The sequence below is a fragment of the Hippoglossus stenolepis genome, chromosome 23 (assembly GCF_022539355.2).
Source record: "Hippoglossus stenolepis isolate QCI-W04-F060 chromosome 23, HSTE1.2, whole genome shotgun sequence".
Classification (NCBI taxonomy): domain Eukaryota; kingdom Metazoa; phylum Chordata; class Actinopteri; order Pleuronectiformes; family Pleuronectidae; genus Hippoglossus; species Hippoglossus stenolepis.
Genome location: NC_061505.1, coordinates 9,325,588 through 9,440,036, shown reverse-complemented (window position 1 = coordinate 9,440,036; position 114,449 = coordinate 9,325,588). Strand labels below are relative to the sequence as shown.

The following is a 114,449-nucleotide window of genomic DNA, read 5'->3' as shown; positions in this document are numbered from 1 at the left end:
GGTAGGGCTGTGGGCTGCGTGCCATGGCTTCCCTGTCTGGGTAACAGATATCTGAGGGCCACTGGGAAAGTGTCACACCTCCAGTTCACACACCGTCAGCGGCCCTATGTGAAGACAGAGACAGAAGGAGGGTTGGGGAGAGCGGCTGTCCCTTTCACGCTCTCTGGATCATGGGGAACGGAGGAAGGCATGTGGCTTTAAAGCAGGGGAGAAAGAAAGTGACAAGTCTTTGGTTCAGTGGTATGCTTTGGTGAACTCCCACTTCAAACCCTCAAAGCTGCTGCTGCTGCCTCAAATATCGGCCGCTGTCAGGCTGTGGCCTCGTGGCTGCTCTATTCACCAAATGTAACTGGGACCTGTGGATTAATTTAAAACACTGGGATTAGGAATCAAACTACAGATACACACACACATCTTTTTTAATTACAGCACCCTCCTACAAATCTGACATGCAAATTACAGAGCGACAATTTTATATTTGATTTTTGTGATTGCAAATTAGGCCAAATTTAAATTACTGTATTTACCCATTAGTAATTTATTAGTTAGATTACAGAGCCAGAAAAAGAAAATCAAAAAATCAACAACATAGCGGCATACAAATAAAGAATTTCACAATTAGCCAAATTAAAAGCCATTACAAAACATTAAAAGAAACAATTGAATCAACATGATCAAAATGCAAAGTCGACCCAAAAAATATAAAATATAAATACAGTTAAACTAATGCAAATAGTTTTAACATCACAGCTCTCAGGATAGGTACAGATCCACAGATGTTAAATACCTGAAGCCACCTCTTGGGTGAGAGGTGAGAGGTCTAAGTCTAATTGCCTACGTGCACATGTTCAATTGTAGCACATGACCTGGATGACTGAGAACTTTTCTCAGATAATGCAACTTAAGCATGCATTATGTTTTTCCTTTAATATTTGTGTCTTTTGCCAGGTTTTGGATGTTTTTTTTCCTTCTCTCTCACTTTTCAAGGTCAATTTGATAACCCCTTGTGACTTGTGAAGATTTTGTCTGTTGTGAAAAAATAATAAACTACTAATTTAAAAAAAAGAAGATACATAAGCATCACAGGCGTCAGCCATGGCTGCAGCTGTCTGCTGAACTCTGTTCACTTGGGTTAAAGCATACTTCTTTGTTTTACCTTTTTTAGAATAAAAAAATATTTTATTATTATTATTAGTATTATATTTGCACAACCAAAGCACGGTAACGCAACACAGAAAAAAGTATTGCAGTTATTACAGGAACGGCCTGGAAAAGGACAGGAAATGAATATCGTTGCCATCATAAAGAAAAGTCTGGGTGTCATTTTGATCGAGTGCAGGCAAAGCAACTATTGGCTGTGTTCTTGTCAGAGTGAATTTACGCCGTCATTTCAACATCTGGGGCTGAAAAATAGCTGCAAATCGTTTACTGCCAAATCTGGCACTATTATTCTTCCCAGCTTCATCCCAACCCCGGAGCTGTGGAGGTCATGCATGCAAAAATGAAATACATCTTATCAAAATGATGGCTGCCCTCTTGAAATAACCATTACTTTAGCTTTTTAATAAATCGCAGATCAGCGCAGACAATATTTCTTTAGGCATTAACCGCAGATTTGCAGCGACAATATAGACAAGGGTCTTGTTAAGCAGGGCTCTGTGCACCTGTCAGATATAATCCTCTAATAATGACTTCGGCTCATTAGCTACACCATCCGAGTTAACCGTCCACATATCCCACTGAGAGGGTCTCATCAGAAAGGGAGTCAACAACTGCACAGGGTTAAAAGTGTGAGAAAAGGTCAGCATGTGGCCAGTCTGGCTTTGAAAGTGAGATCTGTGTTGCGTGCAGGGCCACACCCTGACCCCACTTCCACCGTGATGATAATTTTCAGTAATGGTTTTCACACCGAGGAAAAAATAGATTTGAAAAGCATCGTGAGGTATAGATATAATTGGCCGCTCAACTAAACGTATACATCGAATGGGTCACATCGGGGGTGAGACAACACCGTGCTTCGAGCCGTGCTGGGATAAGCAGGCGGGCTGTTTGTACTGGCATAGGGGGGGGAAGCAACTTATAGCTATATTTCTGCGTTGCTGTTGCTGTCAACCAGACCGAGTCAGGGTAATTATGCTATAATTGAGCATGATCTGAAACCAAATGTCCGAGTTGTGCCGTCTGAGCCAGTGTTTACAGAAAACAGCTGCTCAAATAGGCTCTTAGGAGGAATTAGAATAACATTTCTTGTGTCCCAGCGTCTGAGTGTGTCTCTGTCTCTGTGCGCAAGTGTGCATACAGGCGTGGGTCGGCTATTTGGGCACCTACACAGACAATCTCTTTGTTTTGGAAGTGTTCGCCCGAGTCTTCGGGTGTAGACAGGAGCCAAGAACAACGTGGGAAACGGGCCCTCGCTTCATTTCTGCTTTCTCTCCGGGCTTTTCTTTTGCAGTGTCTTTGTCAGCCGGATGTTCAGCTGGCGTCTAGCACCGTACCTGAGGCGTGCCGAAGTGCGGGGAAACCAAGGAAACGGGGCACCTGGACATGGGAGAAGCCATAATGGGGAAAGCGAGTGGCAGCTGACAGCCGGGCCAAGCTGTCTGTCATTTCTTTGTCTTTGACACAGATAGGTCGTGCACTGGAGCAGAACTCTGCCCAGGTGGTCTCCGTGGGTAGCCGGTGGCCTGCAGTCCAGTACAAGATGCTGGAATTTGAAAAACCACACAGGAAGCAGCAGAAATCACTGTGAGGTCTGGTTTGGTGCAGAAGTGTTGCATGACCCTCAATGTGGTCATCATCTCTACTCAGCAACGGCTCGTTTTTCTTTCCTATTCAAGGAAAGGAAGGAGATGAGTCATGAATTGTGATGTACCGACACAATATGAAGCACTCGTGTTCATCACTGATTCATGTACAGGAAGTCAAGAGACTTCAAGTTCAAAGACAAAACACAGAAGCTGAATATTTGTTAAAAATCAAGGTAAGACCTGAAACTGACTTTTGGGTATCTACTTTATTACAGTATACGAAAAATATTAATATTAAGTAATCCAACCTGCTCACCAAAGTTAGATGGAGCAAGAACAGACGTTCAGGGTGAGGAGTAGGAATGGGAGGGGCTACATTCTCCCTATTTCAAGTCAGTGTACCATCAAACTAATTCTGAAGGTGCTATTTCAAGTTAAAAAAAAAGTTGCATAGTGTTGCTTTAAACTAATTAAAATTGACCAAGAGGAAGCATGGAAAAAACAATCCCCCAAACAGCACTGAAGATGAAGGTGAAACAAAAGGTGAAGAATGTGCTTAGGCACTTATTTGCCCTGTTCTCATGGATGAAACTGATCCTGGGGGGTGTTTAGCTCTCTAGGTCCCACATTTCTCTGTTCAACTATTTTACCAGCAACCAGCCTGCAGCATATTTACTGAAACAATAGACACCCTCATCTACAACATAACAATGTCCTTTTCTGCTCCTGCGTCGCTCCTTTTTTTTTTTACGAGCTTCTTGATTGTTTTCTTCTGATTTTCTGCTGAGCTGTAATATCCTCGGAAAATCGGACGAGGGCCCCATCAGATACAGAATCTCCGATTAACTTTGTCATTAGATAATAGGAAATCCTGGATTTGTGTAGTATACTGCTAATCTCATTGCATGGAACTTGATGCGGAAAGTTATTCATCGCTCAATATTTTAGGCAAATTTATGAACCTTCATCGAGCAGCATATTTGGTTTGAGCCGTAAGCGAGGATTTGTATGAAATTAGATACTTCCCTGAAGAAATAGGAAAAAAATTATACCCTTGGGTTATCAGACAAGCTGACTGATCGCTGGCAACAGAGTGAGGAGTGTTGTGTCCGCTGTGCAGGCTTTTTTTGACTGGCGGTCTGTGGCACGATGCCCTCAGACAGCAAGCAGTGGATGTGACATGCCTGATGGAACGCGATGACTGCAGCTGAAACAGATCTGCGCTGACAGACAGACAGGTTACTGTACCCTTAGCAAGCCTGGCATTCCCTGGACACTGCGGCCCGGCGATGGCAAGAGCTTTCGTTTCCTCTGGAGTCTCAAGCATGAGCAGACACACGTACAAACACATGGTACACACACACAAACACACACACACACACACACACATACAGGTTGTGTGCCAAATTCCACAGAGCAGTAAAGGCAATCGGGGACAGATGAGAAAGGCAACCAAGTGGTGGTAAACTGCACGCCGAGGGAGTGGGAGCTATAACAAGGTGCCACAACAACACTCGTAGGAGTTTGTGTGCTTTGAGTTAGAGGACATTTCTAATGCTCACTAATTATCACTTTGGGGTAGATGTTCTTGGATCAGTGCAAAAAACTGAAGGAATAGGATGTCAATTTGTACTCTTATGTTTTAATAGTGCAGCTTGTGATTTGACCCCTGACGGTCTCTGAATTCATATTTAATAGGCAGACATTGGGGCGGCTGTGGTTACAGGTCGTCGTACACTACCCAGACGTTCAATGGTTTGATCCCCGGCTCCTCCAGTCTGCATTCTGAAGTGTCCTTGAGCAAGATACTGCAGAGCGCTGGGTATAGAAGCATATTTTAGTGTGTTTAAGATGTTTACAGTCAAGCACTTTAAATGACGATAAGAGTGGAAAAATGCTACACACAGTCAATTTGCATCCGTTTTCTCACCCAAGTCTTGGAAAAACAGCAAATAAGTATATTTTCCCCAAATGGCAAACTTTTCTATATGTTTCATTCTATTTCTGCAATCACCTAGTGTCAGATCTGGAGATGTTTGCATTTGGGAGCAAAATCTGTTGCAGTAGCTGCCTCTTTAATGCAAAAACAAGGCAGCTGGTGTCCCGTGAAGGGCATTTTCTCTCGCTGGTATCTGGCAAATTCCTGCCCTCTCTTTGAACGCATGTGACAAGCAGCGCTTTGACTCCCAGGCCAAATATCACTGATCAAACAGCTGTGTTTGGTGTCAGCTACAGGGAGACAACAAGCTTACTCATAAGGGGGGCACTGACCTGCTCTGAGTATGTTTAGCCAGGAAACCAACACATGTACAGTACATACTATGGCCCTGTTTTGGACCTGTAAAGTCATACCTGAATGCTTGTGTGTTCAACCTGCAGAGTGAGAAGGTGGTGGCTGGGTCTAAAAAGGCCTAGATGTGTGAAGCAGTGTCACTGAGTGTCCAACATCCAGCCCATCATTACATTCAAACAGAATATCTCAGCTGAAAGACGGTCATTAGCTGCTGCCTCAACCCTTTATTTGTCTCCCCGCACAGAAAAGTCCCTGGAAGATGAGTTGAGCAAACAACTGACAGATGCTATTTAAGCTCGTCCAGTCCCTAAAAATACATTTGTGCCCGGGGCAGTGATTTTGCAACTCTGCTGATGGGAGCCCCGAGCGAGTGGTCCCGCTGAACACGTCCATCAATAAGAGCAACAGCGTTTGTAACATGAGGACGTGACTTTAGCTATGCACCGCCGGTCACAGTGAATGTAAACTATTCATGTCTCGCAGAATTATCTCCTGCTTGCTCGGGCTTTGTCAGGTGTCTGTGGCGCTCTCAGGGTGCCGGGGGTGGTCAAAGTTCAACAAGAGGCTCCCGGAGTGTTTCCTCTTTCAAAGACACTGAACTTTTCACGATGAGTGGCATAAGCAGGTAGGCTTTGAATGTCAAGCTATTAAGGATGACGATTTAACCCTGAGGTGGAAAGGAAATGAATTCAACCCCCATCTCAGTGTTCAGGTGAAGATTTTCCCCCCCTCCTGTGGAAATAAACATTAACATTCCTGTGTTCGCTGTGCTAATGGAGATTAAGCTGAATTCAAGCCTGCGTGTCAGGCAGCAATTCAGGTGGCTCATACCATACATACCTGTTCCCTATTGTGTCTCCACACCTCAGCCCTTAGAATTTGGCTGAGGACAGTTGACATTTTCTGGGAACATTGTTATTATGGTGGTGCTGGACAGCTTCAAAAGCCACAAACAAGGCACAATGCCCTACAACTGTGGGCTGAGCTTCAAAGAACTTCCTATCTCTTAGTTTAATAACTGCATGAGTTGAACACAGCTATCGGCTTGAATGGCACTCAAAAGAGCGCATACCACCACTAAGGCCCAACAGTCCCCTTAAATTCAATTGAGCTGCACCAAATTTCACACACTAATAGAATTGAGTCCCTTAAATATATACCAAATTTTTTTAAAATCAAGAGCTATGAATTATTTCCTGGGAAATCAATGAAAATGTTAAAAAAAATGCATCAATATTGGATTTGATCCCTGATCTGGATCCGCATCAAAATTTTAACAGGTTCTTTCCTGACCCATATCGCAAATAAGTTTTGTGGTAATGCGTCTAGTAGTTTTGGCATAATAATGATTATACAAACATACAAACCAACCAAGAATCTAATGGACAGGGGTGAAAACATAACCTCCTTGGCAGAGGTGATTATAACACAAAATCCCCTTCTGCCCTGTGACTGGACAAATGTCCTTAAATATAATATGAACAAACAAGTTTTAAGTTACAGTCTATGAGTACGGTTAATTTACTCTACTCACAAAATGAAAATCAGGACAGGCCAGCACGTGACCCTAATTTGGACCTGTGTGTAGTAAGTGTTCAAAGATACACTGTAGACCTTTATTAACCTGCACGGGGGGAGAGAAAAAGAAAAGAAAGATCTGCTTCAAAACGAAAGGAAACTGCTATTTCTACTGCAGCTGCCAAGAAATGACATAGATCTCATCAAAGTAAATCAGAAACAACAGTTGATTTCTATCTTATGCCAGCAAAAGGCCAAGAGTGAACATTTCGTTCCATCCAGTTGATCTCAGTTCATAAGAAAGCCGGAGCTTGATTCAGATAAAAAAGCTCTTCTTGGCCTTAAATGGCACATGGTTGGCGGCGCGGGCACCCGGCTTGAAAGGCTAATACGTTTCATACTTGTGACTTGACTCAAAGCTGTGAAAAGTGGTCACAATCCTCATCTGGCGCACAGATCACAATTATGTGTGTGTGTGTGTGTGTGTGTGTGTGTGTGTGTGTACATATGGCGGACGTTCTGCCTGCAGAATATATGCACATGACATTGTCCACGTGATGCAGCAATTGTTGCGTGCGTTTGAGAAGTTGCCCCTGACCAGAGAAGAAACTGAGATGAGATATTATAGGCTGTATATAAAGTGTTGCCAAAGTGTCTCGATTGCCACCTGGAGTAAAGGTCATAAACCCCAGCTCCTCAATGTTAGTGGATTTGACGTGGCCCTTACAAAAAAAGTCAAAGTACACGTCCCGGATATTTTGCATTAATTTCTGGATAGTGGGAGGAAGTGGAGACGTGTCATCAATGTTTATATACAGTTAATGTTGGAAATGCATACACCTAATTGCAACTGGGGCCGACTATGACTAGTTCTGCAATATATTTCAAATCCTTGTTACACGCTTTTGTCAAAAAACACAATCTTTATAAACGTGGCTTGTTTACACATGTCCTGATCAAACTGGTCTGTGCATGGCCCCCTAAAAAACATAGTTGAATCTGAGCAAAGACTTTAAGTAGAAGCAAAAATCACAACAGCAACCACACACAGAAGTCTGGAACAATCATCCTGAGTGGGAGCAGATTCAAAACAGACATTTTCTGCTGCAGAAACCTACAAATAACCCTTCTTTTACTTTAACTTTGCTGGGCTTTTTTTTAAAGTCCTGCACGCTGTTCTCACACCAGCCAGTGCAGCATTACGTGAGGATGAGTCTCCACCATCAAACACCACCGAGCATCATTCAAAACCCCTGCGTGTCCCTGCAGCCTATCAGCGCGTAATGGCACCGGGAGCGTGTTTCTTTAAGAATGTAAGGTGGGTGAGCCCCTTCTCCTGACGCACGCCTGGTATGCAAACATAAATTTAGCAGCAACGTGTTTGCCGGGGGAACAAAATATCTGGAAGCGGACGGTGAAGTGTCATGTCGTCCGCGGCACCCCTTGGCTGACTTTTACCTGTTTCTCTCTCTCTCTCTCTCTCTCTCTCGCTCCCCCTCTTTGCTCTGGGAGAACTGGAGCCGGAGGAGCGCGGCGCGGAGAGGAGAGTGTGAGCGACTCGGGCAGGACTGGGACGCACGGACACGCCAGAGCCACAGCTCCACACTTCTTGGTATCCACGCTCAGTCTGTCAGAGATGAGAGGGGGCTGTTTGGGGACGACTGGGCTGCTCCTGCTCGTCTGCGTAAAGGTAAGCTGCTGCAAGAAAACGCAAAGGTTGCCCGTTATTAAACATGTTAAGGAGGAAAGAGCGTCACTTCAGTGTGGGACAGATGCGTTTGGGAACTTTGCCTGAATTACTCGACAGAGAGAGAAAAGTGACACCTGTTGCCTTCAGTTTGACCTGTGCTGTGTTTCTAAAAGAACATTCAACATGATAACTCAACACAGACTGATATGCTTTGGTTATACATACATTTATCATCATATCCATATATAGTTTATTGCAGGACCCATAACCGGTACTGTTATTGGCTACATGCATTAATACCTGACATTAAGCCACCAAGTAAAGATTTACTGAACTTTGATTGACTTAATATGGTGGCCTTCCTTATCCTCCAGGGATGCTGCAACAGGTACAAGGCTGTTTGGCATTCTGCTGAAGTGAAGTTTTGTTGAAGAAAACAATACTTGTAAAATGTGGCATAAATATGAGCATTTAAATAATGTCGTGCAGCTGCCCAGTAGAGGATCTAGGATTTTTATAAATCGGGGCCGGCAATTTACACAAAGGGGCCGATTATTTGTCCGACATTCACGCACAATTCCTGATTTGAGTAAGGTCATTCCTTGTTTACTGTTCGCTCTAAAGCTTTGAGCAAAGCCACACATCATTGAAAGTATTTTTGAAAATTTGTCCTTGATCAGGAGCATTGTGCACTTCAAAAAACTTCGAAAATAAAAAGTCTGAACAAATTTTTATTTAGTTTTCTTAAGTGACAAACAAAACAATCTACGGACAGGATGGGGCAATCAGATTTAAACCTGGGCCAGTGCCCCCTCTGACCATGCCCCTGGATCTGTCCCCGCAGCAGCCCTTTAAAGTCCAGAGACCTCTTTTTTTTCTTTGCACTCACAACGTGCAGTGGAATAGATAGTTCACTGGTAATCCTCCAAAAGGTCACAGCTTATCAGTCCTGGATTCGAAAGAACTTCCAAAATCGGTGTGCTCAGCTCATGTCAATCAGTTCTGCAATAGATTTCCATGTTATCTCCTGTCATACACATGCATCCGTTCATGCAGTTGTGTAAAAAGCTGACACGTGCTTGCGTGAAGTGGACAGCAAGAGACACAAAGCAGTTGTTTGGCCTGCAGACGGACGTCCGGGCTCAAACAGAGAGAGAGAGAGAGAGAGAGGGAGAGAGAGAGAGGGGGGGTGGGTGCCACTGCTTCAGACACCCTGGCTGCCATGTCGTCGAGCTGAGCACGTCCACACCATAATCAGTGACTGTCAGTGACAGAGACGCGCTCGAGGCTTTGCAACTCTTTCCAGGCCACTGTCCAGTGCTGGCCTGATTGTGTTACAGTTTAGAGTGTTGTGGTAGAAAATCAGGAAATGGGACATTAATCTTTGTGTGAGCATCCATGTAAGACGACTGAGGGTCTGAAATGGGCTGTTTGATGAAGTTAACATGGACCAGCCCTTTTTAAAATGTGGACAAAATGAACCCTGTTACATAATATTGAGGGCTAAATTGGATAAAGATGACATATGAGATGTGAGTCACTTGTTTCAGATGTTTTCTCCATGGTTTTTTTAGGGCAGATGTTCGTGGTACTCAGAAGGGTGTGTGTTAATTCTCTTATATTCACATTAAGTTGTCTGCAATGAAAGTGCATCATAAATGATTGTATTACACACTGGAGCTGACTTCTGTATTATAAGTGGTGGTTTATGCTGTGAGACAGAGTAACGACTGAGTTGGGTGGTCAAGCCAGCACTTGACAAGCTTTCCCATCTGTGCAAGGAGTGACTGTGCAGCATGAATCAGCACTGGACATTTATCTGTTCACACAAACCAGAGTGACCCAGTGCTTCGCTTCAGAGACCAGGGATCAACAAGTGTTGCCTCCCGGGGTCTCTGCCGTGCCACGGCCTTTTCTTTTCATCCTTGATGGCAGGTCAAAGTCTTTGCATGACTATCTGACTAAAGAATGAGGCTCTATATTTGTGTGTGTGTGTGTGTGTGTGTGTGTGTGTGTGTGTGTGTGTGTGTGTGTGTGTGTGTGTGTGTGTGTGTGTGTGTGTGTGTGTGTGTGTGTGTGTGTGTGTGTGTGTGTGTGTGTGTGTGTGTGTGTGTGTGTGTGTGTGTGTGTGTGTGTGTGTGTGTGCGCCAAATGGCCTGTGGCTCCAACCCTAAATGGAATAGAACTTCCTTTGTGGGTGACATAATGACATACCTCGTGTGATTCTTGGATGGTTCTTGTTGCTGTCACTACGTCCCCTTGATTTGTGCAGCAAAGTGGAACCTTTTTGCTGGATAAGAATTTAAAGGTGGCTGTGCGTACCCTTAGAAGACACCCAAGTATATCTGTAAGCACCAAGGTTAGTGGCCCAAATATTGATCTGGCACCTGCTAGTGTTTTAGTTCTGTTCTTTGTGGTCCTCTATGTTCCCCCTTATTGCTTTCACCCTTTTTTTTGGTAAAAGTTTAATATTTCTTAAGGGTGAAATCATAACGTTGTAGTTGACAATTTGGCATTATAGATTTGGATGAACTAATGCGTTCTTCATCTCTGCTCATATTTTTCAGCTCCAGGTGTTAAAATGTCATCGTTAATATGTCAGTCCTTGTTTCTGGAGCAATTCTTGTTTCAAGAAACTTGCAATAACATATTTTTCTAAAAAAGTCAAACACCTTGGCAACTAAAAACGGCAGAAAACATTCTTTTTTGGGGGGGGAATGTTAGCCACCTAAGCTAATGTTGGCTTATGTTACTGAATGTTACAATAAAAACGTATTCAATTGGTTGCAATCTGCAATCCCACCACTAGATGTCACTGAATCCTAAACGCTAGTCCTCAAGGGGCCAGAGCAGGAAGAGCAATCAGTGAATTCACTATGCATATCAGATTACCACTGCAAATTAACAGCAACACTGAAAACTGGATGTATTTAATGAGGTTACTTAATAAAGTCAGTTTTGGCACATTTACCTGAGGGGGCACTAAAGGCTAGACACTTAAATCTTAAATAAAAAACTGCTCAGTGTATTTTTTTCCCCCCAACAAGGTGAATAAATTACCACAAGTCTCTTTTATATCACTGCTGGCAATAAAAGACAGCAGGCAAAACGAGTTTAACAAAGATATATCTGTTGAAATTGATTATGCTCCTCAGGAGTTACTGGAAAACAACATGTTTTATGGTTTCTAATGTGTGATGGATATAAGTCAGCTGCCAGACCTCACTACAGTGTTTGGCTGCCACGCTCACTTCCCTACATGCCTTTCTTCAGATTGCCCAGCTGGAATTTAAAAAAAAATTAGGCAAAAAAAACCCCAACAGATTTTGATGGTTTTTCAAGGAAATGGTCCCTCTCCGAGCCCGAATGCAACGAGCGGAGTGCATTGAAGTCCTCAGGATGGGGAAGCTTTGGGGTCTAATGGCAGGATTAAGTGGGGTCACGGCATGCAAATGGTCCCAAGTGAGCGTCCGTCAACAACAACATCTCTTGTTCCTCGGCTCGACCGCTTGATCATACGGACCACAAACCTTCCAATTAGCATTCATGAGGGCCTTTGTTGTGGACGCAAGTGGAATGGGAAGTGAATTAATTTTGAGAGGGATTGGTCCCATTTGAGTAAAGGGAAAAGGCTTCAGAGAACATCTGGCCAGTGATGGATGGATGGAGCAAGTTTTTGGAGTGCGTTAACAAGACCGCGTGTTTTCAGTTACGCAGCAAAAGCCTTCATACTCATCTCATTGTTGCCATCTGGGGTTAATCTGTGGAGTGAGACTGAGCGTTGGGTCGTGTAGAAGTGCGGAAGTGTGTGTGTTAGAGAGTGTGTGTGTGTGTGCAATGTTAGTCCAAGGCCAAAATTCACTGGTAGTCATGTTTGCACAAATTGCCAAGGCACCCAAGGAGGGTCTCACTTTTCATTCAGTGCCCTCAGTGTTCCTGGCGTAGAAGCAAATTTTCCTGTGTGTCTGACTCAGGTGTGTCTGTATACAGCTCTTCCAACCCTGCAAATCCAGAGAGCAGGCGTTCATCCCCGTAAAGCTGGCCAAAAAGGAAGTAGCTTCACACTATTCTCAGCGGGCCGATGAGGGAGACGTCCTGCAGAACAGAACAAGCGATGGCAGCTTCTGTTTAATGTTGAGCCTGAAAGAAAGTTCAGTTTCTATAGTAATTTACTATAAACCAATAACTGGGCTTTGGTCTAGCACTCATCTCCAATTTGTAATTTTTTCTTTTACTTCATCTCACATCAGGACACTGCCAGTTCCTTGAGGCCAAAGAAACCATTGCAGAAATAATAGAAAAGGCCTCTAATCATAGATTTTGCAAATGCGGCACAACTGGAAAAAGTATAAAATTAGACCTGGCTGGAGGATGAGCTCGTATCTGGTTTTGTAATTTTTAAAAGACCGTTTTCCCTTTTGTCTTCATCCCAGTGACGACTTGCAGCACACTTGTTCCTGTTGAAGAGAAATGCAACTCGACACTTCAGAACCTCGTTTAGTCGGAGGACTAGTTTGGGGAAATATGATTGTTTGGAAGTCATTTCTCATTTGTGCAATCTGTGCAAAAATGACAAATTGTACATACCTTTATGTTTTTTGCGTAGACATAAGAGTGGTATCGATCTACTCCTCTTACTCTCGTCCAATAAGTGAATCAGTATGTTCCTGTATTCCAAATCATTCCTTCCTAACATCAGGAAATGATGAATAAACCAGGCTTTGTACAAAGTGAAAAGATGTGGAACGGAGAAAACGGCTTTCGCTGTTTTTTTTTTTTTCCCCTCTCCCAAATCTTGTGGAACTCGATAGTGTTGCTTGCCTTTCAATCACTTGATGCTGAGTTCTCATAACATTCTGTGACTGAGTGCCCAACTCCGCCTGAGCCAGTAAATGGCATAACTCGCTGGAGTCGTGTTGCATTGTGTGTGCCAGAGTGTGTGCAAGAGGGCATGTTGTTCAGACTCCAGTATCGAAAAAGCGAGTTTGTTTTCTGCGGTTTCATGTGGCTCTCAGGAAATGAAATATGTCTTATTGTGCGACACTGCAAAACTCTGACCTTACATCATCCTGCTGTCACGCATTAAGAAAGAACTACCAGCAGATGGCAACATCACAGCAGAAGGACCTTTTGTGTCCAGTTCAGCCCCAGCGGCTCCCACGGCCATCACAGATATTCAACTCTATTGTGATTTTGCAGGTGGCTGCCCTCCGTTCCCTCTCTATTTCCTCTGGAGCCCATTGTGAATGTATTTGTTCCTTCATCATGAGGTTTATTTGTCATTGCCGGGCTTGAAAGCCGAGCCTCTGGCATCCTGTTCCTCTGACGAAACATCTTGGGCTCTATCTGCAGCGAGCCCGTGTCCCCTCCATCAGCGTGATTGAGTGTTGTTGTTTTATCCTGTTGTGTGTTCCTGGACGCCAGCTCAAACTTCATTTGCAGCAGCCGGGGCGTCTGTGCATCATCTGGCCTGCACATTTCTAACACACAGCCAATCTCAAACAGCCACATAACCTTGCAGTCGAGCGACGCTGCCTTGGCTTGAGCTCACGCGTCTAGCTCTGTCTGTTCTCCTCTGCCCCGGCCTTGACCTCAGATTCGTCCCAGGGTGGAATTGCAGCGGGAGTGCCGGGGAGTGGTGCTAACGGGAGGGGAGAAGCAGCACTGGGGCCCCTCTCGTGATGCCTAATTAGAGGGGAGGGCAGGTAGTAGGCGTGTGTGTGTGTTGTCTGTGTTTTAAAACACTACAGGGGAGGATTGTCAGGAGAGAGGGAGAAGCCAGATTTGATGTTACAGAGGGAAGCAGAGAGGAAAGACAGAAGGACAATGGAGGCAAAAGGTCAACAATGAAAGAAAAAGAAGAACAGGACAGGAAATAACATCTGAGAAAATGTGCAAGACAAATATTACATTTAAGCATTTTAGCAGTGGAATCAAATTACGATTTTATTTTTTTATTTTTTTTTATTATGTCACAAAAATTAGAGGAAATGTTAATAGTAGAAATAATGTGACTTACAGGTCAAAGCAAATACCCTTTTCATATGTAGCAGGTGAAAAGGGCCAAGCAGGAGTGATGGAGAACAAAGCCACCGGCATAAAGTTGGAGAGTAGCACATAAATATTCACTTGCTGCGTGTAGATGCAATGATTCCAGATTCACCGACCGATTGACAGGCATGAAAAACCAAAACCGACAGCAGCTATCATTCTCACTGACCTCACTCTTTTTGGAAAGGAGAAAATGAAGTTGCACATGAGTGTGAGAGAGGTTGTGTGTGTGTGGGGAAAAGACAGGATGGATGGCTAAATCGAGGGGAAACATGATTGACTGAGGGTCTGCAGTGCTTGTATCTGACAGCATCTCTCCGCTGAACGTTTGCGAGGCTAATGATGCTTCCCGGGGTTCTCACATTCCCCCTCCATGGCCACATGTGCTTTGAGTAAACGTTGCGCCGCCATGACTGAAAAGTGGAAAGCCCATTACAAATGATGTGCTATTAGGATTACTCGGCACACGCCCACAGAAGCAGATGTAATCGTGCTTACAAAGTAGATGCGTGGAGCTTTCTGTAAATGTTCTCGCCTTTACCATGTTCACCAATTACAACAAAGGTGCAGTAGAAGTATTCAAATCCTTGAATCCATTAAAACTTTTAATTAGCAAATCAATTTAGTGCATTTGGTTATAGCACCCCACCATGACCGTTAATTTAAGGGATAAAGGGTAAAGATAATGGATAGACGGATTGAATATATTCACATTCTTCGTTTTCCTTTCAGTACTAGTTTTCATTGTTGGTGGCAGATACAGGGCACGAATTCAATGATGCACTGTGTCACCAAAATCAATCAGGACTGAGATCATGACTATTAAAAGTAGTAAATGTTTTAGGAAATACCGAATTTGTTTTCTTGCTGAGGTTTAGATGAGAAGATTGACACCAATCATTTAGTCGGCTAAAAATGAAGATACAGCCACTGAACGAGAAATGGTAGATTTCACGTACTTATATGGTACACTACTTCATCAGCAGCAAACCAACGTTATTACAGTTGCAAACAATACCAACTAACAACCCACCAACATTATAATGGTGACACATCTGACAGACGGGACAGGTTGATCTACTGATCAATACAGTCAGTCAGCATGTTTACATCGGTTACTTCAATGTAATGTTGGTCCTGTCCATAGAAACTGCCTCCTTTTTATAAAATGAATTTTTTTTTTTTTTTCAAACTAACACGGGAGTAACGGCTATTACTCGTTACTGTCACTCAGACTGTTTGCATGCTTGTTTTGACGGCGTGAACAGCTATTTTCCTGAAATGCTTGTCACTTCGATTACATTTTCATTGCTACTGCATAAAAATAAGATATTCTGCTGGATTTTAACATTTCTTTCATGGTTATTTAGCAAGATTTCATACTTGCATTCATGAGCATTTTACCCGCAGCGGTCGTCATGTCGATTCGCTTCCTCCGTTTGTAAAGCATTCGGGAATTTCCGTTAACCCCTTCATTTTTAGGGGGGAGGTCCTGAATACACAAAACGAAGGATCAGGGCCAAATGGTAGCGATATGGGGGGGAATTGGGACGGGGCATTAGTGTGTGTCTGTAGTCATGTGACTTCTGTGTATGTGGTGTGACCGTTGGAGCCAAAGGTTCATCTGCCTTCCTCATTCCCAGGCTGCTCACATGGATTATAAACCAGGGTGCCCTATGAAATCCACTTGCATGTACTTCACACACGTGCACACACATACGCACACAGTGAGCGGCGAGACAGCACAGATGCTGCGGCCATAGAAAAGATTTGTTGGCCCCTGTAAAGAGGCCTGGGTCGCCCCTTTTGAGAAAGCCCCTGCTGTGGGTGTGGGTGTGTGGTAGCAGTTGGGAGGTTATGGTAAATAAAGTCAGGTTTTCATTGATAGAAAATAAAGGCAGTTCATTGTCTTCTAAGAGTGAACATGACCATGAACTTTAAATGACCTTTATTTACATTTTTCACGTTTTCAAAAAGCCTGTACATTCTTGTTTTGTGTGTGTGGTGCAGTGAATGACCTTATAAGACCTTTCTTGACTTTTTTAGAAAACAATTACAAGGGGGGGAAAAAAAGCAGCTGCAGGTCAATGTTGTTTTCGGCCTGCGTCTCACCGTGGTGTTGCATTTGAAGGGCCACTGTGAAATTCTGTCCCACGATCCCTCTGTGCCGTGACATCATCCACGTTGGTGTCTCGCTCTGATCTCAGCGGGGGGTTGCACCACATGCAAAAAAAAACTGCCTCGCATGAACCCAGCTTGTTTGAATCTGTCGTCCCCCGGTCCGAATCCTCTCAGCACTCCTGCTCGTCTCCCCGATGACAGGTATGCAGCCTGAAAAGTATTTGGCAACCATGACCTGGAAAAGTGCACATTTGACATTGAGCATGTCACTCACCCTTCATTTTCCACCACCCCTCCTTCACTTCAATGGGACATAATGCTCTCTTAAATAAGGCCTGTTGTGTTGTCAGCGCCGTTCCTTCTCTCATCTCGGCCGCAGACGCCTCATAGCTGGAATAGTTGGGATTGTGGTCACCAGGTGGCCTGTGAAGCCACCTCGATGAAACCACAGATAGTGAAGTCGGCTCGATACGAAAGATCCTAAACTGTTTGCTCAGATCATTTAAGCTCAATGTTGAGAGACAGACGGACGGACTGACAGACAAACAGACGGACTGACGGCCAACTAGCTGAGGGTAAGTGCAGGGCAGGTGAAACCATCTCAAGTATGTCTTGCTTCTTTTAGGCTCTTCTTATTATCATTTTTGACAAAGTCTCTCGACACCAGTCTCTCAAAGTCTCTTAACACCATTTTAGAGAATAATTCATGGATCTTGATGAAAATAATCTAATAATATTTATGAGTGTGTGCAAATCTAAATAATAATCCTGCTCTAGTGGTATGCACTCTACTCAGTGACATTCTAGTTAATCTATTGACTAATTCTTATTTTATAGATTATTTATTTATTCACTATCACTATCCAGTTTAGCTTTGTTTGCAACAGCTAAAATGGCTCTTGTTGTTGTTTATTTGTATTTTCAGTTTGTTATTGATCATATCTGAATTGAACAATTGAGGTTTTTCTCATGTCCATTAATCCTCAAATGACTTGAATTAATTCAAAATAAAAATGTTCACTCTTTAGAGCAGAAGATTGGGTTACAACCACTGAAAAATAACCATCTCCTCCAATAAACCTGCTGACATTTCAAATTACTACAGGAAACCTCTGTTCATCTGTCACACCCAATATTTCATACAATCTTTGCTCCAGGTGAACCACATTACGACATCACACTGAGTGGAGGATGTCGATGATAATTAAACAGGGTGACATACTCATCAGTGAATCGCCTGCAGTGAAATGAATGACGCACGTAGAGAATAGGGACGTTTTGAGAGCGAGGGCTGCGTGCGTTTGTCGTCTTCGTGCATCAGGAACAGAGAGTTGGTGAAAGATGTGTATGTGTGTGTCAGCGTGAGACAAGTGCGTTAGGGGACGTTGATTGGCAGGAGGGCGCACCAGGAATGCGGCCGACTGCGTCTCTGTGTGGGACAGGTACAAACCGCTCCATCATCGCATGAGAGAGTAATCGTTACGGGCAAATCATTACATGATCAGAGGGAATCAAGTCTGTGCCAAACGCTGCATGCGCAGCCCCTCGAGAGTTTTGTGGACAGGAGGAAGTGAATAACAAGCAGGGAGTGACGGAGTGAAGGGCAGATCACAAACTGAGAGAAGACTGTGGGATACACACAGGATGTAGATTTTCAGATAACGTTATAGTGAGAGGATGCAGCAGTTTTTTTTTTTTTTATTCCCAATCCAGTTCATGATTGGATTTATATTCTCTGGTTCTTCTTCCATCTGTACATGACAAATGTTCACTTGGACCCAAGGATGAACTGATTTAGAATTTAGTGGACAAGGTTGCTATGACCTTGTGAAACTAACATCTCTGGAACACCTTGATAAAATTGCTTTAAAGATGGTACACATGTTCAGTTGGACTCAAAGATTAACTGAGTAGAGTTTAGTGTTAAAGGGTCAAAGGTCACAGTGGGGGTCTTTTGTGTTGAAAGACTGAAGATTGCATACTTCAGACAGCAGAGTGCCATTCTAGTTGGAAATGTGATTTATTACTCTGAAAACATTTAGCAAATAGACATTTCCTAAATTTCAAGTGAACTGAAACTACATGACTTTTATGTTTCACTCCCTTTGTGATTAACTTAAACTGCTAAAAGCTGTGCAGACTCCAGAGAGAAGACAAGTGGCTCAATGTGTCCAAAATAAGTGACCTAAAACTTTCAGAATACAAACTGGAAAAAGGAGCAAGGGATTTTTTTTCTTCTTCCCCCATAGCACACACCATGTTAATCACGAGTCCACTTTGCGACAGTTGGTCGATCAATCAGTTCAACATTTTGCATGAGCACATTATAGTAGTTCCACCTAAACGTAATTGGCAAAGGTTTTTTTTTTTTTTTTTTACGCAACAGGTTTGGAATTTACTGCATTTGCCCAAAGCTAAGAGAATGCCAGTCTCTCACCTCAGAGTGAGTGATGCTCACTCACCCAGTGTTAATATTACAATATGTGGTTGTAATTGCAGTGGCTTAATCTATGCTGACAACAAATATTTTTGCCAGGGAATATTTTCCTTGAGAACCAGACTGAGCTTGCCGGCGTCTAATTTACACAGCAGATGTGGAATTGGGCAATGCCGTAACACGACATTTAGGTTTACAGATCGGTGCAAGCCGGCTGTACTGTTGCTATAAAGTAATGTAGAGATTTAACGTACACACGTTAAAGTGTGAGGAGACTCTAAAGTGTGTACGGCATATGTCTGAAGTGACTTTTCGCATGAATCCCTGACGTGCAGGTGTGTCTGGCAGATGCGCTCTGCCTCGAGGTGCAGTGGTGAGGATGTAGGTTCATGTTCAACAGCGTGTGCCAAAACTGTCTTGCTTGTCTCAAACTTTTTCTTAACTTTTATCTGTGCAACCATGTGTGTCTGTAATGCAACCGTAGGTGATTCTTGCACCAACACGCCGTCGTCTTTTCTTTTTTTTCAATGCCGGCCTGAAAGTAAATATGCGAGTGTGGGCTTACACGTCTACCTTTTCATTTCATGATCTATCTCTTTATCTACTTGACACTTCAGATTGATGTCTCCCTTTGTTTAGAGCTTATTAAGAAAGCCCAGCGTGCAGCGCAAAGACATATTTACATCACAAAATGTTGGTCTTTGTGCTCTCGTAGATGTTTAAGGCTTAGCTCCACAAGTGTGGCTTTGTATTGCCCACTGACTGACACACTTAGCTTCTGCTGAGCCATTCTCCTTGGTCCGGGGGGTTCTTCAACAGCCTCTCCCTTTTCCTGGCTCTAACCTACTTCAGCTCCCAGGCTTCCTGCTCCTCATGGGTCAAACTAGGAGGGAGTGTTACTGAAAGAGGGAGAGTTTCAGTGCACTGGGTTGTCTCTTCCTCTGCAGAGTGAAGGTGGGCAGCAGGGCGTTTGAGGGCAAGATGATTTCCTCTTCCCCACAGAGAGAAAAAGACTGAGAGATAGTTTGCCCAGAGGTGAGGACATTCCCATGTCCCGGTATTTTCATGCTTCGATGGCGGCGATAGCCAGTGGCTGGATGCATTATGTTTTCTGGTTGTTCGTCCAACCATCCGCAAGGTAATTTCTTCAAATTTCATCTACTGTGACCTAACAAAATGCTTCTCTGCCTTGTGAACACTTAAGAACTTATAGACAGAATCCTTTCAAAGTTGGCACAAATGTTCACTTAGAGTGGTCGACTACATGATTAGATGTCAAAGGTCACTGTGACCTCATATTATTGTGAATACAATCTGTTAGGAACACATGGAGAGACTAATACTGCCCTGGTTGATGGAGGCTTACAACCACAGGCCCGTAATTCTAGTTTTATTTCAAGAATTTGGGGAAATAGGTGTAAAGCATTCATGCCTGTTTTACACCTGGCCCTCAATCGTGTGTGTGTGTGTGTGTGTGTGTGTGTGTGTGTGTGTGTGTGTGTGTGTGTGTGTGTGTGTGTGTGTGTGTGTGTGTGTGTGTGTGTGTGTGTGTGTGTGTGTGTGTGTGTGTGTGTGTGTGTGTGTGTGTGTGTGTGTGTGTGTGTGTGTGTGTTATAATTTTTTGCACAAACTTTCCAGTCTCATTTTTTTATTGTATCCGATTGGAGCCATACCCCCCCACCCTACGTGCACTGAAGTAATTATTGACAAAGTCTTCCAACTGTCGAGATAAATTTGGAAAGACATCTCCCTGCTTTCATGTGACGACCCAGGGCAAAGGATGGGTTGTTATTCTTTCCGCTGCACTAATCCAGGTTGTTGCAGGGGCTCAGCTGGTCAGGTCCCAGATTTAACACTGCAAGTGAACCCGCTAATCACATACACACATGCACAGGATAGCAAAACTCCCTTGTAGGTACAGGGCTTGACATGTCAGTGACTCTGTCAGTCAGACTCGTGCATCCAGCTGTGCAGGTCGAGGGATTTTACTGTACATAAGAAGCCAGTGTGGCTCTTGGACCTTCGGTGAACCTGCATGCCCCAGTTATCTGCATGATGCAAGTGAATCAGGGCAGATCCACCACTTGTGTCTCATTAATATCAGGCTGTTGTGTCATAACGGCGCTGTGTGCATGGCCCTTTCCCTCTTCAGTGGTACCGCTCGCTCAATTGCTCCGTGGCAGTAATAATTATTAGTGTCTGTCTCTGTAACAGTCAAGATCGCTGATTGCTCAGGCAACAAAAATGCAATAAAAAGAACCCGAGCAATTAAAAAATGTGACTCACTGTCACAAACGCAGTATTAAATCACATGCCGTAGCTGATGAGAAGTCAAGTGGCTGTGCATAAAAGTGTATATATAGCGGCACACACATTATAGTGCAGTCCTGAAATAATAACAGGTTTCCTGCAGTAATAATAGTTTATATAAGTTCAAAAATTTTGAATCCAGAACCAGAAAATATCACAGTTTGTGGTTCCAAACTCACTCCACACTTTATTAGTCCTTTTTTTTTTTTTCTTCTTTCTTTCTCCTCATCGGATGGAAAACATTTTATTGCTCTCAAGTTTATTGAGCTGTTGATCCAAGAGAATGTGACCGCTGAATACGAGTTTTAAATGAGTTTTCTCACCGTGAATGGTCTATTAACGTTTCGGGTTGTTGACAGACGTGGACAAGAGTTGAGAGATGTTATAAAGTCTGAAAGCAAAAATAACCTGCAAACTAAAGTCGTTTAGCAAGTGTTCAAAAGTCTGACAGCAAGGTTTATGAAGTTTGCGGTGCAGTGGTTGTTCTAGATCACTTACAACCAAGCACAGATGCTAAAGAGGCATTTTGTGTTGTATGGCCTCTGTCATTTAACACAGCATACATTTTGTAGTAGCTTTTTAAGGCAAACAAAGGTAATATGACAGCTCTGAGACAGATTGTTTAGTTATTATTCTTTAACACATTTCACCATTGGTCCCATTTCCCAAGATTACTTTTCATTTAGTACTTGTCTTGTTTTGGGTTTTTAGTCATATTTCTTGTAGATTAAATTAATTCTGACGCTCTTTCTATACTTCGTTTTATAGAGACATTTGTGATTGGTGGTTGTGTCCAGAAGTTACAAGCGATGAACACATTCACCCTCCATCATTAATGCAGCTGGTGATGGTGCCGTCCCTCACAGCACAACCCGATGGCTCATGCGGCACGTCTGTCCTCCTCTGTCCTTTCCCTGACCCATAATTCCCTTCTTCCTGCCCACCTCTAACTCTTAAAGATTAACAGAGTGCTCGCTGCCTGTCCACCTGCTACAGGCATCACATTTACGGGCACCAGGGTAATCTCAGGGGTCCAGTTGGTTTTCTAATCCTTGGACAGAGAAACGGAGAGCCCGGCCAAGGGCAGGCTGTTCACTTTCCAAGGGGATATGTTATGGGAACCGCCATTGTTCACCTTGGGAGGGCCACCTGTATCAATATCGCAATCAACTGTGCCAAATGCAACTTATTGGGATATTGTGTTTGTCTTGGCATCTGCTAAGATGTTAGATGATTTTTTTTTTTTTTTTCGTGATTATTTGCATGTGGCATGTGCACTGATATCTGGCCCTGAAGTTTTTTGTAGAAGCCAGGCCCTTGTTCCAAAGCACACAGGGGTGTTTGGTAGCACCACCAGATTACTATGAAGCTGCACTTGAAGCTTTCATTGGCTTCGCCTCTCCTCCTAAGTCGTGATATGCCCTCGGGATCGCTCGGTGTCACCTGGATATCTGTGAAAGCCGCAGAATGTGAAGCCATCTCTGTTACGCACGCCAACAACAATGGAAGGGCCGCTTGGACCACATTTGGAAAGGTTCTGGTTGCAGAAGTAATTTTGGGGGCTATCAGATTGAAACTCAAGATGCCAGAGTCAATTCTGTCAGGAATTTCCAAGAGGGGTGTGCACTTTTTTTCAAAGCTACTTTCTTAATGCAAGAAGAAAAAAAAGCCTTTCATGGCCAGAGAATCACTATCACAATGGAGATGAAGATGCCCCGATGAGGTTTTAGAGTCTCAAATGTCTTCACTGTCTTAAACTCCGAGGTTGTCTTTTACAAAGCTAGGTGGCCTGAATGTCTTTTGATAAGCAGCATTTTAATATATTTCCATAAGTAGGTGAGTTTTTTTGTGGAGGTGTAACTCTACTCCATTCATTTTAGAGCTACTGTTATCTGTTCTGTCGCTGAGCACAGTCTAAAACTTAATGGACCCTCTGATTTCCAGTTTTTAGGGTCTGGTAGCTACATCTCCCTGATGCATGCTCGACAATGAACTTGAGATTCTCTTCCACTTTCTGTCTGCATGTAACACAGTCTAAGCTAAATGATTTATGCCATACGCTCCTGTCTTTGTGTGTGCGTTGGCACTGTAAGTCGAGCATGATATATCTCTCCGCAACTGCATATTCCTGCAGGATGGTGGGTGGAAACGTGTGCAGATGCACTGCCCAGTCGTGACAAAGCTGTTCCTCCTGACAAACCTTGATTCTTGAAGCACCTTGGCTTGCGTTGATTTTTTGCGCCGCTGAGAGACAGCTTCCAACCATTTGGCCACTCTAAGGTTTCATGCCACCGGGGGTTTGCTCTTCACTCTGAAAAAATAACATTTTCTTACACAAACCAAAGCCACAGCCAGCAGGTTTTCAGAGACGGATCGCTCATCTCGCTGGGTGAAATGTACCTGCTTTGCGGGGTGACCTGTCAAGTTTGTGCTATTTAGAGTGGAACTGGAGTCGCTCTTTGGGGAAGGCATCGGTATTGTAATACCGTCATGGTAGTTGAAAAGAAAGACATCTGTAATGTTGTTACTACATTTGATAGCAATATTGAGTAGTGCTTATTCAAGAGATCCTTGCTCATGCTGTCTCCCATGAAACGTAGTTAATTTGTGGCGAATGGATGAGGCTGAAACCGCTTACTGTGTAAACAAAAATGATCCTTTTTCATATCATTACAGTGGCGGAACGCGTCAGGTTGGTCTGCCCAAGGGCTGGGATGGAAAAAAATATAACCGTCTTGCCGTAGCTGAAATTCTGTTTTGTCAGTAGACGCCTCTGTGAGTCTTGTGTGCGTTCTGCTCTCTGTTCTGCACTCGAACGACAGGGAGAGGGAAGCGTCCAGTCATTCTTCAGCAGACTCGCGCTGTAGCTGTGCCCGGCAGTGCCAAACCCCTGCTCCCCGCTGAGATGACCCTGGGCACAGGCTCCAGCTGTGCAAACACAGCCACATTGCTGAGCAGACACTCGTGTCCCGGCTGAGCCAAATCCAATTATTTGCCTCGCCTTGAGCCGCTTTTTCATTTCATTTCAGTAGCGCATATTCAGCCGCCTCTCTCCGTACACACGAGCTGCGCCGCCAGGCTGAGCAAGGCAGACAAATGCACCACTGTGGCTTCTTTCTCTTCTATATTTCTCTCGTGTGAATGTTCCCCTGGTTGTCAGCATAATTTCTCAGGCTTTTGCTCATTTTTTTTTTCTTCACATAACTCTGCCGTGACAGTAGGTATCCACTTTGTTTGAAGGAGAACAACCAAAGTCAACAGGGAGGGGACGCACGCCACTCAACGAACAGCAGGCAAAAAAATGTTTTTGTCAGGATGGTACAGCCCATGTGAACATAAGCATCCAGCCAAAGATCTTTTATAAGTCCCCTTTATTGGAACTTGGGTTTTATGTTCATTGTCCTGGTCACGATTTGGAAGAATCAGGTTACATTTATTTGAAAAAAAGCTTGTTGCTTTCTGCTGAGACTCATTATCCTTTCTCTGGTAAAAATACAAACATGAGGTTTGAAACTAGAAGCAATGAAGCCTAAATTAAACTTCTATGTTGCTTGTCCAAGTATCTAAACATCCAGATATGTTGTAAGGATTAAGAATAACCAGCTCTTCACTTAAATACAAGAACAATGCTTTCACTTTATGTCCACATCTTTTACATGCGTCAGTATCTGCTGAGGATGTTGCTTGTGGCCTTGAACATGTAGCATAAGTCGAAGCACAGTATTTTATCAGGCCATCATGTGCATAATTAAGACCTCTTTAAAGGCTTCATTACAAGCTCGCTAACAAAATGAACGACCTGTTGTCATCACCTACATGGGCTGCCTCTGCCTATATGTGACACTGATTGGTTTGAAGATGGGCGTGTGTGTGTGTGTGACGGCCTATTGTCATTTCGGCGACTTGTGGTCTTTGAATTGAAAAAAATAAAAGAATTGGTTAATTTAATGTCCTCCTCATTCAGACATATCGTCAAAGGTGAAGACTGCAAACAATCCTGCAAGACCTTCTATTGTTTAAGATGCAACCCCACTCAACTGAAAAATACCCCTTGTTCTACAGTTATGTCCCAGTGTGTCGCTGATGTTCATTTGATCTGTTCACCAGTGTCCGCAGATAAAAGAAGAGAACCTAGGCGGCAGGAGGAGAGAAGTGCAGTCTATCACATTAAAGTGTCTGTTTGCAGCCACCAGTAATTTATGGAATAGTCATTGTGCAAGCTACTAGAAGGCATCACATTTTGCATGCAGTAATTACCCACCCATGTAAAAACCCACTACAGTAACCAAGGCCAAATTTCTTAGAATGAGTCAAACACAGAGTAAGTTGTGTACACAGAGGAACAGCTCTTACTTCAAGAATGCTGGGTAATTCTTCCCACATATTTGGAAACTGTCACTCTGCGTGCACTACTGTTGGAACAAGTTAAGTGTTATCTTAACTGACAATAGTTTGTTTGGGCAAGAGTTTCTTCAGCAGTTTTGGGCGAGATCAGCAAAGTGACACCCTGGCGACAGAATCTTTCAATTTCCAATAAACCCGCGTGACCTTGCTTTGGTTATAAACCGACTGTATGGTCGGCAGCAGGAGAAGCTACTTTGGGTTTTGCCGTCGCTTTTCGGAGCTAAATATTTTTTCAGAGGTAAGCTTGTTGGCAGGGCCCAAAGGGAGCCCTAATGCAAAAACAAACATATGATAGGCTGCTTCTCAATGTTGTTGGGCCTATATATATGAATGACAAGCTTCTGAATCTAGAAAAGCTTGGAATATGCATGCAGAAAAACAGAGGAAATTGCAATTGATTTGCAAGCCTGCAACATGCGCACCAATACAAACCTGAAATGCCCTATAGGAATATGACATACGCAGTTCCAGAGAATAAACGCTGCAGTATTTACATGGGCAGTCGCATGTACTGAGACGCATACAGAACATAAAGTTAGACAAACAGAGGCCCCTCTAGTGGACTCATACATGGTGTCAAATAAATCTCCCATGGCATGTTTAAGAGTTTAAATGGCGCCTCAAATCTGTCTCTTTAATACATAGGGAATGTGGAGGACGAAATGTGCCAACTCACCCCCCCCCCACCCGCATCCAACCACCCCCTCCCTCGAACGCCACTTTGGCTGAATCCCAGATGTCAGGGACGTCATTCATCAAACCGCTCCCACTCGCCAGCAATTACGCAAAAATGACAGGGATGTTTGAACAACGTTTCTTGATGTGCGATTATTGTCGCATGTCTCGACAATCAACCTCCATTGTCAGCGTTGAGACACCCGCTCTCTCCGTGTCTATCATGTTGAAATGTATGTTTGTTTTCTGTAAGATATTCCTGATAACAGATTGACCTTTCCTGAGCGAATTTTCTCTCTGCCCCTTTCCGTTGTTATCTGTCAGTCTTCTGGGATAATTGCATCCATTGGAATCTCAGCGTATTAACAAGACAATGGATGGACGACATTAAGTTGTCACGTCACATTGACGGTGTCATCGTAGACCGATTGGGAAGACACTACCGGCTCTGATCTTTTCTGTGCGTAACAAAACAGTCCCCTGGGGGTGACTGTCATATTTAGTGGACCCGAGACAAATCACTGGGTTTCCCCTGCTCGTCTGTCAGGGCCGTGATGATGTTGTGGTTGGTTTGGCTGCAGGAGAATGTTGAGTCGAGTGGGGACGTCTGTGAGCGTCTGCCAGACGCAGACTTGGGTCCTTTTTTGAAGTAAATTATTGTAAATATTTGTTCTGGTACGGTAGGACAATCTGAAGCTGACTGTTAGCAGATATGTGGCATTTTATTGGCCAAAGTTGACTGCATTGAAATAATGAAAAAAATAAGCGGCACTAAGTGCTGCTCCAAATACAGATAACATTAAACACATGTAACACAACATTAACATTAATGACAGTGAAATTGCTCCATGGCTGATACTTTAAAATAATGTATCATTTATCTATATAATAAATGACCAACGTGTAAAGTTGCTCTTAAAAAAAAATTTAAAAAAATCTTCCCTATTGTAAACATAGGATTTAAGTCAGACGCAAACTGAAACTGGTTGGAAATTTTTCATTTTGTTTTTTTTCTTAATCAAAATGCAGAATATAATCTTATCAAAACAAGTTTAAAAATCCCTTAAGAGAGAATTATAAGGGAGCTGATAAAGACCTGTCCTCGGGCTCTGACAGATGCCTGTTCGCATCTCCTTATACCTGGGGCCAGATGAAGAAAACTCAACGTCGCTCAGTCAAATTCAGGAGTAAAACTGAATGCACAAAGATCTGCACTATTTTCACCCAGTTATAAAGATGATCAGATATATTGTAGATATCTGACGGATCAATAATTCTGCCTTCTCTATCCCCAGTCACCTGTAAACCATTGTTGATGATATCTCCATCATCATTTTTGGACATATGTAAGATGTATAATAAAGTCCAATTACAATATTGATGTTTTAGTTTATAACGCAGATAGTAAAGAATCCCACAAAGTTCTTCACAATAAGGATATAAACACGTGGAAATAAATAATGCCAGTGCAAATAAAAGTACAATAAAATCTGCCACACAGAAGTCATTCAAATCAGCTTTTTGAATGTTTCTCTATTGCTGTGTAGAAGTGACTAGACCACACTGTTTTAATGTGTGGGATGTTTCATGTGTATCCTATTTAAGCATCCTTTAAATGACTAATCCCATGTTTTTGTTTTGGATACATTTTTAACTATAACAGAATGTAGTGACACACATCGTCTGGGACACATTAAACGACAGAAGCTGTAGAAAATGAGGGATGGAAACAGTTAATGTCATAAATAAACTTAATTGTTGGTTCACCAGCCTAAATGACGTGGCAATGCATCACTCCGAAAGAAAATCCCTGCAAGCCATAAAATGAGAATTAGGTTTTTCATAACTTATAATCGTGTTTCAAAGTTCAGTCTGCGGCATTCATTTAAATCGTTTAATAGAGAACGTGCACAGCTCCAGCTCCAGAGTCTTGTAGGATGTGGCTGCGACATCGTGCACACGCTGCGAAGAGAAAGCAGATTATATGTAAGTTGAGGTCTAAGGAACAGGCAGAAAACTCGGCTCGCTGGTAAACCTCCAAAATTCTTCCCACTTTGTGCCCAGTGTGCAGCTGGCTCCCAGTAATGCAGAAACACAACTGAAGAATGGAGTGAGGATTATGGAGCAGAGCGCTGGATGGTTACAGATGCCACGGTGCAGCCAGGGCAGCATTTCATTATTTGCCTCGCTGTTAGCCAGATGAGATCAGAGCTCGAGAATGCCGCAGATTATGGAAATTAAGACTGCTCGATGGTCAGGCAACTCCGCAAATGAGGGGCTTAATTTGGCTGCGGGAATGCAACAGCGATTCGTCAGTAACCGCAGACGGCGCTCTGGAGAGGAGCACGGCTTTCGTGGCGCATGTTTATGTCGGCGAAAACAGTTTAGGAAACTCGGCAGAACAAATTTGTTGGCCCTCGCTGTGGTATGAGAACGGGGTCTTCAAAGATTGCAGTTTCTCTCTCGCTCTCATACACTAGTAAAGACGTCCTGTGCAGTACCTTGCTGAACACCGCTGAGGTTTAATTTGTTTGGCCTTCGGGCCAACGGCCTGCCAGGTTTGTACTTTATCTATTTCAAAGAAAACAGCGATTACTGGATTGGTTTTCTGGGAGGTCTGGCGGGAATGGCTCGTATGCAGTTCATGAAGGTATCCGTGTCTGGGGCACTGCCACTGTCGGTTCTGCAGACTCACAATGGGGTGTTTTATTGAGTAAAGGGATAAAATTGGAGAAAGTGTCCAAATCTCCCAGTGCTACTTGACTTTTGGCCACTGAAAAACACCAGTCACCAAAATTAGTCAATGTTCAGACACATTTTTCTGACGTATTGGCAACGAAAAATCCCTTTTTTTTATTTTCACATTTCTTACAGTGCACATTATTTAAAACCTTCCCGAATGTTTCAGCAAAGTAAAAACAAAAAAGACAGTAACAGCACACTTCAAAAATATCTTAATTAACCGCAGCATTTCTGTTTATTTTGGAAGACTGATAGTATAAGATGGTAAATTTGAGCTTGCGGGTCAGTGTGACACGAGTGATCTCAAACTCTCACTCCTACTCGCATCTTGATGAGCTGTTCTTGTGCAAAGCTCAGACATAAAAGTGCAGTTTGATTCAAAATGATTTTGCTGGTCCAGATTAATCTTGAGCTTTATGCTTTAACGGCTCTAGTCAATTTAAGTAACTTGTGTCACATCAACAACAAATAATATTCTTCGATCTAATGGCTGAAACCTGGATAGAAAGTTGAGGGAATTTGTGGTGCGCCGCAGAACCCCCCCCTATAAACTGTCATCAATCATCCAGTGACAGTCACCTTTATGTGTGAAATTACACTGGTGTTTTGAATCAGCCGTGCAGGAGCACACACGTACTCAACAGTGAACCCGTTGGCCCGCTACATGTGGAACATTTTGTTGTAATTATGCCACCCAGCTGTCAATTCTTCCACGGATTGATATGATGAAGGAGGACAGATGTTTGTATTTGTGTGTGTGTGTGTGTGTGTGTGTGTGTGTGTGTGTGTGTGTGTGTATGTGTGTGGAGTTTATGGTAATGACTGACACAATGAATTGAAATCCGCTGCTTAGTTTGCCCTCAAACAAACTCCTCCGCCATTAATCTTCTTTTTTTTTCGTAGCTGCTTTTGTCAGAGCGGGCGGCCTTGTGTTTCGCCATCACAGCACAGCTTCATTAGCGATAGAAGTCGGCGGTCACAGTTGCTTAGTGCCGCAGACGGGCCGCTGAATCGATCAGGCTAATGAAAAGCTGTGAGGGCGAGGTTGTCACACAGCTGCTGCCGACTGCTCTCACTCCGTGTCTGATCGTTGGAGCGCTGCCAGTGTTGTGTTAATGTGATAGTATGCAGCGTTCACTCTCACTATGCAGAACAGGATAGTGTTCAGTAACACTCTCAAGGCTGTTTACATGAATGTAAGCGTTTTACAGTTGATTTTACACAGTTTTCTTCGGTACAAGCAACATTTTCACATTACAGGGAGTCATTTCATTTTATTTGAATAAAAATGACTTTAAAGAGGCTTTAAATAAAGAAAAAATAACCTCTCTCTTCCATTTTTCTTATGCATCTATGCCGGCGCCATCAGTAGCTGGAGGTGTTATGTTTTCGGGTTATGCGTCCATGTCATTCTTGTAAACATCTCAAGATTGAGACATCAAGATGCCTTGAGGGAATTTTTGGAATTTACTTAATTTTGGTACAAATGTTCAGTTTGGCTCACAGATGAACTGATTTAGAATTTGTGGTAAAAGGTCAAGGACGCTGTGGCCTCACGAAACACATTTTTACATCGTGAACACGATATTTTAAGAACTCCTCGAGATCATACTGTCACGTTTGGTGCAGACGTTCACTAGAACTCAAGGGTGAACTGATTAGATATAGGTGGTCAAAGGTCAAGGTCACGGTGGCCTCAAAAAACATGTTTTTGGCCTTTTGAACATATCATCTCTGCCTTTTCTTCAAATTGTTATTTTTTATTTTTAACTCAAAGATGAACTGATTTGATTTCAGTGGTCAAAGGTCATGGTGACATTATTTGAGTCTGGAAAAGAAATGTGTGTGGACTGAAACTACACTGGTTTGCGGAGGTATACAACCACAAGGCAGTAATTCTCGTTCTCTCATCTCCTCAGTTATATTTACTTTGCACAATAACAGTTTTGAGTTTTTCTTGAACAAACCCGTGAGACCTAAAAATCCTGTGTATCGACAGCATTTCTCACATAAGATGTAATATTTAATGTGTGTAGTTTAATCTTGTTGCATGGACTGAATTGGCCACAAATTGAATATAATATTTAATATGATGCTGATCCACTTGTTTTTCTCAATTCTCCACTGATATTGTGAATATTAACATTCTCTGTGGGAAAGTAATTGATGGATTTGTTCAGTTCTGTCTTCGAGGCCCACAGGGTCAGTAAACCAGAGGTGGAGAAGATGGATGAGTTCAGGAAAACCAACTCCAGTCTCATCCCATGAAAACGGGATTCTGTCATTGACCGTCCACCTGCGCTTGCTTCAATTTCACACTCTTGCATAATGTTCCCCTCCTGCGCTACATGCTGGAATCAGCCGTAACAAAGGGCCAAGGCCATCCATCATGGGCCGAGGCAGTAATCAGGAAGTGGGTGTGATAGAAGATTCAAACTGGGTGGATGTCCTAAAGCTGATGTATCCAAGTTGAATCCAGGTCCAGGTCTCTCTGACATATTTTTTTTCTTTCACTCTATGGACAGAGAGCTTGGCCTGAGAAAATCTGACCACGGGGGAATTCAGAAAATATTATGATTCAGGAACCAAATCCTCCCAACTGCTTTTCATTTCTTTCATTTAATTCTGATGGAATACTGTTTTGGACATGTACATAGTTACAGCAGTAACAGTACAGTAGCAGAAGATGGGAACCACTGATGGACTGTCAGTATTTGCTGCAGCTTGTATATGATGTGACATCCATCCCATCCATCCATGCATCGTCCCCTTCTCAGGGACAATGATCATTTATATATATATATATATATATATTTATATTTAAAGGGTTGTACCAGCATGTTCAAATGTTTTAAATAATTATATTAGTAATCATAATAATAGGTCTACAGTTCCCCTTATCAGTCCAGTAGCCAATATATACACGTAGTAGTAGTAGAGAATCAACACCCATTAACAAAAAAATTAAATAAAGCTAATAATGTGCCCTATTATCTTTTAGTTTTGCAGAAGAAGTGGAACTCAAATATTTTGCTGCCAGTTTGTTAAAGTCCTGAACACAATGAAGCCTACCAGAAACCTAACATAGATTTATATATATATATATATATTAACATAGCGTTTGTTGTAATCATGTCTCTTAAAAGTATATATGTAGTGTATTCAGGAAAAAACACTTTGTGGTCCTACAGTACGGCATTGTCACAGCTTCATGCTGTTTGCCGAGCTGTCGGAGCACTTCTGCGGGCCTCTTTGAAAACCCCCACATTAAACATAATAGCAGTGGTTACCTGAGCAGAAGAAACCACATGACGTCTGTTGCAGGGATTAATGTTGGTGGTGAAGCTATTTTTGCATTGAGACGTCTCACTGCTGGCTAATGGGATGAAGCAGCCTCTGAGTTTATAGCTCCATCTGTTTGGCCTGTGAGACAGGAGAAGCCGACACTGGGTCGTCTCCCGGACGAAGCCCTGTGCCCCCGCACGTGGTCGGCAGGTGGACTAACCTGTCTACTTAGCAGAAAATATGCTACTTGCAAATGTTGCACACTCGGACCGGTCAAGCGCTCGGGTTGCAGTCAACTTGTGGTCAGCTCGGGAGTGAAAATGTGTGATTTAATGTGAGGGCACAGCCGGTGTGAGCATTACAGTATTTGGTCTGTGTTTGCGTTGCAGGCTGATACTTTGAGGTTGGGAGACAGTCGAACAGAAAATGGCTGGTGACAACTCCGGTATAAAATGATAGATGATGACTTATTCAGATGAGTTATCCTGTCGCTTTAAACCATACGCGTGGACGTTATAGTGCTCAACACCGTCCCTCCTGTATACGCGGATCTGCTGCAACATTAAAACCAGCCACGGTTTTTAAAGAGTTCCCTCTGAACCACAGTAATGTCAGTTTACCTTATTTTATAGTGTTGGTAATTTTCCATGACTTCAATAAGTCAAAAATACACTGTATTTTAGTCGTCCTTCTAACTGAAGATTTGAGGAGCCAGGGATCGAACCACAACCTTACAGGTAGTGGACCACCCTCTCTACTTCCTGCGTCACAGCCAATGCATTGCTGTGTGTCAAGTTTGCAGCTGCAACTCCAGAAGTGATTCGTTCACCTTAGTTTAAAATGAGATTTTAAAACCAGAAATTGTGCAAGAAAGCAAATAAATTAAATACATTTATTAAATACAGCTATATTACTGTTTACCACATATAGGACTTTAAAAGTCCTATATGTGGTAAACTTTCATTGCTGCTGTCGTCCCAGTGTCAGTTCTAATGACAGGCAATAACAGTTGGGTCTGAGAGTTGGTGTCTTGATGACTGCTTCCTATCAGTTGATGAACAGAACACCTAAAGGAAGATAAGAACAGAAAGACATAAACAGTCAGTACTAATTCATCTCAAGTCCAACCTTGTGTGTCCGTTTGCTTGAGTATTCAGGAGGCCTTACTTACGCAGCACTGATAACAGCGCTCACGTGAAATTTGTATTGTTGTGACGGAATATTCATTGATCCTTGCAACACACCCTTAAGTTTGCAGTAACTTTTCAGATTTCCTGCAATGAATTATTTTCTTTGAAATGCATTATTATATATTATTGTGTGCCACACATGATACATGCTACACATTCCAAACAGTAAAGCATTTTATTACAAATTAAACTTTTTGAAATTGGACAATGGTACTTTGAGGTTTCATTTATTACAATTTTTTTTGCTGTCAATCGTGAACAGAGCTCCTCATAACAGACAAAAATGAAACATTTAATCAAAGACTAATGAAGAATATGGAGTATAAAGGATTTGATATCTTTCACAAGCAAGAAAAGAGAACATAATACCAAAGTAATTAATTGATTTAAGAAACAGTTTGTATTTTTGACAGTCCCTTTAGTAAGATATCTGGAAATACTTGCATTTCAAAACAATGAATGAATTGTAGATCTCACCTGCTTCTTCTCATTTGTTTCCTTGAAGAGCAGCAGGTCAAATTCATTCTCCATGGGGAATATGTGGCCTCCATGTTCTTGGCAGGTGTCAAGTGTCTCGCCATTATTGGTCCATTGACTGCTTTTGTCCTTCCTCATCTGCAGAATGCTCCTCACAAACGCAAAATCTGGAGGGTACCAGTCTTTGGAGCTCCTCTTATTCACATTCTTATATCTTTGGAAATCCTCACTATGTCTGCGGGTGGACTGGACACACGAGATGCTGTGATGTTCGGGCGAACTGGTCGATTCCACTGCCATGGCTTTTAACAGGCAGAAGTAATCCCCTCACATCTGAGTGCATGTGCTCTTGTCTTGCGTCTGTTGTTTGAACAGGACCGTGCAGCCTGTCTTATAGTGTCTGGGGCGGAGTGGGGAAAAAAAAGCGTTGCTGTGAGCTATTTGCTCAGCGGTCAAAGTCTTTGTGTTTAATGAGTACGCTGACGCCACCAGCTCTTTTATCCACTCCCTCAAGTTTATAAGACACCTGCCAGTCCTTTTATCACATCACCTTTCTGACGTCTGCGATAACCTTAGATTAGCTTATGCACACGTCACAATATGGTCCTTCTACTGTTGTCGCCGTAAGAACATCATGAAAAAGTATTTGTTTTCTTCCCCTTAAATGGCTCGCAGCGTTTTGCAGACATGTTGCAGCTTGAAGGACCCAAGGGCACATTATGCACCAGTAGATGCTGACATGGTAAATGTGTTGGGGACAATTACAGTTGTGAGTTGGAGATGAGGAACTAATTCAGTTTCTGTCTATTTTACTGCAGAAAAAGTCTAAAAAAGGCAAAGCACCAACGATGGTAAGGTTGGCCACAGTGTCAAAAGGAAATGAAGGATTATTTTTTTTCACTATTAAGCAAAAGAACTCGTTGCTCTAGCACTCGACAGAATCACCAGTAATCACTTACCCACCAGTGGCTGTCACGTTTGACGCACACATTTATCAAGCAATAAAAACATTTGCATCAGTGAAGCGGGCACACGCTTGTATTCCTTTTAAAGTTGATAAGAAAGGATCTGATATACAGTAGGAGTTGTGACAGGAGAGACGGCCCGATAACAAACCATTACTATCCCTCGAGACACAATCAGGTAAGAGGGTGTTACCACTGCAAAGAATAGGTTCATACGCAAACTGGGTGAAACCAATTGTATTTATTGGCCTCATTCAGGTGAATAATCACCTGTAATTAAATCTCATTAGAGAGAGCAACTACGTACATGTCCGTGAAGGCACCTTTAGGTGAACAGTCTATTGTCCACAAAGCAGTTTAGAACTCATGGGGAGGGCTTTAATTCAAGAGATTGAAAATATAAAAAATAAAATGGACTTGTAAATGAATGCAACACTTTGTTTTGTTTGTGGTGCACGTCCCATGCATCACCAGTAATTGGGATGATAATAAACTCTCAAAACTGACCTAGCTATACAATTAGCACACGCCCTCATGCCAACATGATTTACAATGTTGTGAAAGCTATCGTGGTGCATTGGGGTTCCGGTTTCTCCCAGCATGATATCATATGACCGTTTACACCTGGAAAAACATGGGAGATCCACGATCCAGATCAGAAGAGGTCAGCACACGATATATGTGTAAATGATCACCAAGACGTGTTGTGATCCGATCACTCAAATCACTTGCCGAGGGGGGGGTCTCTGATGTGAGCTGTAAACGGTATCCTGCTGTACAGTAAAATCAATGCGGACATGGTGGTTGTTTTAGTGATAGTGCGCCAATATTGGAGAAGTTCTGTGCGTGGTTTTAGTGCAAGTGAAACCAGTGGCTCATCTCCATTGGAGCACAATGGATGAGTGGTATACACAATGGAAGGATGGATGGGAATGATTAGCTGGACACTTTGGACAAGCAGAATGGCACAGGTATAAATGTGTTTCGCCCTTCCAATTGTGCTCGGATCACCCACGACCCCTTTTTAATTCCACATGTACACAAGATTAACCATCATTTGACCCCTTCTCTTGCATCCACTTTACACTTTTAACTTGATCTGCATTATGTTCTGCACCGGTATCATTTAAAAAAAATCTAATTCAACAGGTAAGGCTGTGTCAAGGAAGTTCTCATGCATCATCAGGAAGGTTGTCACGCATCATTACGAGACATTAACACATGGGAGTAACAGAGCGTAAGCACATAGGGATGTGATGACAGCGCCAGGAAAATTCTTCACCTATGAAAGGTAGATTTTTTTTTTTTCCCTCTTTCCCCTGAGGCTTCTCATTCCTTGTGCTGTTCAAGATGAGAAGTGTGGGAGCTGACGAGGGCAGAAATGGAGACAAGTTGAGCTCCTTGCCACTCTTCTACTCATGCTCACAGGACGGGCTGCTCTTGGGAGATAGAGATCAGTAAATCAAGCTGAGAGGAATCTGGCAGAGAGGGCGGGGATAAAGTGCATCTTCAAAGGCCGTCTGACGAAGAGCATAAAGATAACTAAACAATCCATCAGGAATCAGAGAATGTGATGAAAGTTGTATTTCAGTTTTCTTCAGTTTCCCAGAGAGCTTAGCCATGAGCTTTGCAGGTTTCCTGTGTGAATGTATCCAGGGGTGTTTTTCTCCTTCTTTTTTTTTTTTCTTGAACTGAAGGATTCTCATTGCCTGAAGCGAGTCAAGACCCTATCATGGCCTGCATGACTCTCACCTTCATCGGCCCCAAAATCCTGAAGTGGCCTTTGGTCTGTTTTGAGCAAATATTAAACTAAGATCATCCTAATCCCATGGTTCCTTCACAGTGAGCGGAAAAATCCACCAGCAGATCAATGTGTGGGGGCCAGTGGCGGATGTATAAAAAGTCGTCGGATGAAAAAAGGGCACCTTTTGAAAGAGGATCAGAGACTGAGAGGAAAAAAAGGCCGCAATGTTTCCTCCTTCAAAATGTGTTAAGCGAAAACTCATATAAATCCCCTTGAAAGTGGATTAGCAAAAATATCTTTTCCTCTTAGGTTTCATCCAGACAGGAGCCGCTCTGGAGAAAGGGGTGTCCCTATCTAAACATTGGACAGAATCTTATTAATCAAAGGCAGCAGTTCGTGAAACATAAGTCTTAAGTTTTCGCCCGGTGTGGCACGATAGATAAAAGTCGCTCGCTTTTCACAGTTTCCACCCAAACAGTGGAAGCTGGCACCACGTTGTAGGAAAGCTTAATTATAATATCACGTTGGATGTTATTGCTGTTGATTATGTGCTTTTGAGGACCCGACCTGCCCCCGAGTTCACTTCCTCTTCTTTTGCCTGGTTGAGACGTGCTCTTTGAAATCTGACTCACATTGGAGGTTAATGAGTCACCGGCCTGGTTCCCTGCTTTACTTCCACCCTTGTCCTTTGTCAAACTGACACATGCAGGCTCTCAAACATTGGATTTGGGCCTCTTGTGGGTAGTTTTGTAGATGCCCGTTGGAGTTATTTCTTTCAATCACAAGCACCCCAACAAACCTGGAGTGTGTGTTTTCTTAACCCCTGTCATTTTCATTTCGATTAATCTCAAACTTTGCCTGAGTGAGCACATTGTATAAACTCTAACACACATTATATCCGACACAGGAAAAAGACTCCATGTAGAGTTTGACTTTAATTCACGAGTGTCCAAATAACCAATTCTCCTTGTGTTGTATTGAACATATCTGCATACGTGGGCATAGTATAAACTGTAATATTAATTATCTGTTCATGTTCAAGCCTGTTTGAGTGTAAACCTAACCATTAAAGTTGATGGGAAATTTTTTTAATAGAACACTACAGGTAATAAATTTGTGGGGTTTTCACCTTTTTAGCATTTCACAATATAAGAGGACAAGAGTCTGTTGCATCTTGTTGAAAAGTGAATGCTGTTTATGGTTGCAGAGTGTACATGCATTATTGTGCACCCACCTATACATGTGTATTTTATTATCTTAAGAATGCTCCTGTAAAATAATCGTTAAATAGTGCGCCACTGACTTCAAACAAGGGGCCAATGGACGCTCGGATGGGTGCAAGTCATTGACTGTTTATAAAAAATGGAGGTAGACTTTGGCATGGAAAGTGAAGCCAATGCGAAAGTGCCTAAAACCTCGAAGGACCAGCAGAGGGCGACTCCTGGTTGCAAAAAAGATGTCTCGTTCTATTTAAGTCTCTCACCTGATTTATAACGTCACTAATCACATGTTACGATAAAATATATAGTATCAATCGCTAGTTTCAAGTCTTCTTAAATATAACATGATGTTAATTATGATCCCATTTTAGAGGGATACCTTGTGATTGACAGTTAGTACTTTCCAATGGGTGCAGGTTGCGGATGTAGATGGGCATGCAGTGTCCTCAAGCCCCCAGTGAGGCTCCACCCCCTGCTCCTCCAAATATGGTTACATCTGGTTGACAAAACCAAGATGGCACTGACAACAATGCCAAACTTGAGACTTTAAAATGGCAGTTAACAAACCAATGGTCAAGGTGGGTTACCACTTGGCTCTTGGAGAGATTGTGTTGGCTTTTTGAACAACGTGGGCGTTAAGTGTGTCTGTCTGAGGCTCGCAAGTGTTTTCAACTTTTTGTCGCTCTGTGCCATATGTAACATAGGGCCCTTAATTTACGTGTTGTCGTGCCTTAATGTTATGACATGTGATGGAGGAAACAAATCCTGGTGCTTTACCTCCTCTCTTCAATATCTTTGCTTAACAGGAATTTCATCTCCTCTAGGGGGCCAGTGAAAACAATCAAGGCAGTATCGTAGGCTACATGTTGTATACATGCATAGGAATTAAACAATGTTCTCAGCATCCTCCACTGCCTTTATTTACATGATGGCATAACCCAGCACTGTGGCTCTCTTTGGAAATATCAAGTTCTCTGCCAGTTCCTAATGGTTAATTCCAGTAGGGGTGTGCAGGATGCTTGGCACTGGCACCTAACAGCAAGCTTGTTTTCTTAGGGAAACATGTTTGATAGATCCCTCTTTTAAGACTCCAGCAAGGGGGAGTTTAGCTGTCATGTACCATTAGCCTGTAGCTCAGTCCGGTTCCAGCATATCCCACGTCTTTAAGGAGGATGGATGAAGACTATGAGATGACAAGGAAATGGTTGCCAGATTGGTCTGGTGTTAAGACACTAATAGTGTGTGAGAAAATAATTTCTGAGGAGAAAAAAATCTCTTGAGAATGACACAATCGGCTTGTTCATCTCAACCGGGCCTCCATTTAGCCTTGAGCAAGGACATCTGGTCACTCAAGTGGTTTTCAGTACATCCTAGCTGACACACACACACACACACACTTAATGTTCGGGTTTGACATGTTTGCTTTACCCCTGGCTTGTGGTTTTGCAACATTTTCATTTTCAGCTTCGGTGGCAGAGAGGACTTGCTTCAGTGCAACATTGTCAGCAAAGATCTCATGTTGGGCTCAGACATCCAATCGCAGGCTGTATTTTGATAAAAGTTTCTCATATCAATTATTTGGCTTTCCATACTCAATGCATTCAAGTGTCTGGGGTATATACTGCAGTTTGGGGGTCTGAGAAACATGCTGTACAAGATTTCCCAGTGTATTTCTCACAGGTATGAAATAATTGAATATTATATTAATATTATATCCTCAGAAACAGACAAACAAAACTGTTACATTTGGCCCAACAGCTGCGACATCTGCAGATCCATGCCCAACGAAAATGTTCCTGCACATGAGGATCTTTGTCATCCGAGGAGGCTTTTGCCCACATTTTACTGCGGTGACTTATGTGTTGTTGCCGATCCCCCCACAGCATAAGTGACAGCAGCTAAGCAGTGCTGAGTGTAGGGCTTTAGACCAGATTTGATTTGTCCTCTTTAGGAGTGCACTCCGTGGGCCTTTCCCACAGAAAGGTGGTGTCAGTTTTGCTGCAGTTGCTTAGTAGCACTTTTATTTTTCTATTATTTTGCATCTCAACTGAAGATCTGCAGCCCCCTATAATGCGAAGAACGTCAAGTACCCTAAACCCACTTCCCTCGCTCTGCTTTGTGCTGCCTTGGCACAGGCCCAGGAGGCAGGCAGTTGACCTGGGTCATCACAGGGTGTTTATGACCCACAGAGAGCAGCTGAGGGCCCCTGCTCTGTGAATTTGTGCGTCCTCGAGAATGCGGGCCCTGCTGTGCTGCTAATGGGCCCTATCCAAGATGTCTCTCACCCCCTACCCACCTCCCAGAGGAGGTGGGTTACTACGTCTTTTGATATTACATGTCTTGCGCTGTGATTTCCTCCAGAGCCCTCGATGATTCCCCCTCATCAAGATGTGCGGTTGAGAGTACAAACCAAAGAAAAAAAAAAAAACTGTTTAGTAAATGATTGCAAACAGAAATGGAAGTTTTACCACAATTTACTTACATTTCCCGCTATCGCTGTGCTCCAGAGTACGGTGGTGAAATAGCATTGGTTTGGTAGATTCACTATGGTCTGAACAACAAAGAAGTTGTCGAACTAGAATGGCACTCAGTAGAGTGCATACCTCCGCCAAGCCCCAACAGTCCTCTTATGAAACCACATTTACATTGGCTAGATCCTGATTTCACAATGTTAAAGAAAGTGAAAACTATTTCTTAGATCTGCCCAAAATTAGATTGTTTTTTTCTTGGCCCATGTCCCATCCTTCCAATAACTCTTGTGGAAATCCATTCAGCAGTTTTTGCATGATCCTTCTAACAAACTTAACAACCAACCAAGAACCAACAAACTAACTGACAAACAAATCAACAAACCAACCAAGCTACAGACTGACAGGGCTGAAAACCTAACATCTTTGGCGTAGGTAATAATCAGACTGTGGTACAGTGTCTTCCTCTTTTATCTTTACACACAGTCAAATCCATACCTCAGTCATAAGCAATCAAACTAATTTTTGTTTTTTATGTACAAAACACTTTCCCTCCCTAAGCAGCGTCCCATTTCAACTGAGGATAATTATTCCTACCTCTTATGACTTCAATACCTCTTTCAAGCCAAACATGACTCTCTGCTCTTTCGTGTATATATTGTTGTGTGATGAAAATTGAGAGCAGAGAATTCTGCGTTCGCTCACACCTCCGCCCACCTGGACAATTACTGCGTGAACTGGGTGTGATTGAGGGATTGTCTGGACCAAAAGGACACTTGTGACCCTATCTTTAATTTTCCAGGTTGCTGTGTGGGCCAACGATGGAGACGCAGTGTTCATCAGAGAATATACTCTGATTCGACGAGACCACCTCGCTGAAGAGCCTCTCCATGACGTCATCCAAAGGCCAGAGGATCCGGTAAGTGCCTGATCAAAAAAAACAACAGAACAGTCACCTCGGCCAATTTTTTGTACCTTTATTCGGACTTAAGAAAACTAAATCGATGTGTCAGATGAAACTATATCAGCCAATACATTTACGCAACACACCACACTAGAGGAGCAAAAAGTCAACCACATTACACCTTCGTTATGAATACAAGTGAATGATGATCGTGGGACATTGGGAGAGGAGGTGTAATCCGACTTTTGGCTGACGTAGCTGGATGTGAGGCACACACTTTACACTCACCATAACACACACACATGCACAAATGTTGCATGTTCCAGGGTGGGGTAGGTTTTTGGCGTCACATTGCTCCCACTCTGTCATCACCTTTGATGAGACGTTAGTCCTGGCTGTAGCGTTTTCTTCTTTAAGCCGATCTCTCACCCAGATGTTTCATCTAATTGGGCGGGATGGAGGTTTGAGCCGCTTTTGTTACAGAAATGCTCACCTATCCCATTATACCCTTTGTGATGGGATTGGTCTTGGTCCAATTTTAGAGGAATATGTGAAAACTGATCCAAGGTATTTGAACAATATCACACCATCTCTATCAGGAATGCCACCTTGAGGGGAAGTTTAATGTTGCACTTACCTATTTGCTGTGAGGGCATAGTGTATTTGAACTGACTGTACTCTGTTTCATATCACCTCCTTGGTAACGTGAGATTTAAAAAAATCTTGTCCACACATGTTTCACAACTTTTGTGACATCAATACACAGGTGCAAATAAGGTGCACTGGTGGTGACAGAACACCTGGTTGAGAATAGGATATACCTTTATTGTTCACCGAGGTGGACATTAGTCTTTGGCTCACCAAACACAAGAAAACAACCCTGTAAAAGCGGTTTTCATTTGTTTAATGATTTAACAATTTTCATTTTTTTCAGTCAGTAACCTTATAAAACAACTGCTAATTGACTAAAATGTCTGGCTTTATAGAAACTGGAGGAAAAAAAGCTGAAATTTCTCATTTAAGATCTGATGCTATGACAAAGACAGGAAAATGTAATTTTTAAACATTTTCAAAGTCAGATGAGAATTTTTCACTGGTGAATTGAAGTTTTCTCATATTTATTTGAAATACAGCACAGAACAAAGTGACTGAGTAAACTGTGGTGTTTTGCTGCATGTATGATGCGAACATGTCTTCAAAGGAGCAGACTCGCGGGAGCCACACGACTGATTCCTCTCAGCACTCAGCTGGTTTCGGTCTCAGTGCCTCTGCAGCCCTGTTCTATGTTGGATCTCGGTTCAGTATTAAACTTGATCCTCAGCCAAGACAAGCGCAGCTTAATTAGCAAGGAACCCAGGATGTAGATCTCAAACTGTATTCACTTTCTCTTGTTTGACTTCATGAGCATGTGCCAGGGTCGGTCGGTGGGCAATAGGACTGACCCTCCCAGCACCCTTTACCCTATCCCCCATGAGGGCCACAGATGAATTGTTCTCTCCGAAAGAAAGTGTTTTTCCTGGCAGCCCCACCACGAGCTCCGTCGATGGAATAGTGCTGTCTAAAGCAGCTAAGGCCTAACATACCTTTCTAAATTAATCCATATTTATTTTGCGATGGCAAGTATGCACTGTAGACCTTCAAGAATGTCAGCAATCATAAACAAATATTAAATAAGTTTATTGGGTTGAGAAGTTCCTGAATCGAAACGTGAGGGGGGGTCTGATGGCTGAAATGTTGGCGGCTGAGTCTGAGCTAGTCTTTTTTTTTTTTTTTGAATGAGAGAGTGTAAAGATAAACAGAAAAGCTGCTCATAAATCTAGCTACAAGTATCCCCACTCATTGTTTGGCCATGAGTGAAGTTTTCCAGCATGGTCGTTTGATCTGCTGCAGAGATGCGGCTGTAACTCAGTCAAAACCTGCAAAAGATGTCATAAAGTGGTGATAAACACTTTGCTTAGTTTTGTTAAATTATCTGAATTGTTGTCATATGTGACTCCTCTGCATTAAAATGTCTGAAAAGGACTAGGCCTTTTATGTATTGAGTTGAGTTTGGTGTACAATGTCCCAAATCTTGTCTGTCAAGGTAATGGTCCATTTGATTTGGTAGCTGCACAATGGCATTGTACATATTCCCTTTTGTGCATGTGTCAGCTTTGTTGTTGGCCATGGTTAGAATTGACGTTTGCTTTTTAAAATGACATATTCTAACTGGTTGAAGGACAGGTCTGGATCTTAAGTTATCAGAGAAACAAGCAGAGGAAACGTTAGCAGCAGTGCGGCATACAGCCTCGATGAGACGTCCCGCTCTCTGCACACAGATTTTAATGGTGAAACAGCTTTACTCAGTATTTTTTCCTGGTTTGAATCACTGGGTATATTTGTCTTGGAGAGAGGGAGACCTGTACAGATGATTTGGCTCCTGGTAAAGACCTCCCCTGCGATTAACACTAAAAGAATCTACACAGGATGAAGCTGACGGCAACTCCTATGAGCCCACACTACCTCACAACATCACCACACTCCAATTTTATATTATTGATTTGACACAGAATCTCCTGGTGGAAGAAAACTGCAGACTGTGCCTTAAACTGTGGAGGGAGAGGTAAAGTAAACTTGAAACTTTAAAAGGTTAAAGTGGAGTTTGAGACTTTGTATAGGATTCACTGGGGCTTGGTCACTCTGAGGGACACCTTTCCCATTCCATGTCGTCATGTAATAAATATTGAGGAGTGTAGCTTAAATTTAAAAAATCATGAACTTGCATACTTGGACATTACTTGGGCTCTGATTTAAAAAAAATATATATATATTTACCCGAAGTAAAGAAGTGCACATGAACAAACTACTTATGCAGAAGCACTATGGACTCAAATAATTAGTTCCTTTGCCCTGCAATCCACTTCATGCTGCACTTAGGGTCAAGCTGCACTGATTGCTGCTGTGGGTCACATTCTCTGTCAACCACGCCAATAAAAGCCAGGATATTATGGGTTGTGACAGTTAAGTGGTGGTAATGGCAGTCATTAGTGCCCCACTCTACAGTAAAGACCTGAGGCCCGCTGTGAGGACACTTCCACTTTGCCTGTCTTTACACGTTTCATGGAATGGCGCTTTCATCCTCTTGCACTTGTTTAGTTTTCTCACCTTTTCTCCCTCGCGTTCGTCTGGATGTTTTGTTAGACGTCTCTCTTCCTCTCTGCCCTGTGCCTCTCTCGCTTTATCACATGCCGAGCGATCCAGGCCTTAATGTTTTTACATGCTCAATTGCACTTCAGGCAGCTACAGTCATGGGCAGTTCCCCCCCCCCTTTTTTAAAAAACCTCGAGGGTGAGCAAGTGTCGAGACGGTTCAGGGTGTCGGGGGTTCGGAGTAATTGGGGTTGGGCGAGTGGGGCCAAGGGCCAGTCGGGTCGTCAATCAGGGGCAGCACTCGGTGGGTGAGGCAGCAGCAGCTCACAGACAGAGAAGCCCATTGCTCAGCTGCACGCTAACTTGGCAGCTGTGTTTTGCATGTCGCGCCAGGTGGAGAGGGCAACGGTCTTGCACAATTGAACACTTCATTTATCTTCATTAAAAGGATGGGCATGTTAGTTTTGGCAGCCGGAGAGGATGTTTAGCCTCAAGTTATTTTCTATTGCGTGCTGTGCCCCCTGGTGATAACACCACTTCAAGTCAAAGCTTTAACTTTTGCTTCCACCCCGTGGAGTTTTTGGCCACTGGCAGTGCTATTGAGCATGGTTTTTAAGAGTAGGACCCAGTGTTTGCTCGTATCTCTTGCATGTGCACATATGGTTTCACGCTATTTACAGTTTGTGGCTGCAACATGTGGCTTAGAATCATAGTAATGTGCCAAAAAAGCAAGGAAGTAGAAGATTATTCAGCAGGTAAACATGGAAGGTGTTTGTACAAGGAAAGGATATGGGAATAAACCACAGGTTTCAAATTCTCCCAAACTAATCAGCTCTGTAAATGTTAAATAAGGAAGGAAATAGATTTCTTAAATACACACACTATGTTTTGGTGAGAAACAGTGAATGTTGACACAACTTCATAAAAACACCAGACGTCACTTTTCGAATGGATCGTTCGACACTTTGGGGAAAAAAGCTTCTTTGCAGTCTCGCTGAACTCTACAATGAATATGCAGCTGGATCTAGCAGATGGTTTGTTTAGCTTTGCATAAATGCCACCCCAAATTTCCAAAATGAGAACCGGGATGTGTGAAAAGTTTTCCGGGGATTATGGGCCAAACTGTTTCTTGAACAGGAGCAGTCACTTCCTGGAGTCTCTGCTGGTTGTGTGACAGTTGTGGACGCAAAAAATAGTTCCCAGGGCGACTTGATACCTGAATGGTTAAAGCACATATGAATAGTACAGATGCTCTCAAGCAGCAGGTTTCCAAAGAGGTCTATTCTCAACCCAAACGTCAGAGTTTGTGTCGGACAACATCATCGACCTGCAGAGCCTGAATCCCCTGCCCAGCCCCCGTTCCAGACGTACACATGCGCGAGTCCCACAAACACAGATTTAGACCTACGCGAGTTCCAGACCAAACAAAATGGATATTTCTCTCATATCATGGACCTGCAACTCGAGTATTTCCTAATCTACACTCAAAACAATTAACTACATTAAACTGAATTAATACAAGCTTAAGAAGTTCACTGCCTAAAGGCTCCTTCATGCTCAACATTGGATTCGTATATGGAAACGAACGGGGCCTTCTGTCCGTTCTCTGCGTTCATGTAGTCAGTATTTGTGCACATCTTCTAAAAGCTTATGGACACCGATGAAGTGGAGCAGTACCATAGGAAATCCTGGGGGGCAGTGTAACCAAAGCAAGACGACTATAGGACAGAAGGTAGACATTTCAACAATGATGGATCTTTTTGAGGAGACTCTTGAAGAGAAACCTCACCCAGGCACAAAGAAAACTACTAAATAGAACACAATGCCTCCCATCACTATCTTTTGAAATTGTAGCTGGGGCTCATGATTATTCATCTGACTTGTTTACTTCAGAGAAGTTAACCTCTGGATCAGTCCACACAGTACTGACAGTGACTGAGTTGTTTGGAAACACTGCCTCAGTGTGACGCTGCTCCTGCTGTAGCTGTATTGGAAAACCTTGGGTCCAAACAGCGAGCTAATAACTGCTTTTGTGATGCCAGCTACAGCCGCCATGAATGCCGGTGTTTGTTTTTGCATAGCCAGCAATCTGAATGATACCCTGACTCTGTTGAAAGTTGTTTTGCGAGACAGGCCAGGACAAGAGCTTGAGAGAAATGATGTCCGTTGTGCATTTTAAACTAGAAAAAGAAAGGACTGAACAGGCGAGCGGTGAATTGAGAGACTTTTGCCTTGTTGACTTGTTCGCTTTGGCTGGCTGAGTGGCGTTTGGCCCATGCGAGGGCTGTTTGGAGCTTTGGCTCCAGCGCTCTTGAAGAAAGTGCTGAGTGCTGGTGAATGTGGTGTAAAGCCACGTGGCTTTGGACTGGGGATCTTTCTATCGCCCCAGTGTTTGTTCCATCAACATATGTGTTCAGTAAAGCCTTGGCTCTGCCACAGCGAGTATCTCCCGCTGACTTGATGTGGTCTCACACCAGTGCACTGTGGGTAGTGGAGTGGTGCTGCTGAGGTAATGCCACCAGGGACAAGATCTCACCACAACACCCACATAACAAATGTGGGTGTGTATGAATGCATGCAGCCAGTAGTGTGTCTGTTGCTGGCTACTGTTGGGTGCACGCTCCCCTCTTCAGAGACACTTGCACAGCGAAACCTTCGAGTTATTCCATAGTTGTTTGTATTTGCACGCTGGCTTGTGCATATACTGTGCCGTGCAATATGGGAACCCATGTGTTCGTGATTACTGCGCCTTTGGCATTCAACACTATCACATGTCGCCTCGCTCATGCACAGCATCCAAAACTATGTCTTTGATTAATGCTCCCTATCTCCTCTTCCTCCCCTGTCATCCCCGCGCTCCTTTCTCCTCACCTCCTGCAATATCTTCCTCCATCGGCGTGTGAAGGCACGCACACAATTTGCCGCCGACTGATTGATTTCTAATTGTTTACATTGTAGGTTGCACTCCCTGTTGCAGATGTTTATCTTCGAGTCCATGTTCGGCGTGCATTCACACAGACATGCACAGACACAAACAGAGACAAATCTTGTACAATGGGGATATGTTGATGCCAAAAAGTTTCATCCAGGAATTTTTGGATGTCTCAGCTCTGGGGTTTTGGCACTGCGTGTGCTAATTGCCTCCAAGTGGAGGCGATTGTTACTATTAGGCCTCTTATTTTCTGGTTGTGTATGTGTCTACGGGCATGTGGGCAGGATAATTCAAGGCCTTTGCCATGAATGTGGTTTCAGTCTGGTTAAGTAAGATTAACAAGCTAAATTAAATTTTGTCACAAACAAGGAATAATGCAGCCAAGCGATAACATCTCAGTCTGACGAGCTCACGATCTTGATGGCAGTCCCCCACCCAAACTCTGCGACTGAATCCTGCTTTAAATGCATTAAGCAGAGAATGTTGCTTTTAAAATAGAAACAAACTAACTGCAGGGGTGGCATTCTAATACGGTAATAACTTCAGCAGCTCTCCAATGTAAGCTTCTCTATGAATCGTTCATAGTGGCCACTTGGCTCCAGCAGCCGTATGTAGCCACTCTCCAGTGTAAGCAGCGGTGTTATCCTGAGTTACAGCACTAATTACGTGCTGTTGAAGGATCCCTGCCACCCATGCGGAGCGGAGTTTAGGTCAAAACAGTGGGAAAGGTGCAACTCAAAACGGATCCCTCTCTTTAATGTGGGCTCTAATGGCTGTGTGTGGTGGTGGCTGGGCATGTACGGAACAGTAGCAGAACAAACATACACATCTCCCAGCTGTCCTATCTGGAAGACCGCGTCCTGCTCTGCTTTCTGTACAACTGGTTTGCTGGTTTGCTAGGATTTAGTTGATTCCTGGAACTGCATGTTCATCCTTGAGGTCTTGTGTTAGTCCTTATCTGAGGAAACGGTAAGAAGGTACCTGGTTCGAATCCCGGTTTGGCCGGGGTCTTTCTGTGTGGAGTTTACATGAGAAAATAATTTGGCAACATCTGTGAGGATCAATTAATTGCTTGAGTCGTTTGGAGTAAACACGTAAAGATTTGCCGCCTCCAACTTCTTAAAGGTCGTTAAAAACAAATCTTGGTCAGTGAAAATGAGCAATATTATTGTAAAAGTATTACTTTGCACTCTTGACAAACTTTTGATATTTCATAGACCAAGACAAATAATCAGTGAATTGAGAAAAGAAATATGAATCAATAATGAAAACAATCAGTAGAGCCAAGGCCAAACCAGATCTGGATTATGTGGATCCCCACCAAATTGTGCAAACTCATAGATGTCAGCACCAAACATATGATTCTTAAAAAATCAAGAGCCGTATATAATTCATATATATCCTGAGAATCCGTCCCTTTAACCAGATCCGCACCAAAATTCAATGGGTTCTTTCCATGACTCATCCATTAGTGCAAATCACTTCAGTAATTGCATAATCCTGCTGACAAACAACAAAAACTAACAAACAGACGCAGATGGAAACAACCTCCTTGGCAATAATCATTACTTGTAGCCTAAATTACTGAATTACTGTCTGTGCACTGTTTCAATAAAAATGAGTCAAAGCCACAATCGTAAATAAAGTCCTCTCTGGATCTCCAGTTGCATCCATCTGCAGCACAAACGAGGGCATTATAAATATATCTGCAACATGGATTTTGTGGTGTCATCATCCATGTAAGTTCTCTTTTCTTTCTCATTTCAAATATGTGCCAACAACTCAGACAGTTTTCTGAGTCCAGTTGTATATTTTTTTTTTTACATAAGGTTGTAATGATCTGGATTTTCATATTCACCCCTCTGGGCATTTCTTTTCAGATTTTGCTGCATTATCAACTACATCCTTCACCTCACTCAGCAAGTCGTTTTGGATGAAAGCAAAAGCCATCCTTCCAGAATGTAATTTATACTCGTCAGAGCTTAAAGCAGCGGGGCTTGTCTGAGTTGTGTTTTCTTGATTTTTTGGGGGTTTTAAAGTTCTTATAGGCCGGCACTAAACTCGGCACCTCTGGCTGCGCAGGACTTAGAATATATTGGAAGAAGGTCTGAAAGTGGTGGTCTTGCTCTGGTGCATGCTGAGAAGCCATCGCTGCAGACATTGTAAGTAATGCGAGCGCAAACATGAGAAAATCAAGACCATGAAGTGCATGAGCACGGACCTACAGCAGGGCCACAAACACACACGCACACATGCGTGCACGTTCACAGAAAGTTCCTCGCTCTCAGGGAGCCCTGGGAGAGAATGTAATCTGTTCACAAACCACAAAATTGAAAAATTGCTCTGACACTCTTCCAAGCTGAGAAGTGAACAGCGCTTGCAACACTAGAAGGCGTACTTAGACGAAGCTTTACACAACACAGAGGTAAGCCTTTGACTTCAAATTAGCATAATGAACAGATCTCTGTAGGTCGTCTGCGAAGATTCATTTGAGTCACTTTCTCTCCATTAAAATATTTTACTGAACATACACACTAACCTTGTGCAGGGCATAAAGCAGCAGTGTGCTTGTGAAGAATGTTTGGAACAGGAACACACTGCAGACTTTCCAGTAATTTTTAAGGCATGGACTATATATTGAGTTGAATTTCATATAGCTCAATTTTTTTGAATAAACCCAAATTAAAATGTTTTAAAAGCTGTTATTTTGTAGATTGTGACATTAAATGTAGGCTCCCAAAGCTGATTTCTGACATGCACTGAAATCTGGACTTTTTCCCGGAGGTTTCCGGAGGGGCTGTAAGTGAGAACACAAATGTACGACCTGGTGGTTCTGCCGGTGAATTACTTGTTAGCGTTACCAAAAGAGCCGATGAAGGCCTATTTGCTAGATGCCTTACTGCTTACTAACTTCTGTTTGTGCACTGTATTCTTTTTTTATTTTGGCTGCAGTTTTGCAATCAAACAAGAAACTCAAGTATCCAAAGGAAACTTTAAGAGCAAATGGTATAATAATGACCTCTCGCACAATTCCCAGCAGCACTGATGAGTAATGGACATGATGTGTTTGAAGGATTCAATGCTCTTAATCAGCAATATGCCTTTATTAGAAAACCTTTTTTTTCTCCCCTCCGGAAACATGCCGAGACGACTTGTTTTCGATGACGTGGCCTTACAGTCTTCCATGAATCATTCATGTTATACCCTCTTACTTGTATGACTAGTTGTGTGTAGTTGAAGCTCAATTATTGGTCGTGCCCCCTGAGTGCAGATGCTTGGGTTTTACTAAATGCTCTTGGGCTGATTGTGAGTGCTGCCCCCCGTTCTCTGAATCGAGGGAAAACCTTTTCTGTTCATCCGGCAACGTGGGATTAATTCCGATGATGCTTCCCAGATGCATGCACCGTACGCTGAGTTTGAAGAAGCTAATATGTGAAGTAGTCGAGGCCAAAAACATTTTAAAGAAGCAGGATTTTAATGTTAGTGTGTGTTTTTTCTTTTTTCTTTTCCACCTGATTGACCAGCTTTAGAAACCATGCCTCACCTTGCTGTTGCCTGTTAAGTATTTTTTTTAAAAATTATATTTGCTTCAAACAGTAGGAAAAGGAAACAGGGCAAAGACCTCTTACTAAAATCAAAAAAGCTCATCTATCTGTAAGTGCTTGAGTAGCATGTGGCGCTATAGGACGCGTGTTCTCTCACTATGTGCATACAAATATCTGAATCCCGACCACACTCCCAATGAAAGTGACCCAGCGGAATATTGAAGCGTCCAGATTTATGAGCCGATCGCGAAATGATGAAGGTCCCGCGATGAAAACATTGTCTGGGGTCCACGGGCCGGGAGCCAGGGTGTTAGTTGACTTAAGACAACTCTTCCTTTGTCCCTCCCCTGATGAAATCTCTGCATTGTGTTGTTATACGGGGTGTCTGTAAAGAGAGTCTGTGTCTGTGATTTATAGTATTAATCTTCGCATCAGTGTGGAGCCAAATGTGAATATCTGCGGCAACAATATGAAGCCATCAATCATTCGATCACTGAAGAAATAATTAATATTGTGCGGGAAGTAAGCGGGAGCTCATCTCCAATAAGTTGTTCATTTCCAACTTATTGGAACAGATTTAAGAAAAGAGGACAGACATCTCTTTCAGCGAATTCCCACTGACCTCTGCAAATATTAGACACAGTTTTATTTCCTCTAAGTGAAGAATATGCTGTATACTGTTGGGTTATGATTTGTGGCGCCTCTGGTTTTTACAGGTTGAACCGCAAGCAAATGAGCAGCATCAGTTTTTCTGAATGACCTCACTGGGTTAATGATAGGGGGAGTTGGAGTACGGCGGAGGAGCGTCTCTCCTCTCCTCCGTCTCTCGCTGGGACGCCGTCGATGATGGGAGGTGAGGGAGGGAGGGGAGCGCGGCGGATGAGGGAGAGCGATTTTAAAGGCTGGCGCTATTTTGCCCTCAATTGCACGTCTCCTCGAGGCAAAGAGACACCAATTAGAGGGAGGCGTAGAGTGAAGCCCTGCTAGATGAGCTCAGCCTGCGGCTCCTGTCTGGCACACACGCACTCGCGCACACATACACACACACACACACACACACTGGCTGCTTCTCTTGCAAGAATTTGATAAAGATACGCCAGAAAGAGAAAAAAATGTTTTGTCTATACGTGCTATGTGATTTAAAATGTGTACATATAGTGTGTGTGAGTGATATATAGCCACGTCTGCTATGGGTCCATGGGTGGGAGAGAGGATTTATTTTAACACCCTCTTATTTTCAGTTTGTGTAAACCTCTGGCCCACTTGAGAAGGCTGAAACCACCCCACACACCGATCATACTGCAGGTATCCTCTCTGTGCATGTACTGACGGGGGGGGCAACTTAGAGCTGGAGCTGATATTCGAAGCTCTGGGAATTATGCTCTGTTCTCCTGCTGCTGCTGCGAACAAGTCATGACTTAACGTTTTACTGATTGCTGGAAGACATTTCTATGACTCTGACCTCTGTGTAATGGCTGTTAGATTAGCCCAACGTCTCGTATGCCACATTTTGCAGCCATTACATGACTCTACTTTTGTTTTTGAGCTTATGATGATGCTCCCTGTGAAATGAATGGAGGAGGCTGTTTAGCAATAAGCCTGTAAATGACTTGCAGTGTTGTCGCTCAGACACAAGATGCTGCTCTTGAGCTTTAAAGGCCGCAAAAACCCATTATTTCAGGTGTTGAGAGGAAGGTTTGTGCAGCTGTCGAGGATGAAAAGTGTGGTTGAATACCTAAAGTGCACATGTTCCGCATCTCTAACTCATGTCCAATGTCACAGAATATTTAGGCTTCTGAATTGGATGGAATTACATTTTTATTTAACTAAAAAAATATAAATGTATTTATCTATTTATTTATGGGTTTTTTTCCGTTACAGAATTAGGTTGTTGGGACTGTTGATAATTTTGTAATTATCGGTCTAATTTTGTTTTAGTGTGATTTTGGTGTTGTGTTGGTTTTTGTCTGTTCTTTGGTGAGTTGTGCTAAGTCTCTGTTGTAATAAAAAATGACATAGGCCTAAAAGATGCATACACGTCTGGTCTCCTCGTACTCGTCTTCGTCCTCTCCTCCTCTTCGTCCTCACCTCTCCTCACTTGTAGTTCACTACAGTAGCATGTTTAGACAGCTGTAAGCCCCAAAGCTTCTGGGAAAACAGGGTCGAGTTTTTTTTTTTTATGTGGGGATGGGGTTGCACTGACCCATCGCAGCTCCTTTCCTGTGCAGTTACTCTCCAGCCATGCATCCAAATGTTTCCTCTCCCTCTCCATCACCTGCACAACTTGACACTAACGTTAAAGGAGGACACGTGATGTCACTTTCCACGGGCGGTTGATTTTGGTTCGTAAACTGAAAGAGAAATGTGATGTAATTTCCTCATTTCAGCGCTATAAAGGAACATAACCTAAGGCGTGACTTCTGCAATATAATCTAGCTTTTACTTTGAAGGAGTGATGGTACACACACACACACACACACACACACACACACACACACACACACACACACACACACACACACACACACACACACACACACACACACACAAAAAATGACCATGCTTTAAAGAGATGGACAAAGTTTCGGGTATAGTGGATATGATCCAATTGAAAGACGACTAAAATGGAACATCCTGTTACCGTGAATAAAATTGTGGATTTCTCTGGGTTTGAACATTGTTGGAAACATTTTGGATGATGCAAGTACAACAACAAAATATATAACATAGGTGTAGTTGTTTTTAGACATACATATTATATCTTTAATACCACTTGCATGAATCATGTTACCAAAGTGTAAAAAAATCAGAAAATAACCTTAAAGTTATGTCGCTACTTAGTGAGGACAGACCTAATATCTCTTAAACAGATGACTGATTTCTCCACGCTGCTCTCAGCGCAGCGTTCACTTGGCAGCGTCGATCATCACGGTTACATCCAGAGCAGTGATGTCAGCTCTTTTCTTTTGCCATTATCTTGCGGTCATACTTCTTGGACAGTGAGTTCCCTGCAGCTTGGTGTGTTGCGTTGCTACAACAGCCTCCTGTCTTGTTTGTCTTCCAGAGGAGTCTCAAGGCTCCTCTTCGCTGTCGGGCAGGAGTCTGAGTGGGAAATGTGGCAGGAAGGATGGGCACTTTTAAGTCGTGTTTATCTTTAGGCTTTGGTCAGAAAACCCTACGTGTTCCTTGGGCAATATTTCCGAAGGCGTGTGAGGGCTCTTTTCCATATAGATCTGCTCTATAGCTTAAGATGGGCTGAGCTGAAACGCAATCCAGTGAGTTTCACACACGAGGGATGGAAAGAGAAAAAGACGACTTGATGGAGTGACAGTGTGACAGAGAGAGAGGCTCAAAGAGGGAAATGAAATGTGGCTAAACTGAGTCATGGGCTTCTTTCCCAACCTTTCGTCTCTTTCAGGGTGTCTCTGTCGCTGTTTCTCTGTTTGTGTCTCTGCGTTACTTCATTATCTTTTCAATATTTGTGTTAATACTTCGATGCTCGGGCTCCCTGTGCCTTTTAGCTTTTATGGCTGCATCCTCAGCTGATTACAGGAGCATATGGGTGAGGAATGCTCGATCGCAGAGCTGCACTGTGGCAGGCCGACGCAGGACCCAGGTAGTGTGCTGAAGTGAAAGGATTATCAGCACTCCCAGCACCATGGCAGGATCTGGACAGAGGTGCACAAGAGATGATGTGCCCTGTATGGAATCAAAAAAGGGCGTCATTGGGATTTTAATATTTTTAGTGCTGATTTTACAACCTACAATGGGGCTAAATTTAAAATCTGTGTGTGCACATGTGTATCTTCAGTGTGTGAACTTCAAGTGGTGAGTGAAACACACATTCACACATTTTTCTGCCGAGAAGCTGTAGTCAGACACTCAAAAGACTTCTTTTTCTTGTTTTTGTTCATTGTTTTTGGGAGTTTTTAATTTATATGGTACAATTCATGCAGAAACTGCTACAAATTTGCTCAACATTAAAGCAGTTCAAAACATTTGTGATAAAACAGGAATTTCTCTTATGTAATATAAACACCAGGTGGAGACAAAAATAAACTGGATAAAATAGGTAATCATCAGGTACAACACAGGACAAATCATCAGTCCCCTTCATTTCAATCAAGCTGCAAGAAAGTTCACAATCCCCTGAACATGCCTGATTTCATCAAAATCCATGAATTATTCTTTATCTCACAATGTTAAAGAAAGTGGGGGGGAAAAAAATCCTGGATCTGCCACTTGATCCAGATCTGCACCAAAATGTTTTGGGATTCCTCCTGGACCTACACGGCATCCTTTGTGTCGTTTTTGTGTAATCTTGCATACAAACAAACATAAAAACAAACCGACAATAAAAGGACAGGGTTGAAAACCTCCTTGGTGGAGGTATTAAATAATAAACAGCCTGATGAGACAAAACCTTCTTTTTCTTTTGAAAACGTCTTCAGAGTTTCAAATTGGAGTGTGTGGAGTGATTTTACACAATTCCACTTTTTCTCTTTTTTCCGCAAGCAAATCTTTTCTACACATAATTGAAATTCTTTCTAAAGGTCATTTTCGTACTGAGCCTCATCGTGGGCCCATGTTTCCACTTAATCTTGATCATTAAAATGTGATTTATTTTGCTTCCTCTCTCTGAGACCTCCAGCGTGCAGGCAGTGATCAGGGAAATCGGAATAATTTGCAAGGAGCATAAACGACTGTGGTTTGAGGCATTTTTCTCAGATCATAAAGTGAGTGTCTCAAATTGGAACAACAGTCAGAACAGAGACTAATAGCCTGAGAGGTATTAAGCTGAAAATCAGATTCTGTGCATGTAAAAGATTCAGTGAATTTCTGTGTTTGTCAAAGGGAATTGGAACAATGTGCTGGAGGTGTCATCCATTTCTTCTTAAATCATTTCCATGTTTGTAGGTCAGGTGCAGGTCACAACAAGGAACTGAAGCACACACGCCCCTGTGCTCTCCCCCGTTATTGCATCATCATTTAACCGAGTGAAAAATGTCAGATTTCAGAGGGACGCTCCGAGGGTTAAGGCCTCCTACGACCACCTTTATCATATTACTATCACTTTCTGTTATCGTCTCGGAGCCAAAGACAACACACAATACATTTTCAGCGATGAAAAACACATGGTCCCGATGTGACTCAATTTTGGGGTTAAAAACTGAAACCTAAGCTGCGTGCAGCACACACAGGGGATCAGACACGTCTTCCTGCGCCCTGAAAAGCTTCAGCTCACTTTGAGTGTAAATGCTCTGCGCTCGCACATCACGCTTAATAAGCCACTGAGACAAACCAGGTGCCTTTTTATTTGGAGTCGCTGCACGGTGTCTGCGCTCGTAGATGATGCCGGGGGAACCGTTGTGTCTCGTTTTCTCAATTATAAACGAGGTTAACGAGAGAGTCTGTTTCATGTCTGCCCTTCGAGTACGTCTGCTTTACAGCTCTGACCCGAGTTTCTCTCAGTCCCGGCTATGTCTCTTCACTCAAATTGTCCGTTTGCTTTTCGATATTTGCAGCATTTTCCAAGTTTTTGAGCACCAACCGTGGTGATTTAATTTTTGGCACTAATTTCCCCTTGTAACTGGTCATTTTATAAGCTGCTGTGGATCCTGACATGATCGCACATGTCATATTTACAGTTGTGCAATCCTGATGGAGGCTGTTGCAGCCAAAAATCTTTGGTTTCACAGTTTTGATTACTGTAAATGGCTGCTGCAAGCGGCTGCATTATTTTTCCGTCATAACTCAACATTTCCCAGACAGCCCCGGGAACAAGCTGTCCTGGGTTTGTGTTCATCAACTGTAGCTGGTCCTAACTAACATGGACTAAACTACATTTCTTTAACGGGGAGGATTGAGTTATCAAACTTCTCAATGAAGAAAAAAATGTCCAGTGATGTGAAGAAGAGCCTGTTTTAAGTTGCTATAAGGGCAGAGAGGAAGGATTTGGTTGTAATCCAAACTTTGATTGCCGTCACAGTGGCTGAGCTGTTCAGTCATTCTCAAACGTGCTGCCAAATTCTGAGCTTTGAGTTGTGACAAGTTTTAATTCCTGTCAAACTCAGAGAATCCCTGGGGCTCAAAGGTATTGCACTAGAAGTATATAAAAGAAAAGAACACTGCATAAAGTGAACATTGCTGTGTTGTTCTCCAAACAAAAGTCTGAGTCACCACTTAAAGAGCTGTGAGAGGAGCACCATCTCAGTTTTTCGTTTGCTACGTTTAAGCCTGGCGTCCACACTACTCGGGAGTTTTAGAGACGCTAAAACGTAGTACGTTCTAAAACGCTGCTGGCTATGTTTTAGTTTGAAAACTTCGTGCTCCCTGGACGGGCAGAAACAGAGATGCTGTTTCTGCCCGTCTAGGAAACAATGACGCATGTTCTGGAGCCAAAAGTCTTGTGTGGACAGGAATCATTTTGGCTTGAAAACGCATGTAGTAGTATGGATGTAGCCTCAGATAAACCACAGCAAGCTGTTACTTCCAGATACTCATGTTAACCGATTTTTACCACCACTAACTGGTCAACAGATAGAAGCTGCTCTCCGCGGGAGCTCGAGTTCTTTTTGAGCTACAAAAACGCAACCCATGCTTCCCCCAAAGCAGTGGAACAGCAATGCATGTAACATCAGAGTGATTTATTTTGAAATGGACGAGGAAACCAAAACAAATTATTCACTCAGACAGGAAGGAGGGATGACAAGGGCCAGGATGCGTGTCGAATGTGAACAGCCCCAGATGAAGCGGTGACGTCCTCTGTTCAGTTTCACGGGACGAGAGGGAGAAGATGTCACCCAACCTACAGCAATATGTTTTCTTTTGTTAATTCACAAACTTTCAGTTGGTTTCCTGGTTTCTTGCTTGGTAAGGTTGTCACTTTTTCCAAAAATTAAGTATGAGCAAATTTGACTTAATGTGTCATTTGTTCGAATCTATTTCAAATACCAAGGTTGATCATTTGACGTTGATCCGCTCGTCTGTGGTCATGTCCACTCAGGATGGCTTCACTTGCAAGTGTCCTCCATTTTCATAGCAAAACAACAACTATTACTGACTTACTTTACTTCAGGAGGGCGTGCAATAGGTCAAGCTCATAGTGAGTTCCCCTCCCCTGGGTCTGATGCGCTTCTAGACTTTATATTTAGAAATCCAACAGTTAATTACAGTTTGAATATGAACTTTCCCCCATGTTTGAATGAATGTTTGAAATTTCTAAGAAATAGTGACAGCCCTAGCAATAGTGAACCAAAACAAGAAAGTTGTGATCTGAAAAAAGAAGAGCTGTGAGACAGTAAAATGCTACTCAAGGCAGTGGGAAAGTAACCAACTATTGAGTGTAATACATTTAATCATTTGATTGAGTTTTCAGAAAATTCAGTATAGTTGAATGAACCTAAACTCTTCTGAAAAGCTATGATATCCAGGTGATATGGTAATCGGGGATCAGTCAAGCTTGAGTCCATAAATAACCTGAGGTGCTTCAGCGTCTGCACAGATCTGGATGCGGATCCCACGCTCCCCGTTTCCTTCCAGCCCACCTTGGCGAACCAGTATAGCCGACTCCAGCGGCTTTACACAGCTAATTTATGCCCATCCCCTCCTGTCGTAACCTCCTTAAAACGCCACAGTGGCCATGGTTGAGTTGGGGGGAGAGGCATGAGCTGGGGGGAGTGTTGGTGGAGTGGGACCCTGATGGAGTTGGCCTGAAAGCTGCTAAAACATATGAGCTTTCCTGGATGTGCTAGTGGGAAAGGCTTGGTGCTGTGAGAACGTATGAACGCAGTTTCAGGAAGCAGTAAATGTCAGTGCTGATTCTTAATTACCTGCCACATTCGTCCTCTGTGCTGAGGGCTGCATGTGGACTTTTAGAGGCTCTTGTGGGATCAGATTGTGGTTACTGGCTTATTCAAAATGCCACTATAAAGAGTACGGTAAGTTATTATAGAATATTGCGTCACAGCTTTTGGGTTTTTTTTCAAAGTAAAAACATTAGTTATCATGCTGATGTGAGCATACCCCTTAAAGCACCACTGTGTCACAGAACGACTATCATGACAGTGGGCTCTTGGTCTTGTTAAAGTAAGCAGATCGGCCGTAGCTCATACAAACTGCACACATGTGGGTTTAGAGATACGTCCCCAAAACACATGAACTGTCTGAAAACTGTTAGAAGCTGACTTTTCACTGACCCACTCACACATATCTGGCTATCGTCTCCTCTTCAGTGGTGTAAGCCTCTCTGGCTGAAGACTCCGGTCATGCGCAGTGAGAGCATGGTAAGGATGGTAGGTTATTGACAGACAGGTATGCCAGCCAATCATCTCAGTCTGGGTAACAGGTAAATGTATTTTTACGGTGACATTATTTATTGATGGCTATCGGGACATGAAAAGGAGTTCAACAACCCAACCTTTAAAACATTGAACATATACTATTTATATTTCTTGCCTGTTTTTGGAGCAGATGTAAAATAAATCTATAAATTCTTTCATGAATGACTAAATTAAATGAATGCATTCTGAAGCCACCCAACCCAACCTCGCTGGATGCTTTTGCTCCGTGCTATCCTGAACAACAAATCATTTTGTTTTCATTCATGCTGGTCAAAGTTCCGGGGCCAATATCCAGGCAGAACGAATGTCTTCCTCTGCAGAGCTGTTCGGGGAGTTGCAGTCAGAGGGTCTACTGGACTCCATGCCAGCAGAGATGGGTCCGCTCGAGGCCAAACTGGCGTTAGTCTTTCCCTCGAGCACATTATTTATCCCTAAAATGGCCTTGAATGCAGCACTGTTCTCTGTCCCACCTTAACCATGATGCAGTATCTGCAGTAGGTGAATTTATGGGTCTGTAAATCTGTCATCTTCAGATTACCACCAAATACTGAAACCAAATATTGCTATCGCTTGCAGGACTCAATATTCCAATTGACCTCCGTTCTATATCAAGTACTGAATAATAGTAAATAATCACGAAAGTTGGCCTCATGTGGAAACAAATGAAATAAGAGATAAAAAGAAGGAAATAAGAGAAAGAAGAGAATTTTTTTTTAATGGTGCTGATGAAAGACAAAGAAGAAAATATGTAGGGAGTATTTCAGAGCTCATGCTGTAATCGAGCCAACTTTGAATCGCCGCTGTGCACTTCACCTCCCATCTGGCTCAAATTGGTTTTAGCTGATTGTCGGGAAATTACATCTTTAGTTTAATCCTCTGGTTTTGGCGCGACAGGGACATGTGGTTGATTTTCAGCTGCAGGTCGTAAAACCCCTGTCCTGGTAAAACATTTTATATTGTGGCCCAGAAAGCTTTTTAAACAATGGCTTTGGTGTAAATCATGCCTGGAGCACATGCGTCGTTTGCGGAGGCGGTGGGAGGCTACCATTATCCCGCCTGGATCATTTAAGTCTTCTCGTGGGAGCCAAGGGTTTGGGCTCTTAGTGTAACTTAATGTCATTCCCTGGTAACCTTAGCTTCACTTGTCTCTCGCTATGAGGACTCACGGGCCTGTTAAGTCAGGTCATCACCTCATAATAAAGCAATCTTTTAATTTGACCCTTTATTCTGCCACGGAGGAGAAGAAAAAAGGATCGGTTTAAACCTCTGCTGCTCGGGAAGCCTACGTGGTGTCTCTGTACAAGACCCAGAAAACACATTCGGTTTCACATTTGTTTTATTTTTGCTCGGGGGAACTTCTCCAGGGTCATTTCATCCTACAGAGAGTGATGATAGAAACAATGATGGTATATGTTTTGCAGACTTGCAGGGATATCGGTCGGTCGGGTTTCCATCATTAAGCCAAGTGCAAACAGGAAACTTTAACTTGCATCAGTCTCTCCTCATAAGGATCAGCAACTCGTTCCGTTGAAATAACTGGCAATTTGACTGCGGTAATTTAGAGTTGTGGTGGAGCTTTCTACACTGTGGTCTTCAGTTGAAGGCTAATTTCTTTTTATGTACCATTTCGATTTGGACTGAAAAATGTTTTTGTGTGGGCTAATGTGGGAGTTAGGCTGTTGATTGGCCCGTTCAGTCGGCAACCTCCCCTCCTGTATAAATAAATCATCTCAACAGGAAGAGTTCGATTGCCTCTTGATGTTTTGTAGCTTTTAGCTCGGTAGAACACAATGCTGTGTTGTCTGCTTCAAATTAATTTCCAATACAGTCTCGGATGAATATCGATTTCTTATGCCGCTATCGTGACTGTCTTATGCTTTACGACTGGACTTCCTTGTAAACGGAGATTTACAGCCCCAGTCGCTGCATACCAAAGCCGCCACTGCCTCCTACTGCCGTAAATGAGTATTGCCCTACAGATACTTCAGGTGAGGCAGGTGAGTGATTCTCTTGTGAAAACTGACACAAAGCAATTAAAATAAAGAAATAACCCAAAAATAATGGTGGTGTGGGGGCAAGGTAATCACATGAGATAACGCCTTAAGAAATCTCTAACCAATATATGTGCTGAAATGTTCAGGGGGCCATATATATATAAAGATGGACAATGAGACGGGTCCCCAAAAGTGATGCCAAAGTGTCCTGATCACCCCCCTGGTGGCTGGCTGCAGTATATGTCATAAACCCAGCCTCCTCCATGTCTTTTTCAGTAGTTCTTATAACATTGATGCATGTCCAGCGTTTCATTCGCCTGGTAACTTTGTTTTTTCATTAGATGTTTGATGCTATAAAAGGGGGCGAAGTGTCATGTTTGACAGTTGAGCTCTAAGCCATCAATCACTGCTGCTCAGACTCTGTCTCCAAATTACGTAATTGGCACAAGATGGCAGGGTTCACACCTAGGATATGTTGGCTTCATTTCTGGACAGTGGAGACATGTCGTCCATATTTATATACAGTCAATGGGCGAGACACACAATCATTCATTGGCTTCAAAATATCTTATTGATTTCTTAACAAATCTCCAGATTAGATTTATTTTGAAGGGATTATTACTTTGACATTACACGGACAAATAACTAAAAGATAACCTTCCTGTTTCAAAGATGAGTCACTGTAGGTAGGCACTGGTTCAGAGACACCCTGAGGTAATCTAGTCAAACTGTTGGTTTGTCTTAACCAGATGATTTGTTACACATCTGGAAAGGCTTTGCTAGGTCTTTAGAAAAAGGCAGGCGCTCTCAAAAAGTACTCCACAGGTGATTGGATGAACCATCACCGCCTATCATGGCTGCCGACACCAGGCCGGAGCAGATAAAAAAATGTTTCCGTGAAGAATACACTGCATTTCTTATATACTTGATACTGCACCAACCCTGTCATCATTCCTATGACACGCCTGCAGTTGCTAATGGTTCCTCCCTCATCAGATGCTGATTGAAACATCCAGCTGCCTTGCATGGTTCCCGATGTTTACAACCTGCCTGCTTATCCTGCCCCTTCCTTACCATTATCATAATTGACAGTTATAGTATGATGGCACAGCGATGGGACCCAAGTTGTGATGTAGTTATCCTTATACGGACAATCAGTTCCCTCATCCATTTGCATGCTTCCCTTATGCAACCTGATAGCCCCACCTTCCTATTCTGTAAAACAACAATGGACTATATCACCGTCTTCAGGGATTATTGTTTCAACTTTGAGGAGACACCTCCACCAGTGTTGTGGTAGAGATCTGGCTCCAAGTGAGTGTCAGTCAGACACATTAATTTCCTCCTCGGGTGTTTGGTTTTAAACTTCGGGGCACATCTCCGATGCTGCGGTTTATTTTCTGTAGTCGTACATTTATAAATATGAGAAGGATTTCTTGTGAAAGCAAATATCAGAAGGTTATGGATTAAGGGTGCACCGTGGTGGGATTTCTCTGTCAGCCTGAGAAAACATGCACATGTCAACGTCTTTCCCCGCTGGCACCACAAAATGTAGTGTAGTAGATAATTGTGTGTGTGTTTGTGGTCCATGTGTTACTTATGTTGTGGGGACCTAAATCTATCAAAACAGTCACATTATGGGGATTTGTGTTCCTTATGGGGACAAAAAGAAAGTCCCAATAATGTAAATCATTAAATTCTTAAGGAAGAGACATGTTGGGTTAAGTTAAGGTTTTGCTTAAGGGTTGAGGTTAGATCATTAGTGACTATAGTTAAGGTTAACTATAAAGTAAGTCTCCAGGAAATCAATGTAAGTCAATGCAATGTCCTGCAAAGGTGTGTGTGTGTGTGTGTGTGTGTGTGTGTGTGTGTGTGTGTGTGTGTGTGTGTGTGTGTGTGTGTGTGTGTGTGTGTGTGTGTGTGTGTGTGTGTGTGTGTGTGTGTGTGTGTGTGTGTGTGTGTGAGTTAGATAATTTACAGGATGTACTGACATTCCCCAACAAACAAATCAAACAAGCCAAGTCCTATAGACTGTCAGTAGTGAGTTAAGACTTCACATTAAAACATTACAACTTGTATGTGTGTGTGTCTGTGCATCTGTGTGTGTGTACTGGTTAAGTGTCGAGACAACCACTGCGATGTTGTGATTAAGCGTGCTGACTGTTTGCTCTGGAGTGCAGCACATTCCTCGCAGCCTTAATTGATAGCAATTTTGTGGTTTTAGATGTGGTGTTTGATTGGGAGGCGGATTTGAAGTCTTGATTTGAAGGGCACAGAGTTTTTATTGTCTTTGGAACGTCAGGGGTGAATGCCTGAGTGATGGCCTTACTACCTTGTGAGACACATCAAGGGGGGAACCAGTGAGTTGGCACTAACTTGGACTGCTCCATTTCTTTTTCTTTTTTGTACCTCTCTCTTTCAGCTTTTGTTTTTCGTGCCTTGCCAATGCAAAAGTGCAAACTGAAAGCTGCTCAGTGTGCAGTGTATTCCCTCTGTGCCAAGAGCTGTCCGTTCGAACAGTTGTTTTTCCTCTATAACCAGTGGAATTGTCCCTCCAGGGGACACCTGGCTTGTTCCCCACCTCCACTGTGCGAATGTTCACTGGCTCAAACTGCCAGATGTTATGAAAGGATCTATTGAAGTAGACCTTTAGGTCATAAAGGGATCGAAAAAAAAGCCACCACGACTGAAAGTCTTTTCTGATACCTTCAGTGACCACACTATGTCATCTGATTTTACATGGGGCTCTCACGTCTAACTCCTTGCAAAGCAAAACACAGTCAGGAAACCGGACGTGACGTTATTTGCTCTCGAATAACTATCGTTTTTGTTCTGAAGTATCTTTGGGGTCAGCGTTTTGTTTGCCATAGTGTGACTGAGATTTTTTTGGGGACTTTTTAAAAACAGAGAGCTGGCAAAAGACGGAGAGAAGCCGTCCAGAGCTAAAAAAGAAATGAGAAGCAGGAGCACGAAGTGATAGAGAACGAGAGAATGGCAAGTGGGGTGGAAAAAATAGGGAAAGAGAATTTGAGATATTAGGAGAATAAATGGAAAGAATCAAAGGGGGAAGAAAATTGGTTTACAGTTGTCGGCCTGCCGTTATTCCCTCTCTATGACTTTCTGAAATGCACACACACACATACGCACGCACACAAAATTGTGAAGTTGCAGTTGGCCCAGCTCCTTGTTTGTACTAGCGTGCTTGACCAAGGCCTATTTATTGATTGGCTAGTGTGCCAGACCTGAGGACTCGCGGGGCTCTGATACCCCGGATTACTCCCCCCACATTCACACATCGTACAGACTAAAACACACTCACACACTCACACACTCACTCTCTCTCCCAGTCCTCCTCCCTCCCCTCAGCTTCTCCAAATTACTCCTAAGGAAGAACGGGAGCAAGTCAGAGAGGAGACGACCGGCAGTCGGGACACACAGAGTGACCCAGAGAGGAGGGCATCACACATCAGGCTCATATACATACATACATACACACACACAAATAACACTTGAGCAGAATTGGAGTGACAGGCTCACACACTTTAAAAAGCATGGAGCAAGATTTTTCATCTTGCAAGCTACTGGTGACGGCTCTTCTTATACTGGTACAGTAATATTTGTACTTTTTTCCATTTTCATCCTGTAAATATTCAATTTGTCTAGTGATACTTTTGTCTGTTGTCCTTTATTTCATTATGAATCATCTTCCAATAGTAAAGCATTCAGAAAGCATGTGTTATAGTGGGTTTCTTTACTGTATTACAGTATGCAGTATGGTTATATGACTCCCATCAGCAGAAGCTTTAACAGGGCCCTTAACAGGGCAGTTATTAATGTGACTTACAGAGGGTGAGCTCTCCCTGTTACATTGCACTGACTGCCTTGCGGCACGACAGCGAGCGCAGCGCCGTGCCGTGCAGCACGCAGCAGACGACAAGAGATTCAGCAGATGTGCAAATATCGTATGTCTTGCTGACTGAAATGGCCATCGTATGTATATTGACACAGTCTGCAAATGAAGGCACGGGAGTCAGGTTTCTTTTCCCCTGTCGAGGACTTTTCCATCTTCAAGGAAAATGTCCCAGCGTCTCAGCTGCTGACAGGTGACTTAAATAGAATCCGTCCATCAGAATAGCACATAAGCTGGAGGTCAGTGGTCTTTATATCATATATTCATTTCCTCAATTCCACTGGATGTGAAAACATGGGGTGGGTGACAGCCAGGGGGCCGTCTGTGGTGATGCATTAGCTCTGTTTTTCTCATATTAACTAAGCCAGAGAACCAATAGGTCTAAATATACATGCTTTGATGTGGAAATGGTGAGGGGATCTTGATATTAAAGCGGGGCCTGCTCCCTCCATACAATGCAAATAAAACCCTGGAGGGATCAGAACAGAAGAGGTGGGATGTGTTGTGATGGAGGCTTAGGGAGCCTCCAAGAGGATATCTGAGCCTTTGGATTATTGGAGCCAAATCCCAGCAGGACTGCCCTTTGACTAGCGCAGAACAATGGCAGCGCAGTTGGCCAAACAACCTCCTCATCTCCATCCCTCCATTCGACTGGCCCTCCTCCTTCCTCACCAGCCTTGTAATGCCTCCAGCTGTAATTGAGTGCAAAATTCACTGATGACTTTTCAAAGGAGAAATTAAAGGTGGCGTTCTAACTGGCTGCCCAGAGCACAGCCCTGTGTTTATTTACCGTTGATCCAAACATTGGAATAGCTGGCCCGTCGCGCCACTGCCGATGTGTTTGGCTGCATGGTCCATTGGCAGCGTGTTTGGGTTTTGCCGTTCCCCCTCTGCTGTTCCTCAGGCGTCATCGCCACTGACAGCCATTCACATCGGTCCCCGCACACTTGTAATAATGTGCACCCACCTCTCTGCAGCGTAAATGGCGTGGGTGTTTTTGCTACCGTGACCCAAAGAAAATAATCAGAGCAGTGTTATTACCTTGTATTTGCTTTCCTCTAGAACAGTCATTCCCAAAGTGTGGGCCGCGGCCCCCTGGTGGGCCGTGAAGCCACTGCAGGTGGGCCGTGAGAGGTCATCAGAAAATAAATAGATAAAAAAGTTTCAGATTTGTAAGTAAGCGTTGATTACCACAAAAAAACGCCTTAAATATATTTGGTTATGCCTCAAATGTGTTTTTCTTCTCCCTGATATTCTTGTTGTGCTCTGTTATACAAACAGCAAGAATATATTTTTAACAATCCACTATTTGCACTTCATGTTTTTTTACATTGGTTGCTTTGCAAATTGTTACGCTTAAATGTGGATGTTATTGGATTTGCACTGCATATGCCTACGTTCATATACAATTATTTTAGCTATAAAATGAATAATATGTATGTAATAGTTGATTCTAGTCCTGTGTGTGGATCATATAGTTGTGATTAAAGGTGTGGGTGGGCCGCACACATTTTTCAGTTTTCAAATTGGGCCGCGGCATTCTTAAGTTTGGGAATGGCTGCTCTAGAAGATCCATTCGTCTTTGTAGACAAAGCACAATGCCATTTTTCCTGGTAAAAGGGGCCAAAGAGGTCAGAATAACTGGGCACTCCCTGAGTTTTCCCTCTAAAATCTCCAGGCTGTGTATCTCAAAAGCAGATTCTGGACCTTCAGCTCAGTGAGCACAAATCTTTTTACAGCAGGTGTTTCATGTAAGTTGTCATAGTCCCTTTCCTATTCATTGTGATCAGAGCATAGTCTAGTATAGGTCTACAGGTCATAATATAGGAGGTGGGTGATCTGTCCAAGTATTAGTTCCAAGTCTTTTTTAAATATTTTTTTCCATTTTGCAGGTTTTCATCCATTCAGCAGTGAGACAACCAATTTTTTCCTGCACTTCATTCTCGCTGGCAGCTTCTGAGTAGAATACCTCGTTGACAGCAAAAGCAATGTACTCTCATTTTCACGTCCCCCCGTGTTTAGACAGTGCAGCTCTCTAACTTCATTCAATCAGCTCCGCGAAGAACACCGAGAAGAGGCTGCCCGAGCAGAACCAAGAGAAATAAATACACCTCACATACTGCCACATACTGTAGATGATCGACATCACATGACAGTGCCGGCCTTGCAAATAAACATCTTCCCTAGAGCAAGGTGAGTCCAGTACAGTTGAACCGGCACTCAAAATACAATAGGACCTTGAGGAGCGCGAGAGATGGAGGCTTTTGGAGAGGATCTTCCTTTTTTTTGGCTGTCACTCTACATCTGAGGTGCACATTGCCCTTGCAAGCGAAAAATTAATCTTCTCATAATATTGATTTTGGACGCCGCAGTAACGTCCGTGCCTCCGCTGCCAAATACAGCATGATGCAATTAACAGAGAGGGGAACAAATGTGAAGGCCCAGAGCTTAAGAGAGGACTAACATTTCATAATTATACGGGATGACTCAGACAACTGAAATATGCACGAGGGGCAAAAGTGGGGAGCTTTTGATTACTTCCCCTGGCCATGTGTCTTATCCTGTCACATGCACTGCTGTTTTGTTTTCAGCAGTTCTTTGGAATTCAGGCTCTTACCGGCAGTGGTGCTTTTTTTGTGCGCTCTCATTAAATAGTTTGAAAAGGCTGAGTTTGGATTAGCTTTGCAGGAGGAGGCAACAACTCGTATAAATTGGAGATGATTTAGGAATATTCCCAAAGCCCTTTGAGAAAAATAACTCACTTTCAACATGTTACATGTGTGAGTGGGTCCTTGTACAACTGTTTAGACAGGTAGTCTAACACATAGCCTGCTGTAAATGGCATTTGTGTCACTGCGCGGTGTGTTTTATCTCAACTAGCACAGAGGGAAAGAGTTATAATGTGAAACTGGACATGCCCATACCGCCCATGACAGTTCGCATAAACCGTGTGCCTCCTTTCTTCCTCAAGCCGTGTCTCTTCCTCTGTTGTGTAGAGCTCACGGACGGCCCGCTCGGAAGAAGACAGAGACACGCTGTGGGATGCCTGGGGCTCGTGGAGTGAGTGTTCCCGCACCTGTGGAGGAGGAGCCTCGTACTCCCTGCGACGATGCCTCAGCTCCAAGTAAGGCTTTCCACACCTGTTGCATACACACAGTAACACAGGGGGCAATTTTTGTGCAATATAAAGTGGTGCAATATTTTTAAGGCTAATGGCTACAGCCACTTCACACTGCTGATGTGAGGTACATAAGCAGAAAACGTGCATATGTCTTGGACACATTTTCATGACTTTTATCTATCCATCTAATAATTCCAGAAATCTGTATGTGGCTCACATATCTCAAGAACCATTCATCTCATCAGCTCCTCACTTGGCATGTGCATTGTTAAAGGCCCGGTGAAGTGCAGTGCTGAATTTGGTGCGATTTGTACATGCAATATGTTTAATATTCATAGATTTTGGATAAACAGGCGACCAGCGCTCTGGAGCAGCGGCTCAACAACGTAAGCAACCCTAACCCAGCATCACCACAGGCCAAACAAACAGCCCATTTCAAACAGACATGTTAACAACGGGCACTGCACTAGTATAACCTGCTATAATATTCTATGACTCAGGAATAATATGGTAACTTTCTCAATGAATTACAATTTATTTACTCTGTACTATGGTAACACACTAAATTAAGATAGTTAACCTGGTAAACAGTACACAAGCTTCACATCAGCTTGTTATACAAATATAAAGAATTAAAATATATATATATACAATATTTCTAATATGAGAACCAGGGATCTAAATATTTTTAGGTAGGGGACTCAGGTTTCTGCCCTGTAATAAGGCTCAGTCATATACAGTAGATTGAATGTGTGCATTTTCAGGTTAGAGACTCATTGACTGTCAGATAAATGGAAGCATTTCATGGTCAATTTGTAAGCCTTTGCTCAAACACTATCCAAAGTAAACTCCTTACTGGGGGTGGACTGGTTTCCATTAAAGCGCCACATCATGTCTTTAAGATTCAAGGGAGGGAAGGAGAATCATTTTCTGCTACTCGCAGCTGTTCTGCCAAATAAATCCAGACGGCGTCCCTAATAGTGTGAGTAAATCTCATCAATCGCTTTGTTTCCCAAGGGCTGTAACAAGAATGCGTATGTTTTGTGAGGGGTCAACTGTGATCACTTGCACATCCACCTCCTAAGGATGTCTAGACGGCCGCATGAGCCTGAATCTTTAATTCATTAGTGACAATAGGGAAGTGATATTCAGTGAAGGCCCGGTCATGTATCTTCACACTTCACATCAGAGTATAACAATCAATGTCCCGTGCCAAAGTACGTGTCACTTTTAATAGCTGGTTTCTGTGATAGCATTCTGCGCCTTGGTTGAATTCCCACTGCTCATCATCTTGGCTTAAGACTGGAACTCGCCCTCTGGACCTCTCCATCTTTTCATCCTGGTGCCAAAGTCACCCAGTTGGTTGGACTTAAAGCTCACCCAGTGGGCTTCAAGATTAAAGCTCTGGGCAAAGTGGCCAATTACAAATGGATTTGAGAAAAAAATATGAGAAAGGAGGAGGGTATGTTTTCCATATAGAAATGCTGTCACATTTATAGACTGGGAAATAGCTGCAGGGTGACTTCACTGCATTCCTGTATTTTACAGTTCCCGGAAAGTATCGCTCACTCGGTAAAAGGTAGCCGGTCACTGAGGGGTGCTTCAGCGGGAGCCACCAGCTGTGGCAGGAAGAGCCACTGCGAATTTCCAAAGACACACTGACCAAGCGGGAAAGATCACGCTTGAGGTCACAACCGAGATGTAGTCTGAGATGTCCTCTACCATGAATCCATCTGCACTGGTACAAGAGAACCAGACTGAGAAGCATAAGGCTGTCAAAACCTCAAACTCAAAGTGACAGTCCCCCGCCTCCCTGCACCGCGTTGTAAACACAGAGGACTACGTTCCGTGGTATCAGCAGCTGCCATTTCTCTTTGCTTGCCCAGAATTCTTTTGGTCAGGCAAACCTTGCTACTGGCTGTAAAAGCAGTTGACGTGTTAAGAGGTGTTTGGGGTTTGAGGTTCATGTGGGATTGTGGGTAGCGTATGCCTGTGTAGGCTTGCACGCTCATGTAAGTCCAGGCGGTGTGTGTTTACAAACCTGTGTGTCCTTTGGCATTGGCATGTATGGGGTTCTTGAGCAAACGGTCGGACCCTCCGTCGCACCTCATCCCACCTCACCCTACTGCTGCGTGGGAACGAGCGAGCAGTAGCCTGGCCCCGGGTGGCAGATCAAACGGCGTCATTAAAAAGCACAGCACAGGGCCCCGTGTGTGTGTGTGTGTGTGTGTGTGTGTGTGTGTGTGTGTGTGTGTGTGTGTGTGTGTGTGTGTGTGTGTGTGTGTGTGTGTGTGTGTGTGTGTGTGTGTGTGTGTGTGTGTGTGTGTGTGTGTGTGTGTGTGTGTGTGTGTGTGTGTGTGTGAGACTCCTTGGAAAGAGCGCCTGGAAACGGGCCGCAACACCCTCCAAACCAATACCACTCCAACTCTCTGACCTTTAATCATGCACACGCAGACAGGAAGGACACGCTGCTACTGCAAAAATACCTCTCAAATGGGTACATGCACGGGTACAAGTACAGACTAAACACAGATCGCCTGGCCCTCATTAGTCCCGTGAACACACTTCACTTGATCACAAGCTCCATTATGAACAACAGCATAGCCAGGTTGACGCAAGTGTGGACATATGGATTGAGTGCCATGGCAAGAGAAAGCTATTATTTATGAGGCATGTGGTTGGCAATCACTTAAGATATCAGTCTCTTTTGTCATTTCTTTTTTATAAGAAAAGGTCTCTCTCTTAAATTTGTTTAGATTTCCAACATCAGGATATAAAATAAACAGTATAGCATCTAAGTGTTTCCTGATAAAGGATGTTTTTACTATTCAGTGCATCATTAAGTTGCAGAAATTGCAGGCAGTGACATTAAATGTCTTTGGGGTTTTGGAATTTCACCAAATGCATGCCACAGCTGTGTTTAGAGTCTATGCTAGTTAAAAGGGAATTTTCTCTGAGGCTAATTACCTTGCGACTGGCACCATGATAATGTGTCTGGCGTTACAGTGTAGGGGACCACCGTCTGTGTGGCCCGTGTCGTGCCAACCCCCCCCATGCAGTAGCACGATTAGCACTGGACACAAAGTACAGCTGTATCCAAACAGCATGGTGACATCATTGTTGTAGTGGTTTGCGAGTTTGCATTTTGTTCAGCGCCATCTTGTTTTTTTTTTTTAAATGAAGTAAACGTATTTGGAGGAGTCGGGGGTGAGCCTCACTGAGAGCTTAAGAACACGCCCATCTACATGTGACCTGGCACTGGACGGCCCAGTTGTCAGTATCAACACCCCAACGCATGCCGTGCTTTAACTTCTATTTTTCTCTAAATGGGACCACGGTTTACAAAATGAACATCGTGCTGCACTGAAGAGGAGTTGAAACTAGAGATTGAGACCATAAACTCCTCAGGACGATATTTACTGACGTTATAAATCTGCTGGTCATTTGAGATAATACAGGTTTCAGTCACTTCCGCATCGGCTTCACTATCCGGACTCGGAGTCTACGTCCATTTATATCAGCAGTCTTTAGCTGAATCTCATGGGAATGTCATGTTTAGGATATTTGATGTAGTGGAAAAATGTAGCTGGTGATATGGAAAGACAGTGGAAAGAGTGATGAATGTCTGTACCAATTTATAGCATGGTTGTTTAGACACGTCTGCAAACCTAAAAATATGAATTATATCAAGGTGCGAATAGAAAGATCAGGAGATCACCAAAGTGCAGAGGCTTCATCCTCTGTAAAATGAACAAAATATTCATAATCTATCCAATATGTGTTAAGATATTTACTGTAGATCAAAATACTGAACCAATCAAACGAAGCCATTTCCAGGACCATGCCACTGTAGCATAGCGAAAAGTGTATCGAGACAGCCACAGGGTCATTAAAATCAAAAACGATATTTCTTCTTGGGGGCATGAATGTGCTCTGCAAATTTAGTTGCAGTCTGCTGCTCATTTCTCCAGTTTTCCTAAACTGATCAATAGCAGGGCTCACAGCATGAGCATATTTCAAGCATTACAAAATCAGCCACATTTTCATGCGTCTACTCGCCGCAAGAGTATCAATATTTGCAAAGTTTGTGGAGCCATACTAGCAATTACTTCCAATCTAGCAAGAACAGTTGATGACATATATATGGACATTATGAGCATGACAAATTTTACTGCATACCCACTATAAGAAGTTATTACTGTGATTTTTTTCTTCTCATGGTTACAATAGATCTTGCTTCCTTTCTTCTCTGACAATGTTACTGGCATGCGAGATGGTAGTTATACTCGATGTGTAGCCTTGTGTGTTATTAGCTGATCAGCAAATCCAGTATAATTGTAACGTTTGCGTCTATTTGGCAGAAAAAATCAGGGTCATAGTCTGTGAGTTATGTGTTACTTGCTCCAGGAATTCCGATATTTCAAGTCGTTTTTTCCCTAACCTTCGATGATGCCATTATGAATCCCTGCTCCTGCTTAGCCTCCACTTTGTAGCTTCCAAAGTCGAGAGGAAACAAAAAGGGAATTTAGTTTTTTTCCATTTGCCTCTGTTTTTCAAACATGTAGATTATATATTGCTCTGCTCAGCTGATTTTCCACACTGATCTGGATCTTTACTACCTGTCTTTCAACTCTTGGTCTTTGAAAGTTGTTTGGGTTCGAGCCCCATGACCTGCTGTTTGGCTTGGCAGAGGGGACTGTCTGAATTTGTCACAGGGTCTAATGTTCCTGCCATGCCTGTTAGTCCACATTCACTCCTCCCTTGCTTTTCTGGAATAAAATTGTACAAACTCTTTTAGTCCTCGTTCATGCGTGAGTCCAAACTCTGCAACGTTGCCTCCAATCATGATTCCAGATTAGCTGAGGGCCGACGACACTGGAATTCCTCTTAAGTTCCAAACTCAAAAGACAATCCTTTGATTAGTTTCCACCGGGGTCTCGGATAATTGGCCTATCGTAGTCGCCATCAATGGTTTATCATCACTCGGCATCAAAGCACAATGGAATCCTAATTTTCAATAAGTGGTTAACTCCACAATTTGGGCAAAGACACAGCAGACTGTCATGGACCGAGTCGTGATCCAAACTGCTCCAATCTGTTCTGCAGACACAGACTGGAGGGCTCTGCTGTCTGCTTTACTACTGTATGTGCAGCACTGCTGGTTTATTAAGCAGAGGTTTGTTTAAAGACTGGTCACTGGGACAAATGACAGTGTGTTTCAGCACCTATATTCCAACTTTTCCCTTTTTACTCATGTTTTACTTGTATTTTCAAAAGCCTTTATTATCTTTCCCTCATTTGTGAGGCTCTTCTAGTTTGAAATCAAATGGATTTGGGTTTGTGTCTGAATGCTAACATGCTGAAGTCAGATGGTAACCGTGGTAGACAAATGAAAGTCACTGTGTATGCTATCATTGGCCTTCAGCTCAAAACACAATTTTCCCCAGTACAGCCTCACAGATGTTTGTGTTTCCATTGCCATTTGCCTGTTAACAGGATTACGTTAAAACTACTGAACCGATTTTATTGAAACTTGGTGGAAGGGTGGGTATGAGCCAAGGAAAACCCCATTACTTTTGTAACCATCTAGTTATTCTTGTTGTGTTTATACACTTAACATTCTCCTAAAAAACACACCCCAATTGAATATTTATCAAAGGAGAAGTCAATAAAAGCAATGGTAATTGTGGTAAACATGGAAATAAAACATGTCTTGTCATAGATCAGGTATCAGTCAAGGGAACAAGACAAGGTTATAAAGGTAGCATGTTAATAAAGCAGCAATTTGCAAGGCTTTTATTGATTTGTGTGTGTGTGTGTGTGTGTGTGTGTGGGTACACTAATTCTTATAACCTCTTTACAACCTTTTCCAGCATAAACGCTGACATTACCAGGAGCAGTAGACCTTAGTAGCCTGGTCTTAATGAGGGAAAACGTAATATCTTAGGTCCTGATTAAGGTTAGTGGTGAGATGTGGATCATGGGAAAGTTAGGGTTAGGCATGATTTGGTCATGGTTAAGGTTAGGGACAAGGTTTTGGTTAGGCTGTCAACAATGAATGGAAGCTGAGCAAACCTGTCTGTGTGTTACACCACAGACAGGCACAATCATATCATCATTTGCTGCCCCCTCTAATAAACACCTTCTTTATTAATGCACAGTCGCAGAGTGCGAGTTCGACTGTTAAATCTCAACTCATCATTCTGCCGAACCATCGCTGCCGGAATCCACCCGCTTCTCAGCAATTCTAAAACACATAATGAGAGTCAGTGGTTGAAATACCAGACGGCAGGTCACTGGTGTTCATTGTGGTTTGTTTTATCATTTACCCCCAAGGCCACTTCACTCATATGTTCTTTTTCTTATTTTCATCTGCAGGACCTGCGAAGGGCAGAATATCAAATATCGCACATGCAGTAATGTGGTAAGTTTAGCACACTCATCTTTATGTAATGGATGTCTGTGGAGCTTTCAAGTGGTTTTCTCTCGAGACGAACCGATACGGCAAATTGTGATGATGGAGGATTCAGTGTGGTGGAACTGTGAAAATATTCCCCGGGCTTATTGGGCAGAGGTATAATTTTGTGATCTCGGTTCCTGTTGTTTGGACGAAAGTGAGAAGTTGTGGTGGGGAAACATCAAACATCCATTTTGTTTTCATCTAATCTTGTAATCTGGTATTTACATGCAGCAGCCAAAAATTCAACCACAGAGATGTGTGACATTAACAATCTTTTCCCCAAATATATCTACACTTTATCCATTGAGTGATATATTTTACACTGATTCAATCTAAAATATTCTTGTCTGTGCTACGCTCAGGACTGCCCTCCAGAAACTGGTGATTTCCGTGCCCAGCAGTGTTCCGCTCACGCAGACGTGCGACACCAGGGTCAGTACCATGAGTGGGTGCCTCTGTACAACGACCCGGACAACCCCTGCGCTCTCAAGTGCAAAGCCAAAGGTTCGGGCTTCGTGGTGGAGCTGGCGCCCAAGGTTCTGGACGGGACTCGCTGTTACACCGAGTCCTTGGACATGTGTATCAGTGGAGTCTGCCAGGTAGGACACTGACTCCGAGACCTTTCATGTTTTTCTGCCACTGAAGAGTATTTTTTTTAATTTTTTTTATGTATCTATTGTGAAAATCACAAGAAGCCAAAATACTTAATTGTAGACTCAGAATATTGTGAGAGAGGCGACCTGTTCGTAGCTCTGTGTGTCAGTGTTTCGACATTTGCACAGTTTTTTTGGATCCCACGAGAAACTTCTCAGAAACTGTGTGTGATTTCGATCAATTGCTGTTAAGAAAATCAAAAAAAATGGATTTTTGAGAGGACACTTGCATACCAGTGAGTTGGGAGCAGCCACAGGCTCCTTGGAGAACTTGAGCACAAATATGCAGTGCATTTTAAGAAAATCTGACAAATGTAGTGCATATTTGTGCAAAGTATTTGTGCTGCTGCGTAAAATAAAAACTTCAGTGAAACATCTGACTGGTATTTAGTCTATTTAGATTTTTAAGAAAATGCATTCTGAAATGTGTTTTGAAATGCAGTTTAATTTAACAATTTAATTTAATCAAGAATGGAAGGGCACTTGGGGAACTTTCATTTACCTCCATAAAGGAGGTTATGTTTTGTCTGCGTTTTTTGTTGGCAGGATTACGCAAAAACCTCCATGAAATGTTTTGCAGGGGTGGGGCATGACCAAAAGAAGAACCTATTAAATTTTGGAGCAGATTAGCATCAGGGGTTTGATCCATGGTTTTTATTTCCACCTCCTTTAACACTGCAAAATAGAGCATTTTCCCACATTGTTGTGTATTTCTGATGAAACAATGCAGAGATCTTAATGAAATAAATAAATAAAATCTGTCGATACGCATACTTTATGTGCAGTTATATATAGGATTTAATTTACTGGTTCACAGGTTGCAGCTTGACAGTGCATTTGGCTGCAAAGAAACTCATGCATCGTGTATATATATATAGGCTGACTGAACATCATGCCATCTGCTTTACAAATGAATATCCAATGAGAAGAACAGTTGAGACTGGGCTTTTGACTGGCAGTCCAGGAAATAGTTCAGAATTTTAATGCACTCTCCAACATGCTTAAAATCACACTGGGGTTTTTGGTTTTCCTTACCGACGGAGATTTCGGGAAAAACTCCATCAATCAAATATGGATGGTTGAAGATAATATTTAACAGAAAACAGTGAGGGAACTTTTTTACTTTTGTAAAAAGCATGATCATTTCCCAGTTGATGTTTCATGCTATCTCTATAATACAAACAATAGCAGTGGCATGAATGTGGAAGAAACCAGATGGTTTGGTTTGTTTGGATCCTTTGATGACAACATTTACATGGCATGAGGAAAGACATTCTTTTTAAATCTCAATTGAAGGTTTAACAGAACCAAGATGTTTTCTTTTACTGGGACTTGTTTTCATTTTTCCTTTTATTTCTTCTGTTCCTGTCATATTTTTGCACATGAGCCTAATGAACATTTACTGCCGAATGCTTAAGCTCTCAGAAAAAGTGTTAAGTAATCAGGTCACTGTGAAAGTCTCTGATTAATCTTCTTTGTGTAACAGATTGTAGGTTGCGATCATGAGCTGGGGAGCACAACAAAGGAGGACAACTGTGGTGTCTGCAATGGAGACGGCTCTTCCTGCCGACTTGTGCGAGGACACTACAAATCCCAGCATGCTTCAGGAAAAAGTAAAGCGTCTTCACCCAAGGCAGTCGTTTGTTCAGACTGAAATAATTACTTATTTACTTTTAAACATAAAGTTAAAGCTGACAAAATAACCCTGTTGAAGTCATTTTGGTTATCTTTAAAAGGAAAGTCGACAACATCTCAGTTTCAACTTTGACTCTAAAAGACATCAGCACTTATTGGGTAGTTGATCTAATGAAAGATTAAGTTGTATTGTGGGACCTGTAGGATTCAGTGATTTTGGAGCTCCACCCATGCAAGACTGTGAGGATCATAGATTGTTAACAAAGCTAGATGACACATCTCCACTTCCTCCCACGATCCAGAAATGAAACCGAAAGTATCCCACATACAAACGCTTCCATTTTGCCTCATTTGAAGCCAGATTTTGGGGGATGGAGCTGCATATCTGTCCCAGCTGTCAATCATGACGTTTTTGTCCCATCAAGTAACTAATTAAAACCAAACTTACTGGAAAAATAAAGACTTGAACAAACATCGGTGTGATAAGAATGACCTGAAATGACAGAAACCATCTTTGACAAAAATGTTTTTGACTTTTACTCATACTGACTTTTTAATTTGATCCATGTCACTTTAGAGAAGTGCAAGACTTGATCGATAGTGTAAAAAAATGTAATTATATTGCTGAAGTTGTATTACAGTATTCTCTCTCTCTCTCTCTCTCTCTCTCTCTCTCTCTCCCCCCCTCCCCTCTCTGTCTGTTTGTCTCACCCAAGCTGAGGACACAGTCGTCGTCATCCCCTACAAGAGTCGTCATGTGCGTCTGGTTCTGAAAGGCCCAGATCACTTGTGTAAGTCCTGGTAGGTCCAGGGTGCCCTTCCATCCAAAATAGTTGACCCAAGTGTACTGCATGTGCTATTTGAATTATACTGCAGGTCGTGTTTTCTAGTAAAACCTTTTAAAAAACGTCTCACCCAAATAACAAGCTATAATTACGTTGTCTGCCTCTCTCATTAAGACTGTTTTTTTTTTTTAAAGGTGACTCAGAATAGTCAGAAGAGGTATTTATTTTGCTCTGGCTCTGAGACTCAGCAGCAAATATCACTGATGTCAAAGCACCGGCACCAAACTCCCCGCTGAATCAAATTGATAACAAATGCTCCATCTCTGCACCTATCCCTCGCTTCGAAGGTCATTTCCTGAGCTCGGCCGAAAGCACTTCTTTTTCTGAATGGGTCAATTTTTCATTAAATATTTCCCCCTGTTTCTTTGTTGGCCGCGGGCACTTAAATTGTAACCATCTGTCGGCAGACGCTGACTGCCGCTGGTTACAGCTTGTTCCTGTGTTTCCCCCCCTTGTTTTTGTTTAAACTTCCTTGCTGGAATCACACAAAACCTTGTTAGGCCAAGGTTGACGTGAGGTCAAACAATGGAAAAGCTCAGTGCAGCGCTGGCCTGCTCACAGACCTACATGAGGGATTGCCAAAGTGAGAGTCTTTGCCTCCAAACGCAACAGACACACTACATTCTTTGTGTGTAACTGGACTGAAGACCTCAGATACATGAAAGTATCTCGACATTTTATAACTTCTTCACACTTATTTTCAGTTTCATTTTGTGTTAAGATGAAAAGGCGAGAATTGACTATGATACTGAAAATAAAGGTGAAACTCAAATTGTTGGTGGATTTTGTGACTTTATCCGTTTCCTCTTTCTGGCCATGATGAGTCCATTGTGCTCTCGATTCCTCCTCTGTTTCCTCTTTAGATGTGGAGAGTAAGACGCTGCAAGGGGTCAAAGATGAACTGGTCTTCGACACATCAGGGCAGTACCATCTGGAGAACACCACCCTGGACTACCAGCAACTCTCTGACAAGGAGATCCTGAGAGTCACTGGCCCACTTGGAGCTGACTTCACTGTGAAAGTAAGAGCTCAAATGCATCAGTCCCAGTGACCCCAGTTAAGATAGTTAATATTTTTTATATTTAACGATTATCACCTACATAAACACACTGAGCATCTGACACGGCGGTGGTCGTGGAGGTCGTAAAAGTTTTACAGTCTTTAGCAGGCAAGCAGGATTTCGTACAAACTTAGTAGATACTACTCTTTCCCCTTACACATTCATGTAACAAGCATACAGTCCTCTACCGCAGGGGTGTCGTCCCTCAAACGCCCAACCGATAATTATATAATAATAATAGGTTAATAATCTGGAGATACCTTTCCAAGACACATTCACAACAAGTTTGCTGAAAATCCTACATGCATTTAGTTACTTTGCTAGCGCACACACACCCACACACAGGGTCGGGGGGAGGTTGGTGTATATTGGACTTAAATTCTGCTCATACCTGCTGGATGTGTAAATAAGCAACAGTTTACTGTTTATGCTGCCCTAAAGTGGCCAGAAAATCAGTTATTGCATGTTTAACATAATTTCTGGAAAGTTTTACGTGAACAATGTCATCAATTCAGCAACTGAAACCAGCAACCTTCAGACTGTTTCCTTATGGGCTTTGCTTGCAAATGATCCCAATCAGCTTCAGTCCACTCAATAACTGACATCACAGGGACATTTCTGTTTTCTTTTCCGCAGCTTAAACCAAAAACTGTAGTTTTTGCAACGCAAAGCTCTGAAAATGGTGTGGCCCCGGCCAAACTGTATTCTGATAAGTTTCCATGAACTCCCGCTGAACTCACTACGAGTCTTGCAGAGTTCAGAGGAGATTCGATTTCGGATGTTTAGATTTAAAGATATCAAATTGTATGTGTGCCCCACTTAAATATGAAATGCAAATGAGGGTCTAAGTATTTTTCGAAGCAGTGTGTCATGCAGTGATAACAATAGTAGCTCACAGAACTGGAGCTCCAAATCCAGTGGTTGACTTTAGATGTATTAATGCCAAAATAAATGTCTGACTGTCAGCTAATAGTTGATGAAACTTGGATTTGATTCACGATGCAACATCAAGCCTCAAAGAAATATTATCATAGGTCTGCTTATCAAATGTCACATTTTAGTTTTGTGTAATAACAATTCAGTCATTCAGTAGTGGAGCATAGGATCTTTTTCTGATACAATGCCATGACACAATGATTACAACATTGTTTTTGGCTCTGTCGCTCACACACACACACACACACACACACACACACACACACACACACACACACACACACACACACACATTCTCAGACTGGGGCCAGAGAGTGGACATTAAAATGATACAGACCATGTACTGTGAAAACTTCCCCCTCATAAACACGAGTCAGGCTCGGACAGTAAATAAGTACTGGGGAGACAGAAATCTGAGAGGAAATATTGTGAATGTGTAATTTTCTAATCTGATGACAGTCAGCTCATGTTGCAGCGCTGGAAAAAAGTTTGGACAAATGGAAAATCACAGTAAAAAGCTCCCTGGCAGTATTTCCACTGTAAACACATGAATGTAACAACAAGGTCTTGTAGTAATAATCTGTCGTTGGGCTGCTCTTCAATATGTTTGAGGTGTGAGGGTAGAAGAAAAAAAAATGTTTATGAAACAAAATATCTTCTGTTTTCATTATTTCAGTAAAACGCTCGTCCAGGAAATTATTAATCACTACGTCCATCCAGCAGCTGTTTGACCTTTGAATGAGCAGAAATGAACGTATCCGGTTACTCCGCATCAAATTCTTCCGATGTCTCTGAGTGGAAAAAGAACATCTCTCCATAGACTCCAGTCTGTTTCAGTCATCCGCTGGTTTTGTTAAAGCTTTTTACTTTCCTCCGCCTCAGCCCTTTTCCCTCCAGTCTCACGTCTTGACCAATTTTTTTTTTGCGAGGGCTTTTGACATTGACTGAAGAATAACCAGCAGCAGTTGTTTGAGTAGAGGAGAGAAACCAGTCCTCTTCTTTATTAAAAAATGGTGTGAAAACATCTTCAATGCCTTTTTTTGAATCATACATTTTTCCTTTATTTAAAGCAACACAAAAATCGTAAAAAAATCGCTAGGAACAACTGATGGCTTTCCGATTTTATTGGACTTTAACTATTAATTTTCAATTTATTTTATGTCAATCAACTAATGTATTAGTTGACTAATCATTGTGGCTCAATGATATTTGCCTAAAATAGCTCAAAATATTGCTTAAATTGTGATGCCCTGAACACTGTTGTTGTAGGTCCAGTTGACCAGTGGAGCGGACAGCGTGGTCCAGTACATCTACTACCAGCCGATCATCCACCGCTGGAGAGAGACCGACTTTTTCCCCTGCTCCGTCACATGTGGTGGAGGTAGGCCCACAGTTGAACTGCTGGCATCAAAACTTTCAAACTTAAAGTCATTTTAATCAGTTGCAGATTTGCAAAACGTACATGCTTTGATATCGTCTGGCCTTGATAACTGTAATGCACTTAACTCGTCTTCTGTTAATCTAAACTGCTGCTGCCCAGCTTGTTGCTGGGACAAAACAGCATGACCATGTCACCCCTGTGCTTGCCTTGATTGCCTATTGACTTTTAAGGTCATAAATAAACTTTTAAGTAAATATAAATAAACTGTTGGGATATGTGACTTTTCCTCCTCTGTAGGTTACCAGCTCACCTCGGCAGAGTGCTTTGACCTACGCAGCGGCCGAGTGGTTGTGGATCAGTACTGCCATTATTACCCAGAGAACATCAAACCCAAACCCAAACTGCAGGAATGCAACATGGAGCCTTGCCTGGCCAGGTTAGAGAGCAAAGGTACAGACATCCATGTCAAAGATCTGTCGGTTGCAAACCTAATTTCTTCAAATTTGATTCTACCTTTTAGTGATGGGTACAAGCAAATTATGCCGTATGACCTCTACCACCCACTGCCCCGGTATGTACTCAACTCCTGTACGATGAATTCCCATCTCCCAGAATGCATCAATCTCTTCATGACATGTTAACTTTTTACAACGTCAGATGGGAGAGCAGTCCCTGGACCGCCTGCTCCACTTCGTGCGGCGGGGGCATCCAGAGTCGCTCAGTGTCCTGTGTAGAGGAAGACATGCAGGGAATCGTCACTCTCACCGAGGAGTGGAAGTGCCTCTACTCCCCGAAAACGGCCATCCTGCAGCCCTGCAACACCTACGACTGCCCCACCTGGCTGGCACAGGAGTGGTCACCCGTAGGTCCCTCTGTTTTAGAATATTTTTTTCACATGCCTGGGCTTTTATAAGTTGCTGTAGAGCATCACAAAAGCTGTGTCTCAATTCAGGGGCTGCATGCTTCAGAGGACGCGGCCTACGTGGCATCTCCAGCTCGCCCGCCTTTATTGCTGTTACCAATCAACAGAGGTGAATTTGGATACGCCGAGCAAGTTTCAATGCCACTTGGATGGAAGGAACTGTTTGTCGGCTGCATTTGGACGAGCCTTCAAAATTGGACAGCCTAGTCACGCTGCTGTGACGCAATAGGTCTTCTAATGCGGCCTCCGAAGGATGCAGCCCTTGAAGTTCAGCGAAAAATGCCCCCTAACCAAAAGTAAAGAGATGTTTTTTTGTAATCTGGGGCTGTTTCCACCTGGAACGTCTGCAGGTCGCTAAATCGGGTCTCAATTAACCCCTGAGGTTAGAATATATATACTGTATATACCAAATACACTTTTGAGAAAGGCATACCTGTGATTTTCTCAGCTCTTCAGATGTCGAGCAGCATCCTCAACGCGCTCGAACCTCCTGCAGCTGCAAAGTTAAAACACGCCTCGCTGTGTGATTAAGAGAAGCACTGCTAACACCACCAGGAGTGTCCTTCACCCTTCTCCTTTGAATGCACCGTCCAAAACATACAAAGCTTTAATAAAGGCCCTTAAGTCAAGTTGCACGCATGGAGTTCTTAAACTTTCTGTGGGCCATTCACATCCAGGCTATTAGGATGGTGCACGTGCATCAATCTGACCTTCCTAGTTCGTTTACACATGTAATGGAGTCTCATTCACCATAAAAGCCCCTCTGGACTTCCTCATGGGGATTTTTTAACCTCAGCACTCATACAGGCATAAGTAGAGGCACGGGGAGTCAGATTTGCAGCCTCCTAAAAACCTGGGATGCTGTTTACCCAGCACATTCTTCCTCTGCGTTTTAAATGCTTGTTTTGGCAGAGGGTGGACAAAGTGGACTCCTGAGCAGTGAGCTTTGGAAAGTCTCTTTATTTAAGTTAAAAGCTAAGGGCTTTCTGAAGTGAAGTGGTCATAGGATCAGGCATCAACATGTTAACCTGTCTGCGTACGGCAATTATCATCAGTGCCTAGGTTTTTAATTGATTATGTCGGCTGTCGTCATCAGTGCACGGTGACCTGTGGACAGGGTCTGCGCTACAGAGTGGTGCTATGCATCGATCACAGGGGGCTCCACGCCGGAGGCTGCAACCCCACCACCAAACCCCACATCAAGGAGGAGTGCCTGGTGACCGTGCCCTGCTACAAGTCCATGGGTAAGCCGTTTTGGTCACGTCCGAACCTCTAAACTTTGCTGATTTGTGAAATAAAGTTGTATTTCCATTGTCTTTTCTGGGTCATTTGCTCCAGATACGCTCCCAGTTGAGGCGAAACCTGTGTGGCATAAGCAGGCGATAGAGCTGGAGGAGGAGATCACAGTGACGGAGGATCCAACGTAAGTACCAGCCTCATACACACGTGTTGATGACATCCCCAACTTTTCTCATCCCTGTTTTTCCATTCATTGTGTCCAATACCTGTAAGAAGGAATTACATGTCAAGCTTTTATAATAATAATTTGATAATAAATAATCCAGTTTTTATGCTTCCACACTGGTGTCAGCCAGTGGCCGGATGTTTTTGGCTTGTCCGTCCATCCCATTCTTGTGACAAAAAATTTCAAATGTTCAAGTTTACTGTTACCTTACAAAAAGCGTTTGTGGCCTTGTGAACACAACATCTCAGGAACAGCTTGAGGGATTTTCTACAAAGTTGGTCCAAACGTTCACTTGGACTCAAAGATGAATTATGGTGCTCGGGGGTCAAAGGTCAAGTTCACAGTGACCTCATGTTCTTGTGAACGATCAGGAGCACCTATTTAGAATTGCATAACATCTGGCACGAACATTCACTTGGACTTCAGGATGACCTAATTAGAATTTGGTGGTGAAAGGTCACTTTGACCCCTCAAAACCCTCTTGGCTAGTGAAAGCATTATCTTACGGATGCAGGGAGATAATCCTTTCAAATTTGGCACAAATGTTCACCTCCACTCGTGGATGAACTGATTTTAGATTTGGGTCGTCAAAGATCAAGGTCACGTTTGCCTCACAAAACATGTTCTTGGCCTCTTGAACATGATGTCTCCAGTCTGAAGGGAATTCTTTTAATTTTGACCAATTCTCACTTAGACTTAAAGATGAACTGATTTGATTTCAGTGGTAAAAGGTCAAAGTGTAAAAAAATATATGTCGACTAAAACAACACTGGTTGGTGGAGGCATTCTACCACTGGGCAGTAATTCTAAAGTTATAGTGCGTGTTCAGTAATTCCAAACACACATACACACTTGTCACCCAGATCAAGTAGCCCGTGTGGAACCTCAGGTTACTGTCAGAGGTGCTAAACCTTTACAAGCCTCCTATGGTTCAACACCCAGAAAAACCGGGAGAAAAAAAAATCACAGCATTCATTTCCCCTTTTCAAAGAATTACTGTCGCTCTTCAGGGTAAAGAGGCAAAAGTCAGGTCCCAGGTACACTGTTTCAACAACAGTTTTCACAGTGCACAGTTCAAGAGTAACCTGGAGGTGAAATTGAAGGAGACAGGAGCCGGTGCTGCCAAGAAAACCGCGGCTGCATCGCGGTCGTGTTCATGTCAGGTGCCATTTTCGTCAGCTTCGCCGGCAAAATGAGCAGCTGTAGCTCCCCGTTTTTTTAATGTCGCCTTTCAAAACATGCACCGGTTTGTCTCATTTCAAACCTGTGCAAAGCAAATGATTGTGAGACGTGGTGGCGGAGCATCTTCAGAAGAAGAAGACAGAAGAATGCAGCCCTGCTGAAGACAGATGTTTGATGATACTTCAGTGAACATGTGCACTGTCAGATCTGAGTAATGAGTTTGTTGCATTAGGTTATTTAAGGTGAAAGGGGAACTGAATTTGAAAGAGGAAAAAAGCATCTTCTTGGAAACAATCAGACAGTTCAGTCACCAGCTACCAGCATTACCTCAGCAAGCCCTCAGATGTTCCAGATGTGCTTGTCCCACATATCAGTTGACTAATACAGGCTGTCCTCTCAGGACAGACAATGCTTGGACTCTACCCAGTGTCTTGCATGACTTGTATTAGGGACCATGTTTGCCAGTTCAAAAACATCTGTTGCTTTGACTTGTCTTTGGAGCGCGAGGTGGGACGAGAAAGAGAGCGAAACGCCAAACATGCGGGTTTGCTCGAATGCAGAAAAAACAACATGTCTGTCCTCCAATAGCACATAAGTATCTGTGTATAATACACGGGTCATTCACAAGCCAACAACAATATCTGCCTACCATATGGGGCCAGGTTACGGATGTGAGAGGAAGGAGGAGGAAATTCCTGTGTCAGACTTATTGCACTTCCATTGCCAGAACTTATGGCTGCCCTCAACCACCACTGAGCAACTGCTTGAAAAATTAAACCCATATATGCTCCACGGCTTTGCCAAGTGTTTTTTTGTTTTTTTTTGTTCACATTACCTCTGCCATGAATAAATAAAATATTTCCGTTGATGGAAATTTAATTGATATGATTACAACAGAGCTTTGGCAGATATTACAAAAAAAAAATGTTGCGTTGCATTGTTTCCTTCCATGAATGAAATCAAGATTGTTTTTGAACTGACAGATGTACTTTAACTACGCATGAAGATAAACATTTCTGCGGGTTCGCCTGTTGACTTCGTTGTTCCTGTTCCAAGGTCTAACTGCCGGTGATTCATTTGTTTGTCCAAAACACGGCGAGTCCTTCGGCTCTCGTAAAAAGGGCCGAGTCGTGCTGTAATTATGAGGTCTTTATTGAGGCGTCTTACAAAACAGCGGGGTGCTCTTGTGTTGTGGTCACGCTGCGCAGCCAAGGAAAAATGCTGCTCGTTGGTTACCTCTAAGGTTTACATGTACACTGAAAGCAGCTGTACGACACTGATGTGGTACTTTTATTAAGTGCAGTCACTTACTGGAACATTTGGACTCCGGTAAAGATGGTTGACACATTCAGCTGCACAGAAGAAAGGTAGAATATAAAGGAGCATAACTCTTAGTGTAAATGATGGAGAGTTGGAAATTGTGAATTTCTTGATTCCCATTGTTCAGCTCTGCTCAACCAGATCCACACTCACTGACTATAAGAGACACAAGCATCTCTCTGTGTCTCAAAACCAGTAAGTGATTTGCAGGGGGATGACGGGGGCAATAGCCCCTTTAAACTAACATGACCAACAACATAACATAACATGATCAGTGTGCATTCACACAACAAGCATTTTGAACCATCTCCGAAAAACCGCAGATTTTCATGAAAATCTCGTTAATTCAGAAAACAGAGCAGATGTTCTTTTCTCAAGTTAATGCAATACACTTCCATAGATTTGTTTAGTTTTCTACGAAACTAGAATTACACAACAATTCTTTTTTGACTGGTGGCTCTGGCTTCCTCCCACAATCCAAAGGTTAAATGGAGACTCTATAATTGCCTGTAGGTGTGAATGTGAATAGTTGTTTGCCTCTGTATCTTGGCACTGTGATGGACTGGCGACCTGTCCAGAGTGTGCCCCCGCATTTCAGCCAATAGCTGGGCCCCAGTCTCCATGTGACCCTCAAAGGATAAGGGGAATAGAAAATGGATGGATGCATATATTAATGGCTCAGCAACCTTTCATCTGCATCAGAATTATCATAATATCATGTGGACTTTTTCCATCAGCAGGGCACTTTAGTAAGATACTGATTTGCACAGTACCAAGGGTTATTCAGCAGAATCAATTCAGCTTGTGGAGCATTTGGTCTTAAACATTCCTTTGTACATGTATGTATTTAAAAATAGATATATGTATATTTTAAATTATCTTAACCAAACAGAAGCAAATGACGCACGCTCAGCCCTAAACAGGGCCGCTGCTGTAGTGTAGTAAACATCAGGGCTGCCCTCTAACACCCTCACTCATCCACACGTGTTCTGCTGCCCTTGGCCCAAAATGTCTTTGGTCAGCTGTTAAACATGCTGGTGGATCTGCACCAGTGTGGGCAACCATCTATTCAAAGCCATTCAGACTTAAGCATGAATGACGGATAAATATTTTAAGAGTATCTGGTGCACGTCGTGTTACAAATCTTCTTTGTATTTCAGTATTTTCGCATGAGAATTCCTTGAGTGCTCCATCATTGCGTGAGCAGTTAATGAACTAAAGAATGGCATCAAACAGCCGCTGTGATCTCCTCAAACACCAGTTCTACACATCATTCAACCATAATGGAAATTCTGGAGAACACGGCGTGACATCGACTTCCCTCCTCCTTGATCCTTCAAAGAACTGAGCGTTTTTCTTGTGATTTTTTTTATTTTTTAGATATGCATTCCCGAGACAGTTAGAATCCCACTGAGAGTGTCAATTAAATCTGAAGATAAAGTCGGATTTTATATGTCTCTCCCTCTCACACGTTTGGGGTTTATTATTCTTTTGCGCTCTGCCAAAGGGTGACAGTTCTCAGGCTCTGGGTCTTAATTCTCACCCAACCTTGACGAGCCCTCGGGCGTTCATGAGCACCAGTGATCTTCAAGTATTTCCCTCACTGATCCGTCCTTTAAGACGAGAGAAGGATGCGCACGAAAGCTGTTTATCCAAGAACGGCTGATCCTAAGTCCTCACAGCTGTTTAATTAACCGCAGCAGGCTGAAAACAAAATCCTGAGTGAGTTTATGAACTTAGGAGATGACTGAATTTTATATATGGGGCAATACTTCCTGATTGAACAGCATGCTGTTTGTTTTCATATGTCTGTGATGGATCGTGCTCTGTTTTGCTTTCTCAAACAACTCGCCTCGTATTCCTCAGCTTCATCCCCGCTCCCTGGCAGCCCTGCAGCAGGACATGCGGCGCCGGAACCCAGCGACGCGCCGTCAAGTGCCAGGTGCTGCTCTCCTTCTCCCAGACTGTGGCGGACCTGCCAGATGACGAGTGCGAGGGGCCCAAACCTGCGGCGAGCCAGCCCTGCTACCGTAACCCCTGCTCTGGTGTCGCGGGCCAAGGAAAAGAAAGCAAAAGGGAAGGGGAGGAAGAAGAGGAGGAGGAGGAGGAGGAGGAGGAGGAGAAACCTGAAAGAGAGGAATTGCACGACTGGGAATATGAAGGATTTACGGAGTGCTCGGAGAGTTGTGGGGGAGGTATGGATCGTTACTGCCGTCTTTAATGAGTAAAGAAAGAGAACTGCATGCTTCTCTGAGGTCGTGCTAAGACAAAGTGATTTTAGCTAAATGTCAACATCATTATGCTAAAACAGTTACAAGTTAGCATCAAATTTCATTGCTACCCATCCAAAATGTTTTTGAAATATTTGAAACTGGGCCCAAGTAGTGGACAACCAGCAACAACAGACTGATATTGCCATCACTAGAGGCCTAGGGCTAGGGCGCAACCAAACACATTGTCTAATGGCACTCAGTCGAGAGCAAACCTCATCCAAGGCCCAACAAACCCCTTAAATTCAGACAAGCTGCACCAAATTGCACTCACTCATAAATATCGGTCCCCTGAACATGCCTGACTTATTCTCTGAGAAAACAATGAATGGATGTTGAAAATGTTTCAATTTTAATGGTTAAAAAAGTCCTGGATCTGCCTCCTGATCCGGTTCCGCATCAAAATTAAATGGATTCTTCCCTGAGTCCACAAAATGTCATGGAAATTAAACAAATGCAGATAAACATAACCTCCTTTGCAGAGTTTATTAATCAAAGGGATCTTACATTAAACCGACATTTTATTGTTTGTCATTGTAGCGGTGGAATAAAATAGTTTGATTAAAATAAAAAACTGAGTAGTCCAACAGTTATATCAGAAAAGAAAGAAGTCTTTATATTCTTAATAGTTCAATCCAGTTCCATGTAGTTTTTAAATGAACAAATGTACTCCACTTCAGGACTTCCTGGTTATCCAACAAATCCAAAACTCAAAAGTCCTCCCAACCACAGTTCAGTTCAGTTCACTCACACACAAAAATCCACAAGCCCCCAAAGCTTTGCTCCAGAAGGGGAAACAAAATAAATGGAAAAGATATATATTATAGCTCATCCTTATTATTATATTATTGTAAATATGACCAAATACTGTAATTTCTTCATTTTTCACTGACCTCCACACACCCATCAGTGATATGGATATAATGTACTCCCTCGTGGGAAATCCAACCCTGCTACGTCCTGTAATGATGTGTAGGCGAGAAAAAGAAAAAGAAGATTGACCTCCACTTCCCAAACCTACTCAGCCTTCACCTAAACCAACCCCTTCTTGACTAGAGCTGTGGGCGATGTGTATTCTGAATCAAAGGGTGTGGATACCCCAACCAAGCCCATGGGGACCCGATGAGTCACGTTCGGACGTTTCGAAATGATACTTGGGTTTGGGTCAGGTTCGATCACGTTGGCTGGGCGATCTACTTGGTTTTGTACGCTACTGTGCCTGTAATCGGGCAACACAAAAAAACAGAATGCCTGTCGGGTTTGGGTCGAACTCGCCTAATTTCCAGGCTTTGTCCGGTTCGGACAGAAAATTCTACATTGAATGCATGTGTCCGTTATTGGGTTTGATTCACAGGTTGAAACTCGATCAAACTGCTTTATCATATACAAACTAAAAATCTATGTCTTAGATTAAATTCAGAATACATCCTAAAAGTAAAACCTCACTCTTACTCTCATTGCATTTGTCCCAGTTGTTATTTCAAAAAGAATGTGAAGAGTCACAGCAGTGACCATCGACATTATGTCAGCGGATGACTAAAGCGCTGCCATTATGGGCTTTGAAGTGAGTTATGTGATGTTAGATGATAATAGACAGAACACCACATATTTAACCCTAAAGGTCGTACGTCGCCGACTCTCACAGCAGCGGCAGACGGAGACAGCTTTCCTAAACATTCTGCCAACATTCGTCAGAGCCCACTTTAATCTCCCGACCTCCACATCCAAACACATGCCCTCGTTGTGCGTTCGTGTGTTACTGTCTGCCTGAGAGTGTGCATGTGTAACTTAACTTTTGCACATGGGTGTGGGCCGTTGTCAGTGTCTGTGTATGCGCGCTCGCCCAAACCCAACAAACTCCCATCCAGGGATGATTACAGACCGGTATCGGATGTCACGCACACACCCTGAGGGCTGCGCTCCTGTGGACCATCACACCACTGTGGCGTTTGAAGTGCCTGCCTCACTGTTATTGTCCCCAACATTAGAAGCAGATTTCAAGATTCATATTACGCTGCTTTTAACATGACCTGCCATCACACCCTCTAAGTTTATCCACAGTTCAGTGTAGCGGGCAGTCGTGCTGTTTTGATATTCATCGTGCCCCATTAGATACAACCGCTGTTTGCTTTCATTGTGAGGCCTAATATCTGGGCTGCTTCAGCACAGTGTCTGCTTGCAATATTCTGTGCTCCATGTGCGTGTGAATGTGATAATATGTGAGCGTGTGATGCTTAACAAGAACAGTATGTGTTTGCATTCTTGCGACTCATCGTAAGAACAAATGGGACAGCGAGCATTGGGATAATCACTTTTAAAACTTGAAAACGCTTTTTTAATGAACCCTGCGTAATAGCTCTTGTTTGGTCATCTGCTTTGGGGCTGTCTAATTCCAGGTGTGCAGGAGGCTGTGGTGATCTGTCTGAACAAGCAGACCAGGGAGGCAGCAGACCAGAGGCTGTGCGTGAGCTCCCGTCGGCCCCCGCAACTCCTGCAGGACTGCAGGACTCAGCCCTGCCCGCCCAGGTACGGCACAACAGACCCACATTATTATCAGATGCACATTGTTTAGAAAGGTGTGTGCATTAATATAAAAATAGACTTGATGATGGATGCAGTACAAACAAAGAGGAAATTAGTTTTTTGGGAAAGCAATTTCCCTACATTTAAATTGGCAAAATTAATTAAAACCAGGTTCTAAAACCTGGCTGTGCTCTATTAGTTTTCCAAGAATGGAACCCAACAAAATATGAGAAGCAGGGACAATCACGTACCCTGTGTCCGACGCCTGCAACTACTTATCTCCGAGACTATCAAAAACCCCACACGTCCCTCTGGTTCAATCAATGAATCTCTCCTAATCACTGGTTCTGTACAAAAGAGATTGAAGTGCTTCTTATCAGCAACACTCCCCCTTGTAGCTAAAAAAAACACTTGTGCCAATTAAGTCACAGTTCAGACCACTTCAGTCGGAGTGTCACTGAGGCAGAGTGGCAGAGACTGATGGTTGTCGCGGACGGCAGGAAATGAAGCCAGTGGAACCTGGTCCCAATCAGACACAGGAGGGGATCAGATGTCGATGTGTTATTGACTTTGGAGGAACTGAAAAATGAAAAAGGCCTGCTACTGCTGTTCTTTGCTGTACTGTACTACACTTAGATTCTTTATTTTTTTACTCACAGCATGATGATAAGTGATCACACATTATAGTGACAAAATCACTATCTTGGGAGAGTGAATACTTTAATTGAACTCAAGCCCATCTGCACATAATATTGTGAGATATCTTGTGCCAATGATGAAGCAGGAAAGAAAGCCGTTTCTAAATCTAACATGGTTAAGACTCATGAATGCTGCTTTTAGAAACCTACGACCAGGCATCCTATACATTGGCATGGTTGTTAGGCAAAACAACCACCAGAGGGCAGTGCCAGGGCAAGAATTTCTGATAATGTGATAATGTGTCTCTTGAGAAAGAGGCAAAAGTGGCTGTTTGCATAGGTGAAGTAACATCATATAGAGTCTCTCCTAGAACATAAGTCACTCATCCAAAAAGTTCTGCCACCGTTGAAATGTCCTCGTGTCTTATGGTTGTCTTGGTTTAACTATTGGCTGCACGCCCCCCCCCGTCGAAATATTATTAAAATGGCTGGCTTGTCACTATTCTCCTCTTAAAATGTTACTCTAGAAAATTAATTCAAAAACATTAGTTAAATCGAATAAAATTTTTTATTGATTAATTGATTTGTTTGATAAACTTCTTTGCCTCGCAGTTACAGCCTCTTGCCTGTAGTGGTGCTGCAACCCCCTCAGCACTCCTTTCAGTGTCCCTGGACCTTTAACCAATGTTTTGTTCTCTTTTTTTATACCCATCATCCAATGAAAATCAATTTGGAATACAGTGGTTGTGCAATCTTGGAATTCCACATGTGACCTTGCAAATATTAACCTCTTTTTGTTGACCAAACTCAGAGCACTCATCATAATTAAATACCAGAATATTTAAACAGCGTAATGGCTTGTTGTTTGAAACATCTTAACTGTGGCTGAACGCTGAGGGGATTTCGCGGTAAGCCATACATTTCAAGTTAAGACCGCGCACGGTATTCCACCATTCACTCTCGTCAGGAAACCCAGAGGCTTGCAGTCTGCCCTTGACTGTTTTTCCAGGCCTTGAGTCTTGTTTTTAGGCACAACAAACACTGCATTGGACTTGTTTCCTTTGGCCCTTCACTCCCTCCCTGAGGCCTCCTCACCATCCCATATTAAGCTACACTCTTTGGATACTGTTCCCTCTGAAGGGAAAGATTTAGCTTTGGGTATAGCACAGCTCCAGAAGCTTCATTCCCAATCCACCCCAGTCCCTGGACCCTTGAGTCAATATGAATAGTTTTGAAATATCACCTAATCTGTCAAGCAAAGAATAAAATCTCCGCCATGTTGGCCAAAGCCTTTGGATGCCTTTTAAAGTCATAGCGACCAGGTACTTTTGAAGATTGGAGTAAAAACACTAAAGTAAGTTTGATGCTGGATTGATCACCCTGGATAAAACCGTGTCGGACAATGACATGAATATTGGCCGACATAGGTCACTGTGAAAATGTGGGTGATGGAGGAGTACTATAGGGATGTCTCAAATATCATTGAATTTGCCAGGATTTGGCTCAATGAATCACTCTTTTCCTTTTCACTCATTCACTTTCATGAATTTCACGTACACATTCATATGACTGTATGAGTGTCTTCTCCTGGGACCAAAAAAAACCCCATCAATAACTCTGACTACACTTCTCCTGACTACTCTCCTAGATATTGGAGAATGGGCTGCAGAGACATGGAGGATAATAGACAATGATTAATCAGAGACAGTAAAAGTTGAAAAATCTGTTAAGTCATGGTGCTTGACTTTTAAATTCAAATCTAACCCATGCATATAGCTTATAAGCAAATACAGGTCAAAATTTAAACATACAAACTATAACCTGGTGTTCAACTGATCCAATGAAATGTATTTGGCAATTCCTGAGCTGATATAGTTTAAAGTGTAACTTCGCTAACCAAGTGTCTCTCCCTGTAAATTCAAAAATACCTTTGGATTGCAGTGTAGGTAGGCAGGGCCGTCTACTTTTGATTATAGGGTGTTCCCTTTTTTAAAATACATATAAATGTCTGGATGTAGAAACGTTCCTATAGGGGTTGACGCTACATAAGCATTAACCCCTCAAGGTCCAAGACGGTTTGAAACCCATAAATGTAGAGTTTTTGTCAATTTGGATAGTAAATGTGATTGTAAAACCAGCATTATTGTATTTCATCAATTAACATTCATATGATTTAGTTAAAGCTCAGACACATGTAAGTTTGCATTATTTCTTTAATGATAAATATTGTCCTACAGGTGGGGAACAGGCGAGTGGAGTTCTTGCTCTGCGACCTGTGGGGTTGGTCTGATGACCCGCACTGTGGCTTGTACCCACCGTCCCTCTCGGGACAGCAACCAGACAGAGGTTTTGAGGGATGAAGACTGTCAAAATCCCAAGCCCAGGCCTGTCCAAGCCTGTAACCGCTTTGACTGTCCTCCTATGTGGGACACCTACGACTGGGGACAGGTAAAAGGAAGATCACCGACATTAAATGGCCAACCCAGTATTTAATCTGATGCATTTAGCACTCTAATATTTTCCTCTCTGCAGTGCTCCCAGAGCTGTGGCGGTGGAGTTAAAATGAGGAAGGTCCTGTGCAAGCAGCGGCTGGCAGATGGCAGCATCTTGGAGTTACCTGAAACTTTCTGCCCCTCCAGAAGCCCAGCAAGCCAGCAGCCCTGCGCCAAGCAAGAGTGTCCACCTCACTGGGTCACAACTGACTGGTCCCAGGTAAGCTCCCCTTAAAGCAACAACCTCCATTTTTTAACTGGTCAAAATGGTAGACTTTATTTAAAGATGGACATTGCAATGTTTCACCCCATTTTTTTTAAGCATCAAATAACTAATTAAATAAAACCAAAGTTATGGAAAAATGTGCACATCATACACCCATACTGGAACCAACCACCAGGTGGTGATCAAGACTCTTTGGCTTCACTTTTGGGGAGATGTCATGTCGTCCATCTTTCTATGGTCAAAATCAAAATATAAAGCCATATGTACAGTATATGCAGGGTCAAATTTTGTTCATGTTGTGAAATAACCTTTATTCGTCCAGTGTTCTGTGACCTGCGGAAATGGCATTCAGACTCTCCAGGCCATCTGCAGGAAACTCGGGGAGGATGGGCGATACTCGACCATAGACACTAAGAACTGCTCCCTCATTGGCCGACCGACCAGGATCCGACCGTGCTTGCTCAGGCTCTGTGAGAGTAAGAAACATTCTGTTTAATTGCATTAAATTTATTTGAACTGGTATCAGAAAGGAGGTTGACAGAAAGAGTTGATACTTAGCAAAAAACCTACCATAGCTAAGCTGTCTCAAAGGAAATGAATGGAAAATCAAATAATTCATTCATTCACTTGTCATGTCAATTTCACCCCAGACCCTAGCAAGCCCGAGCCCACCATACTGACCCAGAAGAAGGTTTACATCCAGTGGAGGAAGGGCAAGAAGATACACTTGGTAGTGGGAGGCCACGGCTACCTCCTGCCCTGGACAACTGTGGTCCTCCGCTGCCCGACACGCCACTTCCGCAAAGGCCACATTCGATGGCTGAAGGAAGGGAAACCCCTGGTCAGCCTCCCACACCTCTCCATAACACCACTGGGATACGTGAAGATTCACCAGGTCCGTGCGTCTGACGCTGGGATTTACACTTGCGCTGCAGGCCAAGCACAAGAACATTTTGTCCTCAAGATCATTGGCAGCAAAACTAAGCTCTCAGTTCCACAGTCATGGCTCCTCGCAGATGGACAACAAAAGCTAGCGCAGTCTGACGTGGCCTCAACAGGAGACAAATTTCAGCAGCAACCCATCTCCCTCAACCAATATGACAACATTGTTGAGCATTTGCTCGAACTCAAAGGCTCTGTCCAAGATGAGAAAGACACAACCGATAAACGACACTCCGGTGAAAAGCACAGGTCGACCCTGGAGGACGAGAGGGCCAGTGTGGAAGCTTCCAGCCCAGTCGTACTCATCGCTGACACACACAGGCTGGATGAGATCATGCACAGTCTCTCTGAAGGCCTAGGAGGATCACGAGGGGAACAACTCATCGCTCAGCTGCTCAGTGAGCTCACCATGACACAAGGTGAAACCAATGACTCTACTCTTCACCCTCCAGAGAGTGCAGAATTCTCAACGCAAGGACCGCCTCTTTACAAACCGAAAATCCACGCAACCAGGCCAAGAAACCCGGTAATAATCCAACGGCCCAGGAAGGTTGGAGTCATACCGTTGCCTGAAATAATAGTTCATGTAGGAGTGCCAGTTATCCTGCAGAAACCAGTTGCTAGTTTGGAGTTGAGATGTGAGGCACTGGGTAGTCCTGAACCATCCCGAACGTGGACAAAGAATGGAAAAGAGTTGCTCTACAATAGCAGGTTAGAACTACCCCTACAGCTTTTGTTGTAAACACGTAGCTGATTGTTCTTTCACAGAACTGTCTCAGATTGATAGTCTTTTTGTCTTTGTGTTGGCAGAGTAGGCCTGTTGCCCACTGGTTCACTTCGGATTCAGTCTCCAAGCAAAGCGGACGAGGGTTTGTACACGTGCACCGCCAGGAACCATCTTGGGTCTACATCTCTTTCGTCTTGGCTTCAGATCACAGGTGAGATAGATGAACGTGCTACCTTGTAAATATGTTGGAATAAAGTCTTGTTCTAGCAAGACGATGATTGATTTTAACCTTGAGTGGTTTAATGAAGTCATAATGTGTGAATAATGATTGTCCAAATGTTCCGGACTTCATTACATCCACCAAGGAGGTTATGTTTTCACCCCTGTCCATTTGTTTGTTGGTGGTTTTGTTTGTTTGTTTGTTTGTTTGTTTGTACTGAACAGATTCTTACGAAACTTAAGGGAAGGATTCAACATTTTCACTTTTTCCCTGGAACATTTAGGGAACTGATATCTATGAGCTTGTGAAATTTGATGCAGCTTGTTAGGACGTCTCATGAAGGGCTTCTGATTGGGTGGTTGAAGGGAGATGAGCTTTTATCCCGAGTTGAGATGGTGCAGGGGTCACTCACTGATCGCGCTCCTGAACTGACAGCGGAATGACAGGAGGGGGAGAGGACATTTTTAACTCCTACGATTGAGGAGGCATGCGCAAGGAGGCAGACTTCCTGACTAAACTTTAGCTAGTTTTAATTTTTAGTCAACCTATCAAAGTTTTGAAAAATATGATCTGAAATGCAGTTCGACGTATATAGAACTTCGGTTAGGGTTGGAAGACACAGACCTAGCTGCTTGGTTCTGAACATGGTAGTCAGTTTCACTTTCTTGCTGAGAGTTAGAAGAGAAGATCAATATTACTGTCTGTATGTCAGAATATCTGTCTGTAATGAAGCTGGAGTCAGTCTGAGAAAAGGCTAAAAATTTTGAAAAATCCTGGACCCTGACCCATACGGCATCCTTCCACCAAGTTAGTTCTGTATAATCTTGCTCACAAACAAATGCACAGGGGTGACAACATACAGGTAATCCAAAAATATGTTTATCACCTCTAAAGCTTCCTTCAAGTGTGATACAGCTTCAGTGATGATCATGAACATCTTCGTGACTTGAGAGAAAACTGTTTTTGTAGCTACACATACAAACAATAGTTGGTATTACCAAGACGTCAAGTTGAGTTTGCCTTAATAAACTTTCATGTAGTCCAGTTTACAGTAATTTGTGTTGTTCTTTTGTGGTTTGGGCTCAGAAATTCTGGGAAATCATTCTTTTCAGCTTAGAAACACACACGCACACACACACACACACACACACACACACACACACACACACAGTCAGCTCTTACATACTCATCCGGCTGAGTCACTGATGGGGAATGTGTGCAATGTGCCACGGCCTCGGTCACCTACGAGCTGCGCTGTGCTCTGTCTCCTCGGTGTGCGACAGGTCGCAACCCCTGTGCGTTCCCCATCAAAGCACCGCCACTGTGGGGTTTCCTGACACTGCAGCACTTTTCCTCCCCATACGACAACAATTAGAGGTTTCAGGCAATGTTTCAAAGAGGATTAAGTCTGCACCCCGTTCGCCTGATCTATGTGGAAAGCATTTAAAGGCTGTAAAATGCTGATAAATGGCAAAGAAAAAGTTTGGAGCTGTTGAACTGACAGCAGCCGTAGATAAATGGAGACATGATAATATTTGACGGGAATTAACGGGAATAAACGGGAATTAACGGGAATAAACTGGAAATTTTGTGGGTAATTTATACTAACTGTATTTACCTTGTCATATACAGACATAAATATAAACATTTTGTTTTGTCATAAGCTGATTTGAGCCCTGAGGAAACTTTGGGCACTTGACTATATGCTTCTGCATCTTTGTGGCATTCTTAACATAGGTCTTTGCACAGTATTTGCAAATGTACACAGCCTTTCCTTCTATATTGGCTGGGGTGAAATGTCTCCACACATGAGATAGTGCAGGTGGCATTGTTCTGTAGAATAAGATGAGAAAAAAGCTTGTAAAAAACACTAATGCAATGCCAGAGATATAAATAGTTGGCTAAACAATTGGAATCGTCTTTAAAAATATTTTACAATTGATGGATAAATGAATAGAAATAGGTTAGATGAACAGATGAACAATTTCCCCAGTAATATCATCAAAACTTACCTGACTAGTCCTTGGGCTAATGCAGTAGTGTGGCCTCAATAGCCCTGCTGTAGTGTGCAGGATGCTGGGAATTATCTGTGCATGTGATGGAAGAATGCACTGTACATGGAAGAATGCACTGCGCATGTGATGGAGAAATGCACAGTGCAGGGTTGAAATTCAACGTGCAGCATGTGCTGCATTCCATACATCTTTAAAATAGAGTTTTGAATTATTTTTTTATTGCTCAGCGTTTAATTTGCGGTAACATTTTTTTTTCAAAATTCCCAAAATTCCCGAACTTAACTTCCCATGGAAAGTTTCCGGAAAGTTTCCGGAAATTTACCGGAAATTGTCCGCCCCTTTGCAACCCTAATAATCACTGCTGTTGAGTGTTTATAATGTTGATTTGATTAACATCATTTTTTTTTCAAATGGTTAAAATAGGATTCCATGGTAGAGCGGCCCACAGTCTATTGTTTGTCTCAGTCCCTCCTGACTCATCTCAGTCACAGGAGACAGATTCAGGAAGTGTGAAAAGACAAATAAAGAGCTGATCACGTGATTGGATCTCTAGGGAAAGATGTACAAGCTCTGTTGTCAGCAATATTTAATACACGTTTTAAAAAAGGCAATTATCCTCCCCTGTTTTTATTTCTGCTCGTATTCAAAGCCACACATATATTTTTCTTTGCTGTATTTTCAGGAAGCAAAGGAAGGAATTGTGGCCAAGGTAGCAGCATGGGAGCAAATGGCTCGATTTGCTCCGAGAGGAGTAACAGCAGCCAATCAGCAGAGCTGTGTCATGGTCAAAGCTGTCGCCCCAGGTATCTTGCTATGATGATTGTGCCAGAAAATTCTGAATATATATTTTACATACATTCCCAAATAGCTGCTTAGAATCCCTTAAAGGATTCCTTAAATGATTTCTCTGTGTTTCACAAAGGAAAAAACCAATGCTCGTGGCTAGGATTTAAAAAGTAAAAAAAAAACACACACAAAGCTTTTTCTACTAATCTTATTGTTCTCCTTTTCCTCTACAGTTGGATTAGGTGGCGAGTTGATCCTTGGTCCCTGTGTTCAGCCACTTGTGGAGGTGGGTCCCAGACCAGGAGTGTCCGCTGTATGAGGGGTCCTGAGGGAAGGTCCAGAGAGGTGGAGGGCCAGTCCTGCCTCGACACAGGCAGGAGACCCTCTGACAGCAGGCTATGCAACCTCCTGCCCTGTGCCGGATGGGCCACCACCTCTTGGGGGCCGGTGAGATTACTCATTACTGAGCAGACATTGATCGTGTCAAGGCTGTTTACATGTTCAAATGTGACACATAAAAATTCCTTGTCATTTCATTTGCAGTTATTTTGTTAACAATCAAATAACTCTATAACTCTAACGCTATTCCTTCCTCATCTACCATGAGCCAAATATTGGTTGTATTTTCTATTAAACTTGACACACAATTATCAGGTGTATTATGAGAATTTCAGTCTGAAAATGTGAGTGCTTAGATTTTAAAACTACTTCTACTTAAAGGTAGGGTTGCTACGTTGTTTCTGAAACACTTTTTAGCCTATTTGTTGAAATGATGTTAGATGTTAGTGAGCGTGTCACAGAAAAGTCGTCCTCTAGCAGTTGTCAGGCAGTGGGCCTTCTTGTGTTTTGGGGGTGTAGCTTTGATGACCGATTGGACGGGGTCAGATGTATCGGTTATATATTGGTATCTTTTCCAGCTTTTCCAGTTTTAACAACCCTAGCTTTACCAGTGCAAATAAATGCTCATGGGTTTTGGATTGAAATGGAAAATATATATATATATATATATAAAATGAACTTGATTTTAATAAAAAGTCGTCTTTCAGTGTCATGGTCAGTGTATAGGTCCCAGTCTGGCCACACAGCACCGCCATGTTTTCTGCCAAAACACAAATGGCACCAAAGTCCCGTACAGGATGTGCAGTGGACTTCACAGGTAAATGTAGACGCCATTAAGTGTTTGATGTTTGCTGTTGATGTCGAAATGGACAGTAAATGCAGTGATTGAACTCACCAGAGTTGTGTGTCTCATGTGTGCGTTTGTATTCTCAGGCCCAGCTCCCTGAAGAATTGCTCCACAGAGGGCTGCGCCCTCCACTGGCACGTCGGCCCGTGGACCCAGTGCACTGCCACCTGTGGAAGACACGGCTTCCAGTCGCGCCCGGTGACATGCGCGCACCGTCGAACCGGCAAGGCCACGCGGGAACATCACTGCATGTGGAGGCCTCGCCCACCCAGTTGGCAGCGGTGCAATATTTTGTCCTGCGGAAGAGGTGAGGAACAAATGATTTCACAAGTGTGAGTGAGAACAATTTTATTTAAGGGATTTTATGTTGCACAACATACACACACATATATTCATATATATGTATGTTTGTCTGTGTACCAGGTTGTTGCCGTGAGTCCCATTCTACGACATTCATAGCTTATTTCTGTGGTCTGCCATAAATGTCATTAAAAGAATAACTTGCATTCCCTTTCAGTTTCATCTTCTGATATTTCGAGGTATTTCCAAAGTGTCTGCTGGAATCTCAATGCAAAATGGGGGAATGGAATTTGACTTGCGGTACTGAAAAAAAAAACAGCAGCACACAAGACACAATGTACTGGTTACATAAATTAACCCACAGACCTCAATTTGCGAGGAAAAGAGTCCCTATGAAAACTATTTAGAGACTTGTGGAGTTGTTGTTATTTTTCTAAAGTTTTTCAGCCTTTTAAAAACCAGGCTTGAAATTCCACAAGCCTGGGTTGTATTTAGGTGCCAGATGTTTCAGAATTTAGAATTTCAACTCCTCTGCATAAAATTGAAAAGGTTTCTCTCAGAAGTATTTGCGGTTTTGATTCACAGACTAACCCGGGAGATTAATATGAATTCATAAACATTATGATTCATTGTAATAGCTAGATGATGCTGATTCCTCTCAGTGTGTGTTGTTAACTGTATCTGCCGTGTATTCCAGCAGGAGAGTGTCGAGACAGCACGAGGTACTGTGAGAAGGTTCAACAGCTGGAGCTCTGCCCACTGCCCCAGTTTAAGAGTCGCTGCTGCCACTCCTGCCGAAACACCTGAAACGCGGATGGGGGACGAGAGATGAGGGCTGTGGAAAACCTGAATTAGCCAGGGAACGACTCAACAGAGACTTGAACCCTCTACGCCCCATCCCAACGTCAAGTTCGATGAACAGTTTTGGATGCGGATACCTCCTTGTAGGGGAACGTTGGAGAGGCTGTGATCTATATTCGTCAAAAGATGCCATGTGTGGGTTTGAATTACAAAGTAATGTTTCGAGAGGAGTGACGTGTCTGTAAATGAAGGCTTCCGTTTTACTTCTTCCCTTTAAAATTCTGAGGTTCAACAGCTTTCCCAAGTGACGCAAAAGTCTTTGAAACACATTGTCATTGTGAGTCATAGAAACCTTGTGACGACTGCATGATTTCATACAGGGGAAGAGACGTTATCTGAGACCATCACTGATATGTGATGTTGTTCCCTGAAAATAGCAAGAAAATAAGCATACAGTGCAGAAATTGGTCATCAAAAGACTTTTGAAATTGCCTGACAGCATACCCAGGGATTCCATGTAGACCCCTGAGTTTGTGATGACCACTGGAAAGTTGTGTGTTTGCCTTTATTGCAATGATTTTCAAAACAGTATTGTTTCATAGTTAAGATGCTAAATGAGCTTTCATTCATGCGGTGTGGGTATACTCTTGTTTAAAACCAAAATACAGCATAGTGCTGCATATAAACAATGGGAAATAGATAATGTGACTAAAAGCCTTGAAAGTGATAAATGGATATAGATCATGATCTGTGCTACCATTTTGGGTCATTTAGCACGCGTTGACAGCAGTGATTGGTCAAGTCGTTTAAAGAGGGAAAGAATTTGGATTGCAGATGTTTTCACTGCATAGTTTTGGCAGAATAGAAAGTAGGAACGCGATAAAAAGATTTCTCTTGAATGGGTTGCACTAATGGAGGTATGTGACTGAAGCCAGTCGGTTTATGGAAAAAGGAAATTTGCACTCGACTCATGCAGGTCTTTGTTGAGAACATGGCTTGTAGAGTTTCTTTTTAAATCTAGTTTGTGAGGTCAAATTGTTTATATATATATTTTTTTTTCAGATTTATCTTGAAATGTCCCTTTAACCACTTTGCAACTCTGCAGCACATTTTAACGTGAGGTGAGTATAATTGCCCCCACTGCTATTTCATCATGTCCACCAAATTACATTTTTGCTCAAGTTTGACATTATAGGGGAAAATACAGTTAAATGTCTAAGTTATTTTACAACTCTGCTGCTTAGGAAAGATTAAAGTGTTAGTTGAACTTAAAATGTGTAAAATGACCTCCGTGTCACATTTGAATATTGGCTAAAACGGTTGGAATCATAATGTATCACAATTACATTTTTGTGATGGGTTTTTGCACTTTTTGATCTTATGCCCTGGTTTTCATTACGCTTCACCATCAAGTGCAACACAAACCACAGCAGGAGACTACTTCGCCTCTAATCGAGGTGTCATTGATCGATTTTACGAGATGAAAACATCTTTTACATGTTACTTATGCTCTTAAGTTATGTAGATATGTGTCTTGTCTTTTAACTATTTATTTTAATGTGTGTTCATGTGCATACTATTGTAAATAATTTACAGGGGTGGGTTTTTAAGTGTTCATTTCCTAACAGCTGATAGAATTCGATGTGCATGCAATGGGGACCCTCTGCTGGTGACTTGATGTGTTGCTCTCTGCTCATGCCTGGTTTATCATTAAATAAAACCAAATACATTCCATTCATAATCAGTTTTTTGTGATTATCTCTCCTCTTTTGGATATAAAACCCGACCGTATCATCAGAGCACAGTGCTCAGATTTGATCATGTTGGGAGACTGGGTTCACTGGTCAATTACAAACAAGTTGTGCAGTCGCTGACATGGCCCCTGCACCCTCCCCATGGGGAAAGTCCCAGAAAATATGGAAATCCAGGGCTTTCCCAGTTCAACCCTGGTCTCTTAATTTCAGTTTGAGCACTTGGCTGAACATAAAAAGGCGTGCACTGATAATGGGAAGTTTTACTATGAACCAGAATAACCAGACCTACAACAGTGTTGTGATGACGTCAGGACAATTGAAGCCTCAGATTTTGTTGAAGGAAAAGCACTTCCTCTTTCTGTATTGACAAACAGTTCACTCCACTTCTCAGCTGTCGAAGAGGGGTATGTACTCACACAATCCCTCTGAGCAATTGAAGGAAATCACTTCACAACATGACCCTGTTTCACATTGGCAGCAGACTAACTGGATGTTTCTGATTCGTACTGGGCATTGTTTCAGATGAGTTATGGTGGAGACGGATGCTTGCAATTCGTGTTTGACAACAATCAGGGTTCTGCGAGTTTCCCTCGTGGATGAGCTGGAAGGAAAGATTGACTCGCTGCTAGAGGTTTTAGTGAGTCGAGAGGTGTTCACTCGTGATGACCGCGAAGAGGTGCTGTGTCAGCCGGGACCCCGTTCGAGAGTAAGAACGGTTTTGGATATCCTGGGGTGTAAAGGTGAGGAAGCAGCCAAGGTTTTTCTCGCCATTAGCAGTCATCATCAGGAGGAGGCACAGAGGCATTCCAAAGAACTCAATACTCGACCTCAGTCCATAGGTAAGCAGTCAATCTAAATGTAATTTGTACATCCATTTTTGCAGTAAAATAATGATGCATTGCTCAATAGCATTTTATGTAGCACCATCAAATGAACGTGTTCATATTTTAGACAAAAGTGAAAGACATCTATGCTTCATTTCTTTTGCAGAGTATAACAAAGTCAAACAAAAGCATAAAGATGTCCTCAGGCGCCGGAGTGAGAGCATGCTCTTCTACAACACCCGACACGGAGAGAAAAACCTTTTTTCTGAACATTACGTCAATCTCCTGTTGGTTGACGGACACCAGGGCTTGGATATAAAAAGACACGAGCTGCTGACATTCGGACAAAAGCGACTTTCTATGCAGCAGAAGTCGGCAGTAAATAAGAAAATAGCACCAGCTGAACTCTTTTCAAGCGCATATGGAAACCGTCCAGTCAAGAAGGTTTTGGTTACAGGGGTGGCTGGTATTGGAAAAACCACCCTGGTGCAGAAGATGCTGTTCGATTTTGGTGGGAGAAAGGACCATCTTGCGTTTGATTTTATCATCCACATGACCTTCAGAGACCTGAATCTGGTCGACAAACCAACAAACTTCCGGGAGTTGGTATTGCGAAAAAACCGGCACCTTGCTAAAGAGCTGGATAACATTTTAGCGAACGATGAAATGCTGCTGATCATCTTGGATGGCTTCGATGAGTTCAGACACTACAGAGGTTGCAATGTGGATGTTTTTGTGACCGAACCAGATGAAGACGCGGAGGTGGTGGAGGTCTTAGGGAGTCTGATGCAGGGCGAACTTCTTCCCAACGCTTCTGTCATGCTAACAAGTCGACCTACAGCTTTCAACCACATCCCTGTTGGCTGCGTCGACCGCTTTGTGCTCATCGCTGGCTTCTCCTTGGCTGAAGTTCAAGACTTCTTCCTACACTATTTCCAAGATGACGCCGTGGCTGACCGCATGTTTGCAGTGGTGTCAGCGAATGAACTCATGTTAACACTGTGTTACATACCTGCTTTTTGCTACATTGTGTGTTGCATCCTAAAAGAAAGCAAAGATCTCTGCGGAGAAAGCCCCAAGACCATGACAGACATTTATGTGCAGTATCTGGTGGCTTTGATTCGCTCTCACACTCAGTCAAGAGCCGAAACATTTCTTCAAGAGCAAAGTGCAAAGGGCATAGAGCAACTGTCTGACATAGTGATAAAGCTGGGTCGACTCGCCTTCCAAAAGCTGATGGAACATCAGACACTGTTTTACAGCAGCGACAGTGATGTTGCAGCTTTAGAAGGATGCAGCCTTGTTAGTACCTTTCTCGATAAGACAGTAACACAAGAGCCAGGCTATACCGAAGAGGTTTACTCCTTTGCACACCTCACTGTTCAAGAGTTCTTTGCAGCAGTCTACTGTGCACTGACCGATCACCCTTTACCTGATGCAAGTACAGAGGGGGGGACAAACAGTGGACATTTGGACCTTTTCAACCGTTTCCTGTCTGGAATCCTCTCAGAACGCAACGCTAATCTTCTATCAAGACATTTGGGGCTCAGTTACCACAAAGAAAAAGTGGACACCTATCGGCAGAGGATCATCGGAGAACTCGCGGTACTCTGTGACAATGGGGCCCATATCCTGAATCATTTACACTGCCTGTTTGAGCAGCAGGACCCCTCATTAGCCCTTGCCGTGCAGCCCAAGATGCTACGAATCAACGTTAGCGATGAAACACTATCACAAATGGATTACAATGCCATCAAGTACTTCCTGAACCCCATAGAGGGCAAAATATCAGAGCTGGATCTGACAGGGACTGGAGTCAGCTGCGAGGCACTTAGGGACATTCAGCCCCTACTGCTTAGATGTGAGAGTCTTTGGTTAGTTCCAAGTAAAATTTGGTTTGTATCATCTCATTCTCTGATCTCCCCTGTGTCACAGGTTAACCTTCTTTTCAATAAGCTCCTTGTAGAGAACACATTCTCTTTTTATGAAATGAGAAAGAGTTGACACCATCACTATTTGACATTTAAGGCTTGGAGAAAACAACCTGGACATGGACAGTGTTCAGGTCATTGCTGATGTGCTGCAGGTGTCAGACACTATGACCCACCTCGGGTAAGATGTCTATCAACAATATTCCTCAGTTGCCTATAAAATACTAGGTGACAAATGAATTATGCAATCGCTATTTATTTAAAAGAATATGCTTGTTTTTGTCCTAGACTGAAACAAATATAACCCAGACCATGATTTGTCACTTTCTCTTCTCCTTTTCAGCATTGGGTGGTCAAACCTTGGTGATGATGAACTACTGGTTCTTTCTAGTGCCATACGGGTTAAAAAAAAACTTGTGGAATTGTGGTAAGTGATGTGTCACAATGCAACAATACTTTATGAGGAAGATGATTGTCTGAATCATCAATCATTTAATCATTTTTCCATTGAAATGTTAGAAGTTACATAATAATATAATTTACGTGCAAGTATTAGTTCTGTAAACACAAGCTTGAAAACTATCTGTTAAGACTGGCTTTTGATTACGTATATAGTTTTTAAACATCTATGCATCTATGTTTAATATTTGATTTGATTTTATCAGTTGGTTAATATTTTTATGTGTTGTGATATGTGTTTATTTGTTTTTATAACTTTCAAAATCTACTTTATGGAATTTCATGATCAGCATTTTGATTTGGTTTGTCCATTATCAAATGTGAAGCAGACAGAGAATATTTTTAGATTTGATGGTTTGCTTATTGTTCAGCTAAAACATTATTCAGTACATTATTTTGTCACTTGTGTGCTTTCACAGGATGGAGGGAAACCGGGTGAGCTGCAGAGGTCTGCTGTCACTCAGCGACTTGACCCCAAACCCTCTGGAAAAAGTTGTGTGAGTGAATCCTTTTTTCAACAAATAATTCAAAATCATATTTCAACATTTGTGGGTTTGTCTGAAGCATCTGTTGTTTCACTCATTGAGCAGCGCCATCTGGAATGACCTGACCGACACCGAGCCAGAGCCCCGGTGCAGCCAAGAAAGCATCACTGTGAACTTCACCGACGACGACATGTGGGAGTCGTGGGGAGAGTGGGTCTTCAAACGGTGTGAGGTCAGCAGCAACGAGAAGCTGGAGACGGTGCTGCATAAGGTGTGCAAAGTCTCGGTCCACTACTTAGAGGCCCAGTGGGCGAGGACCTTCTACAAGCAACTATCGCAGCTCATCAAGCACAGGATTGAGTCATGCACCGAGGACGACATGTGCAAGAAGCTCAGAAAGTTTGAGAATATTTTGGACCTCTGAAACGGTCTGAATACACCGTCTGTACTCACATCAAGTTCTAAGCTAATAAACACAGATTAAATGTCTGTTTGATGCTGAATGCTTTGTGGGAAAAAAAGTAAGTAAGCCATAGCAATGCATAGTGTCAACCAAAGGTGGCCCCAATTTGTTTTGTTCTATCTCTGCATGTTGTTTCAGGTATTTAACCTCTGTAGCTCTGTATCTGTGTTGGTTGTCATTTGTGGGAACAATGACATAAGGATAAAATAGCGTATATTTATAGAATGGTAAATGCAGAATGACTATTTCTGCATTTATCATGGTTGGGTTAATGCATCAAAAAAAATATCCTCTGTCCCCTGACGAAATAAAAAATCTTCTGAAAATACTGCCTTGATACATATAAATGATGCATTAAAACTTAAATTAGCTATAAGTGTATCTGCACCTTTATTGAAGATCTTGCTGTGGAGTCGGGTAGGTACTTCAACCAGTGTCTGTGTCAAATGTCAAGGAAGAAAGAAATAAAAAAGGAAGTGTGGCCAGTACGGGGATCGAACCCGCGACCTTGGCGTTATTAGCACCACGCTCTAACCAACTGAGCTAACCGGCCTGGTCGTTCAGTGGAAATGACATCCTAGATATACTGTAATGTAAGACTTTCATTCCGTTCTTTTTCCTGTTGGTGTGTATATGATTCAAGATATGACACTATAGCACACTTTTATTTGAAACGTACCTTCCAGTTTCCTCCTCCTTCCCTGATGACTTCACATTTCTGGAATAAGGGCTGAAAGAAGCTGCGAACATGGTGAATAATGCCCGGAAATATTGTTGGTAATTACTCAAATAAAAGCACAAACAATGTCACGCGTTTGAAGAGGGACCTATATTTAAAATACAAGTTAAATATACACCAAAAAAAAGAAATGAAAATTCACGTGTAGTGAAAGCCCAATTAAAGTACGACAGAATGAGAGATTAAATAAATAAGGTGCAAAGGAAGACTTGATACTGGTGTGCAACAAATACGATGATGTTAATAATAATGTAAATACTAAAAAATAAAAAGTCATTCATAAGCATTTAGCATTTTCTGTTATCAATTGATCAAGTTTGTGGGAAGTACATTGTGTATAACGTACCACAACAAAAAACTGTTGATAAAATATTGCAACTTGCAGTTAGCACTTTATTTTGGAATAATTTAGCGGACGTCGGGTCCAACCGCGCGTTGAGACTTATGACGTCAGTAGCCTGCGACGTGTGACTGAACGTCGCTGTTTGCGTATTTATGTGGTTTATTGTGTGTGTTTAGAATCTAACCGGACTGTTTCCTCCTCTCAAACCGGGTAAGTGCTGTAGACTAATATGTGATTTGATGTTTAAGGGAGCATTTGAGGTATTTTCCAAACACAGTAGCGATGGCTGCAGCTTTTTCTTTTCAAAACTACCCGCGAATTGACTTCGAGAGCACTTAGCTAAAGGTAGTGATGGCTAACAGGCATCTGGCCACTTTAGCCGGCGGGTCCTGCATATGAAGCTTTTTACTATCTAATATTATTAAGATTTTAATCCTGAATCCAAGCGGCATGTTCACAATTGAATGTGTAATTCGTACATGAAGAATATGTCAGAGCTATTTGACATTGTGTAAATTCGAATTATGATAATATCTTATAATAATAATAATAACATTTTGAATATATAAAATTCTCACTCAGAAAAACTCCCCACTCAGATAGAAGATGAGTAAAGACACAAGTCAAACATGAATGTTTTATGTGTGTGTGTTTGTTTCAGTCCCAGCCTCAGGATGATTGACACCGAGAGGGGAGCTGATGATGCTGGTCCGGCCGTCCACAGCAGGAAGGAGAACAAGGAGACAGAGAAGAAGAAGCGCTCTCGGGTCAAACACCTGCTCGCCGATGTGAAGAAGCAGGTGGAGTTCTGGTTCGGAGATGTCAACCTGCACAAGGACCGCTTCCTGAGAACACTCATCGATGAGTCAGAAGACGGATGTAGGATATACCACCATATCCATATCTGTCCTTGAGTTTATCTTATCACAGCACCCTATGCCATATCTGCATTGCAAGAGTCAGTAGCTGAAACCATTATTTCTTGTAAAGCTGGCTGTGAAGTGATCCCTTTTTATTTCAGTGCAAAATATGGGGTCAGGATGTCAAGAAATCTTCAGCTGAAGCAATTGACTGAAGATGATCCTTTATCTGAAAATGGGGGCAATTTGCTGTGTTAAAGCAGTGAAGAGGACAGAATAGAAGCATCTGTAAAATTGTAAATAATTAAACGTGCAATGTAAACACAATGGAATAGAAGCAATGTATAAAATGTAAACAAAATTAATTCAGTGTAAGAGGATTGCAGATAAGGCACTGAATTGCACAGAGAGAAATGAGTATTACAGTTAAATGAAGTTACACCTGACTGAGTTTATAATAAGAGCCTGTAAACGGTCTGAGTTATAAAACTTTTCCATGATTGAAGACTCTTAAATTTAACATGCCCTTTCGGCAGATCCTTGCCGAGCAGCTGCAGAGGGGCATTTCCTGGCAGGCCTACAAAAATCTTTGTGTATTGGCCCTCCCCTGAGTTACAGGATGAAAATACCCATTTGATTTGGCAAACTCCGAGTGAAGAGGCATCCTATTACCTTCAGGGATCACTTCACAGCCAGCAAAGACTGGAGGAAGGATTTCAGTGACCAATAATCACAACATGTGATATGCGAACAGTGTGTTAAGACAAAATCTGACACTATCCTTTAACGCATGTGTCTGCTTGAAGTCATCAGATTTTAACCAAATATTTCACGTCTCTTAGATGTTGATATATCTGTGTTGGCAAGCTTCAATCGAATGAAAAAGCTGACAACGGACACCAAGCTGATTGCGAGGGCGGTGAAAAATTCATCTGTAGTTGAGGTATGGATTTCTTTTCTGATTTCTTTTACAAAAACAACGCTTGTTTCAGTGTTTGTATAATTTGTACTAAAAAGTAAATGCAAATTAATATACAATTCCATAAAGAAAAAGTTCCTATTTTTTTGTTTCAGGTGAACTTGGAAGGCAATAAAGTGCGACGCCAGCTTCCAATTGGAGACATACCAGATGATACAGACAGCCGCACAGTCTATGTGGTAAAAATCTTGTCTGTTGTCTTTATTTGAAATCTTAAAGGCCCAGTGTGTAGAATTGAGTGACATATATAGTATTTAAATATAAAGGGCTCATTCTAGGGAAAGAAAACAACAATTCGAATTGAATGAAACACACTAGTGAAAAAAACATCACTCAGATTATTTTATATTCAATGTCTGCCAATAGATCCCTTTCACCTAAGTCTTACACACTGGACCATTAGGATTTCCCTGTAGTATTTGGAATGCTTAACGCTCCGGTGATTTAATATTTATCTGTTTAACTAAAAAAAAAAAGTCTACATTCAAGTAGTTTGTAATCACAAAATAATACAACTGTCTTTTTCTTTTTGCAAGGAACTTTTGCCCAAGGATGTGACCCACAGCTGGATAGAGCGAGTGTTTACAAAATGTGGGAATGTGGTGTATATAAGCATCCCCAGATACAAGTCTACAGGTGACCCCAAGGGTTTTGCATTTGTTGAGTTCGAGACAGAGGAACAAGCAAAGAACGCCATAGAGGTGAAAATTTATGATGAATGTTTCACTGTTGCTTGAACTATGTGAAAATTCATGTCGGTCGATTGTTTGAGTTTTGGCAGGAGGGGATTTCATGGGAAATTTTGATATTTGAAACAGATGCTGAACAACCCCCCTGAAGATGCTCCCAGGAAACCAGGGATTTTTCCCAAGACGAAAAGTGGGAAGAATTTTACTCTGCCAGCTGACAATCCACCATCAGGTATAATTTATTACAATCACAAAAGTGTTGTATTTCTTTTTTCATCAATCACCTATTCATGATAAATCTGATGCTGGCATAATATCAAGACCAAGAGTATTAGTTTGATTTGCTGTATTACTCCCAAACTTCTTACTGTAGGGGAAGAAGAGGAGAAGAAAAGGAGAAAGAAGAAGAAAAAGAAAGAAGGCTCCACAGTGCCAATGTCTGCAGAAGCCAAAGAGCAGGCGATGGAAGCAGAGCCATCAGAGCAAAAGAGGAAGCACTCCGCAGTGGGGGATTTTCAACGAGAGGGAGCCAGCACTCAGAAAACCCCGGCAAAATTGTCCGAGAAAAAAAGACGACGGTCGCAGACAGTGGAGGGATCTGACAGTGACGTACCATCAAAGATAAGAAAAACTAGTGAAAGTGAATCTCGAGAGAAGGAGATGGATGTTGCAAAGACTGGTGAGTGACTTTATGAATTATAAACTCTTCCACCCCACCACAGTCTTTCCACTTCTGTTGCTACTCGTGTTTCATTGAGTTGGATGAGGTGTTTTTGCAGCCATGACACTGCAGGTTTGTTGTTGTGTTAGATCCACCCACTGACACCGAGAGAGGGGTAGAGGAAGGGAAAGAAAACAGAGATGATTCAACAGTCAAAGCAAAGAGGAAGCGAAAAAAGAAGCACAAGGAAAAACTGAAAATTGGGGAGGAAGTCATCCCACTGCGAGTTCTGTCAAAGTAAAACTACACACATCCCTTTTTTCCTCATACATGATCAAGATTTGATTAATAAGTGAACTGAAATCTTTTTTACATGTCTTCCTACCTCTTTTGTCCATGTGAAGGAAAGAGTGGCTTGACCTGAAGGTGGAGTACTTGACCTTGCAGAAGCGCAGCATGGCGTCGCTGAAGAAGTGCATGAGTAAGATCGATCACAAGGAGCGCAAAGAGCACAAGGAGCACAAGGGTCGAATGGAGATAGAGGATGAGCCTCAAGATGGAAACGGTAAGTTTTGGATGAATGATTCGCTGGAGTTTGAGTTGAGGTGGACAAACTCCAGACTATTACACCTGGTTTGCCACCTGTTGACAGTTATGTGTTGCAAAATGAATAGAAATTAAAAATGATATGAAACAAAGTGTAGAAAAAAGATTCAAAATGAATTGAAAGGTTATTTTTAGGAAAAATCTGTTCCTTTAAAAAAAATTACATTTGTTCTTTCAGAAATTCTACAGTCTGTACATTTCAGTGGTAAAATGCTGCACTTACCCTCAGGAACATCAGCATTTGGACATTCAAACTGTATTGACATCACAATATTGCTCCAAAAAAGCTTTATATCAGATTTAATATTAAAAAGCTACTAAAATTGGAGATATTGTTTATTGGTTTCCTCTATTGTTTTCCTCTACATAAACCCGTCCCCCCTTGTCAGTAGTAATAATAGTACATTTTATTTGTATAGCACCTTTCATACAAGAATTGCAGTAAAGTTAAAAAATAAATAAAAATAAAACCACCACATGAATTTAAATGTCCGCTGTTATCCTCCTCCTAGTTACTGCTGCAGTAACTTGATGGAGGATAGTAAAAATTACTGTGAACCTGAATATGAGTATAATATGTCTCCTTTCGTGTTGTTTATTTTTTCCTGTTATCAAGTAGAGAAGAGTCACAAAAGTGAAAAAGCAGCGACCCCGGGCCCTCAGTTTACCAGCGGTGTCATCTTGAAGATCACAGACATCAATCCGCTACCAGGGAGAAAGTTCCTCAAAGTACAGTACAACTCAACGCAATAATCAGCTTTACTGTCAGTTTGGATTATGTTCTGCACTACATTTAAAAAGGAGAACGCTCATAGGGAAGTTTGAAATTAGTTTTTGTTCTATTCCTTCCTCTGTGTGTGTGTGTGTGTGTCTGTGTGTGTGTGTGTGTGTGTGTGTGTGTAGGATGCCTTGAGTAAAATATCACAAGTGGCATACATTGACATTTTGGAGGGAGATGCTGAGGGTCACATCCGCTTTCACACCCCAGAGGAGGCCAAAGCCGTCAGTGATGCCCGAGCTGAGCTGCAGAGGGAGCACAGCTGGAAACTGGAAATTCTGTCAGGTATCAATTTAAATTTCTACTTGTATTTGAAGGGGTAGACCTATTTTGCATGAATGCTCGTTTCTGTGTTTTTCACAGTTGAACTTGGCATAAGAATGAGTTTTTCTTTCTGAATACATTTTTAGAAAAAATAACTTATTTAACATGAGGGTCTCTTTTTAATTCCTCTTAAAGGTGACCATGAACAAAGATACTGGCAGAAGATCCTCGTGGACCGCCAGGTCAAGTTGAACCGTCCGAGAGAAAAGAAGCGCGGCACAGAGAAGGTGAGATCTTGTTTTCTTTTAAATAAAAAAACCCGACACATTTGATAGTGGAATTGCATATTTCGTATCCAGCTTTTTCTGTATATTGTCTGTTTTGTGGATACAGTCTAACAATACCTGGAATAATTTAGGCATCTAAACAAACAGTCACATACCTTCACTTAAAACTGTGCCTCCATTTTGTTTATGTGCCATTACATGTAATTTCTCGTTTTCCTGTCGCACTCCAGCTCATATCCAAAGCCGAAAAAATCATCCTTGCCCGGGCCAAGGAGGCGACTAAGCACATCCGTTTTCAAGAAGACTGACACCTGCTGAAACAATATCATTTTTTCAATTTTACAATCATTCATGTTGAACTCTGTTGATTTTACATGATGTGATTCGAGGGGGGAGAGTCTATGTTAATGTGTATTTTGTTTGACACACGACTTGAACCACAGTTAATGAGTTAAAACGTCCGCTTTTTCTTCGTCTGCACTGGAACTTTCAAGATAATGTGAAGTGTTACTATGCATATACACATTTGGACATTTTTAAAATTGATATCTTTTTTTTTTTAACTCTGTATATGATGTAAATATAACTGCTTTGAACGTTCTTCCAGTCGAGATTAATTCAGTTTGAATTCTACTTGTCTTGTTGTTTTTTCTTTTTCTTTTTTAACTAAAACTTCATTATTTCATGACTATTGGTTTCTTTTGTTATTACAGCACATTTGTGCTCCTCATGAAGTTAGTGAGGAATTATTCTCAATACAGAATCAGTGAGCAGCAATTCATTTGGTGCATTCACCAGAGTTAAAATTTCAGGCTTTCAGCATCTGTTTAAATTGCAAATTGTTCATTTAGACACCATTCATTATAGAAAATGAAAAATACAACTTTGTAGATTACATAACCCTCCAAATGAGATGTGTTGAAGAGCAGTAGTATTACAAATAGCTCTCATTACATAACTTAAGTATCCTTGATGGCTTCTATTGGTGTAAAAATAGAAACTACATCAGTTAATGGGAGTCAATACCATTCCCTGAAACTATGCAGCTGATTATTTGCTCATCAGGCCAAGTTACTCCATTGTCCACAGAGTTGGAGCAGCACATCCGAGGTACTTCAGTCCAGGTTAA

The 114,449-nt window shown here is 42.6% G+C and overlaps 3 protein-coding genes and 1 non-coding gene across 9 annotated transcripts; 3 read left to right on the top strand and 1 right to left on the bottom strand.

Moving 5' to 3' along the window:
- Positions 1-7,917: 7,917 nt before the first annotated feature.
- Positions 7,918-102,939, top strand: LOC118102613 (ADAMTS-like protein 1). Of its 4 annotated transcripts, none has more exons than XM_035148923.2 (26): positions 7,919-8,248; positions 41,140-41,256; positions 68,089-68,216; positions 74,592-74,637; positions 75,036-75,272; positions 76,813-76,939; positions 77,678-77,752; positions 78,670-78,827; positions 81,072-81,183; positions 81,481-81,619; positions 81,704-81,754; positions 81,841-82,045; positions 83,202-83,349; positions 83,444-83,528; positions 87,939-88,267; positions 90,739-90,868; positions 93,741-93,951; positions 94,036-94,215; positions 94,544-94,697; positions 94,872-95,874; positions 95,974-96,101; positions 98,808-98,928; positions 99,145-99,358; positions 99,958-100,067; positions 100,184-100,404; positions 101,098-102,939. In XM_035148923.2, exons 1-26 carry the CDS (start codon positions 8,195-8,197, stop codon positions 101,202-101,204), a joined length of 4,590 nt encoding a protein of 1,529 aa, XP_035004814.2. In that variant the 5' UTR covers positions 7,919-8,194; the 3' UTR covers positions 101,205-102,939. The 4 variants fall into 4 exon arrangements, with proteins under 4 accessions (XP_035004816.1, XP_035004814.2, XP_035004813.2 ...); XM_035148922.2 differs by having other exon boundaries at positions 7,920-8,248; positions 101,095-102,939; XM_035148924.2 differs by lacking the exons at positions 7,919-8,248; positions 41,140-41,256 and adding an exon at positions 64,513-64,787 and having other exon boundaries at positions 101,095-102,939.
- Positions 102,940-103,014: 75 nt separating this feature from the next.
- On the top strand, positions 103,015-107,440 carry LOC118102614 (protein NLRC3-like). Of its 2 annotated transcripts, XM_035148926.2 has the most exons (7): positions 103,015-103,356; positions 103,475-103,791; positions 103,943-105,650; positions 105,805-105,888; positions 106,051-106,134; positions 106,586-106,663; positions 106,757-107,440. In XM_035148926.2, exons 2-7 carry the CDS (start codon positions 103,482-103,484, stop codon positions 107,073-107,075), a joined length of 2,583 nt encoding a protein of 860 aa, XP_035004817.2. In that variant the 5' UTR covers positions 103,015-103,356; positions 103,475-103,481; the 3' UTR covers positions 107,076-107,440. The 2 variants fall into 2 exon arrangements, 1 of the variants encoding a protein (XP_035004817.2); XR_004694723.1 differs by lacking the exon at positions 106,757-107,440 and having other exon boundaries at positions 103,015-103,791; positions 103,943-105,637; positions 106,586-106,642.
- Positions 107,441-107,593: 153 nt separating this feature from the next.
- Positions 107,594-107,667, bottom strand: trnai-aau. The gene has a single exon. It is a non-coding gene; the product is annotated as a tRNA-Ile (tRNA).
- A 620-nt stretch (positions 107,668-108,287) lies between these two features.
- On the top strand, positions 108,288-114,009 carry larp7 (La ribonucleoprotein 7, transcriptional regulator). 2 transcript variants are annotated; one of them, XM_035149360.2, is made up of 13 exons: positions 108,288-108,406; positions 108,858-109,075; positions 109,899-109,999; positions 110,131-110,214; positions 110,572-110,736; positions 110,854-110,956; positions 111,098-111,403; positions 111,535-111,682; positions 111,790-111,950; positions 112,611-112,720; positions 112,895-113,054; positions 113,229-113,320; positions 113,551-114,009. In XM_035149360.2, exons 2-13 carry the CDS (start codon positions 108,871-108,873, stop codon positions 113,626-113,628), a joined length of 1,713 nt encoding a protein of 570 aa, XP_035005251.1. In that variant the 5' UTR covers positions 108,288-108,406; positions 108,858-108,870; the 3' UTR covers positions 113,629-114,009. The 2 variants fall into 2 exon arrangements, with proteins under 2 accessions (XP_035005251.1, XP_035005250.1); XM_035149359.2 differs by having other exon boundaries at positions 112,608-112,720.
- Positions 114,010-114,449: the final 440 nt, after the last annotated feature.

Coding starts and splice junctions, on each gene's coding strand:
- LOC118102613 (XM_035148922.2), top strand. CDS start 8,195: ATGAGAGGGGGCTGTTTGGGGACGACTGGGCTGCTCCTGCTCGTCTGC. Junction 41,257..68,088: donor TCCAAAGGCCAGAGGATCCG/GTAAGTGCCTGA, acceptor TCTGTTGTGTAG/AGCTCACGGACGGCCCGCTC. Junction 88,268..90,738: donor CTCGGAGAGTTGTGGGGGAG/GTATGGATCGTT, acceptor GTCTAATTCCAG/GTGTGCAGGAGGCTGTGGTG.
- LOC118102614 (XM_035148926.2), top strand. CDS start 103,482: ATGGTGGAGACGGATGCTTGCAATTCGTGTTTGACAACAATCAGGGTT. Junction 105,889..106,050: donor GACACTATGACCCACCTCGG/GTAAGATGTCTA, acceptor TCTCCTTTTCAG/CATTGGGTGGTCAAACCTTG. Junction 106,135..106,585: donor AAAAAACTTGTGGAATTGTG/GTAAGTGATGTG, acceptor GTGCTTTCACAG/GATGGAGGGAAACCGGGTGA.
- larp7 (XM_035149359.2), top strand. CDS start 108,871: ATGATTGACACCGAGAGGGGAGCTGATGATGCTGGTCCGGCCGTCCAC. Junction 113,055..113,228: donor GAAACTGGAAATTCTGTCAG/GTATCAATTTAA, acceptor TTCCTCTTAAAG/GTGACCATGAACAAAGATAC. Junction 113,321..113,550: donor AGAAGCGCGGCACAGAGAAG/GTGAGATCTTGT, acceptor GTCGCACTCCAG/CTCATATCCAAAGCCGAAAA.